Below are 119,770 nucleotides of genomic sequence, written 5' to 3'. Positions count from 1 at the left end.
CCATGCACCTTCGCAGGGCGAACGGGATTCCATTTACTTCCAACTATTCCTGGTCATAATGGCTAACCTTGTGGGGTCAACTAGTCTTGGTTATGTTGTAATTGGTTATAGCAACAGTCCAGAGCTGGCATTGGCGGCAAGTCTTTTGCTGGAACCTCTGTCGCGTCCCCGCGTTGGGCTTCCTGGTGGGTCGTTGGCACAGCTGCTCAATAATGAGACTATGCTATGACTGTACCAACTATCCTTGCCTCCGATCGGCCTCTGAAAAGAGGCCGCACCGATGTAATTTGTAAATTTTTTGTCTATAGTCAAGAAAACCTCATTAACTACCTCGACATCGAAAAACTCTAAACGAAAGCCGGACTAATCTCATCGTTCGTAGATGCAAAACGCTTAAAAGAGGCCGTTGGTGCAGGCTGCCACGTTACTACGATTACCAGCGGAGTCATCCTTTTGGAAATACGCGACGCAACTTGGCAACGCAAATTAAGCGATCTCGTCAGATTTGGTGACATTACAGTGATGGCCACCCTAAACCATACAATGAATACTTTCAAAGGTGTCGTCTCCGACGTAGACCTGGTGAATCTTAGTGACTCCGAACTCTTGGACGAGAGCTGTCGAGAGGAAAACGTAATGGATACGCAAAGAATCAAGACCAGACGTAATTAAGGGAAAATACCCACAAAACGTCTGATACTTTCGGCGCCAGCACACTTCCAGAGACAACTGAAACGGGATGCGTAAAGATCATAGTAAGGCCTAGTAAGGCTTAAGTGGCGAACCTCGAGGCGCTGCTTTAAGTGATAAAATTTCGATCAACGATCCCAAAGCTGCCGAGGTCGACTGCCATGTGCAAAATGTGGTGCAAAAGACCATGCTTCCGACAATTGTGAAGAAACACTCCACTGTCCAAAGTGAAGCACACCACCCGGAATATTCCGGGATTGTGCCCTCTGGAAAAAAGGAAAAAGAAATTATAACCATCAAATTTAGGGGAAATATCGCTTTCCAGGAAGCACGCAAAGAGCGTCTCGTTCTTTCCATTCACGGGTTACAGCAATCTGGTGTGTCGGGGGACGGCGCCACATACGCTGTTCGCGCCCGTCCAAGCCACGTCTATACTTTGTCTCAGTAGTTCCTTGCAGCACTGTGGAATCTACACGAATTCTTCAGAGGAAGCTTTAGTTCGGGTGCTCCTATCTAAATACATGTAAAAGGAGAATTCGTTTTTCTCGGCTACCGCTGCACCAAATTTGACGGGGTTTGTTGCATTCAAAAGAAAAACTTCAAATCTAGTGACCGTTGCTTCGAATTTTTGATTTAGGTTGGCAAATTTTTATTAAAAATTTGCAGAAATGAAACATTTTCAGAAAACGAAACTATCAAGTTTACAACTCTGTTACTCAGCAATGAAAAATGATATCACAATTCTGTGCATTTCATCTAACAGTACATCTAATGCGGACAAAATTGATCTGTTACACATGACCCTCAAAATGATTAGTGATAAGTAAACACAGCTTTTGCAGAACCCTCGTACACAATGTAACAAATTCACGTAAGAAATAAATTCACGTATGGAATTTGTCCGCTTTGATTGTTCTAATAGGTGCCGTTTGCAGAACTGCGAGAGCTGTTCTTGATGTATGGTTATTAATCTGTAAACTTCGGGCTTCTGTTTTTCAAACTTGCGATTTTTGGAAAATATTTTAACGAAATTCAGGCCCTAAATCGAAATTCCGCTTCCAACAGTCACTAGAATTTACCTTCTTTCTCAAATGCAATAATTTCATCAAGATCGCTCCAGGAGTTATCTCAGAAAAACGTCTTTGTGTTTTACATGTATGTGAATAGACCGCGTCGGAGTTGGGCCCGAGCTAAAGCTTCCTCTTAAACAATCGCAAGGCCGAATGCCCCTCGAGATGGGCTCAACCGCGCCTCGTCGTCTGCTCAGCGTCTGCTTGCCATCCTATCGGTACATACTGCATGGTTGGTGGGTTGACGAAAAAAGTTCTTTGACGTCATAAGCATGAGCTTCGTTTACATGGATGCGACAGCGGGGCTTCGCTTCAGCTGTACGCTTTCCTTGCAGTTCCCTTGCAGCCTCCTTAGCAAGTAGTAAGGGCGAACGCCCTCATAAATGTTCACCGGCGGCACAGCGTCTGCTCGGCGTCTTCTTAGCGTTTGCTCGCTACTGTCCTCACATATCACGCTACAGCAGGGTACTAAATATATGTACAGCGAACATTTAGGCCTTTATAGCGTTCCCCATCGTCAACGCACCACCAGTGTTAATGGTGCGGCGCCATCTGCTAACTAAAAATCAAACCTGTCCTAGTAAAAAGAAAATTGCTCAAACAAGTTGTAAATTTCCAATTGGAACCAACTGGATATTTCCTGTTATGTTTGGGGACACCCAATGGGAAACTCCAACTGGACCAATCGGTTTTTTGGACACAATTGGACCCATTTGGTCTATGAATTGGGCTCACTTGGACCAACATGAAAACTGAAGGAAAGGAAAAGCCTAGATGAGCCTTGATATGACACGGATATACTCAAAACTCCTTTCGAGAAGCATACTCACACATGAATGCACTACCGCCATTGTCTTCATTGATATACCCAACACTCACCACTTCACTATGAGGGATGCATGTCAGATGCTATACCTGTGAGAAAATTTGCTTGGCCAAGTGGTGCCAGTGGTTATAGTGGTGCCAGTATACGGTATTCAGATGATGTTATAAAAATTTTATCGCGTGGTGCAGTCACAACATTTCATACCTGTATGTAAACCAACTTATGGACTGTATCTGCTGCATGTGGGAATGCATATTTTAGACCGATGACAGTACCTGAGGTAGCAGCTTTTATTGCGAAAGGAATACTGCTCGCACTTTCGGCCCATCGGTGGTCGTGGCGCCTCCTTACGCAGCTGCGCGTCACGTGACCGTGTGACGTCACGCCAGACCGAGAGACGGGGCCCCAGCTCGCGGCATCGATGGTGGAGGCGAAGCCTTGCGCGCCGCTGCTGCGCCGCTACCGAGAGAGGGCGCTCGCTGGTGTGACGTCACGCCAGACAGAGAGACGGGGCTCCAGCTCGCGGCATCGATGGTAGAGATGAAGCCTTGCGCGCCGCTGCTGCAGCGCTACCTAGAGAGGGCGCTCGCTGGTGTGACGTCACGCCAGACCGAGAGACGAGGCCCCAGCTCGCGGCATCGATGGTGGAAGGGGAGCCTTGCGCGCCGCTGCTGCGGCGCTACCGAGAGAGGGCGCTCGCTGGTGTGACGTCACTCTAGGCGGATAAATGGGGCTACAGCTCGGCTCCTCGCAGTGGTCGGCGCGCTGCCTTGCGCTATGTCGGATGATGTATAGCCATAAATTTAACAAAGGGCAACCATGTCCACACCATCAGCCGAACCAAGGCGCAGACAAGGGTATTGCTTTCGCAATCTTCCAGGCTTAACCTAGCTAAGCCTTCAGCCAATTTTTTTATTTAGCCTTTGCCATCGCTTATTAGAGGGCTCTTGTTGATTATGCTATCCAAACAACTCGCATAAAGGTTTGCGTTTAGTATACCATCACTGAAATACTGAATACAGCTACACTTCCCTGTACACTAGTGAGACGAATTGCACTGCTCATCGTTCTGTCACGTGTTGTTTTTCAGTCATACATGGAGACTGCATTTGGTGTCATGAGCTCTAGGATCAGTTTTACTTGTGCCTTTCGATGAAGTGAAATCTGCCTCTTCAGCAGTCAATTTAGTGGAAAGCTACCTCTGGACCAATAGCTCGAAGACCAATTCCTGCATGTCTTTGGCCAATCAGATTGTACGCAGAAACTATGTATAATACATCACTTCAGCTACACCAATAATCACAGCTTAACCTGCTACATGTAGTTAAGTCATTGATGTAGGCAGGGGAAAACGTTGCACGTATGCAACCATCACTCATCCCTTGAAATGTGAATGACTCAAGCTTTCTTCGCGAGCACATCGGTCACAACCGTGCGACAGCACAAGTGGGAACACTTATGCTGTCACAAGTGAAAGCAAGTGGAATAGTGCCACCATCTCAGCTGGTTTGTCGTAATTCCCTTGTCTGCAAGTTTCTTGTTTATATTAGATAGGCTTTCTATTTCACGAATTCGCAGCTTTGATAGCATTTACTGTGCTAATGAAAGCACAGCACAGATACCAATACTGAAGGAGGTATCTGTACAAGTAGAGCAGAGAGAACTTATGGGTAAGTTGAAAAATATACAGGTAATTCTACGCCAAACTAACTATTTTCACATTGTAAGATATACCGTATTTACTCGCGTAATGAACGCCCCCCAAATTAGTCGCGAAAAATCCGATCTACAGCACGATCGAATGGCCGTGCCTTAGTTTTTTTTTGGAGAGACTACACTCCCACTCTCGCGCATGTGTTCAATGCAAGCGCACCTAATGCTTAACTCATGCTTTCCACCATTGCCGGCCCAAAGGCACCTCGCAGATTCGAGAGAGAAAAAAAGGCCCCCTAACTGGCTCTCTGCAGTACACGCAGTTCACGTACTTCACGCTGACGCAATAGGAGAGCGCGCGCGCGGTATGCGCGGCCGGGCGCGGCCGGGCGCGGCGCAGAAGAGGCGGCCGAGTTATACGCCTGCTGCGGGACTTGATACCGCTGTCACACGTACACTTCTGATCGCGATCTGGGCTGATCCGGATCGGATTTCTCGATCGCCAATCAGAAATGTACCACGTGTGACGCCGGTATAAGAGTTTATCTGCTCACAAAACGGAAATGCTGATCAGACAAGCTTTGACATTCCGATGAGCAGGACGGTCGAGAAAAGAGACGCACACAGCGTGGTTGTCAGGTGCGTGCTTCGACGGGATGCTTGCGATAACGGCAGACCGCCGGAAGCGGCTGTGAGGACAAGGTACTAAGGCGCGATAGGAGATCGCTGTTCGGAGCGCGCGTTCAGTTTCGCGGCGCGTAGGGTGCCTCGATGTCCTCCTCGCCCGCCGCTCCTTTTTGAACGGAGCGGCGGGCGAGGAGGACATCGAGGCACCCTAGCCGCGCGCGATGGACCGCGCCGACTTCGCGCGGCGGACGCGTTGGTTCTTTATTCTCTGGTGAAACCACGATGTGGAGGAAGCAGCCAGCGACCTGAACGGTAGGCCTGGTGGTTCCGATGCGGAGTGAGTCACGGTTTGCGAATGGTGTACATGCATGTACTTTTATTGCGAAGTTATCTTATGCATGTTCCAAATCATTACCGTCTTACTTTTCAATTTTTGCTGTTTCGAAAATGTGTCCATTAATCTTACCCCGCATAATGAGCGCACCTCCCAATTTTGCTTCGGTATGTTGGGGAAAAAAGTGCGTTCATTACACGGGTATATATGGTACCACCGGCAATGAATGCATATTCAGAATATGCAATAATTAGGTGCCATGTGTGGAAGATGGAGGTGTGTGGTGCTGAAAACCTGCTTGCCTTTTGAATATTCACGTAAAGAAAAATTCCAGTCTGTACTTCTGTTTGGTGCGTCGGAGGGTATAGCAAATGAGAGGTGCAAAATGGATGTTGTATGAAGTAGTTCATTATGAATGTGCTACTGAACTTTCACCAAACAGCTATCAGTATGCAAAGCGTTAGACAAAGTACCGTATGTGTCTGACACATTCAAAATATTTTGCACTGATCTCTAAATGTGACATGCCTGCTGTTTGCAGTTACAAATAGCGCATATATATATATACATATATATATATATATATATATATATATATATATATATATATATATATATATATATATATATGACCTCCACCACAAAGAGCTGAGCTGACAAAAAAAATGTCTACCTGAGTGTTATTTGCTTTTCATGGTGTCTCAATTTAGTTCATACAGTTTTGAATTTACAGATTGCTTGACATGTTTATGGCTAAAGCAAACGCAGAAAACTACCTGCATTGTGACTGGAATGTCACAACGCCAGTATTTGTGTGGTGCCCTTCCTGTACATCGATGTGGTCTTGCACTATAAATGTAAAATGTAGCACCTGCAAAGCTCAGCATCCACCGTTACATTTCAAACGCTTTTTTGAATGCTAGGCAGTTCTGCCTATAAGCACATTCTGATAGCAAATCTCCACCGCCTTAATTTAAGCAAGATGTAAAGAGATGTTTGTGCACAGCCAAGGTGTTCTAGCGTGCCTGCAGGAATACAGCAGTGCCCGGTGGCACTGCTATAGTTCCGGCATCACAGTGAACAACTAGTAAAGAAAGCGGCTGATACTAAGCTGACTCATATGCCGGAGCACTGTATTATCTAAGCCACACGCAAAGTTGCTTTCAGTGTACTGAATTCCCATTATACAGCTTCGATTTGTAAAGTTATATTACTGCACAGATGCAGCGGTGCAATAAAGACCGTACGATGGTGAGCAATGCTGCAAGGAATGAAAGATTACTTCTGATGTGGGGATTTGAATAGTACATGTGAATGTATTGTGGGTGAGCTCCACCACTGGAAAATCTGGCGCCACCATCGGCGTGACGTGGCATGAGGGATCACGTGGACAGAGCGGCCGCGTCGGCTGCTTCGGAAGCGCCGAAGCGAGCTGAAAACGAAAGTTTAAAGCCCCACCTGCGCTGCGGTTCTGATTAAGTGGTGATGCTTTACCGCCTGGGGTATCTGCTTGACAACATCTGAAAGTACTATAATAGGTAGTGGCTGCCTTTGGAGGCGTGCAGCATGGTAAGCTACTGCTCGGTGCCGCAGTGCCAGAAGTACGCAACGGAGCCCGGTGTCAGCCTTATTCGCACATAGCCGCAGGGCAAGAAGATGCGTGAAGCTTGGCCCTCGAAACATAGAATTGGCAGACAGCCAGCGGCTACAACTCGGGTATGTAGCAAGCACAGACGCGAGGAAGATTCCTGGTACGGCGCCCGGACTGCGATGTTCGGTGAGTAGCAGAAAACGCGCACTCAGACGCTCGCCCGCGCCCGCTGCCCGGCTAATGTCATGACGGTTTGGTCTATGAACTTGTTGATGCTATGTAATGCCAAGTTCACTGGAACGGAAAGGGAGCGGTAAAACCCACATTTAAAAAAAAGGCATGGCATATGGTCATGTTTGCGTTTTGAATCAATGCATTGGATCACGAAAAAGAAGCAGAGGGAAATCGCGCGCTGAGAAGAACGATAAACATACAGTGTGACACAGCTTGACAAATAATACTGAAATGTCCAAGAATTTAGAAGACAAAAAAAAAAAGGTTGAATCGTTGAGACGGCGCATCACATTCACTGTAGGCGTCGAAGTCTCTATAATGAACTTATTTTTAAACAGTTCTGATAGGATCAACGCAACAATGGTTGCTAGTGTAATGTCAAATGCTCATTTGCTGCGGCACAAAGCTCACGGCACGGTGCGAAAACGCGCTCTCAGCGAAAGCGAAACATTGTGCGCGGACATGCATGCAGACGCGCAGTCGGTCGCTGCGAACCCGTGCGATCGCTGCATTCAGGCTTCATTCTGTTATGCTCAATTTGGTTATACAGACAGCCCACTATAAGAACATAATTCACATAGCTTACTCTCAGCGTTTACCTACCTATCACATAAGGAGCCGGTTCTGGAGACACCATCGCGACGACCGCGCGCAGTGGCGTTCACTGTACGTATTCGGTAAAGAGATGGCGTCTGTAAACGATTCTGTGCGTTCAGTTTGCCCAAGATTATTATATCGACAGTCGAAAACTTTCCTCGTTTTGAGAGTACTTACATAAATGTCCAGGAGGGTTGCCGCGTGGTGTTTTTATTGAGCGCCGTAAGCGAAACGTACGAGGAGCGCGAGGCGTGATCCCTCATACTACGCAAGGGAGGCGCTTCCGACAGATGTCGACTCCGTAAGTCCTCGACCTCAATACCCAATTCTCCAGTATGTATGTTTTCTTCTAGAACAATTTTACGTTTGGCACAGAGGCTGAGCAACTGCGGCCTCTTGACTGCAAATTTCTGTGTTCTCTTCCACAGTGCTCATGGAGGTATCATTCATTGGGCTACTCGAATTGTGAATAGATAACGGCGCACACCCATCTTGCAATTTTACGCAGAACGCCTGGTGTATTATTCACAAAGCTGAACCTAGGGAACTATTCGTTGGTTTGTTATGAAAATTTAAAAAATGGCAATGAATGTTTCCTCACTTTTTGTGCGGGCACGTCTTCCGCGATATCAGCTTTCATTTCATTGTCATGTGCATGTCAAAGCAGCTACTAATTAATAAAGACAAACACAAAACCACTAACTGCATCAACCTTTGCACACCGCGAGAGGTCATTGAACTCGTCAACGTCTGCACATTTATGTCGCTAACCCGCCGTGGTTGCTCAGTGGCTATGGTGTTAGGCTGTTGAGCACAAGGTCGCGGGATCGAATCCCGGCCACGGCGGCCGCATTTCGATGGGGGCGAAAACACCCGTGTACTTAGATTTAGGTGCACGTTAAAGAACCCCAGGTGGTCGAAATTTCCGGAGTCCTCCATTACGGCGTGCCTCATAATCAGAAAGTGGTTTTGGCACGTAAAACTCCATAATTTAATTTAATTTTATTCATTTATGTCGCTCATAAGTGACAATACAATTCGTTTTCCCGACGCCATTGGTAGCGATGAGAAAAGACGTTAACTAGGCGAGCCGCTTCGCAGAGACGATTGCCGCGGCGACTGCGATGACCGCTCGCGATTCAAAATCACGCCGACGATTTACTACTTCGTACAACATTTTATAACATGCACACTTTCGAGGTCACTTTGAGTTATTTCGTGTCAGAAACAAATTTTAGCCGATTTTTTTGCCGCCGTCAGCGCGAAAGAGGCCAGCGTCACGACCAGGGAGGAAAAAAAAACAAGACGATCGAAATGGCGAGAAACTTGCCCGCCGGGCCCGCCCCAATTGCAGCGAAAACTCGTGACGTAGCGTTTTCTCGGTTGTTTACAATCAGTATTCGGGGCGAGCTCCACCAATGGAAATCTGGCGCTGCCTTCGGTGTGACGTGTATGAGGGATCACGTGGACCCAGCGGCCGCGTCGGCTGCTTCAGTAGCGCCGAAACGAGCTGAAAACTTTTAAAGACCCCCCTTCGCTACGGTTTTGATTAAGTGGGGCGGTGTTCCCGCTTCGGGTGCCCACTTGACAACACTTGAAAGCACTATAATAGGTAGTGGCTGCCTGGTTATTGCTCGGGGCCGCAGTGCCGGATGTACGCAATGAAGCCCGGTGTCAGGCTTCACACTGTTGTGACTTCGAGGACGAGAGACTGACTCTTTCCGTAGACGAAAAAGAAACGAAAAACTTTGTACAGTATTTACAGATAGTGGATAATAGCGTACAGGTAGCAGTAATGCCCCGTTCACACTGAGACATTCGGTGTCCGGAGCGGCGCCCAGTTCGGCGGAACCCAGTTCGGCGGCGGCGAGATCCGCCGGAATTGGCGGCGAGGAGTTACGGAGTCGCCATCTATCGAAAGCGCCTCGCTGGCGTAGTATGAGGGATCATGCGGCGCGCTCCTCATAGGTTTTGCTGTCAGCGCTCACTGAAAACACCACGCGCGAGCTCTCCCGGACATTTCTATAAGTACCTTGGAAACGAGAGAAGTTTCTTACTGTCTAAACAATAATCTTGGGCAAACTGAAAGCACACAATCGTTTACAGACGCTATCTCCTTACCGAATACGTACAGTGAACGCCACTGCGCGCGGTCGCCGCGATGGAGTCTCCCGAACCGGCTTCTTGCGTGAAAGGTAGGTAAACGCTGAGAGCAAACTATGTGAAATGTGTTCTTGTAGTGTTTGTATAACTAAATGGAGCGTAATAGAATGAAGCCTCAATGCAGCGATCGCGCAGATTCGCAGAGACCGCCTGCGCGTCTGCATGCTTGTCCGCGCACTTTTTCGCTTTCTCCGCGCGCGCGGTATCGCACCGTGCCATGAGCTTTAGGCCGCAGCAAATGAGCATTTGACATTACACTAGCAACCATTGTTGCGTGTGCGCTATTAGAGCTGTTCAAAAATAATTTCATTGTAGAGACTTCGACGCCTGTGATGTGCCGTCGCGACGATTCAATCTTTTTTTTTCTAAATTATTTGACCTTTCAATATTATTTCTCGAGTTGCGTCGTACCGTATGTTTATCGGTGTTCTCAGCGTGCAATTTCCCGCTGCTCCTTTTTGTAATCCAGTGCATTAATTCATAACACAAACATGACCATATACCATGCTCTTTTTAAATGTGCTTCCTACCGCTGCCTTTCTACTCCACTGAACTTGCCAGTATCTATAGCATCGACAAGTTCATAGACCAAACCGTCATGACATTAGTCGGGCAGCGGACTTGGGCGAGCGTCTCAGTGCGCGTTTTCAGAACATATCGCAGACCGGGCGCCGTAGCAGAAATCTTCCTCGCATCTATGCTTGCTGCATACCCGAGTTGTAGCCGATGACTGTTTGCCGGGTTTATGTTTCGCGAGCCAAGCTTCACGCAGCTTCTTGTCCTGCGGCTACGTATGAATAAGGCTGACACCGTGCTCCGTTGCGTGCGTCCGGCATTGCGGCACCGAGCAGTAGCCTACCATATATGTTGCGCGCCTTCAAAGGCAGCCACTACCTATTGAAGTGCTTTGAAGCGTTGTAACGGAGACACTCGACGTGGGAAAATTTTGCCACTAAATGAGGACCGCAGCGTACGAGGGAATTTAAACTCGTTTTCAGCTCGCTTAGGCGTGCCCGAAGCAGCCGACGCGGCCGCTACGTCCACGTGATCCCTCCTAGCACGTCACGCCGACGGTGGCGCCAGATTTTCCAGTGGTGGAGCTCGAGGCCAATAGCCCCTTCCGCGCCGATCGCTCCCGTACCGATTTTTGCGGCAGCTGCCGCCGGATTGCCTCGCCGCCGCGCGGCGCTGACCAATCGGGGAGCGCGAAACAGAACTTCCAAAGATGGCGGCCGTGTCTCACGTCATGTCGCAGTCGTCGCAGTCATCAAAGTCCGCCGCGACATCCACATCCGAAATGCTCATCGAACTGGTGCGCAACCACCCAGTCCTCTACGATAAGCGCCACTTGAAGCACAAAGACAACGTGCTGAAGGACGACTTGTGGCACAAGATCGGTCGCGAGCTTGGCTTGACTGGTAAGTGCGTGTTGTGCGATCTTTGTTTCTTGAATATTTACATGTACCAGCTGCGCATTGCCATGCTAGAGCTTTGCGCTAGGGTATCAGAAAAGTTCTGACGTCGTCCATAAAAAAGTGGCAACGCTTGTTGCTCGGCTAGCGAACGTGTTTGTTTTTGTTCGACGGCCTGCCAGCCGAGTGCACACGTGCGCCGAGTGCGCTGTTTATATTCTCTGAATCTAAACAGCACAGGGCCACGGATATTGTAGCGATGCCTTTTCCCGATGCTAATGCCTTTCGGCGCGTCGAACGAGACATTTGGCAGGCGAGTCATAGGGCAATATAAATACATTGCGCACTATGGTATTTTTATTTAATCTGTTTTTTTTATGTATACTCCAAGGAAAATACTTTTCAGTGAATGTGTAGCCTAACATTGCACACATAGTATTCCACTGCTACATTATTAATTGGCATAACAGTGCATGCAGTAAATGTCAATGATACCGATATAAGGAAGTGTTACGATTTCACTTGTGAATGGCTAATTACATCTTTGACCGCACCTAAACCTCTGTATGTATGTGTCAATAAAAAATGAAATCTTTGCAGGAATGGCAGCACAAAACAAATTTAAAAACTTAAAGGACACGTTCCAGAAGCATCGGAACAAAATAAAGGACTCTATGAGAAGTGGAGCAGGTGCGGCTGACGTGCCGACAGTGAAATGGGTTCATTTCGAAGCGATGTTATTTTTAATGGGCCCGGTGATGCAAGAACCGATGTAAGCTCAGCATGACTGTTTTGGTCTACTTTTATTACTTCAATTTCAATCAATTACAAGCAGGATATGAACAAAATAGTTACAAAGGAAAAAACACATGCATACATCCTATAGACACAAAATGCTCTTTATTTTACATACACACAGTTGGTCAACTAATTTGCAAGCAAAATGTACATTGAATGCACTGCAACGGAGGGAAATGAATGGCTTGGCATCAAGGTACAACAGTAGTACACAAGTGATGGTGCAGTGTGCACAGAGAATAAACACTGTGACCATGTAAAGGGAAGAATTGTAAATAACTGTGCAAAGATTGATGAATAACCTTTATATAAGTGGCGATGTGAGCATGTGTCAATAGTCATGCAGTTACACTCAGAGCAACACGCACACATGATGCGATGGCAAAGCTAAATATTTCGTAAGTATTGATATGTTGGCCACATCCTCACTTTTGCATAATATAAACATAACACTTAACGAGTAACTGCTCTGATGAACTACACGTGCAGGAACAATCACTAATGAATAGCGAAGTACTACTAGATGATTTTTGCATGATGAATAATAACAGTAGCATATTTTCGAAGTTGGCTATGAAATGACTTGCGTAACCTATGGCGTGGTAAACATAAGTATCACGTTTTTTTTATTTTTTCAGCATCTGCACAAACATTGATTTCCCGAGCCGTGAAGGGTAAGTTGGAAGGCACCTCTCACAGCACTTGGACAGAAGAAATAGAGAAAGCTTGCAATGAAGCCCGAATTTTTTCTATCCGGGCAAACAATTTTAGTGGTCATAAAAAGCAACGATGTGCAGGAACTTTTCGTCAGAACGGTTTAGCTTACTTAAACATAAAATATTATCCACTCAACTGAAAGGGGATTTTGCTGCACACCCGTGTTGTCTGATGCCAGTTCAAAATCGCCTGCAGCTGAAGAGGACAATGTCTAACAATAACACATTTACTTTTCAGCACAAAAGGTTTGTTAGCAAGGTGTAGGCTACTCTAAAAGGATAATTTTTAAAAGTTTAACAAGGCAAACCTTGTTGCCCAAGGCCAATTCAATCTCTCTGGCTAGAAGAGGCTAAACTCAAACATTCCACACATTTTATTTCCTTCTCGTCCCGACTTGAAGCGCGCAGTTGTACCACATACGATCCCATTTTCATGGAGACGGAAAGCAACAAAATGGAGTCCGCACTGTGAACATTACTCTTCAGCAGGTCCTCGCAATATGTGCTGTTACATAGAAGCATAAAACGCATGCATACCTTCTGGAAGAAGCGCAGACCATTACAGGAGCTCAAATAGTCTGCAAATCTGCGCGGATAACAAAGAAGCACTTAACGAGCTAGTCTCGTGATTTATCTTCCTTTGCAATTATGCGCTCCACGAGCTCAGCTCATCTTCCCTCCTGAAAGGGTAAATGGACTCGTATGTCAACAGAACCAAATAACTCCACTGAAATTGCACTGAGTTCAATGTATTGTGGCTTCAGTAGGTATTTTCATCACTGCATGGCACACATTTGGAAAATTCCACTGAAAGTTCTTATTTCTCAAGTTGCCCTACATAATTTTGCGTTGTTTTAATAAAGAAACTGTCCATGTTCATTTCATGCAAACAATATTCTACAAAGCTGTGAGGAATATTTGAAGCTCAAAAGTGTTTCGCGTGCTTTTTTTTTTTGGTGAATGACACATAACACAGAACACCAGTCGTGCTTCGCCAAAGCACAGGCACGGAAGGCAGCACGGAGGTCGTCGAGCAAAGCCAGCTGGAGGATCCCATTTACGATGCAAGCTCCATAGACGAGCTTTCCGGAGCAGGATCGTCGCCACGTTGCGTGACACCTGCAGTCATAGAAACAGATAGGTGAGAGTAATGTTTTTTTAAGAGTGTTGACCTGAAAATCCCTAAAAATAGGCTTGACTTCATTCTTTTGTTTAGGTTCAGTGCAATCTATATGTGGTAACAGCATTTTCTTCTGCAGGTCAAGGTACAGCGGGGATACCGACCAAGAGACAGCATTTCATACTGAAAGGCAAGTAGTTGCATTAGGATCACTTAAAAAGTCCGCATGCATGCGTGCTATTCTATCCACAGATATTATGTGAATTTGTAGCACAGCGTGTGATTGACAATGTAAACTTAAATTTTCTCCTCTGGGTGAACAGGCCACGTAAGATCCCCAGACTGTCATCCACTGATTCCAGGTAAGATAAGGGCACACGCAGTGTGAGGATTATGTTGCTCAAGTATCCACCATTTTTCTTTTTTTTTTCAGATCTGCACAATCAGTGTCGCATGTCAACATTGCGTCAGAGTGTCTACAGCAACTGCGTGCAGTAAAACCATCGCAGTCATCGAAACAAGCACACGACCTACCATACTTCTTCAGTATGACAATTGCCCAACAACTGCGTCTGCTTAATACGCATCAGCAAATAGAAAAGGTCATGCATGACAAAGTGATGGAAGCGAAGCAGGAAAGGGACATGTGTCAAAATTAACTTCGTTGCTGAATTTTGCCTAATACAAGGACCCTCAGTATCCAATAAACTTTTTACTCACCACTGTACAGTGTTCTGTCCATGATCATGGATTCTTGCCAAGGGATCTGGCCATCAGTGACGAAGTACTTGGCAAGGTCGTCCCGCATTTTGTAGGCAGCTCTTAAGAAAGAAGTATCACACAATTATGCATATGCAGGAGTAGCAGTAGCAAGCAGTCGACTACCCAAAGTCATGATTTTGCATGCTTCCTGGGAAGTTCTCCATAATTATGTAACGTGCCACATGAAAACTTCGTTACCTGGTTGAGTGACAGCCTGTGCTACGCAGAGGTGGCAGTGCATTGTTGCTGCTGTCCTCGGCCCTCCAGCTCCCTTCACTGATGTTTCCCTGCCAGTCTACTTGGTCAGCTGTTCCAGGAGGGCAGTATGCAGATCGGGAAGTGGGGGACTCCTTGAGCAGGAAGTTGTGCAGGACTACACAAGCAGAGATAATCCTTCTCACATTCTCGTCCTTAGCTTTGAACGGGCGGCGCAGGATGCGCCACCTCTGTGCCGTTATGCCAAAGGCATTCTCTATGACCCGAAGGGCTCTGCTGAGGCGGTAGTTGAAGATCCTTTTTTTGTGGGTCTCGACAAACTGGCTTGATGAAGAATCACCTTCTAATGGCTGATTCTCTGTGCTAGCAGGCAAAAATGGGTGAAGACCTGCATGACAAGTTAGGCACATATTGAGCTGCAAAAACAAAATTTTCTGTAACAGCAGTGACAATGTCCAAGCAACAAGGCGGAAGAGCAGTATGTGCATCGTTACTTGCTTTTGTACTACTGTACTGGTTATGTAATGCATGCTGTTTGCAGTTACAAATAGTGCATATATATATATATATATATATATATATATATATAATATTTGACCTCCACCACACAGAGTTAAGCTGACAAAAAAAATGCCTACCTGAGTGTTATTTTGCTTTTCATGGTGTCTCAATTTAGTTCATAGTTTTGAATTTACAGATTGCTTCACATGTTTATAGCTAAAGCAAACGCAGAAAACTACCTGCATTGTGACTGGAATGTCACAACGCCAGTATTTGTGTGGTGCCCTTCCTGTACATCGATGTGGTCTTGCACTATAAATGTAAAATGTCGCACCTGCAAAGCTGAGCATCCACCCTTACATTGCAAACACTTTTTTGAATGCTAGGCAGTTCTGCCTATAAGCACATTCTGATAGCAAATCTGCACAGCCTTAATTTAAGCACGATGTAAAGAGATGTTTGTGCACAGCCAAAGTGTTCTAGCGTGCCTGCAGGAATACAGCAGTGCCCGGTGGCACTGCTATAGTTCCGGCATCACAGTGAACAACTAGTAAAGAAAGCGGCTCATACTAAGATGACTCATATGCCGGAGCACTGTATTATCTAAGCCATACGCAAAGTTGCTTTCAGTGTACTGAATTCCCAATATACAGCTTCGATTTGTAAAGTTATATTACTGCACAGATGCCGCGGTGCAATAAAGACCGTACGATGGTGAGCAATGCTGCAAGGAATGAAAGATTACTTCTGATGTGGGGATTTGAATAGTACATGTGAATGTATTGTGGGCGAGCTCCACCACTGGAAAAGCTGGCGCCACCATCGGCGTGACGTGGCATGAGGGATCACGTGGACAGAGCGGCCGCGTCGGCTGCTTCGGAAGCGCCGAAGTGAGCTGAAAACTAAAGTTTAAAGCCCCACCTGCGCTGCGGTTCTGATTAAGTGGTGAGGCTTTACCGCCTTCGGTGTCTGCTTGACAACATCTGAAAGTACTATAATAGGTAGTGGCTGCCTTTGGAGGCGTGCAGCATGGTAAGCTACTGCTCGGTGCCGCAGTGCCAGAAGTATGCAACGGAGCCCGATGTCAGCCTTATTCGTACATGGCCGCAGGGCAAGAAGATGCGTGAAGCTTGGCCCTCGAAACATAGAACTGGCAGACAGCCATCGGCTACAACTCGGGTATGTAGCAAGCACAGACGCGAGGAAGATTTCTGCTACAGCGCCCGGATTGCGATGTTCGGTGAGTAGCAGAAAATGCGCACTGAGACGCTCGCCCGCGCCCGCTGCCTGGCTAATGTCATGACGGTTTGGTCTATGAACTTGTTGATGCTATGTACTGCGAAGTTCACCGAAACGGAAAGGGAGCGGTAAAACCCACATTAAAAAAAAAAAGGCATGGTATATGGTCATGTTTGCGTTTTGAATCAATGCATTGGATCACGAAAAAGAAGCAAAGGGAAATCGCGCGCTGAGAAGACCGATAAACATACAGTGTGACACAGCTTGACAAATACTACTGAAATGTCCAAGAATTTAGAAGACAAAAAAAAAGGTTGAATCCTTGAGACGGCGCATCACATTCACTGTAGGCGTCGAAGTCTCTATAATGAACTTATTTTTGAACAGTTTTGATAGGATCAACGCAACAATGGTTGCTAGTGTAATGTCAAATGCTCATTTGCTGCGGCATAAAGCTCACGGCACGGTGCGAAAACGCGCTCTCAGCGAAAGCGAAACATTGTGCGCGGACATGCATGCAGACGCGCAGTCGGTCGCTGCGAACCCGTGCGATCGCTGCATTCAGGCTTCATTCTGTTATGCTCCATTTGGTTATACAGACAGCCCACTATAAGAACATATTTCACTTAGCTTACTCTCAGCGTTTACCTACCTATCACATAAGAAGCCGGTTCGGGAGACACCACCGCGACGACCGCGCGCAGTGGCGTTCACTATACCTATTCGGTAAAGAGATGGCGCCTGTAAACGATTCTGTGCTTTCAGTTTGCCCAAGATTATTATATCGACAATCGAAAACTTTCCTCGTTTTGAGAGTACTTGCATAAATGTCCAGGAGGGCTGCCGCGTGGTGTTTTTATTGAGCGCCGTAAGCGAAACCTACGAGGAGCGCGCCGCGTGATCCCTTATACTACGCAAGGGAGGCGCTTCCGACAGATGACTCCGTAAGTCCTCGACCCCAATACCCAATTCTCCAGTATGTATGTTTTCTTCTAGAACAATTTCACGTTTGGCACAGAGGCTGAGCAACTGTGGCCTCTTGACTGCAAATTTCTGTGCTCTCTTCCACAGTGCTCATGGAGGTATCATTCATTGGGCTACTCGAATTGTGAATAGATAACGGCGCACACCCATCTTGCAATTTTACGCAGAACGCCTTGTGTATTATTCACAAAGCTGAACCTAGGGAACTATTCGTTGGTTTGTTATGAAAATTTAAAAAATGGCAATGAATGTTTCCTCACTTTTTGTGCGGGCACGTCTTCCGCGATATCAGCTTTCATTTCATTGTCATGTGCATGTCAAAGCAGCTACTAATTAATAGACAAACACAAAACCACTAACTGTATCAGCCTTTCCACACCACGAGAGGTCATTGAACTCGTCAACATCTGCACATTTATGTCGCTAAACCGCCGTAATTGCTCAGTGGCTATGGTGTTAGGCTGCTAAGGACAAGGTCGCGGGATCGAATCCCGGCAACGGCGGCCGCATTTCGATGGGGGCGAAAACACCCGTGTACTTAGATTTAGGTGCACGTTAAAGAACCCCAGGTGGTCGAAATTTCCGCAGTCCTCCATTACGGCGTGCCTCATAATCAGAAAGTGGTTTTGGCACGTAAAACTCCATGACTTAATTTAATTTTTTTCATTTATGTCGCTCATAAGTGACAATACAATTCGTTTTCCCGAAGCCATTGGTAGCGATGAGAGAAGACGTTAACTAGGCGAGCCGCTTCGCAGAGACGATTGCCGTGGCGACTGCCATGACCGCTCGCGATTCAAAATCACGCCGACGATTTACTACTTCGTACAACATTTTATAACATGCACACTTTCGAGGTCACTTTGAGTTATTCCGTGTCAGAAACAAATTTTAGCCAATTTTTTTGCCGCCGTCAGCGGCGAAAGAGGCCAGCGTCACGACCAGGGAGGGAAAAAAAATAACAGGAAGATCGAAATGGCGAGAAACTTGCCCGCCGGGCCCGCCCCAATAGCAGCGAAAACTCGTGACGTAGCGTTTTCTCGGTTGTTTACAATCAGTATTCGGGGCGAGCTCCACCAATGGAAATCTGGCGCTGCCTTCGGTGTGACGTGTATGAGGGATCACGTGGACCCAGCGGCCACGTCGGCTGCTTCAGTAGCGCCGAAACGAGCTGAAAACTTTTAAAGACCCCCCTGCGCTACGGTTTTGATTTAGTGGGGCGGTGTTCCCGCTTCGGGTGCCCACTTGACAACACTTGAAAGCACTATAATAGGTAGTGGCTGCCTGGCTATTGCTCGGGGCCGCAGTGCCGGATGTAGGCAATGAAGCCCGGTGTCAGGCTTCACACTGTTGTGACTTCGAGGACGAGAGACGGACTCTTTCCGTAGACGAAAAAGAAACGAAAAACTTTGTACAGTATTTACAGATAGTGGATAATAGCGTACAGGTAGCAGTAAGGGCGCATCAGACCGACTGGGCGGCTGGAAGCGACTCTCTCTTCACACAATGGGCCGCTTCTTCCTTAAATCCCTTTGGCGACTCCTCGTACGCAGGAACCAGGCGGGGCAGGGTGATGACGTCGCCCGCGTCGAATTCTTAATCCGTCGCGGGGATGACTGGGCACTTCTTGAAGTCGCCTCCCGTGTCCAATTCTTGACTCGTCGTGGAGAAGTGGCAGCTCCCGTCGCCTCCATGATAGCCACGGGGTGCACGTAGTATGGCAGCTCCCGTCGCCTCGATGATAACCACGTGGTGCACGTAGTATGGCTGCTCCCGTCGTCTCGATGATAGCCACGTGGTATGGCACAACAACACGTATACCCGCGCGACAAGAAGCTGCGGGAAGCTTGGATCGCGAAGCTTAGAACCGGCAAGCAGCCATCGGCTACAACTCTGGAGTGCAGCATGCACTTCCGCAAGGAAGATTTCTGCTACGGCGTCGGGACTGCGATGTTCAGTGAGCAGCAGGAAACACGCACTGAGACGCTCGCCCGCGCGCGCTGCCCGGCTAATGTCATGAATATTTTATTTACGAACTTGATGATGCTATAGGTACTGGCAAGTTAACTGGAACGGAAGGGGAACGGTAAGAAACAGATTTTAAAAAAATGGCATATGCTCATGACAGACTTTAAAGAAATGGCATATGCTCATGTTCGTGTCAGCATCAAACAATGAATGTACTGGATTAAGAAAAATCAGCAGCGGGAAATTGCTCGCTGAGAAGACCGATAAGCTTACAAGACGATGCAGCTTGCAAAATAATGATAATGAGACGTCCAATAATTTAGGATAAACGAAAAAAAAAAAGGTTGAATCGTCGCGACGGCACATCACAAGTCGCCGTAGACGTCGAAGCCTCTAGTCATAACGAAATTATTTTTCAACAGCCCCGATAGCGTCCACGCAACAATGGTTGCTCGTGTACTGTCAAATACCCATATGCTGTGGCCTAAAGCGCACGGCACGGTGCAAAAACGCACTCGCAGCGAAAGCGAAAAATTGTGCGTGGACGTGCAAGCAGACGCGCAATCGGTCACCACGAACCCGTCTGATCGCTGCATTGAGGCTGCATTCTGTTGTGCTCCATCTGGTTATACAAAACAAGCAGCCCATTATAAGAACATATTTCACATAGTTTGCTCTCAGCGATTGCCTACTTTTCGCGCAAGGGTTCGGGGGGACTCCATCGCGATGACCGCGCGCAGTGGGCGTTCACTGTACGTATTCCGTAAAGAGATAGCGTCTGTAAACCATTCTGTGCTTTCTGTTTGCCCAAGGATATTATTTAGACAGTAAAGAACTTCTGTCGTTTAGAGAGTGCTTAGAGAAACGTCCAGGAGGGCTTCTGCGTGGTGTTTTTATTGATCGCCGACAGCCAAACCTATGAGGAGCGCGGCGCGTTATCCTTCATACTACGCAAGCGACACCGTAAGTCCTCGTTGCCAATAGTGCCTAGAGTACGGATGAAGGAAAAAATCTATAGACACATTGCTGAAATAAACTGCCATAGGCGAAAGCCTATCTATGACTGCCTCTGTTGCTGTCGTCTGAATTGTTCTGCGAACGGACACCGCCGTGGCCGCGAGCATGGGATGCAAGCGTATATAGTGTCACACCGCTGTGATTGATCACCGCTTTCCTGCGTCCACCACGGACTGTGCACGGACACTCATGAGCCACTAAAGGCTTATGCTTTAAAAACTGAGGATAGACCCTACCCCCTCCGCGCGCTAGGAGAAAACTGTGAAGGAAGTGACGGGGTAGTTTCTCCCGTTTCATTTTTGCTTTTTTTTTTATTTCTTTTCCTCTAGCGACCATGTTGTCGGGCCATAATGGCGGCTTTTTTATGGCTGTGTGCGCTCACACGTATTGCTGCGTAGGTTTCGCACCGTGGGCAAAGGCGTCGTGCGGGCAGGTTTGCGTTAGCATCCGTGTTTTGTTGCGCTGTGTTATCTGGACGGTGCTGTCCCGGATGTTACTGCGGCCAGGTGGGATAGGAGAAACTAAAACTCGCGAATTTAACGCGCATGCAACGCTGTACGCAATGTACCACGTCACAGCAATGGTAACGGACGAAGGAATATCCGCGGAAAGTTTTGCCTTCTTCGGCGAATCGTGCCATCGCAGGCCGATAACCGGTGCGTTTCAGAATCTGTGCAATGAACGCGTTGCAGGTCAGTGATTCCTGCTTTTGACAGCGCATGGTGCATTTGCGGCACGTAGAACGTACGTTATGCAAGAATGCATAGTCCTGGTTTTAAGACATTCGTATTCAGTAACAACTTGCTTTTGTGCATATTAAAACACATGTTGCTCAACTGTTGCTTGTTTCTCGCAGTACTCGCGACAGCACGAAGTCTTTTAAGCAGAGCGCGTTCGAGGTTCATGCACACCTGCACAGGTGTACCACGACACACGTATACTGATAGAGCTGTACGCAAAATATGTGCATTTTTCTGCCCTCGGCACCGTGCGCCGGCCTGTCGACGCTTGATCCGGAAAGGTGGGAAAGAAGCGGCTGTTTTGACTTATTAAGGAACGAGTCCTCCCTACCGCAAACGTGTCTTATCTGTGCGCGCGAGAAGCGCAGGGACGTTAATGTTAGCGTATGCGCTGCAGGAGTGAGCAAGGCTTCGCAGAACGTATACGCCCGCGAACACATCAAACGGTTGTTCCGTGGTCGCACGTAGGCCGGTGCTACGCGCGTACTGTTCTGCACCGTGCGCCGGCTATCGCAAAACTTTGGTTCCGTGAAGCTTCACTTACCGTGGGAAGAAGGCACCTCCGGCCGCAGTCAATGAATCTAAACGCGGAGTCAGAAATGAGATTCCACCACCTCGCCGGCGCGCTGTCGTAGTGATGCGCGGCCGTCCGAAGTTTGTTCAATAAAGCACGACAATTCCTCAAGCCACAGCGACAGTACGCGTGCTTGTGCTCATAAACTCCAGACGGATCGCTAATGGGTCGGCGTGTCGTATGTGCATTCTGCAGTGCAGTGAGAATGCGAAAATTTTTGGTATCGCCAGGCGCCTAGCTCGTAAGTCCATTTGGGAGCCTCAGGAAGTCCAAGCAGTGAAAAGCAAGTAGAAGGGAGCGATAAGGGTGACCTTTTTTTTTGAAAACACGCAAGAACTGGGCAGCGGCCGGTATCTGCGGTTGATGAGAACAGTTCAGCTGGCTGGGCTGTGAAAGCATGTTTATTTTCATAAAAGCCAGTAAAAGCAGCGGATTCGATCTCACAGCCCAATTTGCGAAGTTCGTTATGAACATCTTTCAACGTGACTTCGGCAACGGTAATGCAACGAGACATCGCGATTGTTTAGTATTGCAGCGGAGAGCACGCGTCCGAGCAGCCGGGTTGCGCGCAGCGCGGCGTGGTTTCGTGAGAAATGTAAACAGACGAGAACCGGCCCGACATGATGGCGGAGCCACGCCAACCTCCGGCTTAGCTTCACAAAGAGTGACGTCAGGGACCCTCCTCAGTTTATCCATCCTTACAATCCTTTCTTGATGTCGATGTCGCAAGTGGCTGCGTTTTGCAGTTGGCTGCGCGCACGGACCTTAAAATTGATTTTAAATATGTTCCAAGCTACGTTCGTCGCTGATATTTTGCAGACGATGTGTGTGTGCCCACATAAATTGATCTCACTCGTTAACTCGACTTCGAAATTTTGTGTCAGTACTCCCTTAACGTGAAGGCCTTGCTTGACTTTATGCAAACGACGCCTGTCGTCAACGTGCCTAGGACGCTAATTGCGTTGCCTTCGGCGCGTTGGCTACAGGCGTCATTTAAATGAAGTCAAGCATGAGCTTTAAGTTAATGTGCATTTCAGAAGGCGGGGGTTAGTTTTATTGAGGGGCTTAATCATGATGGATACAGAGCGCTGCCCCACGGATAAATGCACGACTTAACAAAAAAAATTTGGCTGAGGTTTAACTTTTAAACATAGTTATCTAAAGGTATGTTTGGCTTAGTTTTGCAAAGCCTATGCACACAATGCCCACAATTCCAACCGTACCGAGTTACTCGGAACTTCCAGTGCAATTGCCGTTTTCTTGCAGGATGCGTAGCCATTGCTGCAGTTCGACACGACATATTTCCGCTCCCTCCTATAAAAAGCACGGATGGAAAGCGGTCGCTTTAGTTGCATCGAGGTAAGTGTACGCAAAGTGTGAGAAAGACCGAGAAGCCAGCGCCGCCGACGCAATGCGGAAACCCTCGAGACCTGTAATAGAGACGGAATGCCTGCAGATCGCGAAGGAAACAGCGGCAGCTTGCGTGCCCATGTTGGGAGCTTTTCCTCCCAAGGTCACCTACGCATGCGCTTCGCACCACATGCGAGTGAGTGAACTGTAGCGGCGTCGGCAGGCGTCGTCCGCTTCGGGATTACTGCTAGTAGCTCGTTTCAAGCGCAGTACGGAATGTAATTAGGACAGTATTCAATAATAATAATAATCATCATCAGCCTAGTTACGCCCACTGCAAGGCAAAGGCCTCTCCCATACTTCTCCAACTACCCCGGTCATGTACTAATTGTGGCCAAACGTCTTAATGTCATCCGCCCACCTAACTTTCTGCCGCCCCCTGCTACGCTTCCCTTCCCTTAGAATCCAGTCCGTAACCCTTAATGACCATCGGTTATCTTCCCTCCTCATTACATTTCCAGCCCATGCCCATTTCTTTTTCTTGATTTCAACTAAGATGTCATTTACCCGCGTTTGTTCCCTCACCCAATCTGCTCTTTTCTTATCCCTTAACGTTACACTCATCATTCTTCTTTCCATAGCTCGTTGCGTCGTCCTCAATTTCAGCAGAACCCTTTTCGTAAGCCTCCAGGTTTCTGCCCCATACGTGAGTACTGGTAACACACAGCTGTTATACACTTTCCTTTTGAGGGATAGTGGCAACCTGCTGTTCGTGATTTGAGAATGCCTGCCAAACGCACCCCAGCCCATTCTTATTCTTCTGGTTATTTCAGTCTCATGATCCGGATCCGAGGTCACTACCTGCCCTAAGTAGATGTATTCCCTTACTACTTCCAGTGCCTCGCTACCTATCGTAAACTGCTGTTCTCTTCCGGGACTGTTAAACATTACTTTAGTTTTCTGCAGATTAATTTTCAGACCCACCCTTCTGCTTTGCCTCCCCAGGTCAGTGAGCATGCATTGCAGTTGGTCTCCTGAGTTACTAAGCAAGGCAATATCATCAGCGAATTGCAAGTTGCTAAGGTATTCTCCATCAACTTTTATCCCCAACTCTTCCCACTCCAGGTCTCTGAATACCTCCTGTAAACATGCTGTGAATAGCATTGGAGAGATCGTATCTCCCTGTCTGACGCCTTTCTTTATTTGGATTTTGTTGCTTTCTTTGTGGAGGACTACGGTGGCTGTGGAGCCGCTATAGATATCTTCCAGTATTTTTACATATGGCTCATCTACACCCTGATTCCGTAATGCCTCCATGACTGCTGAGGTTTCGACTGAATCAAACGCTTTCTCGTAATCAATGAAAGCTATATATAAGGGTAGCTCCTGCTAAAATGTCCACCGCTTCTATTTATTGACATTACAGAATTAAATCTGGGAAAATGTACAATATACGATACGACATAGTGAGTTTTGTGCGTCGCGTCTATAGACGAACATGTAAGCGACGGCAACGCGCCCGACTCGTCATCTGTCGTGCTGCGGCGAAAACTGAATGTCCTCCTTGTCCAACCGCGACTTTATCGGGCTGGCCGCGCACTGTCGCGGCCCTAGCCAGATTCCTCTCCTCAAATACTTCTTTATTCGTGGAGTAGAGCTTTCGTTCTAAAAATTATTTCCAACTTCCGTTGCAAGGCGCCACCCAGGTGGTACTGCCCCCTCCCTCCCCACGACCATAAAGCAGAGGCGCGAAAAAGGACGATAGGAGAGAGTGGCGAGTGGTTGGATCGGCCGCATCTGGCCGATCTGGCTGGCACAGACGACGCTCGCTATTGGCGGCGAGGAGTTACGGAGTCGCCATCTATCGGAAGCGCCTCGCTGGCGTAGTATGAGGGATCACGTGGCGCGCTCCTCATAGGTTTTGCTGTCAGCGCTCACTGAAAACACCACGCGCGAGCTCTCCCGGACATTTCTGTAAGTACTTTCGAAACGAGAGAAGTTTCTTACTGTCTAAATAATAATCTTGGGCAAACTGAAAGCACACAATCGTTTACAGACGCTATCTCTTTACCGAATACGTACAGTGAACGCCACTGCGCGCGGTCGTCGCGATGGAGTCTCCCGAACCGGCTTCTTGCGTGAAAGGTAGGTAAACGCTGAGAGCTAACTATGTGAAATATGTTCTTATAGTGTTTGTATAACTAAATGGAGCGTAATAGAATGAAGCCTCAATGCAGCGATCGCACAGATTCGCAGCGACCCGTCTGCGCGTCTGCATGCATGTCCGCGCACTGTTTCGCTTTCTCCGCGCGCGCGTTTACGCACCGTGCCATGAGCTTTAGGCCGCAGAATATGAGCATTTGACAGTATACAAGCAACCATTGTTGCTTGGGCGCTATCATCATCATCATCATCATCATCAGCCTGGTTACGCCCACTGCAGGGTAAAGGCATCTCCCATACTTCTCCAACAACCCCGGTCATGTACTAATTGTGGCCATGCCGTCCCTTGTTTGGATCCCACCGATGGCATCGGTTGTTGGGAACTCGGCGCTGACGCCCGTGGTTGTACCTGGGTCGCAAGCCCCAAGGGTAGCGTTGGCCTGGCGGCCTGGGGTACAACTGGAAGCATCCGAAGGTCCCGGCAAAGCATGAGTCGACTGGTAACAACAAAACAACTTGTTTATTTTAACATCGCAAAGAGTCGGCGGTCAGGTTGACCGAAGTAGAGAGACGGGAGAGCACTTTACTCAACAGAAGAAATCGGAGCCCTCCTTTTTGGCGTCCGGGGGCAGCTGTTTTTATACTCTCGCAGTTGAGGGCAAGAAGGAACCCCTCAATAGACGAGCACGTGATTGTACAATGGGCTAAGGTGACGCACACTGCCGCCGGTCGGGCACAAAGACTGGGAGGAGAGGGTGACCCCCTGCTGTCGCAGCGCCTGGTTCGGGCACAATGACTGGAAGGAGAGGGTGACCCCCTGCTGTCGCATCGCCTGGTTCGGGCACAATGACTGGAGGGAGAGGGTGACCCCCTGCTGTCGCATCGCCTGGTTCGGGCGCAATGGCACATACACTCACACACGCACATGAAGACACGTGGCATCGGAACATGCCTGGAAACGCCTGGAAACGCCGGGCGGGGAGCGTTGCGGCGACGCCGAACGGGCCAAAATGTCTGCCGCCCCGCCGCAGTCGCGCCGGCAAAACCGCGTGTCGCAGGCGAAACGCAACACCCTGCAAACTTCTTAATTTCGTCCGCCCCGTTACGTTTCGCCTACGACGCGCGGTAAAGCCGGCGAGGATACAACAGACGCCAGGGCTTCGTTCAAAGCGGCAGACATTTTGGCCCGTTCGGCGCCGCCGCTACGCCTCCCTGCCAAGCGCGTCCAGGCATGTTCCAATGCCACGTGTCTTCATGTGCGTGTGTGAGTGTATGTGCATATTGGTGCCCACGCTTGTCGAAGCGCGGCAGCCGGGGAGAGGAGCTCCTAACAACTGTGAAGCAAGGGGGTCCGAGCGGCGCCGACACGACGGCTGCTCCTCCTTCTCTTCCCATTGTGCCCACGCTTGTCGAAGCGCGGCAGCCGGGGAGAGGAGCTCCCAACAACTGTGAAGCAAGGGGGGGTCCGAGTGGCGCCGACACGACGCTGCGCCACCTTATCCCATTGTTCCCGAGCGGCACCGTCACGTGCTCGTCTATAGAGGGGTTCCTTCTTGCCCTCAACTGCGAGAGTATAAAAGCAGCTGCCCCCGGACGCCAAAGGAGGGCTCCGATTTCTTCTGTTGAGTAACGTGCTCTCCCGTCTCTCTACTTCGGTCAACCTGACCGCCAACTCTTTGCGATGTTAGAATAAACAAGTTGTTTTGTTGTTACCAGTTGACTCATGCTTTGCCGGGACCTTCGGATGCTTCCAGTTGTACCCCAGGCCGCCAGGCCAACGCTACCCTTGGGGCTTGCGACCCAGGTGCAACAACGGGCGTCAGCGCCGAGTTCCCAACAACTCGTACCAGCGGTGCGATTACAACAGCCCACCTAACTTTCTGCCGCCCCTTGCTACGCTTCCCTTCCCTTGGGATCCAGTCCGTAACCCTTAATGACCATCGGTTATCTTCCCTCCTCATTACATGTCCTGCCCATGCCCATTTCTTTTTCTTGATTTCAACTAAGATGTCATTAACTCGCGTTTGTTCCCTCACCCTATCTGCTCTTTTCTTATCCCTTAACGTTACACCTATCATTCTTCTTTCCATAGCTCGTTGTGTCGTCCTCAATTTGAGTAGAACCCTTTTCGTAAGCCTCCAGGTTTCTGCCCCGTAGGTGAGTACTGGTAAGACACAGCTATTATATACTTTTCTCTTGAGGGATAACGGCAACCTGCTGTTCATGATTTGGGAATGCCTGCCAAACGCACTCCAGCCCATTCTTATTCCGATTATTTCAGTCTCATGATCCGGATCCGTGGTCACTACCTGCCCTAAGTAGATGTATTCCCTTACCACTTCCAGTGCTTCGCTACCTATCGTAAACTGCTGTTCTCTTCCGAGACTGTTAAACAATACTTTAGTTTTCCGCAAATTAATTTTCAGACCCACCCTTCTGCTTTGCCTCTCCAGGTCAGTGAGCATGCATTGCAATTGGTCTCCTGAGTTACTAAGCAAGGCAATATCATCAGCGAATCGCAAGTTGCTAAGGTATTCTCCATCAACTTTTATCCCCAATTCTTCCCACTCCAGGCCTCTGAATACCTCCTGTAAACATGCTGTGAGTAGTATTGGAGATATCGTATCTCCCTGTCTGACGCCTTTCTTTATAGGAATTTTGTTACTTTCTTTGTGGAGGACTACGGTGGCTGTGGAGCCGCTATAGATATCTTCCAGTATTTTTACATATGGCTCATCTACACCCTGATTCCGTAATGCCTCCATGACTGCTGAGGTTTCGACTGAATCAAACGCTTTCTCGTAATCAATGAAAGCTATATATAAGGGTTGGTTATATTCTGCACATTTCTCTATCACCTGATTGATAGTGTGAATATGGTCTATTGTTGAGTAGCCTTTACGGAATCCTGCCTGGTCCTTTGGTTGACAGAAGTCTAAGGTGTTCCTGATTCTATTTGCAATTACCTTAGTAAATACTTTGTAGGCAACTTACAGTAAGCTGATCGGTCTATAATTTTTCAAGTCTTTGGCGTCCCCTTTCTTATGGATTAGGATTATGTTAGCATTCTTCCAAGATTCCGGTACGCTCGAGGTCATGAGGCATTGCGTATACAGGGTGGCGAGTTTCTCTAGAACAATCTGTCCACCATCCTTCAACAAATCTGCTGATACCTGATCCTCCCCAGCTGCCTTCCCCCTTTGCATATCTCCTAAGGCTTTCTTTACTTCTTCCGGCGTTACCTTCGGGATTTCGAATTCCTCTAGACGATCTTCTCTTCCATTATCGTCGTGGGTGCCACTGGTACTGTATAAATCTCTATAGAACTCCTCAGCCACTTGAACTATCTCATCCATATTAGTAATGATATTGCCGGCTTTGTCTCTTAACGCATACATCTGATTCTTGCCAACTCCTAGTTTCTTCTTCACTGTTTTTAGGCTTCCTCCGCTCCTGAGAGCATGTTCAATTCTATCCATATTATACTTCCTTATGTCAGCTGTCTTACGCTTGTTGATTAACTTCGAAAGTTCTGCCAGTTCTATTCTAGCTGTAGGGTTAGATGCTTTCATACATTGGCGTTTCTTGATCAGATCTTTCGTCTCCTGCGATAGTTTGCTGGTATCCTGCCTAACGGAGTTACCACCGACTTCCATTGCACACTCCTTAATGATGCCCACAAGATTGTCGCTCATAGCTTCAACACTAAGGTCCTCTTCCTGAGTTAAAGCTGAATACCTGTTCTGTAGCTTGATCTGGAGTTCCTCTATTTTCCCTCTTACCGCTAACTCATTGATCGGCTTCTTATGTACCAGTTCCTTCCGTTCCCTCCTCAGGTCTAGGCTAATTCGAGTTCTTACCATCCTGTGGTCACTGCAGCGCACCTTGCCGAGCACGTCCACATCTTGTATGATGCCAGGGTTAGCGCAGAGTATGAAGTCTATTTCATTTCTAGTCTCGCCGTTCGGGCTCCTCCACGTCCACTTTCGGCTATCCCGCTTGCGGAAGAAGGTATTCATTATCCTCATATTATTCTGTTCCGCAAACTACTAATAACTCTCCCCTGCTATTCCTAGTGCCTATGCCATATTCCCCCACTGCCTTGTCTCCAGCCTGCTTCTTGCCTACCTTGGCATTAAAGTCGCCCATTAGTATAGTGTATTTAGTTTTCACTCTCCCCACCGCCGATTCCACGTCTTCATAGAAGCTTTCGACTTCCTGGTCATCATGACTGGATGTAGGGGCGTAGACCTGTACAATCTTCATTTTGTACCTCTTATTAAGTTTCACAAGACCTGCCACCCTCTCGTTAATGCTATAGAATTCCTGTATGTTACCAGCTATATTCTTATTAATCAGGAATCCGACTCCTAGTTCTCTTCTATCCGTTAAGCCCCGGTAGCACAGGACGTGCCCGCTATTTAGCACTGTATATGCTTCTTTCGGCCTCCTAACTTCACTGAGCCCTATTATATCCCATTTACTGCCCTCTAATTCCTCCAATAGTACTGCTAGACTCGCCTCACTAGATAACGTTCTAGCGTTAAACGTTGCCAGGTTCATATTCCAATGGCGGCCTGTCCGGAGCCACTGATTCTTAGCACCCTCTGCTGCGTCGCAGGTCTGACCGCCGCCGTGGTCAGTTGCTTCGCAGCTGCTGGGGACTGAGGGCCGGGGTTTGATTGTTGTGTTCATAGGAGGTTGTGGCCAAGTACTGCACCAGGGTGGCCAATCCTGCTCTGGTGAGGGAGTGCGTTACCGGTTCTGGTCACCGGGATCAGGCCACACTCCAGGCCTGTTTGTGCAATTTTATCAACACGCGGATTTTTTTTTTAATCCGGTGGAAAATTGCCGGCACCGGGATTCGAACCACGGACCTCTTGCACGCAAGGCGGGTGTTCTACCTCTACGCCACCGCTGCAATCCGTGGGCGCTATCAGAGCTGTTCAAAAATAATTTCATTGTAGAGACTTCGACGCCTACGGGGACTGTGATGTGCCGTCGCGACGATTCAATCTTTTTTTTTCTACTAAATTCTTTGACCTTTCAATACTCTTTCTCGAGTTGCGTCGCACTGTATGTTTATCGGTGTTCCCAGCGTGCAATTCCCCGCTGCTCCTTTTTTGTAATCCAGTGCATTAATTCATAACACAAACATGACCATATGCCATGCTTTTTTTAAATGTGCTTCTTACCGCTGCCTTTCCACTCCACTGAACTTGCCAGTATCTATAGCATCGACAAGTTCATAGACCAAACCGTCATGACATTAGTCGGGCAGCGGACTCGGGCGAGCGTCTCAGTGCGCGTTTTCAGAACATCGCAGACCGGGCGCCGTAGCAGAAATCTTCCTCGCGTCTGTGCTTGCTGCATACCCGAGTTGTAGCAGATGACTGCTTGCCGGTTATATGTTTCGCGAGCCAAGCTTCACACAGCTTCTTGTCCTGCGGCTACGTGTGAATAAGGCTGACACCGTGCTCCGTCGCGTGCGTCCGGCATTGCGGCACCGAGCAGTAGCCTACCATGTTGTGCGCCTTCAAAGGCAGCCACTACCTATTGTAGTGCTTTAAAGCGTTGTAAAGGAGACACTCGAAGGGGGAAAATCTCGCCACTAAATGAGGACCGCAGCGTACGAGGGAATTTAATCTCTTGTTTTCAGCTCGCTTCGGCGCGCCCGAAGCAGCCGACGCGGCCGCTATGTCCACGTGATCCCTCCTACCACGTCACGCCGACGGTGGCGCCAGCTTTTCCAGTGGTGGAGCTCGAGGCCAATTCTGGCGCCATCTCGTAGCCACCGTCGCCGCACTACGTTCTTTCTCTCACCCTTTCTCCACACCTTCCTCCTCCGCATTCCGCCTCATGGTTCCGCTTCACCCTCCTCCTGCACTTACCTCCTCGTGTTTTTCGTGACCCGCTGTGCTCGTTCGCTCGAGCTGCGCTCTAAAACACAGGAACGCTTTCATTGAGGTGCGACGCCTACAACGCCACTGGTGACGCTCGATCCATAGAGTTTCCTACAAGAATTTTTGTAGGAAACTCTATGGCTCGATCATCACGCCAGCGTTGTGAGACTACCAATATAAAGTGTCCTTGTACCCAGCAGGAGTTGACCTGTGTGATGTGGCGCGCCAGAATGTCGCGCCCACATGTAGATACAACACCGTCCGAGGAATCCAAGCGCAACGCTAAACCTTGCTATTGCTTGCCAGTGCTTCGTCCGTTGGGTCATATTGAGTAACTTGTTTCCCATTCCGGCCCCTACGGGAACGCTGTCGCCGGACTGGGAATCAAGCCACGGCAGAGGCAACGCGGTGGACAAGTGCTCGGTGCACAGGAGGCGCCATCTTCCTTGAGTCGTCGAGCCAGACGCCACCTATCGCGAAAGTACCCTGAGAGTATAATTATAAATCGAGAATGCGACCGTGCAGCAGCGCTTTGTGCGCCACTGCTCCCTACAATGCCGACGCACTTTAATTGGATGATTACATGACAGCAAATATTAGTCACCGCGTAAGCGCTTTGTGCGCCACTGCTCCCTACAATGCCGACGCACTTTAATTGGATGATTACATGACAGCAAATATTAGTCACCGCGTATACGTACGTCCTTTACCTCGTTGCACGGCGCTGCGGAAAACATAAACGAACGCTTCACACAACTGCACGTGCGCGAACGCCATATCACGGCCGGACCGAAGCGCATGTTACTTGGCGTGTTTGAGCCTTGGCCCCAGAGCGCCGCCGCGACGCCTCTGCTCCATGCACCAGCCAAACACGCATACGTGCGCGCGCTCACGGGAAGCTCCAGGAAAGAGAACGAATGAAGGAGCTCAGAGAGTCGCAGGCGGCAAAGTGCTGAGAGGGCAAAGAGCGGAAAGAGCAAAGAATAACGGTTTTCACTCTTTCTTCTTAAATCGTCAGGAAAGGGCACATTTTCTTTTTGTCTTGGCATCTTCATTGGCTAGTGTGATTCACGTGACACCTTTTCAACCAATTAGGAAAGGATTTCTACCGCAACCGCTGTGCATGGCTGTGCCATTGTGCATTCTCAATCGTAGTTCTGTGGTCGTAGTCATTGCGCGTTTTAGGACATTGTGACAATTGTGTGGCGATTCGCACGGGCGAGCTGGGCACCTGAGTCATCGTTTTTTTTTCTCGTCGCATCGTCTGTACCTCCGTTCAGGAGTTCGTCGTCTTGTGTGTTGCTTCCTGCACGTGATTACCGCTGGCCTGTGCTGCGCTGCAGGCGTTACGAAGATCGAAGCCGCACCAAAGGACTTATCCACTTCCCTATATTCAAGGTGGGTACGAAGTGCATGTTGAGATGGCTTTTTGAGCGCACACGAATTCCAAATGATCAAAAACGGCGCACGAGCCGCAGTTTTTCATTGCTTATGTCGTACCATGTATAGATGAGTCGTTGGCTGTCATTGCGTTGCCTGCTATATAAAGGCATCGGGCATTGGCCAAACGGTGTTGCGGCTGTTTAAGCTTTCTACGATATGTGCTGATGCCAGCCTCTTCGAGGAGAGAAATAAAACACCATTCTCAACTGCAACATACGCGCGCCCGTTTCATGGCTTGCTTGAAGCTGATAGGCGAGCTTATCACGGCAGCGATCCACGGCAGCGTTCGAACGCAGTGACATGTACAGTAGGATATATATATATATATATATATATATATATATATATATATATATATATATATATATATATATATAACGTTCAGGGAAATTTTCGGGGATCTTTTTGGAATATGGGGAATTCTGCTGCAAGGTGCGGTGTTAAGAACGGCCAGCTGCAGTGCAAGTTTGCCAGCCAGTTACGCCAGCGGTGGTAACCTCATCTTGGAACGCCGCCGCCAACCTCTAGCCTCGTCGCCGTTGCGAGCGAAGGGGTTTGACGAAGCAGGCTTTGTGCTGAAACCGCCAACCTCAAGACTCGTCGCCGTTGCGAGTGAAGGAGTTCGACTAAGCAGGCTTTGTGCTGAAACCGCCACTCTCTGACGTCGGCTCCGGACCTTTACACACGTGTGTGTGTGCGGCACGTGTATGACAGCCCTCATCCTCCAAAAGGGAGGGCCATCTTGAATGACGTCGAACTATCTTATAAGCAGCAATTGTTGGCTGCTGTGAGTGCTCATTGTGTGCTCATCGTTGTGAGTTGAGTGCTCGTCATGCTCGAAATGTACTAGTGAGCTGTGTGCTCGTAAGCTGTTTGCTGTATGTTAGTGTTGCGGGCTCCATATGGGAGTCACGCTAGACTGTCGATGTATGTCCTGTCTAAGATGTAAATAATGTAAATAAATCCTTTTCACCGAGTTCCTCACTACGACCTTCAAGTCCTTCAAATGGTGGCAGAGGCGATATCGTCCGACGACTCCTACATTTGGTTGACAGCGGTGGGATCGTCCGACAACTCTTACAACTGAACGGCAGCGGTGAGATCGGCCTACGGCTCCTAGATCGGCCTACGACTCGGAGACAGCAACGGCAGCTGACAGACGTTGGCACATGGTGACCGACCGGTATCCTGATCAAGTTGGAGGCGACTTGGGATTGACTACCTCTTGCAACTGACTGGGTACGGCGGAGGACTGGTGATATGGCGCTGCTTCAATGGGTAATCGTTAGGTTTTGGCTGCAAGATTTACCAGGCTTCAATTTCCCTGTGTTTTTGGATTTGATTCGCTGGGATCATTTACTTGTATTCTGATTTGCGTGGGTATCGCAACAAGTATTGTGTGACAGCAGAGCCAAAGCTTAAAGTAGCGACCATGGTCCTAATGTGTTTGACGAGAGCTGACCTGTTGTGGTTGTGTGAGGAGATCGAGGTAGACGTAAAGGAGGACTTGACGGAAACAGAAATTCGTAAGACAATTCTCGAAAGTGATAACGATTTGAAATTCATAGGACAAATGGGCAAACGAATTCTAAGTAAAAAACGGGAACAGGAAACAATTAGGCAAGAACAGGAAAAATTTAGGCAAGACGTGGTTTTCTGCCAAATGCTCTAGAACACCTAAGGCGCCAATATAATCGCGAAGAGAGCTTTAGTGACCGAGAAATTTAGGTAAATGCATGACACAATTTGAGACCCCCCAGCGACATTCCGGTACTATCCCGATGACGAAGGCACTCCTCATCATAATTTATGTCACTAGTACTCAACCACTCGTATCTTTTTAAAAAAGTCAATTTCATTAGGTTATAAGACGGAAGAAAATGCTACTTGTCTACTTCTGTTCGATTCCAAGAAAAAATAACATTTTGACGTTACCCTTCAGTAGTATGGGTGGTCGAAAGGTTTCGTTTTCGCTAGACTCTGCGCCGCGCGCTTTGGAGTTTCAGTTGTTTCGCTGGCGCGTCGTGCTGCGCTGGTTCTACTGGCTCGCGAAACTTGCATTTGGAACAAGCAGCGAGAATGCCACGTCCATGTGATGTCGTGGGATGCGCGAACAGTCCGCGGAACTTGGCCAAGGGCGGTTGCAGCGGCGAATCCAACGTTACTTATCACTGTGTGCCAACGAGTGAACCTCTCCGTTCGAAGTGGTTAAGTGCCGTACCTCTGCCACAGCGCGTTGGCAAAGAGTCGAAAAATCGCATAGTGGGCTCGCTGCGCTTTCGTCCAGAGGATTACGAGTTCAACGCCGACTTACTGAAGTCGTGTGGAATGCCTTTCAAAGCAATGCTTTCCCGTAGCGCTGTTCCGTTGGTCTTCCCTGCATTCTCTGAAGCGCAAGAACAGGTCGAAGACGGCGCGGTGAGTGCGGCATTTGGTTTTCACGAAGGAAAAGCTACAAATGTGCGAATATGTACAGCCATGACATACAGTTGCCGTCGTAGTAGCACGCAACGACGCCAGCAGCGCGAGCCCTCAGCAGGAGGTCACGTTCATCAGTGCTTAAATCGCTGAAGTCAATCCCAGCATCGCGAGCCAAGGTGTCGTTGTCAGGGCCATTGCAACGAGCGTCAAAGTTGGCGTCATAAAATAAATAACCAGCTTATCGTCTCGCGCTTTCCCCTCCGCTAGCCACCATAGTTCCACTTTCGCACTGCTGTCGGCTCTGTCTCGGCTCTGTTTCTGGCCGCGCGTTTGCGTTTTGCGCAGAAAAGCCGTAGCGCCGTCTGCGGGCGCCGTTACTCACTGACCGCCAACGTCACTATGAGACCATGACGTCACCACTCCTCGATCGGAGGGCGGGCGATTTGGACTGTGCTAGAGGTACGCGGACGCTTCGAAACGCATTTTCTCTTAAAATAAGTTTCTTCGCATGAAACAAGCGTTTCGAGGTTTCTGGGATGGTATTTGAACAGTCCACGTTGACTTAATATTAACCTTTAGTGTCCCTTTAACTCAAGGAGTCCCATCCGAGCAGTTTCAAGGGTGTTTTGATGGTGAGCGGGCTCGTCGCAGCATCATGGTATGCGTCCTAATTTCAAGGGGGGGGGGGCATTAAAGCATTCATTTGCAGCATCTTTGGCAATGGCAATGCAGTTATTAGTCATGTATTTGATCCCTCAACAAATTCTATGAGGAGGTCGAGATGAAACGTGCACCCCCCCCCCCCCTCGAACGAAATTTCTGGCTACGTCCCTATTTCTGGCAATGTGGACTTATTTCATAGCAGCCACATCCTTTGTGTTCAGGACATAGTGCTATCACGCTTGCAATAAGCGTATTTGGTGATTCACAACGCATATACGTATAGGGGGTATGCACTGAGCTCGATCAGCGAGGCGGTAACAGCGTCACCGGGGCAGGCGTTTACGGTCGCATAGGTCACGGAGCATCGGGAAAATGCCAGCGGTCTTTCTCGCGCAAACATCTGATCCCTAACTTTGATCCACTCTGATCCCGCCGTCCGCCTTGTGTGCTTAACCAGTCACTGATATGCAGGGTGTCCCAACTAATTTAGCCAGAGTTTAAGAATATGCGAATGCCACATAGCTGTCCAGAGACAAGGTAATGTTGTTTGCCATTGCTTGGAGATACTCAAATTAGTTTTAAATATACATAATTAGATAATTAGTGTAAATAATTAACTTCTCAAACATTATAATTAGATTAAAAGTGTCAGTGAGAAAATTGTAGAGCGACATAAAAAACTACTGATACAACTTTCTGTTGCTCAATACGTGCTACATCAAAGTGTGTTTCTAAGCGTGAAAGGAGCCCGCGAATACATGCTAAGTGCCTCGAGCGGCCAGTTGCGCGGCAAGTACAACACTTTGGCGGGGATAACACTGTGAATTTATTATTACGATAAATGTGTACCGTACAGTTTCTTAGCATACTGCCTTGACAGAAATCTGGTGCCAACGCATCATTAAGCGGCCTAATTAGTGCTGTGCCACCATGGGAATGATGGGATATAGCTGTGTGAGGCATGTTTACGTCTTCAGCAGCAGTTGCTATATGGTATGAAAAAGCATGAAATTCAGCAGGCGATGCTATTGCTTTTCTAGGCATGAAGCTGTTTTATATAAACCTATTTTAATCTTTTAGTGTCCAACATTCCTGCCGCTTTTTTTGTCACATCACACTGAGCCAGTGTTTATACATGTCAGCGCTCTTCATCTCATGCCTGTTGAGTGCCCGCTTCAAGAGCAAGAAACAAGATTCCTTACTGGCTGCTTCAACCAATAAAAAAGAGAAAGATTTTAATTTGCTAATTTTGCTGCCACTACTTCAACTTTTCGGATATTTCGACCAGATATTACAATTCTGCAAGGATAAAATTAATGACAGTTGACTGTAATGAAGAAAAACTGCATTTTAAACACTTTTAATCAATAATCGAACCAATGCTACAGATGGAATATTGTTAGCCAAACATGTCTTCGAGATATCCTGGCTCTATGAAAAAGATGCCAATCAAGAGTCCCTACTTCTCGACATTCCCAAGCATGCAACGGCACGACTGAACCAGTTTACACTCTAGGTAAACACATGAAACTTTTAGCTTATACATGCTGTGCTAAAACTCATTTTTTGGCCGCATAATGAGGGGAACCTAAAACTATGGCAGTACTATTCGTATGACCTGATCTGCCAGATGCGTGTGCTTGTCTTTCACACCTGCCTCCATACTGGCTATTGTGTTCCTTCATGCATTACAGTGGAAACTGCTACACAATGTACTTCACACTTATTTCATCATTGTGTGAAACTAGTGCAAAAAAAACTTTTTTTTTTTTTTTGCAGTCGTGCTCGAGAGACCAGTGCCAGTAATGCTTCATGAAATAAGTGCATTTGTGAGCACTGTAAACTGGATCAATCTAAAAGGACATTGATTTGTGGTTGTATGCCATTCGTCTGTTTAATAAATATTAGTGATCAGCTCACTATTGCACACGTGCCATGAGAAAACAAGCCACTGTAGGTATTCAGTTATCTGGGGGAAAGGATAAATGCATACAGCAGCCTTGTATAAAAGCTGCCACAGCTATCCTTGTTGCAGTTAAGCTTAGTTTCTTGCCATTGACTCTCAGAAGTCGCATTTCTCATGTATGAAAGGGGTGGTGACATAGACAATATGGTGACGGCACATTTGAACCTCAATTACTCAGATATGGCAAATTATCGGATATAGGAAACTAAATCTGAAAGCTTTCTTGCCAACATCAGCATTGTACAAATATACATGCTTATAACGAATATCAGACATTACGAATATAATAAGGTTTGTCTGTAAATTGCAAATCACTCTGCTTTCTGGCGAATGTTCAGAAATGTCTATAAAAGCAATTTGAGCATGCACTTATTTGAACCTGTGGTGTAATGTACATTTTATTTATTATAGTGATCCACAATAGACTCGTTGACTTACCTTGCCATATTATTAATTGCACATCATGTTGTGGTTCACCACACGACTGCCTTGTTATGTGCTTTCTACAATCATTTCCACAGTTTATGATATTGTAGTGTTCTTTCTCATGTTTTCCGTGTATTGGAGGGTAAAGTCAGTAGCGTTGAGTGGTAAATGAGCGGTGGCCGTTTTTCGCCCTTGGTAAACGCCAACTACAGAAGGTTTGACCAATGTTTACCAGATTTTGTGAAAGCCTGATCTGTCATGGGATGATGCCTCATGATATCATAGGTGGCTTTGCCACTTGTATCTTCATTTTGCACTGTGTTCTCATGCACTAGGGCTCTGATGTTGGGAAAAGAGCCCTCTTAGACCTGCTTTGTTCAAGGAATGTGCAGTTCACCAACTTCACCAGCAGTACATATGGATGTGTGCACAGGTCCTGCAAGTAGTATGGACTCTTCAGTGCCGTCTGATACATCAGAGCTGTGCACACCGTGCTGCCACATCATACATAGCAGATGCACGTCATGTAGAGGTAGTGTCCAACTTATCAGAGAGAAGAAAGCTCTAGTTTGTGCTCGCACATTTGAGCAATTAGCCCTGCACATAGTGCTGTTTCCATTGATGACGTGTGTATTGCTTGGACATTACAGGCAGGACTACGAGAATATGTTTACAAAGTGAAACTTTCATCAACTTCAACTTTGCATCTGTCTGCTGTCTTGCATGGTACTGTACTGTATATATCTTGAAGATGAGGGGTGTAGGTAGTGTGTATGCTATCTTACACAACACACAGTATGGAGTTGGTGAAGTAATGTCATAGTAATGGTGTATAGGTATATAGATGGTGCTGTATAGCAGTAGCTGTGGTGAATGTGGGCTATGTATATCCACTTCCCTGAATCTGACGGCCATGGACATGTGGCTAGGACGCTCAGAAATGTGGCTTGGTATATGTGGCAGTATTTCTGTGCAACCCGGCCCTCTGTGGGTTGTGCAGCCTATGTACTCATAGCCAGTGCTTCGCATTCAATTTATTCCCGCAAAGCATGGGATCTGCGCACTTCTATTTTTTCTCTCTCAGCATGCTCTCACTTGATTTCACAATGTAATTAGGGAGAGAGTGCTCTTATGTGGTCCATCTGTGAGCAGGACTTAATTATTATGTCTTGCCATGCAGTTGCTGTAAATCACCACAGAGTTGACAGGACTTGGCATTTGCAGACTGGCCATGGAGAGCAAGTCTGTTGTTAGTCGGTCTTCTCCAAGACTCAGCATGACACATGGTTTCACGAAGAAGATCCAGGAGATGCTAATGCAACATCTTCGCGAGGTGCGTAGGTGGAGAGCACGATGCTGAGTTCAATCTGCACGTTTCTCGGTATGCGTGGATGTGCAGAAAACTTGGCACATGTTGTGGAGCGGTGTACAATCTGATCACTAATCACTAATTCCATAGTGCGGCTGAAGGTAAGCCAGATATGAGGGCATTTGATAAAGGGGCACTTCAACACAGCACATTCAAAGTACAAACCAGTTGTTGCTGGTTTCATCATTATCAAATAACGTTGCCTGCAAGGAGCCTTGCAGTTCTGCAGCAATTTCAATTTGGAGCCCCACTCTGGGTCAATTTGCTACTGCTGGCTTCCTCCATAGTTTCTTTTATGAGCCATTCAAAGAGAACACAAGCTCCCTAAACCAATGTGGAGGTAAAATAATGTAGAGAATAGAGTTCCTAGTCTGACACGGAAGAAGTAATTTATACATTTGCTACCGGATAACACTAGTAAAAAAATGTAGAGAATAGAGTTTCTAGTCTGACATGGAAGTAGTAAGTTACATATTTGCTACCGGATAACACTATTAGCTGGCTTTTCAGTAGTGCTTTTTTTTGTCTTTATGACAGTCTCACTGCCTCCTACCTAGCTGCCTGATATAACACGTCACTCCAGGTCATCATTATTTCGCTTGTTACACATTTGCAAGCTGCTAGCAGTGACGGTATTCACTGACGTTCACCAGCAGGTTTCACTGTGACCCTACTGCGGCAAAATGGATTAGTGAATGGTGACCAGGAAATGGCACCCACCGCGTGAAGTTGGCTTTGTCCGTGTCATGCAGCGCAAACACATATGTGACATATATTATGACACTTTATATGTTATGACACTGTATGTATGACACTGCATATTGTGATATGTTATGACTAGAGACCAGATGTTGAGATGCTAAAAGTTGCTGTTTTAGGTGCCTGTAACAGGCACTAAAGCTGCATTTTAAGGCCTATATTGGTGCCACTTACTGTCCTTTATGCATGTATAGGCTCAATTAATAAAAAGTTCCGCTTTGCATCTGAGGATGAATTATGATTATTCAAGAAACACAGCTCACTAAACTCTGCTTTTATGAAATTCATTTTATTTTCTGAATTAAATGGAATGAGGTTACAAGATTTATCTGAAATACAGTGAAACAAGCTCCCTAAAGCCAGTGTGGAGGTTAAAAAATTTACAGAAAAGAATGCAGGGGAAAGCTGTGAAAGCAGTGAGAAGCACCATCCCAAGATATTGGGGTTCCTTGTTGGGTCTTTTTTCACTGAGTAGTAGTTTGTTTGGAGAAAAGAATGTTCAACGTCCACTGAAGTTAGGTGCACATACTTGTACTTGGGACTTCTGCTTCGGAACATTTGAGGATCCAGTGCCTTTTAAAACTGTAGAATGTTGGCTTGTCAGAATCTCTGGCAGTTCTTTCAGTACCGAAAAACCTGGATTTTTGTCCAGCACAAATTGCAGTTTCGAACTGATTCTGTCAGCAACAGGTTCATTGGGTACGGTGGTGAACTGTTCCTAAACGTCCAAAATTTGTGAGCCCCACACTCAGGGTCAAAGTCGCTCTTAAAAGCTGTTTGTGCAGTGCAAATGTACAGGATTTGAAGGAACACAAATCTCTGCACAGCGCCCATCTACATCGTTTGTGTTCCTTCATGCACTGTATGTTTGTGCTGCACAAACTCTTTATTTAAGAACAGTGTATAAACTAGCCTGTGAATTAATTCTTTTGGAATTGAGTTGTGCCCGAGCATTCAAGTTTCCAGATGATGTCCTCTCAAAATGTGAAGTGAGCGCACAAGTAGGCTAAGCCATCTTCAACCATGTCATTGTGCAGAACGGTTTGAACCCCACTCACAGCAGTGCTCTATAGTCTGCTGCAAAGCTAATAACAACCTCTACACCAGCAAAGTGTTTCTGTTTGCAATCATCTGCTTTCAGCTAAGTTCCCTAGCAGGTTATAACCTTATAAACAAGATTATAAGCTGGGACAAAACATAGAAAAAGGTATTTTAGGCCCTGAAAATCCAATATCAGCACAAATTAGAAATAGGCATACTATACACAGGCACTGTAAAAGTGCTACTAAAATGTTTCTAGGCCCCTATAGTTCAGGCTTATATGTCAGATGGTCGCAATAAGGACGTAAGGAAAAAATAGGCATTTTGCGTAATGTTCAGGTCTCCAGTCTCCATGAAGTCTCCATGACCCTGAAGTAGGGTGTCTTTAAGGGGCTTCACCACTTCAAGCTGAAGTTGCGCATTATACGTAGAAGTAGGCAATCTGTTGCATTAAAATGCAAAACTTTTGTTATCTCTTTGAAGGACTTGAATGAGATATGAGTGAAACATTGTCTGGAGAAAGGGGAAAGAAAATTACTTGTACAGGTTTATCGATGGAGGACAGTCTGAGCAAAACTGCTCGTTTCATTTCATGTTTCCGAACTGTCCTGTAGGACAGCATGATGGCACTTTCCAGAGCCTCCCCAGCTTTGTTTACAGCTCCCAAACAACGTGGCATGGTGGCTTAGTGGCTATAGCATTGTACTACTACGCACAAGGTCATGGTTTCCATTTCTAGCTGTGGTGGCCACGTTTTTAAAGGACATACTTGAATTTAGATGCCCTTTAAAGAGCCCACAACATTCCTAATTTGATATGTCTGTGATACATACCTGCGAACTTTCCAGAATTTTTCATTAAACTTTACGAATTCAGGCTTGTTGTATGTTTTTATGAACATTTCGTCGAGTTTTACCCAAAGAAATAATTCTGTTTGCAACAGAGTTTCACCTCCTCAATCCCCAATTATGGCCAAATGGTGCAAGGACACCAGAGGGGTACCCGCTTCGAACAAGTTAACTCGGACAGGTTCCATTGTCCGCACTGGCAGGAACAGATGTTGCTGGGCTAGTTGGCTCACATCTGTTATGGTGTTATATGGAATGCAAAACAAAGTGAGGTAAGACCAGAACAGATACACTCTGGCCAATATGGGCGGGAAAACGTGTTTGATGTAACTTGCTTTCCTGCAATAAATTTTGATCTTGTGTGATTTATGCATGTCACCTGTATGTTGTGTTTGTGCCATGCAGCTGGCACTCAAAAATGGTGCGACAACATCTGCAAGGCGTTCATCCCAGACCGGTGGTTCGCAGAATTTGACGAAGCCAACCTGTGAATTGTGCAGGTCATCCGGTGAGTCAGTAACCCCATCTATCACGTGGCTTCCCTGCTGCTAGGCATCTGCTTTCACGATGAGAGGTAGTAGATCCTCTCACATGCATGTGGGCATGTAGGTGTGTGGTTCCATAGGAAAAATTTCAGTAGAAATATTTTATTGGAATAACGTGCTAACTCGGGCTGGTTGGTACATGTCTGAAGAAAACGAGTAACAGCGCTGCACAACGGGACATGATTGAAGCAGATGAAGCACTGACTTTCTACCAATATTTTATTGCACACACAGCAATATATACAGGGGCTTGAATAGGCAGGAGGGAGAGGAGAACATATAATAGGAATACATTGTCAGAAAGATAGCGACGATGGATAATGTGAAATCCACACAACCAAATGGTTGCCATCATCCTGGTGCAGGATACGCGAATTCCTTTGTGAGGAGCAATACCGAAGGCACACTCATGCACAAAGTGCCCTTCTTGTCGATGCAAAAGGCCTCATATATCTCACGTGCACGCTCATCGCCACAGTGTCTTAGTATTTCGCATTTGTCAAACAATGCATGATAACCACACCGGGAGCTCTGCACGGCTAGGTGGCTGCCAACGCACCCCTTAATTAAATTTGAATGTTCTCTGTGGAGGCGGTCATTAATACAATGGCCAGTTTGGCCGATGTGGCAATGACAACACAAGAGGAGGGATCTCATATACTACAATGTGGCTGCAGTCAACAGGCTTTTTTGTGTTTTTTATTACATGTGTAGGACCCCTTGTCTCCGTTATCCACTTTTGGGCATACTATACTGGAAAATTCTTGTTTTTTCTGAGAAAACAACTCTAATGCCTGCTTTATGCGCTACCCATTTGTATGAGACACTTGGTGCAAATAGGGAATGACCACGGTTCTTGCATGCAAACTTTTCTCTTTTGGATTGCTGTGTTTTTCATGCCTTGGCTGTTTTTAGTCTGCTAAAAGACATTTGGTTATGGTGGACAGTAAATTCCCTGGGTAGCCTGCTATTTGCAGTCTGAGCACCTGGGAATTAAAACTGCTGCGCATTGTGTGAAGGCACGACCTCAACAAGGCAGCCCCTAAAGAAGATTTGGCAATTGCACGCTTCACAAGTTTCGAATGCGCTGAGCTATAAGGTAGGAAGCTCTTCTTGGAGTAGGGGGTACACTGCCAGCACACATAGTCAGATAAAAACAGTTCAAGGTCAAGGGACCTAAGTTTGTTATTATTGGGAAATTCAGTAGTTCGAGTTCCTTCATGCAGGAACGAAACACACCAACAATTTGTCCAACACTAAGCAGAGTGTCACTGGTGTTAGATTCGTAAAAAACTAAATAGTCGTCCACAAATCTGAACACTTTTACAGCGCGTGTTTGTTACAGGCATTCCATGAGGCATCTGTCATAACTAGCTAAAAGAATGTCACTAAGAAACTGGAAAAGACACGAACCTATGCATACACTGTCTTTTTGAATAAAAAAAATTACCATTGTACTTTATGAAAGTGGAACGTAATTAAGAATTAAGCATTTCTGAAAAGTTCATAATGCTGAATAGCTCATGCACAGAAAATAAAATTGTAGCGAAGAAGACTGGTGCACCTTATGGACGCACTATCATCATCGGCCCGCCGACGAAGAGGGGCTCGCGCTCTCGGTGTCTGACGTTCGACTGAGACAGTCGCATTTCTGAGTGCTCAATAAACTGCGTTGCATAGTTGGTGGAGCTGTGCTGGGTAGTACTTCCCCAACCGCCCTGGAACTACGTAATCGGACATTGCCGGCCGTCATGCCTGACGACGCCAGCCAAACAACACCTCCGGCATCGCCAACATTGATTTGTCCTGGCTCAGTGTGTCAACGCGATCCTCCCATCTTCAATGGTTCCGACGAATACGATGTAGAAGATTGGCTCTCGATATATGAGCGGGTGAGTGCCCACAATAAATGGGACAATGCTGCAAAGCTCAGTTACGTGAACTTCTCTATGGGTGTCGCTAGTGTGTGGTACCACAACCACGAATCCGACCTCGGCATCTGGCCAGATTTCAAGGCGCTCATTACGCAAGTCTTCGGTCGCCCTGAGGTGCAGAAGCTCCGTGGTGAAGAGCGCTTGTGCAGCCGTTCCCAGCAACCCGGTGAAAACTTCAAGTATATAGAAGACGTTGTGGACCTTTGTAAGCGCGTCGATCCATCGATGACTGAGTCTGACAAGATCTGTCACGTAATGAAGGGCATCGAAGACGCATTGCAAATGCTCTTCTCGAAAAGCCTGCGGACTGTGGTCGAAGTCGCTGAACTTTGTCAAAGCTACGACGAACTCAGGAGGCAACGTCTACTCACTCGACGTTCTTCGATCCCCGATACTTCCATTGTAAGTTTAGCCGCTGTGGCTTACAACAACCATCTACTCGGCCAAATCAAGGAATTTATACGCTCTGAAGTCACTCGCCAGCTATCCCTACTCACCGCCGTCCCAGGGCCTTCGCTGTCCTTGGCTTCTACGTTACTTCAGATGCTCCAGGAACAAGTGTCCAATGCGGTTCATTCCATTCCCCTCGTGCAGTGCCACCATTGCCTGTACCTCTAAGCTATGCTGAGGTTGCAGCATGACCACCCCCATTGACTTTTTCAGCACCACCCTTTGCTTCACTGCCACGTGCAATCCCTCCAGTGTACACCACCAAATCACCAACTTGCACAGGACCCTGGCGTACACCCGACAATAGCCCCATGTGCTTCTTCTGTGGAATCCCTGGTCACGTGGCACGGCACTGTTGCCGTCGCTTATGGCTTTAAAGTAATGTCCACTCCTACGTTTTGCCAGCTTCGTCCTTCTCGCCACCAAATGACTCGCACTTGACGTCTACGGCAACGTCACTCCTTCTGCCCGTGATTGTCGCTCGCCATCCCCTCGACGCCACTCCCTTTCCCTTATGCGGCGGCGTTCGGCCCCATCGGAGCAGGAAAACTACCTACTGCAGTTCAAGAGGCGAGAACTGCATTCCAGTCGAACCACACAAGGCCTTGCTCTTTTCCGACGAACATAATCGAAGTATCTGTAGGAGTCGTCACACTGGCATTAGTCGACACACGCGCCTCCGTTTCAGTAGTTAGAGAAGAACTTTGCCGCAAGCTTCGAAAAGTAATGACGCCCTTATCTGCGCTGTTGCTCTGGACAGCAAGTTCCCAGTGCATTACCCCTGTTGCCGCATGTACCACCCACATCGTCATTCAAGGATACACGTATACAGTCGAGTTCATCGTCCTCTCATCCTGTTCATACGACGTCATCTTGGTGTGGGACTTTCTTTCCTACCATCAGGCCATCATTGATTGTTCTCGCGCCGAAGTTGAATTTTCACCCCTTCCCGATACCCGTTTACATGACCTTGACGATTTTGGTGACAAACTGGCCGATTTGGAAGACACCACGATCCCTCCGCACTCTTCTGTGATTGCGAATGCCTGCTCTACTTTCGCCCCTAACACTACTGCCCTGTTTGTCCCATCGGACATTTTTGTTTGACGACAATGTTTCCTTCCCTTCACTGTCCTAACTGTTAGCAGTGGCTGCACGCGACTGCTTGTTTCCAACGCTAAGGCCATGCCCCTTGTCTTACGTCGTGGGAAGTGCCTTGGACGTCTTCAGCCTGCTGACTCAGTAACCATCTTTGATGCACCTCTTGACAACACCTGTTCAGACGTGAACTCGACTTATAGCTTACCTTGTTCCCAGCCTATGCAAGACGTCTTCCATAGCTCAGTAGATGCCCTCCTGAGCCCTACGCAGCGTTCGCAGCTTCTCAGCCTTCTACGGAAATACCAATCTATGTTCAACTGTCAACAAGCCCCACTAGGCCGCACATCGACTGTACGTCACAAGATCGACACTGGCACCCATGCACCACTGCGCCAGAGGCCTTATCGTGTATCACCCGTGGAGCGCCGTGTCATTAAAAACCAAGTAAGCGAAATGCTTGAGTGTGGAGTGGTTCAACCCTCTAATAGTCCCTAGGCATCACCTGTAGTCCTGGTTAAGAAAAAATATGGCTCAATTCGATTTTGCATCGACTACCGCCGTCTCACTAAGATAACTCGCAAGGTCATCTACCCTATACTGCACATCAACGATGGTCTGGATTGTTTGCAAGGAACAGAGTATTTTTCTTCGCTCGATTTACACTCAGGCTATTGGCAAGTCCCTATGTATCCTGCCGATTGCCTGAAGACAGCCTTCGTGACCCCAAACGGCCTATATGAATTCAACGTTATGCAGGTTGGGCTTTGCAACACCCCCACTACAATCGAACGAATGATGGACAATCTCTTTCGTGGGCTAAAATGGAAAGCATGCCTATGCTACCTGGACAATGTTGTCATCTTTTCTCCAGATGTTCCCACACATCTGTACCATCTCGAACAAGTCCTGCAGTGCATCACCAAGGCAGGCCTCCAGCTCAACTTGAAGAAATGTCACTTTGGAGCCAAGCAGCTTGCAATACTCAGACACGTCGTATCGAAAGATGGCATACTACCTGATACTTCCAGACTTCGCGCCACCGCCGAATTCCCGAAACCCATGGCCCTGAAAGAACTTCGGAGCTTTATTGGGCTCTGCTCCTACTTTCGTAGTTTTATCCGGAATTTTGCTTCTATCATTGCTCCCTTGACTCAGCTGCTTCGCAGCGACACACGACTTTCTACTTGGACCACAGCTTGCCACGAAGCTTTTGAAACAATGCGGCGTTTGCTCACTTCGCCTCTGGTAATGCGCCATTTCGACCCCACGGCCCTCACGGAAGTCCATTCCGATGCCAGCGGCATAGGACTTGGTGCCGTGCTTGCACAGCGAAAAAGTGGGCATGATGAATACGTAGTAGCCTCTGCAAGCTGAACACTAATGAAAGCAGAATCCAACTACTCCGTCACCGAAAAGGAGTGCCTGGCTATCATCTGGGCCCTTGGAAAATTCCGACCCTACCTGTACAGCCGCCCCTTCGATGTCGTTACAGATCACCATGCTCTATGTTGGTAATCGACTTTAAAAGATCCGTCTGGCCGCCTTGCGCGATGGGCTCTACGGTTACAAGACTTCGAAATACGTGTCATTTACCGGTCTGGCCGTAAACACACCGATGCGAATGCCCTCTCTTGGTCGCCCATACCAAGTGACATGACTTGCATTTCAGTCATCGAATCGGCGTTTTCGTCACCTGTGCCCGTCAACATGCCTGTGAAGCAACGCAAAGGTCCCTGGATTGTGGCACTTATGGATTGCATTTCTGACACTTCAACAACATGCCCTTCACGCGCTATCTGCCACCAAGCTTCTAATTTGCGTTGTGGGATGGTATTCTCTATCGTCGAAATTACGCTTCCGATGGCCGCAAATGGTTATTAGTCGTCCCCCGCCATATGCGTACAGATGTATGCTCTGCTCTATATTCACACCCGCAATGCGCCCATGCCGGCCTCTTCAAGACTTATGCCAGGCTTCACTCCTGCTTTTATTGGCGTGGCATGTATATTTTTGTGCAAAGGTACATTTGCTCGCGCACAGCCTGCCAATGACGCAAGCTTCCTGCCCCTCGTCCTTCTAGTCCTTTGCAGCCCATTCCGTGTCCGTCCCAACCATTCGACCACCTCGGCATCAATCTCTATGGTCCTCTTCCCTGCAGATCAGCTGGCATTCGTTGGATTATTGTCGCTGTCGACCACCTCACCTGCTATGCAGAAACTGCGGCACTGCAAACAGCGACAGCCTACGACATTGCGTCCTTCCTCCTGCATCACTTCATACTGCGTCATGGGGCACCATGAGTGACAGAGGGCGTGCGTTTCTTTCCGAAGTTCTCAACGCCCTTCTGACTGCGTGCCATATCGTCCATCGCACTACTACAGCTTATCATCCACAAACGAACGGCATAACAGAATGGTTCAATCGTACTTTGGGCAACATGCTATCCATGTACATTACATCGGATCATACCAACTGGGACCTTATTTTGCCTTACGTTACGTACGCCTATAACACCGCTTCACAGGCCACAACAGGATTTTCGTCATTCTTTCTCGTATATGGCCGTGAACCTACGTGTACGCTCGACACCATTCTCCCCTACCGGCTTGACCCATCAGAGAGAACGCCTCTGTCTGAAGCCTCCAAGTATGCCGAGGAATGCCGTCAGCTGGCCTGTTCGTTCATGGCGGAAGACTAGAGTCTCCAAAAATTCCGTCGCGATGATGACCGACTTCCCTGCACCTACCAGCCAGACTCGCTAGTCTGGCTGTGTATATCTTCAAGCATCCCTGGTTTATCCTCTAAACTCCTCGCTCAATACCACGGTCCCTATTACGTCGTACAACAGACGATGCCAGTCAACCACATCGTCGAGCCGCTAATGCCATCGGAGTCGTGGACGCGAGACAGTGCACATCCAGAGGCTTAAACCCTATTACGACCCCCTTGTCCTCGCTTCTCCTTGATTCACCAGGATGGCTCCTTCTTCTCCAGGGGGCAGTTGTAGCGAAGAAGACTGGCGCGCCCTATAGATGCACTATCATCATCGGCTTGCCAACAAAGAGGGGCTCGCGCTCTCAGTGTCTGATGCTTGACTGACACGGTTGCATTTCTGAGTGCTCAATAAACGGTGTTACAAAAGAATTATGCGTCTGACAGTAAGATCAAACCTTAGTTTCCAGACACAACAGTTTGATGCTCAAATCATTAGGCCACAATCACACGCACACTTAGCTCATGCCAACACAAAATTGTTTTTTGAGATGATTGGCACGTATGTGCCACGCCAGTTCACATTAGGCCAAGGATGCAGTAGTGAAATAGGCCAATACTAGTAGTCAACCTTACCACTGTCTTTCGTGTCTTAATTGCTTCTCTTTGCACACACCTTTCCTCACCAGTCTACAGTGCCCAGTTTGCGTTGGCCTCCGCAGTCTGGTTTAGGTCAACCCATCGCCGCATGCACATCATGAGCTGAGGCATGCTGGGACAGACATAGACTGGTGGCAATCATTGAATATTGGCAACAGGCAAAATCGTCAACATACATGTTGTACCAAGTTGATCCCTGCATTAAAACTCTGTTTTTGAGTTACTACAGAGTCTTCCCTTGATACACATATATATTATATCACTTTCGTCCTTTTAGTGGAGATCGCTGCATTAACATCTCTAAGTGTGCATTTTCATAGCCTTCCTTTTCTTCTTTTTCACAGTAGTAGTTGTAAAAGCTAGGCTGCATGCTCCTTATTGTGTGTTGACTAGTGCCAAGAAATCAAATTTGCAAAGTTCAAGAACAACTTATAGCCATAACAAGGAGTCTGTCATTGTTCTTGTTTGCTGTTGCTTTCCAGCGATGCTGCACCAGCAAAACGAGAATGTCGAAGATACCGACCACATCCAGTGCTGTCCCTTCAACACCACAACCAGCAACAGCCCGCTGGTGTATCCAAAGCCAAGACTGGTTGATTCTGAGCTACTCGACACTTCAGCCGACTGTAGTCCAGTGGCACATGCAAAGCCAAGACAAGACTGTTCTGCGGTTAGTTGCACAGTTCCTTCGATTTACGAAACGTAGATATTGCCTCTTTCTATCTAGATGTCAAAACCTATCTTAATACATTTTATTGCATTTTCTGCACTATAAGTGTGGCTTATTAGGATTGTGTTATTTTGCTTGTTTGTGTCTGAATGTTCATTTTCTTTTTTTTTAGCCCCTTCTACAATTATGACTCATCGCTGACTTCTTGCTTGTCAGAACATCCACTAGATGATGCAGAAAGGCTGTGTATGCTGCTCAAATGAAGAGTTTGTTTTTCTTCAATTGTTCCTGTGTCTCTTGCTATAAAGCTGTCACCCTTGGAGGCTCGCATTGTTTTGTCCAAAGTATGAGAAATGATGCAGAAGCATGCAGGTTTCAAGGCTGACTGCAACCAAATTTTGGACCCCGTAAAAAGCCGGGTTTAAGGTACTATAGTGTAGATATAGTGCAGCCTCTGTGCAATATTTTACATTTCAAATACGAGTGGACACTTTATGATAATTTACATTTCAAATATGAGTGGACACTTTACGAAAAGCTAGCAAAAATAGATGTCTTTGATATTGAAACTGGAGAAGAAGAAAAACACCGCCGTTACTACTGGCTAGCTCTACATGGTCGATGCAGAACCCAGGACATTGAGAACTAGCATGGCTCTTTAACATCACCTTCAAGATTTCATGGCATTTTTGGCTCGCTGAACATCTCGGAGCTGATGGGCTGAAATTTGCATATTTGCTAACCACAGGATGCACAAGTACTCTGCTTAGGTGTCATTGAAAGGCTGTTACTGAGGGAATTAGATGAATACCAGCCCCGCAGATTTTACAAGATTGCCTCAATAATATATAACTAGCACTCACTTATGGCTACTTTAGTGAAATTAAAATTTCCTTGCCATTGACCCTTATAGAATCCTTCAGACAGTGAGCACGAAGTGGTGTTCAAGTGTTATGAAATATTTTAAAAGGCAGCACCAGTATTTTAATGAACTTGAAACTTGCGGCTGCATGCACTAGCTGTAGACTTACTACGGACCGAAGTGTACCACATAATCATTTTAACTAGGGAGAGCTTCAAAAGCACTATATTCTTAAAGTGAATGCTCTCTTTGGTTCACACACAGTGTGCATTACTACATAGATTTGTAGTAGAGGATGAAGCATGGAGAATGAAGCGACCAACTTATGTGAGAGTATGCAGCATTTCATTTGTGTAGCCGACTGTTCTAAAGTGTTTATTTACTGATATTTAAGGAAGTGTGGCCTTTGTATTGTAACCCATGGTTTACAGCTATGAAATTTGCTCTTCTTGGTGGACTTTTGGCATAGCTCAAGGGGGAGAAATGTTCATTTACAGAAAGGCACGCAGAGAGGTTTGCCTGGGCTATTGCTTGCTTACGGTTGGTAATATCAGAGTCCTTCCATGTTTTTCTGGTCACGAAACTCCGCCGTCACGCTATGGGAGAGGTTCATATGCTGCCCAAAGGTGCCGCGACGCGGCGCCACTGTGCCACAGAGGGCATCGTTCGCGTACCGAAATGCGTGCGCAGTGCGAGGCGAGCTGACTTTTCGGGTACCTTCTGTGCATGTGCTGTGCTATTTTTCGAGTGTTGGGCTGTTTGGTTGAAGTGGTGGGGTGGGACAACGATGCCGAACACGTGTTGCGTGCCTGGGTGCCGTTCCGGCTACAAGGGCACGACCGAAAAGGTGTCGTTGTTCTGTTTACATAATAACAAGGAGCAGCGCGAGAAATGGAAGCGGGCCATACCGCGGCAGGAAAGTGGCGGTTTTAATTTCGAATCGAAGTATACACGTGTGTGCGCGAAACACTTTGACGCCTCGGACATCGTCACTGCGTACAATTTCAACATCAACGGCGACGACGTGTCCCTGGAGCGTGAGAAGCCGACGCTGAACACATTTGCTTTATGCTTTGTTGCAACCTCAATTTGTGTTATACCAGGATAGAGTAGTTCACAGCAATAGCGCCCTTACCCCGACCATCTATGAAAGGTATAGCATTAGAATTCCTTTAAATGCAAGTGTTAAAACAGAATAATATGCATTGTTTTATTTTCCATTGTCCTTGAGTCTTGGCTAATGATGGGCTACAATTCTTCAATTGCACGTACTTTTAAGTCTATAAGCTGCTATGAGTAAGAAGGTTATTAGCACACTGTTAGCTACATTTGTATTGTGATTTGCTGAGCAAGTTTTGTCTGCATGTTTAAGTAACAGCTGAAGAAGTAGAAAGGTGGTATCTCTAACAAGCCATTTAAAAAAAATTGCTGTATTTGTGATGTGGCTACTTGTGTTCGTTTGAGAGTTCTTTAGCCGTGTGTTATGAAATGCTTATGCTTTACACTTTCTTGTTTATAGAAACAATCGACTATGCATTCTGTACTTATTGCCATTCGTTTGCTGGTGTTTGTTTCCTGCCTCCCAATGCATACCTCTCACGTTTGATCTTATTTCTTTATCCGTATTATATATGCTTTTAACAAACTTCTTGCATTGTGAATGGTGGACCATTTGTGACCGGACGCCTCCGTGCTATCTGTATTTCGCTCCGCTTATTTTACATGATAAATAAATGATCGTGCTTGTATTTTGTTTTTGCACCAACACGTTTTATTTATTTTCTTAATCGAATTATAAAGTTTTTCTTTTTCATTTTTCGACCATGATAAGAATATCAGGACCGGTGATTGCAACATTTTAACATATTGTAAATAGTTGCGAATTAAGAACCAAAATACCTAGTCTCGTCGTTTCTGCGTCGAAACCACGAGCAGTGAAGTGCTGGGCTTGCTGACGCTTCTAAACGACTGCTTGCTAAGGCAATTGCCTAATTACAGCTAGTTTCAACTGTGCAGGTCCTAACACTTCAGGTTCGCCTTAATCCGTTGTTAAAAGCCGCACCGAAGGCATTTAGCAGGATGCGTTGTTGGGCAAGTTGGTTCATTGTAATAGGAAACATTGGTTGCGCTTTCTAGACAATCACATGTAAGAAGACAGGACAGGTCTGTCTGTCTGTCCTGTCTTCTTACATGTGATTGTCTAGGAAGACATTTAGTAGCGAAGTTCGTCTTGCATTAATTCTACCGAAATCTTATTCAGAAATGACATCGCTTTGCAAGAAATCTTAAGCGCATGGAGCAGCTCAGTTCCCTTTTCTTTGTCATTAAGTATTCTACGGTAGCAGCCCTTTGCAATAGCAATTTCATTCTTTTGATCTCGTTATAAGATACTGCCCACAGAGTCCTTCTATGCCACAGTTTAACAGAAACTGAACAGCTGTGCTCGGCGAACAATCTGGCGCTATGCGCAACGGAGAATTGGCGCTTACTCCTCTGGTGATAAGTGGGACCACTGGCGTTTTGTTGCGAATGCGCGGTGTTTAACTTAAGGCAAATATTAAAAAGCGGAGCCCACCGAAGCGTTGAGGCGAACGGCGATGACGAAGAAATCCGGACCGGGACCGCCCGACCGTGTACAGCGGACGCACTTCGACGGGGGCGAAATGCAAAACACCTGTTTATTTAAATTTAGGTGCATTTTAAAGGATCCCAGGTGGTCAAAACTAATCCCGAGTCCCCCACTACGGCGTGCCTCATAATCGTATCGCGGTTCTGGCTCTTAAAATTCCAGATCTTTCTTCTTTTTGGTCTGAGACCGCCGCAAGCTCCATGTTATGAGCGGCTTTTCTTTTCGTCCCGTGCGCTCATATCATCGCAGAAGACACGCTCAGGCAGTAATTTATTTATATTCAATGTTAAAAATAGTTACGTGAAACTAAAGCGATCGTTGAGGAAGTTGAGAAAGCTAGAATACCGAGGCTGCCCCACACACAACCACAGCGGTAGCGGCGTTCGCATGCCCTCTCATGCACGGTTGCGCCTCTAGCGGCGGGCGCTGGCGCTATATGAAACTGAGGCGGCAGTTTCGTGACCAGAAAAAACATGGAAGGACTCTGGTAATATCGATTAATGATTAATCGGATTAAACATATCCCGCCAAACAATTGATCTTCATTGATGCGCACCTTTCATTTATTCAACCTAATCTGTTATACCTGTTCGATGAATCATTTTCGAGAGTTTGACAGGAGTGGTGCTAAAATTTTGCAATCATGCTGGAATGACAGAGCATGAGCAGTGACTGTGCGGCTGTGGTGGAGAGGTTGTCGACTGTTTTCATAAGTGATGCCAAGCCAAGCACTTCCCCTCTCTTCCCCCACACCGCACATGCAACCACGATGCGCCCGAAGCCAGTGGCTTGAAATGGCCTCGCAACTCAAGGCATAATATAGCAACCCAGTTGTTGATTGTCGTGCCACTCCTAGTCCACTAAAGATGTGGCACAGCATGCACGCCAGTTTGGAGCTTGTATTTTGACATGGTGATGGAGCTCACGTCGATTCCAGCAAACCTATAGCCTCCAAGTATCTATTCTCGCATTTTCGTTGTGTGGCCATTCAAAGAAAGTGTCAGTTTCACCAAACATCCCAGCTAATTGACACTTCTTCGCTCTGTATAGAAGAGCATGTGGTTTAAAATCCTAAATGAGTAATTTTGTTTTCCCCTGTGCATACTATTGCAATTTCTTGCATCTTTCAGTTGTATACTTCGCCTTTCACTTTTGCCATGTTTATTATTTCTTGTTTAACTGTACTGTACAGGGATCCACTAGTGCCATGTATGTAATTTAATTCTGAACTAAGTGCCATATTATAATATATTAGTCATTTCATAAGAAGCCTACAAACACTGACACCAAGGACAACATAGGGGAAATTACTTGTGCTTAATAAATGAAATGAAGAAACGATAAATTAGTGGAAATTAAAGTGGATGAAAAAACAACTTGCCGCAGGTGGGAACCGAACCCACAACCTTCGCATTTCGCGTGCGATGCTCTACCAATTGAGCTACCGCGGCGCTGTTTCCCCATCCACTTTCTTCGGTATTTATATGTCCTAGTAGAACCCTGGGAGTGTTAGCCAGCGCCATCACTCACAGACCTTGGCGGCGGACGTGGAACGTCCTTCTTGCCGCAGGCGTCACGAGAACGTGATCTTTTTGTGTGAAGGCAACTGGTCAATAAACCCACATATGCTACCTGAAGGCATCAATGTTGCCGGATTCGAGACTCTCATTATGTAATAAACGAGAAGAAAGGGGGTTAACCGAGGGTCCCGATTTTTATTAGTAATATCATAAGAAGCCAACAAACACTGACACCAAGGACAACATAGGGGAAATTACTTGTGCTTAATAAATGAAATGAAGAAACAATAAATTAATGGAAATTAAAGTGGATGAAAAAACAACTTGCCGCAGGTATGTCTACTTGATTTTAGGCCGTCATGTAGACAAGGGTGCTTTCAGGCATGGGGTTTTAGAAGCCTTCAATTCTCTGGGCAAGGGCTTAACATTTACTTCGGAAGTACCGGTAGATAATAAGCTACAGTTTCTTGATGTCAAGTTAAAATTCCTACCGGAACATGTGTGTTGGTCATTCTCACCCTGAGCTGGAAAACCGCTAATGAACTATGCTTCAAACCATTCCCCAGGCTTGTGAAGAATGGGATAGTCATTTCGTGTTTCTGGTCAGCGTTGTTGAAGTCATGTCACCACACTGTAAAGATTGCATTTTTTTAGCAAGTTGATAGGTTGAGAAAGGCTGGGTACCCGCTCGCTGTGATGCTGGCATCGTGCGCTAGACTAATGAAAGAACTTAAAAAGGATAAAGGACAATGCACAAAGAATCAAAGGCAGAAGGGTGTAGCTTCCAAGGTTTCAGTGATTCCGTATGTGCACGGCCTTTCACACAGACTTAAAAAGGTGGCTGGTAGTTATGCAGTAAAAGTTGTATTTTCGGCAAAAAACAAAATAGGTAGTGTGTGTTCTAAGTTTAAAAAGAATTTCGAAAGTAAGGATGATGTAAAGAAAGAATGTAGTGTTAAACATCCGCGCAAGAACCAATTTGTTGATTGCACGAAGAACGTTGTTTACCAGATTCCTATGACGTGTGGTCATGTGTACGTAGGGCAGACTGCGAGATGCATTAACACGAGGTTAAGGGAGCACTTGTCTAGTCTGAAAGGTCGCCCTTGTATGCATTTGGCAATGCATTGCCAAGAACATGATTGCTCACCTTGTCTTAGTAGCACAGACATTTTGTATAGGCATAGGAATGAAACCGCTAGGGAAATTGTGGAAGCACACTGGATTGAAAAACAAAAAGAAAAATGCATCAGCGATCCTTCTGTTTCATTGTTGGATAAAGAAAATTCGCTTCTATCATCACATCTTTAGCGCAATTTATTGTAAGTGGTTGTTTTATGCACCTCGCTGTTTTTATGTTGACCGGGTGGCTTTTGTCCACGTCCTTTTTTTTTTTTAAATCACAAGTGTTATATGTACTATTGTCGTGCTCTCTTGACTTGATCGCGCAAATCTGTGGGTATCATATGCGCTATAGGCGTGCTCTGTTGACTAGATCGCGCAGGTCTGTGGGTATTTAAGCAGGTGGTTCTTCAAAAATAAAACCAGTTGTTAGAAAGCACTCGTCCTTGTGTTGCCCCTATGTTTGCACACAAAAACTTTTAAGATGAATCTGTTCTAACTAGGCCGACTCACAGTTATGCTTCTGTCCATCACTACCCAGATAGCCAGATACATCCATTATATGTCCATATGGTACACCTTGGACCTTCAGTACATCGATTAGATATCCAGATTTATCCGAAAAACATTCTATGAATGTACTATCATCATCATCAGCCTGGTTACGCCCACTGCAGGGCAAAGGCCTCTCCCATACTTCTCCAACTACCCCGGTCATGTACTAATTGTGGCCATGTTGTCCCTGCAAACTTCTTAATCTCATCCGCCCACCTAACTTTCTGCCGCCCCCTGCTACGCTTCCCTTCCCTTGGAATCCAGTCCGTAACCCTTAATGACCATCGGTTGTCTTCCCTCCTCATTACATGTCCTGCCCATGCCCCCCCCCCCCATTTCTTTTTCTTGATTTCAACTAAGATGTCATTAACCTGCGTTTGTTCCCTGACCCAATCTGCTCTTTTCTTATCCCTTAACGTTACATCCATCATTCTACTTTCCATAGCTCATTGCGTCGTCCTCAATTTAAGTAGAACCCTTTTTGTAAGCCTCCAGGTTTCTGCCTCATACATGAGTACTGGTAAGACACAGCTGTTATACACTTTTCTCTTGAGGGATAATGGCAAGCTGCTATTCATGATCTGAGAATGCCTGCCAAACGTACCCCAGCCCATTCTTATTCTTCTGATTATTTCCGTCTCATGATCCGGATCCACTGTCACTACCTGTCCTAAGTAGATGTATTCCCTTACCACTTCCAGTGCCTCGCTACCTATCGTAAACTGCTGTTCTCTTCCGACACTGTTAAACATTACTTTAGTTTTCTGCAAATTAATTTTTATACCCACCTTTCTGCTTTGCCTCTCCAGGTCAGTGAGCATGCATTGCAGTTGGTCCCCTGAGTTAGTAAGCAAGGCAATAGACAGCTTTAGTATAGCGTACACTATTCCATTGCGTACGCTAAAAAATAGCGGATCGTCACTGCGCATGCGCTGAACGCTAAACGAAATAGCGGGTATAGCGGGCGTACGCAACGCAAACGAGTTAGCGTTAGCGTTTTTGCGGGGTTTGCGGAGCTTGCGGGAAACATGGCGGCGGTCCGGGCTGCCCACTTCGAATTGAATTTGGCGTTGCTTTTGTAAAATACACTTCGTTCGTAGCAAATGACTGTGTAAACGGCTTTCGCTTAGTCTCAGGCCGCTTCGACGACAGAGTATTATGGATAACCTCGTGGTGTTTTCGAGATCGCTTCTCGTTTCGAACGAGTCGAAGCCTAACGAAAGAAGCGTTCGAGATGTCAGCGCCACCTGTCGCGAAAGGCGCGAAATAGCCGCAACGACGGCATATGGCCTCTGAGATCCGAAGATATCGCCGGCCAACTAAAATTGTAGAAAACGTGCGCTGCTTAGCGTACGCTATATTATAGCGTATAGCGTACGCTATAGTTGCGGACGCTAAACTAAAACTGTCTAATATCATCAGTGAATCGCAAGTTACTAAGGTATTCCCCATTAACTCTTATCCCCAATTCTTCACAATCCAGGTCTCCGAATACCTCCTGCTGTGAATAGCATTGTAGAGATCGTGTCTCCCTGCCTGACGCCTTTCTTTATTGGGATTTTGTTGCTTTTTTTGTGGAGGACTACGGTGGCTGTGGAGCCGCTATAGATATCTTTCAGTATTTTTACATACAGCTCGTCTACAGCCTGATTCCGTAATGCCTCCATGACTGCTGAGGTTTCGACAGAATCAAGCGCTTTCTCGTAATAAATGACAGCTATATATAAGGGTTCTTTATATTCCACACATTTCTCTATCACCTGATTGATAGTGTGAATATGGTCTATTGTTGAGTAGCCTTTATGGAATCCTGCCTGGTCCTTTGGTTGACGGAAGTCTAAGGTGTTCCTGATTCTATTTGCAATTACCTTTGTAAATACTTTGTAGGCAACAGACAGCAAGCTGATTGGTCTATAATTTTTCAAGTCTTTGGTGTTCCCTTTCTTATGGATTAGGATTATGTTAGCGTTCTTCCAAGATTCCGGTACGCTCGAAGTCATGAGGCATTGCATATACAGGGTGGCCAGTTTCTCTAGAACAATCTGTCCACCATCCTTCAACAAATCCGCTGATACCTGATCCTCCCCAGCTGCCTTCCTTCTTTGCATTGCTCCCAAGGCTTTCTTTACTTCTTTCGTCATTACTTGTGGGATTTCAAACTCCTCTAGACTATTCTCTCTTCCATTATCGTTGCGGGTGCCACTGGTACTGTATAAATCTCTATAGAACTCCTCAGCCACTTGAACTATCTGATCCTTATTTAGTAATGATATTACCGGCTTTGTCTCTTAACGCATACATCTGATTCTTGCCTATTCTTAGTTTCTTCTTCACTGCTTTTACGCTTCCTCCGTTCCTGAGAGCATGTTCAATTCTATATATGCATAGAATACGTAGCATGTTCAATTCTATTGTATGTACTATGGATCATCGCAAATGCATCCAGAACATGTAAGTGGTACGTTGTGGAGATGTCAGGGCTGGATATATTCAACATCTAATAGACGTCCACAACATCCTGTAGATATATTTATTACATCTAATAGATATTCACAACATCCAATAGATATTTACTATATCTAATGGATATCCATATTAACCGTACTTACTTCCACAGGAAATCCATTGTACTACATATGGCTGTATCTGCAACATCTAATATATATTCACTGGATGTGCCTTCTATTCTTTTTGGCTGTTTCTTTTATTCGTCTTGCATGCATGCATTGGGCTTCTTAATTTGTTGTCCCAGACTGCTTGAGACGCTACTACAGCCAGCGATTATTGGCGTATACAGCTTCTCGGATAGTTCTGGACTGTTTGGGACAACAAATCAAAGTGCCGCTGTTACTAAGCAAAGAAAAACTCCGTTGTCACCACCAGCATTTTATTGTGAAACTTCTTATTGGTATCAACCGTTCGATAAGTACGTAAGGATGTACACAATATCTGCAGTGAAATACAATGGCAGACTGCCCCTCTCTCATGAAAATAAAGTGAACAGTAAAAATACAGCATAATGCCATCTCTTGGTTTCTGAAAGGCACAATGAGCACTTAACACACGAACCACACATACCACATATGCATAACAGCTAAGCATAAACATACTAAAGGATAAATAAAATGAGACATGAAAAGTAACGCTTGCAAAGGAACACTTATCACAGCGCAGTGTTAGTTGCATTCTCTCCGGTAAAATAAAACACAAATGCCACATTATGCGACTTAATTCTCATGAACAAAAACAAAAGCAGAATTCACGTATGGAAACGTCAAAGCACTATTTGACTAGCCTTGTATTCAGCAAAAGAAAGAAGAATAGAAACAACGTAGTGAAACATAAAGGAGAGCAACAGCTAAAGCTCAAACGAGCAGTATAACCTTTAGGAAGAACAATCTGAAAACCACCAATAGGTTAGCACAATGATAAATTCTGTAAGAGAAGCAGGCAACCCCCTGCAACCAAGGGGTGCCAAATTAGCTTCTCCATGAAGGAGAAAAATTTGGAACACAACTGCTGCATAAAAAAAAATAGTTATAACATATTGTTCTCACTCTTAGAAATGAAGACTGTAATAATGAGGAAGTCATTTTCCTTGAATAAGTAAGCATGCAGTATAAGTACAAAAATGGTATGCTCGATAAATTATTCGAGTAGAATAATTGTACCATATTTCCATGCAAGTGAGACTGCAGCCAATTCGTGTATAGATTCATGGATCATAAACAATCTCAACGTAGTTGCAGTTAGTGGTTACCTGGTACCACAGCACACTTGACATGCACTAGTCAACCAAATGCAGTGGTACCAGGCCACACCACGCTGCTGAGAGTGCTGAGCCACTTGTAGCAGTATCAAATCAATCCTGTCCTTTTAAACCGTCTCACTGCTTGCCGTACACTCAGCCTGACATCAGGTGAAAGGATTCTATATTTTTCACATTTTTGAAAACATATAGCACTACTTAAAATGCAAACAGGTGCCACGAAAGGCCAAAGCATTGATTCAGCTGATGCTGGAGACGAGCTGCTACATCTGCATCTCTGTAGCGTTATCTGGTTGGTGTTCATACACTGGGCTCAACATAGCAGCAATGGTTAAATGCATTGGCCCCCGCAGCAGTACCACCAGGGAAACATGTTGCAGTGAGTGCTCATCTTAAAGGGACACTAAAGGTTACTATTAAGTCAACGTGGACTGTTGAAGTACCATCACAGAAACCTCGAAACGCTTGTTTCGTGCCAAGGAGAGACTTATTTTAAGAGAAAATGTGTTCTGAAGCGTCCGCGTACCTCTAGCGCAGTTCAAATCGCCCGCCCTCCGATCGAGGAGTACTGACATCATGGTCTTATAGCGATGTTGCGCCATCGGTGAGTAGAACGGCGTCCGCAGACGGCGCTACGGCTTTTCTGCGCAAAACGCGAACGCGCGGCCAGAAACAGAGCCAAGACAGAGCCGACAGCAGAGCGAAAGCGCGAGTATGGTGGCTAGCGGAAGGAGAAACGAATTACGTCCCACATTACGTCCCACGGCACACGGAGAGTCCGTTTTCGTTAAACTATAGGCTGCGGCGAGCTCGCAGCGTGGTCGGCGTGGTCTATGAGAAGCGACGAGCCTTTTCGCACTCGCAACAGGGCATAAAAATGTGCGAATCGACGCAAAACTCGGCCTAGAAACGTGCTTCGCCACAGCCAGGGCTCAATACGACCCAAGCTGGCACGACCCAGATGTCGTTTCCCGCACCGCCACCAGGCGCCGCTACTATACCTCAAACTCCAGCGCAAGACGACCATAAGCTGGTACTTCATTCTATGACGCTAACTTCGACGCTCGTCGCAATGGACCCTGACACCGACAGATTGGCTCGCGACGGTGGGCTCAACTTCAGCGATTTGAGCACCGACGAGCGCGACCTGCTGCTGAGGGCTCGCACTGCCGGCGTTGTTGCGTACTACGACGGCGGCCTCGACACCGGCTCTCCGGAGCGGGAAAGCAACGAGGACTTCCCACGACATCACATGGACGTGGCATTCTCGCTGCTTGTTCCAAATGAAAGTTTCGCGAGCCAGCAGAACCCTCACAGCACGACGCGATAACGAAACTACTGAAACTCCAAAGCGTGCACGGCGCAGAGTCGAGCGCGCAGAGTCGAGCGAAAACGAAACCTTTCGAACACCCATATTACTGAAGGGCAACGTCAAAATGTTATTTTTTCTTAGAATCGAATAGACGTAGACAAATAGCATTTTTTCCCGTCTTATAATCGAATGAAATGATATGTTTAATACGAGTAGTTGAGTATTAGTAACACAAATTATGAGGAGTCCTTTTGTCATCGGGCTAGTACCGGAATGTCGCTGGGGGGTCTCAAATCGTGTTATGCATTTATCTCAATTTCTTGGTTACTAAAGCTCTGTTCGCGATTATATTGACGCCTTAGACGTTCTAGAACATTGCTCTACCACTTTAACTTGAGTTTCTGGTAACCTTTAGTGTCCCTTTAAGGTTGCCACTTCGAAGGAAACAATGTTTTTGGGTGCTGAAGATAGTGAGGCTTAGCCTTGTAGTCATTACTGTGACAAGTAAGACCGCTACCAGTTTCAAAAGAGGATGAAAATTTGTCAGCACTCCTAAAAGCACATGGTACGATGCTGTGGAGGTGGAGGGCGAATCGTACTTAGAAGATCACTCTCTTTCTGGCTGGCTTGAGCATGCTAAACCTGAAAAAGAGGACAGAATCTTTACAACGACGCAAACACATCGCTTATTACTTACCCCGCATTCAGATATTCACCCTTACTTGAAGCCCATGCTTGACTGTCACTATAACGACAGATGCGAACGTACCCAAGATACTCGCTGTCTCTTCTTGGGCGCGTTCGCATCGTGCTTTATCTTGACCAAACCAAGCATGGGCTTCAAGTTAAGGCACATTTCTAAATGTGCGGGTAAGACATACAAGGTAGCTTAAGATGCCTAAAGTAACAGGTTTTCAGCTTCTCTAAATTCAGTGATTAGGTTAAAATCCCAGAGTATAAATCCACACCTATAGCATCTTTATCATGGAGGTAGATCTAAGGCATCTGCTTAAATAGTACCACCGACAATAAAATTTTTCCTTGCAAGCACTAGAGCACAGCAAAGCTTTATATAATGTGCAAAGATCGGCTGTTCAAGAACACGTGAAAGTATGTGGCTTGTGCCTACAAATGACACAAGCACATAATACTTGACGCTATACACAGGAGCTATGTAAACGTACAGAGGAGCAACAAAGCGTGCAAAATATAACGTAGCTCTACAGACAGCCCTTATTACAAAAGAGCTCCACTGGCAGGCAGAACAAAAGCAATGCATGAACGGTGACTATCTCACAACGCTGAGCACCAGTATCGAAAATGTGTGCCAGAACCACTGAAACCATCACGCCATTGTGCGCAAAACCTGTGGACCACGAGAAGCACATACAGTACAAGAAAGACCAGGACGAGTATGAGAAGCTGAACTGAAACACGGGACAAAGGAAGACAAACAAGATCGTCGCTTCTCTATCGCCATATGTTTCGGGTTGCAGTTCAGCTGTTCAAACTTGTCCTAGCTATGAACCAATTGGCTCATTTTAATTGGCTGAGAACACCACCGACATGACTTAAAGGGTACTGCCAAAACGCTGGGCATTTGCATTGTGCATCAGCTTTTCCGGCTCATGCTAAGCACTCATTACCGGCATAAAAGAGAAGGAAGTACAAAAACAAACTGCCAACTTACCTTGAAAACCATGTGCCTGCTGATGACCAGACACCACTGTAGACATGGCGAGAATAAGAAATGAAGTGTCACAGCATCAGCACCGCAACCTAAAAGTGGTTTGTTGTGAGAACAGAAAGGTCGGCACTATCTTGCTATCATCTTCTGCAGCCCTTCAGGGAGCACAGCATAGAGCAGCATGGCTCAGCACCAGCACCTGGAACACAAGCTCACATGTGCCCGCATATGCTTGCTTGCTGCGCCATTGCAATGGCTGCACTTATGGTGACGTATGACAGGCACGCAACAGTGAGAATAATTGATAATTAGACAATAATGATGCATAAGATCTCTTTAAATCATTTAAGTTTTCTGACATCTTTAAACACCATTTTTCATTTAGTGCGAAATTTGTGGCGTGCTTCCAGTTCCTTGCTTTCGAGCATGCTTTTACACACATGGCCTCTGAGATGGAGTGTCAAGTGTCAGAGGCCACACAATAACTTCCACACAGGAAGTTTGCCACTGTTTCAAAAAGTTTGGTGGTGCTCAACAAAAGTAGAGTGCCTTGATATAATTTTCATGCAGTTTTTTCTACTATATATATATCGGTATTCCCAAACATACTGCTACTTGTTTTTTCAATTACTTTCCCGAAGTCAGAAATAAAGTGAAGTGAAGTGAAATGTATTCTTCTTTTCAAGGAAAAGAGGGGACCGGAACAAAAGGCAGTAGCTCCTGATGAGCCCCCAGTACCCATACAGTTGGCAGTAATAATATAAAGGCCAAGAAAAAATGTACATAGAAGGTGCGACAAATATGTCAAAACAATGCTACAATGCGCACAGTGAAACTTAATTAGGGAAAAAGACAAACATGTATAAACAAACGGTAGATTAAATTTTTGTACATTTGAATTTCGCCTTCAACCAAACGTCGTTTCGTGTTTTTATTGAACACATTTTCAGATCAAAAGAAATCATCAGTAGAGGGAAATTTGTTGAGGGTGTTGGGTACTTGAAAATTTAGCTTTTGTCTACCATAATTTGTGCACGTTTGCGGAACTTGTAGTTTTACTTCACGAAGGTTGTAATTTATGGTACTGTCAGTAACAGTACAAACGGTTTCGATGAATGTACTGCAACAGCCGTAGATAATACACTTGGTCAGCTTGTAGTATGCGATGTTCAATAAACAAGGGTCGGATACGTAATTTTTGTGGTGCACCGTAATAGCCCTCAATAGCATGCAAGGCTCTTTTTTGTAGCAGTATAGTAGTTTATGGTAATTTGAAGACGTATTTGTACCCCATACAAGATTACAATATGACAGTTTTGAGAAAAACAGTGCGTTATACATTGACACCGTTAACCAAACAGGCAAGAGTTTAGAAATCCTAAAAAGCAGACCAACAGTTTTGCTTACCGTATTTACACGACTGTAAGTAGACTCGAATGTAAGTCGACCTCCCCATATCGTGCAACAGGGAAAAAAAGACATGGAGAGCATACCCAAGGGCGTGTTCGATAACGAAAATTTATTAGTAGCTGACGTGGTCACTGGACTACTCATCTTCACTAGTGCTGCCATCGTCATCGTTGCTACAGTCCCACAGCGCGTCGTCGTCCCGCGAAATTTCACATTTGGCAAACGACTGCACCACGACATCTTGTGGAACAGCAGCCCACGCCGAATGCACCCAACCACACGCAGCCGTCAGGGAGGCTCTTTTGACAGGTCCGGTTGGCGTAATTTCCCGGTCTTCTGCCGCCAGCCACTCGTACTCACGGCAGAGCAGCTCCTTAAAAGGCGAAGATCCGGGCTTCTTTCATGACCACGTCGCACTTCACTGGCAGTGACCGATCGTGCATTTCAGCGACGTACGCTGCAAGCTTAGCCTACAGCTCCGGAAAGCATCGAGACTTCAGCACGTCAGAAATTCCTCACTTGCCATCACAGGTGAAAATTTCGCTTCGCTGCAGTCGCCACTCTCGCACCACCCGTTCAGAAACATGGAACTTGTGGCCCGCTGCGCAGCAATTTGTTTCTTTGGCGTAAAGGATGGCAGCCCTCTTGAACGCTGCTGTGAACGAGTGCCGAATTATTAGTGGGCTTGGAGCACTCATGACGACTGAGGAAGCATAGAAGTAGCACGTAGCCGGCAGTCAAGTGGAACGTGTCAAACCAATGCCTTTCGTCAAGAAAGCTAAGCGCAACAGGCAAAGAGAAACCCACGAGCAGTGTCTGCTCTTCCATGAACTACCGATGCTCCCCGCAAGCGCCGCCGTTCTGAGGGTGCTGCCGCGAATGGAACAGCGGCACTTCCATCAACTATCGACGCCTTCTCATGAGTGTTGTGTGCACTGTAAAACTGTCAAAAATGTTGAAAAACTCTTCCGAAAAGCGAACAAACATGCGGGATAGCAAAAAGCTATGGGTGGGGCCATAGAGCAAACATAAAATTGTAACTAAATTGTAGCTCCTGTTGGTCTCGGTTTTTTGGTGGCGCCATGTTTTGGTTTCGATTGTAAGTCGACCCTCCACTTCAGATTTTCAAATTTAAAAAAGTGGTTGACTTACAATCATGTAAATATGGTAGTTCAGAAGCAAGTTTTGAGATATGTACAGGCCAAGAAAGATTTTTGTTAAACCACACGCCGAGAAATTTTTTAGAAGAAACCTGACTGATCTTTGTATTATCATAATGAATCTGTGTAGAATAACATTCCACGGTGTTGATCGGCTTGAAAAGAATATATTTTGTTTTATATATATATTTAAACTAAGCTTATTGCATGTAACCAAATCATGAAGCTTCAATATATAAGTTTTAACTGTACTTTGGAGGGTGAGTAATGAGCGGGAAGAAAAAAAAAAGATTTGTGTCATCAGCGTACATTACCAGATCTGGAGAATTATATATATCGGCTAGATCATTGATATATGTAATGAATAATGAAGGCCCAAGTATTGATCCCTGTTGGACATCATGCATTATTGTCTGTATATCGGAAGAGGTGTTATTTTCTGACTTCTTGTCTCTTGTGTGTTCGCACTCCCCACATATTGTGGGCATTACGGAAAAGTGGCTTCACAATGGCGTCCATGATTCTGAATTCACTCCCCCAGGCTATGTAGCGATACGAGCGGATCAACGGAATAGTAAAGGCGGAGGGGTCGCTCTTATCGTTCGATCTGACATTAAGTTCTCCGTTATGAAGGTGCCAGCAGAAATTGAATCTGTCTGGTGCAAAATTTTTCTTAATGAACAGTCCATTGTAATCAGCATTCTTTATCGTCCGCCAGGTTCATCTGTCGATGTATTGCGCATCCTTAATGATTATTTGAACATACAAACATTCAAACTGTCTAATCTTATTTTGATGGGCGATTTCAACGCACCAGGTATCCATTGGCCATCATTTACGTTTTCTGGTCGGGATACATCCGTCTGTCAAGAATTGCTGAACATTTCCTTGTTCTTCGATTTAAAGCAAATTGTTAACGAAGCAACAAGAGGTGACTCGCTGCTTGACTTGGTCTTTCTCGGTTCAAATATTTATCAGTGTGGTTTTGAATGTGATATTGTTGATGGAATTTCGGACCACAAGGCTGTGGTAGTTACTATTAACTGTCCTGTTTTCGCGCCGCTGTCGACTTTCACCACATTTCCTGATTTCGCTCGCGCTGACGATATTGCTATCACCGATTTTCTTGCTTTTTCTTTCGATGCATTTCACACGATTAGTCACATGGGTGACATCAACGAACTAGTCAGAAAATTTGAAGCTATTGTCAGTGACAGCATGCAACGTTTTGTTCCGCTAAAAACAAAGAAAAAGGACCTCAAAGTACCCTGGATGACACGGGATATCCTTCACGTATCACGCCGCGTTGGATGCCTCAGGCGCGTGAAGTGTTTATCAGACCCTGATAGTGCCATCAGGTTTCGTAGGGCAAAGGAAAAACTGCAAGTAATTACAAAATCGGCAAAAGATCGTTTTTTCAATGTCCAGTTAGGAAATCTTCTAAAAACTAATCCTCGCAAATTTTGGCACTCTGTCTTGCCAACAGAGTCTACATCAGCATCTATAATCGTCAATGATGAAACAACTAATGATCCGTTAATAATTGCTGATGCTTTTAATGCCTACTTTAAATCTGTGTTTTCATCAGATACCCACAAAGTTCCATTCTTTGACCCTCCTAAAGTGACAACTTTGATTACTGATATCATGATTAATGAGCATGGTGTACTAAACCTAATACTACAGTTAGACACTAAAAAATCAACCAGTCCTGATGGTATACCCAATTCATTTCTCGTTCGTTATTGTGGTTTGCTCGCTACCTAACCATCATCTTTCAAAAGTCCCTCAATACCGGCATTGTTCCATCCTCATGGAAGCTGGGCAAAGTCCATCCATTATTCAAATCTGGTAATAAACAGCTCTTATCTAATTATAGACCTATTTCATTAACATCATATTCATGTAAGATGCTGGAGCACATAATTCACAAACATATAGTGGAATTTCTGGAATCTAATAACATGCTTTCTAACTTTCAGCACGGTTTTAGGAAAGGTTTCAGCACCTTAACACAACTAGTAGAATTCTCACACGACATCCTCTGCACCCTTGATATCGGCACCCAGGTCGACACTATATTTGTAGATTTTTCCAAGGCTTTCGATACAGTACTGCATTCTAATCTCTTAATAAAGCTTGACATGATCTTGAAAAATTCTCACTTGGTTAGTTGGATTGCCAGTTTCCTTTCTCATCGGTCACAGTTCGTATGTTATAATTCAACTAATTCCTCTTCTGTTGACGTGTCACCTGGTGTACCCCAAGGGTCGGTTCTTGGTCCTTTACTATTTCTACTATACATTAATGACTTACCTCGAAACGTCACTTCACACATACGCCTTTATGCGGAAGACTGTGTTTTGTATCACGTGATTAACACACCAGAAGATCATCTTGCACTAAATTCCTCATTTGTCACCTTCTGTACCTGGTGCAACACTTGGCAGATGAAAATAAATTTTACTAAAACTGTGATAATGTCATTTTCTAATAGTGCCTCTCCTTCCATTGACCAATTACACTTTCAACGACTTATCCTTGCACAGGGTCTCAGAATACAAGTATCTTGGTGTCATATTTACCACTAACATGTCCTGGTCAAAACACATTAATTTCATTTGCACTAAAGCACTCCAGAAACTCGGGTATTTGAGGCGCAATTTTAACAATTCTCCAAAGGAAACTAAGTTACTAATGTATAAAACTTTAATTCGCCCAATCGTAGATTATGCTTCTCCTGTCTGGAACCCTCATAAGCAGTGCGACATTTACTCCATTGAGAGCATACAACAAAAATCAATTCGGTTCACATATCGTCGCTATGATCACTATTTTTCACCCTCTCATGCCTTATCTTCCTTGAACCTAACCCCTTTATCCATACGCCGTCACATTGAGTAATTGAAGTTTCTGCATGGCATCGTCAATTTTTCTTATCGTGTCTCACATCCCATATATATTCCTTCAGACATTCCTTGGTCAAGTAGGAGTCACCATAACCTTAATATTAGGCCTTACTTTGCTCGATCTAATAAATTTAAATACCGCTTTTCCCACGTACTATTGAATTCTGGAACTTAATTCCCGGAACAATTAGGTCACTGCCATTAAACAATTTCCTGTTAAAAGTTAACCACACCTGATTTTATGTATTTTTCGTTACAGTGTGTTCACTCATTCTCGTTTTTGTACTGACTCTTAGTGTTGCTGTTATTTTGAGTTTCATTTGTGTCATCTGCCTTATTCTTGTGAATTTTTAATATGTTATTGTTTACTTTTTTTTTGTGGGACTTATTTTTGTCTAACCCACTCCTGCAATAGCCCCATAAAGGGGCTGCAGTATGTATAAATAAATAAATAAATAAATAAATAAAATGAGAGGTAGTTTAGTAGAGTCTAGGAAAGTAAAAAGGCTTTCCAAGAACTCAAAAATTGTGATTTGTTACCCGGAGGGGGTTTATACATAGCAACAACGATTATAGATTGTAAGGATATAGCTAAGCACTCAACGTTGGGATATGTGACCGTAACATCAGTAACCACAGAGTGCGAATGACATTTTTTAACATATACAGCAAGGCCACCACCTCTTCCATGGGGCCTTGATAAACCATTGTAAGTATAGTCATCGAAGCAACACTCGTCACCATCAGTGCCAAACCATGTTTTCAGATAAAAGCATAACATCAAACTCCACCGACAGCGACCCTAGAAATAAATCAAGATCGTCATGCTTGTTTTTCATGTTACGGATATTTAAATGAAAAGCTGAATAATATATTTTGCTGCTACTTTTAAAACTAGAATTAAAATGGTCAGTTTGTATCTAGTACAGGCAGGTGGAAAAAGCATCGTGATAAGTCAGGAATGATGAGCATTCTGCCAAAGCAATGTTGTTATCTAGTCATCTTCGCCAGATCAGCCAGGTCCTGAATCCTAACAGCGTCCATGTGTTCATCTTTCCACACGAAAACCTTGCCCCCGCTTGTCCAGACAAACTTCCATGCCACTTCTTTCTTGCGGGCAATAGCGGCACCAAGCAGCGGTTTGTTAGTCTGCGTAAGATGCTCGTTTACATAAACGCTGTCGGCCCCAGATAAGCCGAGCTGGTCATTTGTAACCTTTTGCTTCCTGGCCTTGGCAAGAAACGCATGACGCTTATCTCTCCAAACGAAGCGAATCAAGATATTGGTCTCGCCTGGCTCGCGCGTTGGGATCCGGTGACACGTGTCAATGTCATGGCTAGCAACTGGTTCTTTAAGAACATTGCCGATTTCCTTGACAATGTCAACAGGATTCTCGTCTGACTTGTTGCCTTTTATTTCCAAGGTATTTAACCTGGTATACTGCTCCAGCTCTTCAACTCTGCGCGTTAGGCGCCTGTTTTCATTTTGCAGGGTTTCATTGATCTTAATCAGCTCCCCAATTTCCTGTCGAAGTGCCTTCACGTCAGCACCGATTGCCTTTGTTTCGTCACTCCTGTCACTACAAAATTTAACACTGTCCTTTGCACTATGCAACCCTAATCTCATTTCCCGTTTGAAGTCTGCAAGAGACTTGATAATTTCCTTAGCATTGCCAGCCATTCTTAGAGATTACATGCACACATACAGTCAAGGTTGGGCAGCAGTGTGCAGCAATGGAACAAGTGACTACTATTTCAACAATGCGCAGGTTTCACCTGTGCAAAACGGGTGGGTGAACGAACTTGTAGACTGCTGGCGCACCTCTGCCAAACTGAACTTCCACCCATGATACCGTTCGTTATAAAGGCAGCAGGTACGAGCCTCTCACGCTGATTGGTGGGCTGTGCGGCGATGCGTCAAGTAGCTGAGAAGCCGGGCTGTTGAATCAGCGATCTTGACACTGTGCCGAACGAAATGAAAGACCGTTTCTCTGGTCCAAACGTAAGTGCCCCCGACATATACCTAAATATGAGCTGTCATTTCCTGCTTTGTCTGCTCCTTTTGTACGAGAGATGCATCGCAACCATATCCATATTTATGCTCAGCCACTCTCAGTGACCTGGCCGGAGCCATCATCTTCTCAGCGAGAGCCACCAATGTCAGATTAAAGACGTCCCACCCAATGACATTGATGGTTGGAGAATTTGCAGCTTTTCGTGCTGCTGTTCATCTCATTAGCCAACACAACCTGGTGCATATTTCTGCCATTCAAAAGCAGCTCTGCAGTTTTTACTATCAGCACTGCAGAATGGACCCACAAAAACAACTGATATATGTATGGTAAGGGAATGGCTTCACATTTTGGCTGACATCATGTCACTTTCAGTGGCTTCCAGGCACCTGTTATGCTATAGTTAATTTTATCATAATCGCAAATTGAACAAATTGGTAAGGATTCATCTTAAACAGCACCACTTAAGACGGGAACGAGCGCATGTCTTGTTTTCTGTTGCTTGTCGCTGCCTTAAGCAGTGCTGTTTAAGACGGTTATAGTAGTTAACAAGCACTACAGCGAGGCTACTCAGCTTATGAGAACTACACACGAGAACGAATCACTTTATCAAGATCAGATGGATGGAGCTAAGAATATTCATATGTTTGTACAAAATATGTTATCTGCATTGAATGCATGAAATGTCCAAACAACTGACTGCTTGCTCTGAGCTTTTAAAAAAACTACATCTTCAAATCCCATTTTTCTTACCCAACACAAGGCAATCCTACTTTATTGGCTGTGATTGGCTGTGGCTAGGTGTAGCCTTTATGAAGTAATTTGCCTGGATGGCCAATGTTCCAGTATCTCTTGTTTAGTGGGGGAGATAACAGTGAGCTTTTGTCAAACAGAGTTTAACTAGGTTTTTTCTTTCAGCACTGTGGTGTACAAGAAGAGGTGTCATTGCATGGCAAAAGGACTAGTTGTAGAGCAGATATGGGAGTTCCAAGGAGCACAGATGGGCTGCTACAACTTGATAGTACCTCATACAGAGGAGGAGGAGGTGAAGGGTTTCATAGATGCGGAAAATTCAGAATTGGGAGTGGTCAGCCAGTGTGAAACATAGCATTGTATGGTAGTGCCATCTCTCGATTCTTCCTGCAACAGCCAACAACGCTGCCTGTGATGGCTGTCATGGTGATGAGACTCTTAAATGCATTCTTGACAATTGTCCAAAACATAATGTCCTGAGGTGATTGCTCATGACTGTCCTAGCTAGCATATCAGACCACTTTCAGTATGAATAATGGAATTAAATGCCGACATCACGTGCCACTGCGCAGCAGAGCGTGATGAAAGTATTATCATGCATTCTGACGGTGACAGACCTGTACAATTTCCATGCTGATTGGTGCTACGTGCGTCAATCACAGGGCTTGTGTGTTTGTGGTGCCTGTTTCACTCAGTTTCCTTAATTTCTTTACGTATCACCCTCTCCCCTCCCCCCCCCCCCCCCGCCTTCACCTCCACTGTAGGGCGTAAGTGAATTTCTGTTTTGGCTGATCTCCTTGCCTCTCCCCTTTCTTTCATTTTTGTTTCTTTCATGTCCTTAAGCAGTTAACAGTCGTTTTATTGTGTAGTGTGTACAGTTGGGTTTTGCTTATTTCAATTATGCACCAACTGCATCCACTGGAGGTTCTCTTATATATATTTCAGTATATGTAGTTCTGGAGCTTCTGATTTTTTATAAACTTTTTGTTTGGGTGTTGATACTAAAGCTCGGTTTAGTGCTTTCAACAAGTTAGAGGGGCACTAGAGAGCAACAGTAAAATCAATTTAGATGGCGAAGTTGATTTTACGAAATGTCATTTTGTTCATCTGACAGAAAAAAGTTGGCTAATTACTACTGGAGTAAATGAAGGCCAAATTTTCCTTTAATGAATTTTGCCTTTTAAAACTCTGCACTGGTACAGTGGTGCGATGTAAAGAATATTGGACTGCTTTTTTTTTTTCTATTTTGGCCATTTTAGAGCAGGAAAAGTTCTTGAAACTTGCTAGCTTGTCTTTGATTATTGATAGAGTTAGGCAATTGACTAGACCTGATAAATGTAGTCAAAATCACAGATGTTACAGCAGTGTTTTTTAAAATGTGGAAATCAACCTAAAATAATGGTGGTGCCCAGTTTGTCTTTCATTGTTGCATTTCTTCTGCTGTGCAAAGCCTCCACTCACTCTGGTATAGAGAGGCCACGTTGCTATAGTAGCAGTGCACTTCTCTGATTCAACTGAAAGGGATGCTAAGGAGAGAACACTAAATCAGTTTAGGCTCATATAGTTTGTTTTCAAAACTATATTTACATATTGAAATTGTGGTAATACATTGATTGCTTGAATAGGAAACAAAACGAAACTTCCATTCTCAAAATTTTGAGCTGAAACTCCAGTACTGGTGCATCGGTCTGTCGTCGCGGAGTTCATATTGTCTTTCTGTATTTGGGCCATTGTGGCATTGTGAAACTTCTCAATACTGGCAGACTTTATTCTTTGACTCCTTCAGAATTACAATGTACTTCATCTTCACTGAAAAAAGGAATCGGCTAGACGTGATAAAAGGTGGTTGAAGTCTGTGGCATCACAGTGCGCCAGTGCAGAAACTTAAAGAGGGGTGATGCCACCAGTCTTTCATTCTCGCATCTGTTCTCGCTTATCAAGCATCCTCATGGTCATATAGTAGAAGTTGCTTATTCGGTGCACTGTAGAAGGGTTTAATTTGCTAATATATAACTCGTGCTCTTAGTGTTTCTTTAAACTCCCTGTTTAGTTTATTACAATGTTAATCAACCACCAATTCAACGAGCTACTTTTGTACAGGTTCTGGATGATGTGCTGGCTTCACTGGAACTGTGCTCTGCACGTGATAAACCCGAGCCCACTGGCCGCAGCCCACAGTCACGCAGTGATCGCAAGCAAGACAAAGAACAACTTTATAGCAACCTGTTTATGCAAGCAATGTCTAGTGAGTGAATGGTGGTTAGCAGGGTTGTTATTCTTTGGCTTGTTATTGTCGTCAGCCTAATTTATGTTCACTCCAGGAGGAAAAAATGTCTAGGCGATCTTCAATTCTGTCTTTCAACAACCAATCCCATCTTCTGCCTGCAAATTTTCTAATTTCATCACACCATCTAGTTCTCTGCCGTCCTTAACTGCATTTCACTTCTCTTGGCACCCAATCTGTTGTTTAATATACCACTGGTTGTCTCGTGTTACATGATCTGCCTTAACTCAATTTCTTCCTCCTAATCTCCACTAAATTATAGGCTACTCCTGTCTGATTTCTAAGCCACACCACTGTCTTTCTGTCTTTTAACATTAAGCCTAACATTCTTTTGTTCCATTGCTAAATGCACTGTCCTTAGCTTGTTCTCGTGTTTTGCTACTTTACACCAAGTTGGATATTTTGGAAACCTCTTAGCTACAACAATTTTTGTGCTCTTTACTACCTAGCTGTATTTTGACTACTTCAGGTATCCAGTACAACAGGTATGCAAGTAACACTGGGTCTTTTAAAGGGTCATGTTAATGCACTAGGTAGCATGACTATGCCTTGAGATGTCCCAAGTATTTGTTTCCAGTGATGCATTAAAATGCAATACTTCAGTGTTGTCAACTTACTTATTTTGCTGGTGAGTAGATAGTGGTTACGCATATGCATTATGGTGATAATTTAGTTAATGTGGCTACTTTGTAGTTGACTTTCCTTGTCTGTAATTGTGGCTGGCCATTGTTTGGGCTACTTCTGGGAATTTATCGCCTGCTTTTTTGGATTGGGACTTGCTTGTAGGAGCTGTTTATATTGGTTTGATTCCCAGTGCAACAACTTTGAGATTGGATGCTTTCATACCAGTCTTGTCATTGTTTTCATCATCATGTTATTAGCATCAGCATGCCATCACTATTGTCGCTGTTGTCGTCGAGGTGCCATCATAGTCACCGCCGCCATTGTCGTCATGCATGTGCCAGTGTCATGCTGTCATCTTCAGGCATTGTTGTCACATGCACAGCTGCTCACCTCACATGGACCTAGAACTGACAGGCAGCCTAGCTGGTAATGATTCACTAAGAGGATGGCAGTGCAAGACAAGACAACAAAAAGGTAGGAAACATGATTGTTCTGATTGTTTCCTTGTCCACATCTTGTCTTGTGCTACCGTACTCGTAATGTGTACCTGTTTTGCCATCTGGTAACCTTTTGCGGAACCCCAAACAATACTAGACAACAACCATCTCTAATATTTTATACTATATCATTGATTCCTACAGTGCGTGGGATTGGCATAATGTTTTTATTTCGGGGCTAAGTGAGTCTTTGTAATGTGGTGGCACCTGGAGTAAAATGACCCCACTTCCTTTTCTTTCTTATTTCGCTATCAGGTATCACCACAAGCTTGGAAGAAGTACCCTATTGGAGCATAATTCAGATTAAATACCTTGCATATAGTGCTCACTGCTCTCTTATAAGGCTGCATACATGGCCCTACCTCCATGTCGTATAGTGTGCCTACAGAATTTATTTATTTACGAATACTGTTGGCACTGTTACAGGTATTTTACAGGAGTGAATAACAATTATGCATGCAGGACAGCAACATCAAGGATCATATCAACTCAAAATGGTTTCTCGATCTTGTCTAGTTGCCTAATAATGCACGTGTCAGAAAACAAAGACAGCAAAACAAAGAAATTTGTATTAGCAGCACTTACACAACAAAACCATGAGAAATAATGACAGCAGTAGCAAATTACCAAAAAGCAAAAAAAAAAAGCTGTGCCAAGAAATACTTCGTAATGTCATTTCCTGTCTAGTCATCAAATACAAGACCACTAACGTTGTACATTTATAAATGTGTCAACTGATGTTATGATTCAGCAGCATTGGAAAGGGACTTCCATTCATTGCTCAGCTCACTAAGCTATAGGGAAAAAACTAAATTTGCAGTGTCTTGCATGACTGAACTAAAGAAGCTTGCACTGTCTTGATATGAGACTTGGTTTTTCACTTCCCCGTGTGCAGACCCTGCTTCACTCAACTCACAGCAGCTTCTGCAGCTTGCACAGGCCATCTGTCACACAGCATCCTTGAGCATCGAGCACGCTGAACTGGCTGCCAAGTTTTGCCACCATATTGCTTTGGTAACCACCTCACTTACCTTTTGCGGTAGCAATCTGGGCTGTGTCGTGAGACTAAAGGCGGTGTAAGCAACAGTGCTAACACAGAAAAGGACAAAGAAATAAGGCTGTTGCTTTTCAAGTATGAACATACTCCAAGTTGACCAAGTTTATCTGCTATAAAATGGGGGAGTGGGGAAAGCCCTCAGTTGCTGTTTTTGCTAGGCATAGAGGAGTTTTTGATTTTATATGTAAGCACAATTCACGGTAGCTTTCATTGCAGAATTAGACCAAACACTAGGAATGACAAAAAGAGAAAAACAAACAGTGCTCTGCCTATTTATTTCCCTTTTCTTTTTCCATTTCTGTGTTCTATGTAATTCTGTGCTGAAAGCTAAGATGGACTGATGCAGTTAACATAATATTAGTGCACACCACCGCTCTATGTAGGCACTTCGCACAGCTGTACAGGCTATTGGTGCCCACATCGCGGAATCTAGTGCTCACTCAATCGGCGTCAGAATCGCAACGCCAGTGACGACTCTAATGTGTAACAGAGTCAATCTCTAAGGCCATGCATCTAGGTTCTGCAAGAGCCAGAAGAAATAAACAGGCCACCATTGGAATATGAACCTGGCAATGTTTAACGCTAGAACGCTATCTAGTGAGGCGAGTCTAGTAGTGCTATTGGAGGAATTAGAGGGCAGTAAATGGGATATAATAGGGCTCAGCGAAGTTAGGAGGCCAAAAGAAGCATATACAGTGCTAAAAAGTGGGCACGTCCTGTGCTACCGGGGCTTAGCGGAGAAACGAGAACTAGGAGTCGGATTCCTGATTAATAAGAATATAGCTGATAACATACAGGAATTCTATAGCATTAACGAGAGGGTGGCAGGTCTTGTTGTGAAAGTTAATAAGAGGTACAAAATGAAGGTTGTACAGGTCATCCAGTCATGATGACCAGGAAGTCGAAAGCTTCTACGAAGACATGGAATCGGCAGTGGGTAGAGTGCAAACAAAATACACTATACTGATGCGCGGCTTCAATGCCAAGGTAGGCAAGAAGCAGGCTGGAGACAAGGCAGTGGGGGAATATGGCATAGGCTCTAGGAATAGCAGGGGAGAGTTATTAGTAGAGTTTGAGGAACAGAATAATATGTGGATAATGAATACCTTCTTCCGCAAGCGGGATCGCCGAAAGTGGACGTGGAGGAGCCTGAACGGCGAGACTAGAAATGAAATAGACTTCATACTGTGTGCTAACCCTGGCATCATACAAGATGTGGACGTGCTCAGCAAGGTGCGCTGCAGTGACCATAGGATGGTAAGAACTCGAATTAGCCTAGACCTGAGGAGCGAACGGAAGAAACTGGTACATAAGAAGCCGATCAATGAGTTAGCGGTAAGAGGGAAAATAGAGGAATTCCAGATCAACCTACAGAACAGGTATTAACTCAGGAACAGGCTTTAACTCAGGAAGAGGACCTTAGTGTTGAAGCAATGAAGGACAATTTTATGAGCATCGTTAAGGAGTGTGCAATAGAAGTCAGTGGTAACTCCGTTAGACAGGATACCAGTAAGCTATCGCAGGACACGAAAGATCTGATCAAGAAACGCCAATGTATGAAAGCCTCTAACCCTACAGCTAGAACAGAACTGGCAGAACTTTTGAAGTTAATCAACAAGCGTAAGACAGCTGACATAAGGAAGTATAATATGGATACTATTGAACATACTCTCAGGAACGGAGGAAGCCTAAAAGCAGTGAAGAAGAAACTAGGAATTGGAAAGAATCAGATGTATGCGTTAAGAGACAAAGCCGGCAATATCATTACTAATATGGATGAGGTAGTTCAAGTGGCTGAGGAGTTCTATAGAGATTTATACAGTACCAGTGGCACCCACAACGATAATGGAAGAGAGAATAGTCTAGAGGAATTCGAAATCCCACAAGTAATGACGAAAGAAGTAAAGAAAGCCTTGGGAGCAATGCAAAGAAGGAAGGCAGCTGGGGAGGATCAGGCAACAGCGGATTTGTTGAAGGACGGTGGGCACATTGTTCTAGAAAAACTGGCCACCCTGTATATGCAATGCCTCATGACTTCGAGCGTACCGGAATCTTGGAAGAACGCTAACATAATCCTAATCCATAAGAAAGGGAACACCAAAGACTTGAAAAATTATAGACCAATCAGCTTGCTGTCTGTTGCCTACAAAGTATTTACAAAGGTAATTGCAAATAGAATCAGGAACACCTTAGACTTCCGTCAACCAAAGGACCAGGCAGGATTCCATAAAGGCTACTCAACAATAGACCATATTCACACTATCAATCAGGTGATAGAGAAATGTGCGGAATATAAAGAACCCTTATTTATAGCTGTCATTTATTACGAGAAAGCGCTTGATTCTGTCGAAACCTCAGCAGTCATGGAGGCATTACGGAATCAGGCTGTAGACGAGCTGTATGTAAAAATACTGAAAGATATCTATAGCGGCTCCACAGCCACCGTAGTCCTCCAGAAAGAAAGCAACAAAATCCCAATAAAGAAAGGCGTCAGGCAGGGAGATACGATCTCTCCAATGCTATTCACAGCATGTTTACAGGAGGTATTCAGAGACCTGGATTGGGAAGAATTGGGGATAAGAGTTAATGGAGAATACCTTAATAACTAGTGATTTGCCGATGACAATGCCTTGCTTAGTAACTCAGGGGACCAATTGCAATGCATGCTCACTGACCTGGAGAGGCAAAGCAGAAGAGTGGGTCTAAAAATTAATCTGCAGAAAACTAAAGTAATGTTTAACAGTCTCGGAAGAGAACAGCAATTTACAATAGGTAGCGAGGCACTGGAAGTGGTAAGGGAATGCATCTACTTAGGGCAGGTAGTGACGGCGGATCCGGATCATGAGACGGAAATAATCAGAAGAATAAGAATGGACTGGGGTACGTTTGGTAGGCATTCTCAGATCATGAACAGCAGGTTGCCATTATCCCTTGAGAGAAAAGTGTATAATAGCTGTGTCTTACCAGTACTCACCTATGGGGCAGAAACCTGGAGGCTTACGAAAAGGGTTCTACTTAAATTGAGGACAACGCAACAAGCTATGGAAAGAAGAATGATGGGTGTAACGTTTAGGGATAAGAAAAGAGCAGATTGAGTGAGGGAACAAACGCAAGTTAATGACGTCTTAGTTGAAATCAAGAAAAAGAAATGGGGCATGGGCAGGACATGTAATGAGGAGGGAAGATAACCGATGGTCATTAAGGGTTACGGACTGGATTCCAAGGGAAGGGAAGCGTAGCAGGGGCGGCAGAAAGTTAGGTGGGCGGATGAGATTAAGAAGTTTGCAGGGACGACATGGCCAGGATTAGTACATGACCGGGGTTGTTGGAGAAGCATGGGAGAGGCCTTTGCCCTGCAGTGGGCGTAACCAGGCTGATGATGATGATGAAAGTAGCAATTGCAGGAGCCGGAGGCACAACATGGTCGTCGTATTTCTAACACCACCTCCAAGATACGCGAAGCTAGAAGTAGGTCACAGCATGCCTTTTTCGGAGGCCACTACTGGAAATTATGAATTATCCAGATGAATGCATACAGACTTTTCAAGTTATTCATTAGAATTTGCATTGTAAATTATGGAGCTGTGCAAGTTCAATGAATATACTGTATTTGGTTGAATTATTAATTTTTTTACTACATAAGGAATTGTTGAAGAGTGTGATTTTAATGCTTGGGTCAGAATGTACGAGCTGCCCTTGTGTATGTTTGAGTGATAAGGAGATTGAGCTTCTTGCAAGGTTATGCAAGCATGCATGTTGCATGTCGTCTCATATAAAACCCTGTTTCCAAGAATTAAATGCCGTTAGAAGTTACTGCTCTGTCTTGTGTATTGTTTCTTCTTTTCCACATACTTTTCCATAAAGATGCCTTGCCAACAAGCCCAAACTGTCTGAATGGTTCTTATCTTCCTCACAGCAATATTTTTTTTCTATTATCAGAAATCTTGTGGATGCCTGTTTAAATTTCTCGTTACCGAGCTCAAAGAAATCGATCAATTTCATCAACAGTTTTTCAACATGCTGTTAAACATTTCCGTTAGAAATCTACCACGAGTAATGCCATGCACCAAATGAAATCATGACTGCACTTTAACTGTTGGTCAGGTTCTGCAATTTTCGGCGAATTGAGGAGCCTACAAAAATAAAACTTCAACAGAGGGAGGGGGTATCAACGAAACTAGCCTTCAGTGCTCCTGGCACTCCCACAAACAAACAATGCCAAATTTGCACTTTGATCAACTCCGCAGCCTAAATTTTAAATGGCAGCAGGGAATACTGAGAAGCTTCTGCCGGGTTGTATAGTTTTCTTATCAGATTCCTATGCTATTCTAGCGATGTTTCAAACATCAGTACTTGCTCAGAAGTGCATGTTGTTTAGATTGTGTTCATGCAATATGAAGTGCAACTTTATTTCATCCCCCTGTGAGCTGCATTTATCCATCGGCGTTTAGACAGCGTATGTACAACTTATGGCAAACATTCGTTCCCATCTTGGGGAGTGTTTACTCGCACAAGAGCATGCAGTCGATTTCAGACCAACCTTTGGCAGAAGCAAGGTGTGAGATCAGGCTAGTTGGTATTCCATAATGATATAAACAGTGCGAGAACAGACACGGTACACCATGGCAGAAACTTTACTAGCAGTCTAATCTCCTACTTTTGGAATACTGACTGTGTAAATTCCCTTATACATTACTGTACAATATTGTGCAACACTGTACGTTACTGTGCAGGTACTGTAAAAAGAATGTGAAGGCTGCAGTGTCAGTTTTAGGGGCACGGCTAGATCAGCTTGTGCACAAACAAGGTGATAGAACACAATAATCAACTGTACAAGTGCTTGAGCATGCTCCCCAACCTGACAGCGATTCCTTCGAGAGCCTAAATAATACAGTAAAAAAAGCATATGGGTGCTTTCTGCAATGACAAAAGTCAAATGCTCCCTGCACCGTAAACGCTTACCCGTTTTCGCATCTCCGAAGAAATGGTTCTCCCACATACATAGCATGGGCTTCACTATGGCTGAGATTTACACCGCCAAATGTGCATAATCTTCTCATTTGCATGGTCTAACTTACAGAAGTTGGGAACTAGGCGCAAGGTGCATATTTTGTATATTTCAGATTTTTTTTATTACTCTTTATACTCATACTAAAAATAGCAAATTATTATGTGCAATCATGCTAATTGGGCTGCTTGTTTGCAGTTTTGCATAACAATTCTCAAAACTATCCTAGCAAATATTTCTGCTTTACTTCCATTCAAAGCACCAATGGTCGGGATACAATTTAATGTGTCACTTTATACATTGCGACTAATGCCTCTTGAAAGCAAAAACTTTACCGAGTAATTTATTTACATACAACCAATAATCTTGGCAACAGTGGTGCTGCTGGCTTGTCCACAGACAATAAATTGTTGGATGACTGAAGGATGATAACATGAGGTTTCTATAACACCACCAAAAATGTGCACATTTCTATCGGTAACCGAAGAGCTAAATACACGGGAATGGACAAATCATTTTGATCGACATCCACTGCACAGGGTTTAACGAGGTTGACTACATTTAAGAGGGAAAAGTCAACATTTTCCAACTATAGGGAATACATACAACTCGCAAGTAAAAATGATGTTGCGGTTCTGTAGACTGTGCCTAAAGTGCGTAAGATTATTGTATTATGCGCCACTCCAAGATATAACAGAACTAGTTTGTGAGCAGGACAAAACCCTTCTATGCATTTTAACAATTTCACATAGGCTGTAGACTCCTGTTTTACATTTGTCCTCTTCAAATGCTTTGAAGAGACACTAAAGAGAGAGAAAGCGATTTGAGCTGTTTTAGTAAATTGCCTTTCTGCGATACCAAGAGTGACACTTCACTGCAAGAAGGGGCTTGCCATGCCAGAAAAGATGCAAGAACCAAGGACGGCTAGCACCACCACCTTGGAGTTCTCACAACAGCTTGCCGTGACGTCACAAATTTTGACAGCGGCTCCTTGGGCCTAGCTGATTTTTTTTATCGGCGCAGATGGATTGCACCGAACTGTAAAGGATCGAAAGACTGAACATAGCAAGTGTCGAGAACTTTTACCGAGTTGTCATGACCCAAATATGATGAGGAACTTCGAAATCCGTGATATCACAATGACACATTGATGCTGTAATTTCAATTTAAAATTCGAAAAAGTGAAACATTGCCTTTCATTTTATTGTCTAATAATCAGCCTCCCTGTGCAATATTAACGAAGCTACAGAGCTTAGAAAAAATTCTTTGAGTCTAAGCTGACTTAAGTGTTCCTCTTTAGGGTCCCTTTAAAAGGGGTAATTTACAAAACTGCTATGTCTGTTTTTGGTGAAAAGGTGTGAAAACACATAATTGTTTTGTGCTGTGCTTTGTGGCATGTCTTGCTAATAGAGCAACCTGCTGGATACTCCAGTAATGCTGGCCCAGCAGTCACCATCCATAAAGAACACCTGCTAGGCCTTGACTGCATGACTCTAATATCTCTTTGAGGATAATGGTACCAAGCTATGAAAACTAGCCCAAGTACTCACAGATGGGCGTCCACTAAAGATCTGAACGTCCAATTACAGAGTTATCTGTGTTGATTAAGTGAAAGGTAATCACTAATGAAATATTCTTTTTAATAGATCTTTTGCGCAGGGTCTCTTAGGAATGTTTAAGTGACGTTTATTGTTTGCTGCTCTAGTGCTTGTGGATTCAGTCTATCACGTGCACTGAGAATTTGTTTATCAAAAGTAACATCATTGAAGGGGCCCTGAAACACCCTCGAGCTTGGTGATAAAACACATTCATTCATAAACGCAGATAGCATACGCAGCTGTGAACATCTCAGCCGAATTTCGCAGTTGTGCGCGGCCCTTGAGAGTTCAGAAGCGAAGCGCAAAGTTGGCCTCTCTTCAAACAGAGGCCTGCCCATGGCTGTGGGCCAGCTGTCAGCGGCTGTCATCTGTTGTCGTAGAGCTGCCATTAGCCAATAGCTGACATGAAGCAAGCAGGATATCTGTATCCATGCACTTCTTCCTACTGTTACTGCATATATTAATTGATGCAGTGTAGTAAGCAGTCTAAGTAGCAAGTCATGTTTTCACTTTTGATAAAAATTGTGCACTTCCAGGAGAAACTGACTGTCATTTGCTCACGCTCAGCTGTGCCAGCCCGCATAGGAATGAAATGTAATGTTTTGGCTGAAGTACTGCCATCGGTGGTGCCCCATTTTTTCGGAATGGACACTGAAGGGGAATAGGAAAGGTTGCGCTCGTAACATTGTGTTTGTAATAACATAACATTGCGTTTGTAATATCTTCGCTTGTACCACGTTATCTCGAAAGATTCTTTCGGTACTCTATTCCTGAGAGGCAGCACACTCATATCAAGGTGTGTTTGAGGCCTCAAAGAAGGATGGTTCATGGCCCCATTAAGTGAAAGTTTGTTTGCTGTGTCAAAGAAGCTGTATTCTGTGGAGGTAGATAAGCATAAACACGGTGAAATCTGCATTCAAAATCAGGCGCCCTCCCGAAAGCAGCTGAACTAACAATAGGTGACACAAGTTTCTAATAAAGTATTTTTCGGGCCATTGTTCACAAGTAGAAAGCTAGTTAACATAAAGAGCGAGTGTTGAGCTCAGATTGCTGCCAAGTCAGTACTCGCTGCAGCTGTTGCAGCATTCATAGAACGGTCTCTCGATTGCATTCATAGAGGGCCTAATGGCATGTTCGCGCTGTAGAGTAACTTTCCAGCCAGCAAGCTTTGAGCTTGCTGGCTGAAAGCTTGATGCGAAGCAGAAAAAAAACATTCTTAAAGATGTATTTTAAATAGGTGTGACTTACAGTTGTCAGATCAGCTTTAGTGCTCTTAGTAACATTTGTCCAAAATTATATTACACAACATTAACTGAGCATTCTTAACAAAATGTTTCTGTAGCATTCAGGATTGTTTATTACACTTCAGTCACTACAGGGCAGTCCACTTATAACGATATCAAGAACGAAAAATCCGATCGTTATAACCGATTATCGCTATATCTGGACTCCCGTAAAAAAAAAGAAAAAGAAAGAAAGCTGCCGAACATGCCCTCGTAGCTCCGAAACCAAGTTTGCCACTTACGATATAAAGAATTGACGTTGTAGAAACAAGGCTGTGAAAAATGAAACATTTATTTGTACCTCTAAACAGCGTGTCAAGCGTTAGGCGCGCTGAAATAGTAAGAAATCTGCAGTTGCTTTCACGGAAGTTTCAGGCTCACAACCGCGGTGAATATTGGATCCAGCGTGAACACTGCGTGAACATCGGGGTCGGTTTCAATGTCAACCTCGTCGCCTCCATCGCACAGCGCACTGCCGCCTGTCGCGATAACGATGGCCCTGTCGGAGAATCTTTGCAGAACGAGGCAGCGCTACCTGCACTCAGAAACTCCACCGTCGAAGCCCGTAGTGACGTGCTCCCAGAGTTCAGCAGTGTCAGCGGCTGCCACCGTGTTGGCATGTGTTGGTTTCACACATGGGGGTTTTGCTCAAGCGCACAAAGCCCGCCGTTTCTGTTCATCGGCATGGCCACTGCGCTAGCCTTTATGATCGTGGCGCTCACGGTTTTGAGAATCGTCGATATCATTGATTGCGCGAGCTCGTACTTTGAGTCTTGCAAAATTGGCAGCTTTGTCCCAAGCGACACAGCTTTGCGCTTTGTCGGCGCACCTACCGTTGCTCCCGCAGCGCATTTCCACGGCCGCTGATGAAGAAGGGAGGGAGATGGTAGAAAGGGAGCAGAAGCGCTTTCCACTTCTTGCTCTTTTTTTTCTCTTCCCTCTGGATGCCCGCCGGCGACGCTGACGCGAAACAGCTGGCGCCATATTGTGGCACGTTGCACCAACTTGCGATGCTCTCCATGGCTTTCGCAATCGGCGCGCTGGCGGGATGCGCTAAGCGGTAATGGCGGCAGATACGAACTCGCGTAGGCAAACTTTTCGCCCCGTCTCGGTTGAGAGGAACTTAGCAGAGGAAATTTCACGATTATTCTGCTTGTAGAACGCTCCCCAAAAAGGCAGAATTTCGATCGTTATATCCGATGTGCGGTGAATAACACGTCGTTATATATGGGTTTTTTCTTGTAACCCTAATGCATAAGTTGATACTCTGAAGTCAACTCATCGTTATAACCGATATATCGTTATATGTGGTATCGTTATGAGTTGGCTGCATTGTATATCTTCTTTATTTGGTTGATTTGCTGCAAAACATATGGAGTAATAAATAATACAATGTGGCATGAAATAAGTGCATGCAGTCCTGCATGATGCAGGTGTCGCATTCTTGTTCTTTTGTGCAGAAGCAGATTACTTAAAAGTACTTCTTGCCTGCATTTTCTCAAAATTACGCACAACTGTAACAGCATCGGTAGCCGATACAAGGCATGCATGCCTTTGTGCCAAAATACAGTAAAAGGACTGACGGCCTGGCTAGTTGGTCTGTTGTGCATTTGCCCTCGTCTGTTCCCCTGTGTGTCCCCTTTTTTTTGCACTAATCATAGCAATAACTTTACTCGGGAGAAAAAATAATCTGCTTTTGATATCTCCACCATAAGGTGAGCGACAGCGTGTTCCTGGAGGGCCTGTTGAATGGCTGCCTCGAGTTGTTTGAGAGGCGGGAGGAGCTGATGGGCCCACTTGAGGCGTCGAAGGATGTGCCACTGCGCTGGATACCCTATGTCTCCTTCGTGGCCAAGCTCCTGGTGGCATTCAAGCCATCGGACGGCGCTGGCACCGATGCAGCTGGTGACACTGTCTACACCAAAGATGGCAAAACACCGAATGGCGTCTGGAGTACTGTGCAGTCCCTGGCCGTACTGCTGAGCGAGTGCTTCTGCTTCATTCTGCGCCCACCATCCCTGGGCAGCCTTGCCGAGGCAAGAACTTTTTCGCACTATTCACTGCGAGATCGAACTCTAGGTGGCAGCGCCATCGCCGCATTAGTGTGGATAGGCGGTCGACAGTGCGCATTGAAATGAATGCATCGGCATACCGCTGTGAACAATTTGGCCAGATTTTCTGGTAACGAAACCCACTGACTGCTGTGAGCTGATCTTATATTGCTCTCCATGCCAGGTTTTTGCACGAAATGTACAGAACGTTTCCATTTACTTGAATGAAGTGGAAACTGTTGTTCAATGGGGGATGGGCACTCACCCACAAAGTCTCGGTTTCGACACTTTCTTGGGGATTTTTGTGTATGTTTTGCTTGTATTTCGCCTACTCTGTTAATATTGTTGCACCAGTTATTAATACTGCATTCTGTCCAAATCTTGCACTGGTTTAAAAATGTCTGTATTCCTGTACAACGAAGGTAAAGTAGCAAGTTTTAATGTGGACTCTACAGCTCCTATTCTTTTTCTTTTTTTTTTTTGTGCGCTGTGAAATGCGAACAGTTAGTGAGTTCAATAAGGCAAGCTAGGCCACTGTGACTGCGTTAGTATAGGATCATCAGGTTGTTGCTTCAGATGAGATTATTTTTATCGCCCTTGCACAGTTAAGCACACAACAGTGATGTGACAAAATTATCTGAGGAGCTAAAACCATTTGGTAGTTCTACTTCAGCTAATAGTGGCCACTGTCTTGCATCAAGCTAACCACACCACAAGGAAGAGCAAGAGGAAATTAAAATAGCTGCCTTTCAACTCAGTGTTACAATATTCACCATCTAGAAACTGCCGTGTCCCACGTGATCATCATACACTACCATATTTTAGCTTTCCTTTTGTAGCAGCTAATCAAAGTACAAAAGTGCACGACTTAATTGTGAGGCAAAATTTATTCGTTGTAGCAGCATCAGAACCACCACATATTGAAAGAACATCTCTGGTCGTGTAGCCCCTAAGCAAGAGTCATGTGCGATTATCACAATTATCGTAATGCAGTTATCGTAATATAAAGTTTATGGTGCGATATTATATGAGTGCATGCTTACAAGTCTTTTTTTCTACTGCTTCGAGTGATGTTGACACCACCCCGTTCATGTTTCGTAGCATCACAGAGTTTTTGGAGTGAACAACACACCGTGACAAGTCACTTTTTAGCGCAGTATTCACGTCTCACTGCTACCACCTCATTTATTTCAAACAATGTAAAAATTTGGGGGGGGGGGATGTTCTCAAAACACTAAGGGTTAATAAGATTGACATGATTTTGGTGAGCGCCAGAGTGTGACAATCACACATCGCGTTCTCGACACTGGCATTTACTGGTCTTACTATAACGCAAGGACGGCAGCGCAACGCTAAATGCTTTTGTACACCGTCAGAAAATGTACACCAGCATTTATGACTGTGCTACAGCCACAGAAGAAGCAGCCTTTAAAGCTATTCATGCTGATACATGCACATGTAAACACGTAGTGCCTAGCAGAGAACACGCGGCACAATCCACACTATCTGTGTGGCCCACCAGGCAGCAACTGCTCGATCCCACGGCAATCGATCACCAGTTAAAGGGACACTAAAAAAATATGAAGCCCCACTAGATTGAAGGATTAGGCTTTCGTAATAACGAATTCGTCATTGGTAGTGGGAACAGAGTTCTTCCAAGTAAGAAAATGGCAGAAATGAAAAATTGGAGCGGCACCACCTGTTATGGACTTTAGCACCTCTCATAAATTTCAGCACTGGCTGATTCAGAGAGCAGCATAAAGGGAACTCACGCAGAATTTACATCAAATGGTTTGTTCTGGCACAGGCAGTTCAACATGAGATGCAGCAGCAGGACCTTCGTCTGAATGTTCTACGCACTAAGGTTACATATTGGTGCAGAAAATTGAAAATAAGTTCTTAAATTAGCAATCTATCATTCTAGCTTGGCCTGATATTTTCCTTTTGTGTCCCCTTAGAGGAAACTGTAGACTTCTGCTTCAGGAATTCAAGAATGAGAGAGGAACACCAACAATCAACACATAGGAGTGGAAGGGTGGCACCTGGTCAGTACAATGTATCAAAGCACAATGCATCAAACCACAATGTATACAAAGCACAACATATCGCTTTTGATACGCCAAGTTTGATACCTGAAAATTGTGATTTGGGCGTGGGAAGCTAATGCAAAGCCCATAATAGAGTTTTTGATATGTTGAAGCGAAGTTTCAGTTTTCAATAATTGAAAAACCAATTACTAATTAAATATTTATTTATTACAATAATTAATTATAGCACAAATAATAATTTATCATCTTTGGTACGAATATGGAATGGCCTTTGGGCTTCGTGGGGTTACAGGGTACAAGAACACCAGAAGCACGAAGTCAGTTTAGACCGACCAAGCAGTCTTTAAAAATTGTCTTTTTGTGATTTGAAGGTGAGAGGTTCATTGACAGAAGCAAAACTGAAGGACAAACCTCGCATCTTTTAAATTTTGCACTGAGACCCCTGTGCCAGTATACTAGTTTGACATCAGGGATTATTGAAGTGCTTTTTTGTATTTCGGCTGTTGTTTACAGTTTACAGAACTTGCAAATTTCACTCTTTTGAGTAGGACTTGTTGGTCCAGTTGGTGCAGGTTCGTCTTAGTAGAAATGGTGCAAAAAAACACAATTCATAAGATTAGATGACAGGGCATGGCACCTGCCCTGGCGTCTTTTTTTCGTGCCATTTCTATCCGTTCTTTTGCCCCTTTAGAGTACAGTGTAGCCCATCTTTACCAGTGATTAAACTAAGCTCAAGCAGATGCCCTCAATATCGCTGACATGTAGGCGAGCTTGTGCGAGAACTTCAATCTGGCATCATCATCTGTCTTTCATTCTTGTGTCTTTTCCGGCTTAGCTTCCTCTTATGTTAAAAGAGATGCAACGAAGAAGACAGGCATGTACTTCAGGCACATCGTCAGTACCTCACTTAGCCATGGTGCACCCCGGGAACTTCTGGGGGACAGAAGATGCAACTTCCTTTCCAAAATAGTTAACGCACTTCTTACTGCATGCTGTACTGCTGTCCATAGCACCACTTTTGCTTATCAGTCACAGACTAACGGCATGACTGAGCAATTTAATCACACTTCGCGTGACATGCTATTCGTGTACATTGCATCCGGCCACACCAACTGGTACCTCGTTTTACCATATGTGACTTACACCTACAACACTGCCTCACAGGAAATGGTGAGCTTTTCTTCATTCTTCCTCGTATATGGCCGTGAACCTTCCTATGTACTTGACAGGAATCTCCCTTACCAACCTGACCCATCCAAACGTATACCGCTGTCTGAAGCTTCGAAATACGCTGAGAAATGTCGCCAGCTCACCCGCTCTTTTACGACTAAACACCAATGGCTGTAAAAGTTCCGTTGTGATGACGACCAACCCACCTGCACATATTAGTTGGACTCTTTAGGCTGTGGATACCTTTGACCACCCTTGGTCTTTCCTCTAAACTCCTTGCCAAGTACCATGGTTCCTACCACATTGTGCAACAGACTGTCAATTACCTCGTTGATGCACTCACACTGTCCGCTGATTTAAGGAGTTGTGGATGCGAGATGGCGCTTAGGCAGCGACTCAAATCATACTAGTACGACCTGGTCGTCTTCTCCTCCCCTTGAGTCGCCACGATGGCACTCTCTTCTCCGGCGAGGGGAAGGGGGGGGGGGGCGGTGTGAGTTGTAGTGAAGACAGGCGTGTGCGTCGGGCGCATCGTTAATGCCTCATTCGAAGATACAGCTCACACACTGGGTGCCCGATGGTCAAATAAGAGCCTGCGTATTTTTCTGGCTTTCTAATTAAACACCACATTACAGATACTTTTTTGGTACTGTACAAGCAAAATTTACTGATGCAGCTCAACATACTTTTGATAATGCAGCTCAGCTTAATTTTTCTCTTAATGACTGGGCACAGTAGCACAGATCGAATGTCTTCACATTCAATATGGCATTGCACACCTGCCAAATCTCCCGAATTGGTCGTAAAGTTTACATACTTTGGCTACTTCAATGATTTCAAAATGTTGCGTCAAGTTTTATGAAAAATATTCTGTTTGTGAAAATGTACTAATGGTGTTGGACGATAGGGCAAGCATACTTGAACAAAATAAATGCGTATGAGAAATTGCAATGCTACCTGCTCTGCCCTTTTGTGGCAATAATGCAAGGCACCAAACAGGCTATTGGCTTTGAGCAAGGTGCGGGCTCAGGGCAAATATAAAAAAAAAAAAATGAGTGCTGCTTCCTTGCCCTCACCCCCTTCCCTTTGTTATGTCCATGAGTATGTCTTTACGAATTTTAATGTTCACAGCTAGGTTGACAGGTATGGTATTGGCAGCCCAATGATCACACATTACAGCGAATACAGGTGTTTTCTGAAGTTCACCAAGACCAAATTTATTGGCTCAGGTAAAGATAAACCCAAGAGAAAGGAACAGAGGCCTATTGCATCAAGCAGAATAGAGAAGCACGTTATAACATTCCATCGGTATTCATTCTATTCGTTCTGTATAAGGAGCTGGCCTTTTTCTTTGACAGCCCTTTGCGAATGTATTTTAGCTAATGCACAGTGTTATAGGTCATTTTGCATTCACACTTTCTTGCAGTGTGTATGTTCACCATAAGAATGTGATAGTGACTGCATGTATTTTAAGTGACTGTTCTGAATAAACTCTAGGAAATTGGTGCCCATTCTGACAGAGATATGTTCTTTGAACTATAATAAATAGAACTAGTATAGGTTCTTTGCGTACCTGCTGTGCTGCTGAATTCCCAAAGTGTGTGCAACCAAATAGTTGAAACCAAACTTCTGGTGGTAAATGGTATCAATATGGTAATTGCTTCAAGGGCATGTTTAAAACACACAAGGATCTATGTAAAGCTTCTACTACGTCAAAGAACAACTTTATATTTAATCTTGTGAACCACCCACTTCACTCTTTGGAACTTTGTGGAAATATAGAGTGTAGATAGCTATGAATTGCTACGTTAATCCATTGATGCCATGCAAACTATTGGAGACTACCGGCAGTATGGTAGCACTGAAAACATGGCACTTTACACAGATGCAATCTGTCTGAAGCCTCAGGAAATTTTCATTCAAACAGGGTGACTTCGGTACCAGGGGCGTAGCCGGGGGGGAAGGGGCTTATGGGGCTTCAGCACTCCCCCCCCCTTTTTTTTCCTTCATGCACCACCGGCAAAATAACCTGGGCGCCGGAAATCGTTCTGGGCTTTGTTTGAATGTCTTTTTCATGCTTGAAAAGACGTTTCGGCGCTAACATTGCGAACTGGGCCTGCATTTCATGGCAACGCCCATGCAGTTGGGGTGACATAATGCAAGGAGCCCCATCCGAGCACAGTTTCAGGGGCGTTTTGTTGGTGAGCGGGCTCATCACGGCATCTCGCGGAGGGCGCGGAATCTACGGAGCACATGGATTTAAATTTCAAGACTTTATGGGCATAAAGTTCTCGTAAACTCTTGATGCTGCAAAAGCTGCACTGACATTTCCAAAGTCATGCTTTAGATTTTCAATGCCGGAACTTTGTGGGTTTAATGTCCTCGTAAACATTTGATTCCAAAGGTGCATTAAATATGCTCGTTGTATGGTCCGTACATCGAACCATACAACGAGACAAACCAAATCAACACACTATCAGACAAGTTGACAAAGAACGCAGCGAGGTCCAATGAGACGAAGCGTTGTGTAGGTTCATTTGTGCCGTCATATCACAGAAATGACTATCAAAATTTTTTTCACCTGCATCAAAGCATCCACGGCAAGACACTAAAGCCAGCAAAGGTCTCTACACTTTTTATTTATGTTTTCTACTTTGACTTTTATTCGCGAGGCCACATTCAGCCTCTTCAATTTTCTTGTTCCCACTGCCCACGGGCTGCCAGAGCCAGCCAAAGTGCATGTGTTTTTCTCGTGTTGCCCTGACCACCACGTGGCGCACTGCGGTGCACGTTCGTTTTTCTCTGGCCAAGTGGATTTTGGCCTGGCAGAGTTTTGGACGCTTTCTGGTTAACAGATGAGAAAAAGAAACAATGGTCGTTCGCCGCCATCACTGTGCGGACAAGACGGATTGCAATGCGCTCACTTGAGGGCATCACCTCCACTTCGATGTTATTGCAACATCTCTGGAAAGTCTTTTGTCTTGCTGGTGCAGGATACTCAGCAGTATGCATATGGATATCTGTGGACCAAGCGTCTCTTGTTTTCTTCAATATTTCTTCAGTAGCCACATTAGGTGCCCAAAGTAGGCATTTGATTGTGGCCAACATGCTCTCCTCTGGTTTTTTTTTTTTTTTTTCATTTCGGTGCCACCACCCCACAAAAGAAAAAAAAGAACATTGTTGCGACACAGAAAATTGTGGCATGGTGAAAGTTGTTTTTTAGTTCTTTTGCGGAAAGTAATAGGCCACGGGGCTCTTCATTTTCTGGATACCATTATATTATTGCGATAGCAATTATACGGACAGTCCAGGCGCATTCCTGCCATCGCTGTCATGTTACGTATAAACTCCAAGGGCGATAACATCATGTATGCGCGAGTGAAAGTGTAGGGGGGATGGGTGAGCCAACGATGGTGGCTCAGTCATGTATCCGCAAGGGAGAATATTTTGAAGACGCTTCGCCTTTAAGAGTGGAATGCGATAGCATTCAAAAATCTCCGACTGCTTCTCACGCTTCGAGACAACTGGAGTGCATGTAACCGTAATATAGAACAGGAAATCCTGGCCGCAAACGCTATGCACGAAGGCGGGCTTTGCTGTAGAAACATGGCCTCTTGCGTGGGCCGTGATGCGGCAGAAGCGAGCACCAGCTGGAGGTATTCCAAGAAATCAGGCGCGCCGCTCCATGGCCCCGAGACACCCGCGCACCGGCATTCGCAAATGGCGGACGCCACACCTGGTCTGAATTGTAGAAACGCTAGAAAAGGGTTGAGTTTTCACGGAGTTTTCACGGAACAGAATTGTGTTTTCTCGTGGAATCAAATTACAATTGGAGAGCTATCATGTCTGTAGGCTGTGTGTATGTCGTAGTTTACGATTTGTCCAGATATTTTAGCTTGCGAAATTCAATTAGTTCAGTAAATTCCTTGCATCACATGGATGGCCTGGGTATGGGTGGTTCAAAACTCTTTTTGCGGAAACGATGCCGGATGCCGCCACCGGATTTTCTTCGACACGGGCTCCTTAAGGGAGCTGGAAATGATTTTGACGATTTTGTACAAATGTACTGAGTCGTTAGAGTAGGTCCTCTTGATCATTAATTGACACATCTAAGCTCTCTGCGTAAAGCGTATAATTTATTATAAGATTTTAAAAATGTACATCGCTGCCAATTGCAGCACATTGTTCGGCTGAATTTTGTTCAGCACTTCGTTCGGCTGAATGTCATTTACCCCAATGACATTAGTAGGGCGAGCTGTCTGATTGGCTGCCCGGGGCGCGTCATCAGTAATTTTTCCAACTTTATGGTGAACAAATGTTCGTAATAGTTGGAATGTTAGTTAATCTGTTTCTATAAAAGGAAAATAACAGAAAGAGAATGCACAAGAACAACTTCTTGCTACACTTCAGCACTTCCGACACACAGCAAGCATCGTCTGCTTGTGTTACAACGTGCTCCATTTTGACGAGAGCTCCGTGGTCAGAGGCGGTCTTAAGTCTTTTCGCGAGCACCATGATTCGACTTTGTTGCATTGTGGGCTGCAAACGTAGCGACTGGCAATATGTTAAGCTGCGACATCACGTTCCTCTGCAAGGCAGCAGATGAGCGGACTAGCTGCAGCACATTGGACTGCCGCTATCCGATCGGCGCCAGGATTTGCGCGTTTGCGGCCATCACTTTACACCGGAGGATTACTACTGCAAAGCATTTCGCAAGTACAGTATTCGGGTAAATGCAAGCACAAGGGGACAGGGCCTGGCCGTTTTACCCTGCCGTTTCACAGGATGAGCAGAAACGCAAATGTGAGTGGTCTGCATGGTGCAGCCACTTGGTGGCACAAAGCTCAACCACACACAGTAACAGTAACGAAATGTATTCTTCTTCGCTGCTGGTGTAAACTTGTTGCAGGAGTGTGATCATCAACACATTGTTCTTGTAAATGTTTAAAACGTCTTACACTTGGTTAGAGCAATATTAGCGCTTTGTTTGGCTGGTTAAGCTGTGCCAACAGGTAGCTGGACCGTGCAGATCGATCAGGCCGCTCACGTACGTCATGCTAAAATTCCTTCATCAGCTTGAGTTTATGCCTCCAGCCATCCTTCGAAGGGCCCAGCTCGCCTGTGATTACCGGAATGCCAGACATATTCAGCGCTGAGACAGAATGCTCCCAACTCACGCTGCTTCGGTAGATGATGATGATAGTGATCTAAAGAAAGGAAAGATGCTTGATCCTGCAACCTGTGAGGGAGCATGGCACTTCGATAGCTCTCGCTTGGGCTTGACTGCCAAGCTGCTGGTGGAGAGTTTGGAGAGGCTTCGCGCACGCGCTCCTAGAGAACCGGAAGTCGACGACACAATGTGCCATTATGACGCAGAGCCAGTGAAGGGGGAGCTTAGCCCCGATCACTCGGCGAACGAGTTGAGGAGAAAATGCATGACTATGGAGGAAGGTAACTTGTAATCGTTCGTAGCTCTCTTAATATAAGATGCTTCACACTAATTGTGGTGCGAATGATTAACTTTAGCTGTACCCTATATGTCTACAATATTTCCCCAAACGATTTCTAGGGCCCTTTAACGATGCATCGGGGAGTGTGGAGGGAGGGCATAATTATTCTCTGATCTGTGAATCTGTGATTGTGTAACATGTTTATTTGCCTTGTTTGACACATTATATATAGTGGCTTTTGCTTAGATACGTAGGTTTATTGGAGACTTATCATCATCATCATCATCATCAGCCTAGTTACGCCCACTGCAGGGCAAAGGCCTCTCCCATACTTCTCCAACTACCCCGGTCATGTACTAATTGTGGCCATGTTGTCCCTGCAAACATCTTAATTTCATCCGCCCACCTAACTTTCTGCCGCCCCCTGCTACGCTTCCCTTCCCTTGGAATCCAGTCCGTAACCCTTAATGACCATCGGTTATCTTCCCTCCTCATTACATGTCCTGCCCATGCCCATTTCTTTTTCTTGATTTCAACTAAGATGTCGTTTACCCGCGTTTGTTGCCTCACCCAATCTGCTCTTTTCTTATCCCTTAACGTTACACCCATCATTCTTCTTTCCATAGCTCGTTGCGTCGTCCTCAATTTCAGCAGAACCCTTTTCGTAAGCCTCCAGGTTTCTGCCCCATATGTGAGTACTGGTAACACACAGCTGTTATACACTTTCCTTTTGAGGGATAGTGGCAACCTGCTGTTCATGATTTGAGAATGCCTGCCAAACGCACCCCAGCCCATTCTTATTCTTCTGGTTATTTCAGTCTCATGATCCGGATCCGTGGTCACTACCTGCCCTAAGTAGATGTATTCCCTTACCACTTCCAGTGCTTCGCTACCTATCGTAAACTGCTGTTCTCTTCTGAGACTGTTAAACAATACTTTAGTTTTCCGCAAATTAATTTTCAGACCCACCCTTCTGCTTTGCCTCTCCAGGTCAGTGAGCATGCATTGCAATTGGTCTCCTGAGTTACTAAGCAAGGCAATATCATCAGCGAATCGCAAGTTGCTAAGGTATTCTCCATCAACTTTTATCCCCAATTCTTCCCACTCCAGGCCTCTGAATACCTCCTGTAAACATGCTGTGAGTAGTATTGGAGATATCGTATCTCCCTGTCTGACGCCTTTCTTTATAGGAATTTTGTTACTTTCTTTGTGGAGGACTACGGTGGCTGTGGAGCCGCTATAGATATCTTCCAGTATTTTTACATATGGCTCATCTACACCCTGATTCCGTAATGCCTCCATGACTGCTGAGGTTTCGACTGAATCAAACGCTTTCTCGTAATCAATGAAAGCTATATATAAGGGTTGGTTATATTCTGCACATTTCTCTATCACTTGATTGACAGTATGAATATGGTCTATTGTTGAGTAGCCTTTACGGAATCCTGCCTGGTCCTTTGGTTGACAGAAGTCTAAGGTGTTCCTGATTCTATTTGCGATTACCTTAGTAAATACTTTGTAGGCAACGGACAGTAAGCTGATCGGTCTATAATTTTTCAAGTCTTTGGCGTCCCCTTTCTTATGGATTAGGATTATGTTAGCGTTCTTCCAAGATTCCGGTACGCTCGAGGTTGGAGACTTATATGGTTGGTTGGAGACTTATAGGTTGGTTGGAGACTTATATGTATATTTAAATATCTTGTTGCAAGGTTTTGTGTATACTTACATTGAACTTTGTTTCTAGTGAGACTTTTTTGCCCTTTATTAAGCTGTATCTTCGCATTTGTTTGTTCCATTGTATCTTCGCATTTCTAATGTATATTTTGCAGAACTCCTTTCTATATGTGCTCTCTGCTGTGACTTTAATTTTGGTGAAATTACTTGCAATACATTGAAGCAAAGGACAGTGTCATTGAGATTTTTCCATGGCCGTTGCATATGTACAGAAACATGAGGGAAAGTCAAGAAGTAAAGGGACTTTTGCAATTTCTCGTACTAGGGCTGCCAGTATCCAGCGCTCTGCAACACTTCAATGGAACGTGTCACTCTTATTTCTGAGTTAGTCGTTAGAGTGTAGCGGACCATTAAACATGGCAGCTTCATTGTTGATCTGCACCACGGGGGAAGTGAGGGCAGTGATTCGTTTTTTGTTTGCAGAAGTTGTTAAATCTGGAGAAATTATTCGTCGAATGCAAGCGCAGTATTGGTGACAGTTTTTTATCGCAAAGCAAAAGCAAGAGAATGAATAGAGCGTTTCAAACAAGGAAGAACTTCATTATGTGATGAGGAAAGATTGGACAGGCCATTGACATCAAAAACTGAGGACAATTTGAAAGTCGTTGAGGGTATGGTGATTAAAACAGATATCACATTGGACGAAATCGCTAATACTTAAGGTATCAGTCATGGTTGAGCGCATTCCATCTTACACGACAGGCAAAATTTTCGGAAAGTACGTGCAAGGTGGGCCCCGAAATAATTGTCAGCATAGCATAAGGCACAAAGGTTGGACAACTCTCGCAAACATTTGGCTCGTTACCGTCGCGAGGGAGATGCAATTTTTAATGTAGATGAAACTTGGGTACATCATCGCAAAGCGGAAAGTAAGGCTGCGAGCAGGGTTTGGAAACACTCATCATCACCAGAAGTTAAGAAATTTAAACGTCGACCATCAGCTGGTAAGATTATGCTAACACTATTCTGGGACACGGAAGGTATGGTAGCCGTTCATATCACCCCAAGAGGCGAAACTGTGAACAGTGAGAACTACTGTGGTGGGTTGCGAACTAAACTGAAACCTGCAATCAGATCCAAACGTCGTGGAAAACTGCGAAAGGGTGTCATCCTGCAGCGAGATAACGCTCGGCCTCATTCTGCCAAATGGACGGCTGAAACAATAAAGGAACAAGTTGGGATTCGAATTGCTGGAACACCTGCCATACAGTCCAGACCTGGCTGCAAGTGATTTTCATATGTTTGGACCATTGAAGGAAGCGCTCAGGCGAAGAGGATATGTAGCTGATGCAGAAGTCATTGATGCGGTGCAAAATTAGTTACCGGTGCAACGAAAAAACATTTTTTTCCGACAGAATAAAAAAACTTGTGAAATGTTGGACAAATTGGGTTGAAGTGCAGGTAGGTTATGTAGAAAAATAATGTATGTTTCAGTTTTCTATCATTAAAATAAATGTACCTTTTCTCAAAAGTCTCTTTACTTTTTGACTTCCCCTCATATAAGCAAGGTTCTTGAATTACAAAGTTTCATTAAATATATGTCCTCAATTAGTTCATTTCATGGCCTTCAAGTTTTTCATATCAGCTTCATGCACTGCTTAGCTGGTTTCGAACTGATATATTTCGAAAGTCCGTGCGATATTTCCTTTACTTATTAAATACACAAAAAAGGTGGAAGCATTTATATCAGTTATTTTTGGCACAATTTTTGAAAAAATACATATTCTATATGTCTTGACAGTGCACACCGTTCAAGAATTCGTTTGCGGCATCTTTGGCAATGACAATGCAGTTGTTATTTATGTATTTGATGCCTCGACAAATTCTGTAAGGAGCAGGCCAAGCGGGAATGTGAGCCCCCCCCCCCCCCCCCCCCCCCCCCCCCTGAGTGAAATTTCTGGCTACGCCACTGCTCAGTACATAAGGATTACCTGCTGCCACCTACTGTGAAAAATCTGACTCAAAAGAGCATTGATGATAGAACAGCTACTGCCTTCTATGTTGTGAAAGGAAGCACAACCTCTGACAGTTTCTGTTAGTGGGCCATTCAAAAGTGGCAAAATATCCATGATGAGGTGGCTTGTGAGCTGAAAAGGGAACATCGCTCTTCACGAGCCGAGGGCATTCGTATTCTGACTTTACTGGTTAAAAGCACACTGAAATCAAAATTAGTTAATGCTGGCATTGTATTCATTCAAAATTATATTTTCATGCATCTGAAAAAACTATTTATCACTGGAGAAAATTAATGCCTAAAGCTCCCTTTCTTGAATTTTGTGCTGAAGCTGATGCACCGTTACGTCGCACCTTAATGTGACAAATTTTGAAGTATATTTTTTCATATTTGGCCTGTTTTGGAGCAAAAAAAAAGATTTCCGAACTTTTTAGGCTGAGCACTCTTGTTTCTTTACAATGCGGTGTAGTTCATTCTTCCATTTTAATCCATTCTTCCAGTAGACTTCCATTAATTCAACTCTGGTTAATTTGATTTTTCAGTCAATTCAGTCGTTATCGAAGGTTTCGGCCAGTGCCAACGCATCTATATGTGCTCCAACTTTTGTTATTCGAAACCTAAAATTGCCCTTCGCCGGATAATTCGAACTTGACCATTCGGCACACACATGCCTAAGCCCTATGCAGTGCTGATCCCAATCGCGACCCCTTTAGCAGCATCGTCTGTCTGGGTGGAGCTTAGGGGACAGTAAATGTGTTGAATGCATGTCAAAATAAATATCCTGTCGAAAATGTTTATTTTGGGCTTGCCTTAGGAAGATTTTCTAGCAGTAGTCGTAGTTAACAATGTCCGATTATGGTATTTACCCTATTCTAATGCACATCTTTTTTTAAAGAAAACTGGACCAAAAAGTGCCTTTACTGTGCTATAGAACACAAAACCAAAACCGCCTTTGCGGCTTTCTCATAACATGGACGTGCTCTGGCAAAGTTGACTTCAGGGAACCGGCCACCATTGTGCCATTAGACCCCTGCCTGTGCCCATCTTTCTTGCTAAAAATCTGGCACATGTTAGATTAATTTCTGCTTTGTTTAGAAGCTCTAAGGTCATTTCTGCATCGTATTTCTACTTTGGACACATACAAAGTGGCGATGCACGTTTGATTAGGGGTCGTGTTAGAATTAGGCAAATGCTGCTTAATGAGTCAGTATCTTAATACAGCATTTCTGCATCTTGTTTAGTTTGGCCCACGAGATAGATCAGTTTCATTGGTCCAATCGGTCGAAATAACAGAAGTTGACTGTACTACCTTAGGAGATGCTGCGAAGTTCATGATGTGTTGCGGCAATCAGGCATGGGAACTTCGAGATATGTGGTGTCGCCATCTGCCCTTAGTTTTTTGTGTCTTTTCTGAATTATGTTGCATTTGACTGTTCAAAATCGTGTGTCTCATCTACATTTGCCTGTATCATTTCATTCACCCTCCTCAGTCTCGAATTATGCTCTGGCTTTTATGCAGGATGGCCTTCGAGATATGGCCAAGTTTTGGTTGCATCACTACTTGTCGCTTTCTATTACCCTAAACTGCTGCACCATCCCAAGTGCCTCATTCGGGCTTGCAACAGTCAAGCTCCCTGTGTCTGCTCAGAAATGGCTCTGGTACAACTTTCACATATGACACATGTTTAGTTTGGCAGCCATGTAGAGAGAGGAAGATGTCATTTATTGTCCATAGGTGACCGAATTGAGAAGGAAGTCCTTGAAGTGAACCCACTCTAATGTGGCCTATTATATTGCTTGTTTCAAAGAAATCGAGTGAGCAGTCGGATACAGAAGTGATGAGCACTGAAATATCCATGAAAACAGCAACCCAAATTTGAGTTTCACAAAACAGTAAAAAATAATTAGAGGTGAACATTAGACAGATGTCTGTCTGATTGGGAATAACTGAATGATAGGATTGAGTTGGATACTACTCAAAAGTACCTGAAGTTTCGAAGCCAGACCGGATTCTTTTACAGAGAGGAGGCTGGTAGAGCATTGTAGTGTTGCTTTTTAACTTTTTTTTCTTTCTTGTGTGATCCAGCTTGGCACTTAGGCCGCAGATTCATTTGGCCTACAATGGAGGAAAGGTCCCTAACTCATTAGTACATTATTCTTTTGTGCCCGCTCTGAGAGCGTGGCACACATTCAGCTTGTGTGAGGGCCCACTAGCTTTGATTTCAAGCAAGCACATGATGCACTCCGAGCCAGACGATTGGGGCGACCAGTCAAGTGTACTTATAACCAAGCAGACTGGTTGGCTTGCTAATACAGAAGCATTAACTTTAGAAGGTTCACTTTTCTATTTTACCATAATCATGTTTCTCATTGATAGTAGACCTCAAATGACGCATGAAAGCAAGTAAAATGTGCTCCTCTCATATTTAAATATATTACATTATGTGCTCATTGAGCTGTTGTAGCTGGCCTTGCACAATGTTCAGTTACGTGCGTTTTCTAAAAACAAAAGGACTACTCAAAGCATCAGTTGAATGACTGCGTGTTTGGGCAAGGAGTTCAAGACAACTATCCATCAACCGTTTCTGTAATGAAGTATACAGGGCCAGGGTATCCTTTATTGTGCAGTCCACTTCACTGTACATAAATATCGCGCCCATTTCTACAGTTGAACCCGACTATTGGCCTCGAGCTCCACCACTGGAAAAGCTGGCGCCACCGTCGGCGTGACGTGCTAGGAGGGATCACGGGGACATAGCGACCGCGTCTGCTGCTTTGGGAGCGCTGAATCGAGCTGAAAACGAGTTTAAATTCCCTCGTACGCTGCGGTCCTCATTTAGTGGCAAAATTTTCCCGCTTCAAGTGTCTCCTTTACAACGCTTGAAAGCACTACAATAGGTAGTGGCTGCCTTTGAAGGCGCACAACATGGTAGGCTACTGCTCGGTGCCGCAGGGCCGAACGCACGTAACGGAGGCCAGTGTCAGCCTTATTCACACGTAACCGCAGGACAAGAAGCTGTGTGAAGCTTGGCTTGCGAAACATAAAGCCATCAAACAGTCATCGGCTACAACTCGGGTATGCAGCAAGCACAGACGCGAGGAAGATTTCTGCTACGGCGCCCGGTCTGTGATGTTCTGAAAACGCGCACTGAGACACTCGCCCGAGTCCGCTGCCCGACTAATGTCATGACGGTTTGGTCTATGAACTTGTCGATGCTATAGATACTGGCAAGTTTGAGTGGAGTGGAAAGGCAGCAGTAAGAAGCACGTTTTAAAAAAGCATGGCATATGGTCATGTTTATGTTATGAATTAATGCATGCACTGCAAAACAAAAAAAGGAGCAGCGGGAAATTGCACGCTGAGAACACCGATAAACATACAGTGCGACGCAACTCGAGAAATAATATTGAAAGGTCAAAGAATTTAGAAGAAAAAAAAGATTGAATTGTCGTGACGGCACATCACAGTCCCCGTAGGCATCGAAGTCTCTACAATGAAATTATTTTTTGAAAAGCTCTGATAGCACCCACGCAACAATGGTTGCTTGTATACTGCCAAATGCTCATTTTCTGCGGCCTAAAGCTCATGGCACGGTGCGAAAACGCGTGCGTGGAGAAAGCGAAACAGTGCGCGGACAAGCATGCAGACGCGCCGGTCGCTGCGAATCTGCGCGATCGCTGCATTGAGGCTTCGTTCTATTACGCTCCATTTAGTTATACAAACACTATAAGAACATATTTCACATAGCTTGCTCTCAGCGTTTACCTACCTTTCACGCAAGAAGCCGGTTCGGGAGACTCCAGCGCAGCGACCGCGCGCAGTGGCGTTCACTGTACGTATTCGGTAAAGAGATAGCGTCTGTAAACGATTGTGTGCTTTCAGTTTGCCCAAGATTATTATTTAGACAGTAAAAAACTTCTCTCTTTTCGAAAGTACTTACAGAAATGTCCGGGAGAGCTCGCACGTGGTGTTTTCAGTGAGCGCTGACAGCAAAACCTATGAGAATCGTGCCGCGTGATCCCTCCTACTACGCCAGTGAGGCGCTTCCGATAGATGGCGACTCCGTAACTCACGCCGCCAATATCGAACCTGTTTACATCGAATTATTCTGTATATCGAACAATTTCTGAACACGGTATAGTTACAGTGAGTATATGTGCAAAAATTACGCTTACATCGAACAAAAATAGCAGCGACTCCCGATATATCGAACAAGCAGTACAAAAGTGCCCTCAAAAGTTGGCTTTCCCTCTCAGCGGCAGGGAAACCCGGCGGCACGGCTCCATCCAACCGCTCTCCCTACAGTGACCGTGCTGCGTCGGGCGAGCTGTCGACACCCCCCTGCAAAAAATGATCCTGGCCTGCCCGCAGCGCTTGCTCAGACGGCCAGTCAGAGGCTCTTGTGCCCTCGTCGTGCAATATGGCGCAAGTGTGGGTTGTCTTGCTGCTTTTGTGGTTCATTGTTTTTGTGCCTTGTGGACCTTCTCCCACCATGTTGCCGTGATGAAGCGGCAGAATTTGATTTTTGCCGTGAAGCTTGAAATCGTAAATCGGGTCGAATGCGGTGAGAAGTCGTATGACCCCACAGCATGCAAGATTCTGAGGAGCACACTCAGCACGATCTTGAATAAGGGGGGAGATTAGGGCTAAAGCAGGCAAACTAGCGACCCGGTGCCCATAGCACCTAAAACGTACGCACAGCCGTGTACAAGTGGTTCATCTGAAATTGCTTCAGACGTGCTGGCTTCCGCGTGCCTGGTGGTAACACATGGCGAGTGCAACAAAGCCGTTGCCGGTGTTTCCGATGTATGGAGCGAGCTGTCAGAATTTCAGGAAGCTGTTGACGAGTCAACGATCGATGAGTTTGTGAGTGCAAATGATGGTGTCGCGATCACGGAAGAGCCTGAAAACGAAGACTACATTGCTATCATCGTACCGAGTACAAGTGAAAGTGGGCACAATGAGGAAAGCAATGATTGTCCTTTGCCCACATCCTGTGAGGTGATTGGTACACTAGTCTGGTGCTTCTGTCCGAATGTGGCAGGTTGTGGCCTCAGCCACTCCGAATCTTTAGACAATGTGGAGAAGTGCGTGCATCGCAGGCAGCGAAATTGCTCAAGCAGAAGAAAATGCAGGACTATTTCATTCAAAACTAAGCTAGTTTCATTAATAAAGTGGTTTTATAAATAGTATGTGCTTTTTTGATGTCCACTTCTTTGGCAGGCTTATATCGAATTATGTCCTATATCGAACCGATAGGCGTTTTTTTGTTAGTTCAATATAGCCGGGTTCAACTGTAATTGAAGTAAACTAGATGTGCCGAATCAAACCCAACTTTGTTCTGGCTGTGCTTAGATATTTAGTTTATATGATCGCTGAACTTTTTTTGCGCGCACTGCTTCACGAAGTAAATGATAATTACTGAGATCACTGATCTGATGTTGTCTAGGGGCATGGCGTGTTCTATTGGAAGTGCCAGCAGTGGCCCAAGCAACAACTTCAGGGCAAAAGCATGGCACTGTCCTTTGCATGGCTCTATAATTCAGATACCAGTGGGACTTTCATGTTAGTATTGCAAAGTTACAACAAGTCTTTGTGCGCACAATGGCGTCATTTAATTCTAAAGGAACAGTATGTGACCAGGGACGCACTAACTAATGTATTTGATGTTGTCTTGTATGGCTGTGTACTCCTATTTTCTATCTTTACAACTTCTTTTATTAGTAAATTTTCTTTTTTTTTTCTTCATGTACAATCGAACCTCATTAAACTGAAGTCACTGCGGATAACAAAATGCCATCGTTAAGTCCAATATTCATTATAAGCATGTATTTATTACGTATTGACATTGCCAAGAAACGCTTTAGATTTACTGTCTTATTTGATAATTCATTGTATCTATGTTGTATTAAGGTTTGACTATATAAGGTACCGTACGAATATAAAGAATTATTGGATATCACTATGCAAACTAAAATTTTCTTCACTGATAATATTACATAACAAATGTATGTATGCTTACAACAAATATTCGATGCAACGAAGGTATTTTCTTGTCAGCTATGACTTCCATCTAACAAACATACACAAATACCTAAAAATGAAACGTGGGAACAGCCGCCGCCGTAGCATAATTGCTTGTGCAACGCACACGTGAAGTGGAGGTTGTGAGTTTCGCTCCAACCACCGGAAAGTTGTTTTTTCGTCCGCTTTCATTAATGTTTAAAAACTTAATAATAACTAAATAATTAAAATAACTACAAATAATTTCCCCTATGCTTTCCTTGACTTTATATGGTTATGACTAAGAATGAAATGTCGGGCCCCTCGGTTCCCCTTCTTCTCGTTGATTTCATTATATGAGGTTTGATTACACTACCGTATTTATTCGAATCTAGGCCGGCCCCAATTAAGCCGACCCCCGAATGTCCGAAGCCAGAAAAAATAAAAAAGCTTACCTCGGTTGTAGGCCGAACAAAAAAGTGAGGACAGCATTCACAAAATGAAAACAGTATGTAATATTGTAACGGACAGTTAAGGAAATCCAGATACAACTATTTATTGTGGGCGAACTTGTGCCCTGGGGTAAATAAAAAGCACTGCCGCGTTCTAAACGGGAGATCAGGAAGGCCTTCTTCTTCGCTCTCGAGCGTCGCTTCACCTCGTCTTCTTCTTGTAGACGCCGACAACGGCCACCTGCGATGCGAGTGCGTGCGGCGAAAACACGTGCCATTATTTCGTCCTCTTTTCCTTCAATACTCCGTTGTCGTCTTGAGGGGGCGCACGAACCTGCGCGCGTTGTTTAAATGTTTCTGCCTTGTAGCAATATGAACATGCCCAGCTCACTCACTCCACATAATCATCGCTGCTAGCCTCGTATGCTTGCGGACACGCACAAGCTCACGTCTGTGCACCCACGCATGTGCAGAAAGTGCAGCAGGGCTCGTACGCATCGAAATGCAGCGCGATCTCGGTAAACAGCTCCTCTCTGTTATTGCGCTTTCTTATCGCTATCATTTCCTCGTTGCGGCACATGCGAAAGTTGTCTCCCATTGCCCCCTCCCACGACGGACATTTTTGTCATCGATGCTGAAGTCCCATACAGATACAGATAGATTTATTTCTCTCAAAACAAAGTACAGAAATGAGAGAGGACGGAAAGGAAAAAGCTGCCGAATGCAGCTTGAGGACCCCCCACGCGCTACAGAGCAGCAGTGCGGTGAAAAAACAAAGACAATGCGACAGGTTGCAAAGTATACACAGAAACAGAATTCAAGATCACAATACTCGTAATCTATTGCATAATTGTAATTTTTACACGGAATCTATTACATTGTCATGATTTTACACAATTAATGCAATTACACAATTTCTTCACCAATTCCCATTACACAATTCTAACGCCAACGTAGACAATAATACAGATAAATAGAATTCATTCAAGTCCGCTACAATACAATTACACAGGTGAGCTATTTGCTCAAAGGCCCGAAAATATTTATCAATTCTATGAAAGTTTGTATAGAAAGCAACCTAAGAGAAAAACGATTATCTTCAATAACATTTAGGTACCTAGGCAGATTTTACGATAAAGATTGTGTGCGGTATTTGGTGCGACTTAACGGTAGGGTCCATGACATAGAGTGACGTACATCATATGTAGGTTCATGACGTACAAGCTGAAACATTGTTAGCATAAGGTTATTGTTCGTTGCTAATGCAGTTTTGTAAATGCAAAGAAGTTTGAACACATACAAGGTAGTTATACTTGAAATATTGAACTGCCTGAAATATTCTCTGGTGTGAGCATTCCACAGTATATTAGCTATCAGCCTTACTGCACACTTTTGTGCAATTAGAAGGCGCTGTTTATTGTGTTGTGTCGTTGTACCCCAAACTGTGTGGCAATAAGTAATCACTGGCGCTATGTATGAATTATAAATGAGGAGTTTAACCTGCGTGGGAAGGGTTAAGCTATGTTTACATAACACACCATTTAACGTGTTCATTTTAGCACGAATATTTTCAATTTGTAGATCCCAATTGAGTGTCTCAGAGAATATAACACCAAGAGCTATTATACTGGATACAATATCAATCTTGCCATTACCTAATAATAGTTCGATATCACCACTTACTACTTTATTTTTTGAACGTTTGACAATACCGGCTTGAACATTTGACAATACCTCTGCGGCTAGCACAACTTTTCCTTTGTGGCATCGCTCGTTTGCGACATTGGCTACCATCAATGGTGAGGCGGTGCAGCCGTCAGCGCCACCATGTTAGTTCCACGAAACATCGAGGCAGCCACTGCTACGGAGGCAAGCTTTTGCAGTGCTCATTTGAAACGTGTTGGTCGTTCTGAATTGCGGTTTTGAGGCAATCAAAAACACTGAAGCCCGTTTTGGACCACTGACGCTTGAGAAAGGACGTCAAATTTACAACTACAACCATCCATATCGTGTCAAAGAAGTAAGCAGCACGGACATCGCAGTGAGGTGTTTAAATTAAATTATGGGCTTTCAGGTGCCAGAATCACGATCTGGTTATAAGGCGTGCTGTAGTGGGAGGCTCCGGAATAATTTGGACCACCTGGGGGTCCTTTAATGCGGAACTAAATCTAAGTACTCTGGTGTTTTCACATTTCGCCCCCATCAAAATTCGGCTGCCTTGGCTGGGATTTGATCCCGCGACCTTGTGCTTAGCAGCCCAACACCATAGCCACTAAGCAACCACTGCAAGTCGCGAAGTGTTTGTCACAACAAAGCAAGCATGCTTACGATGTCGAACTTAAAGTAAGTTAACAAATCATTATTTTATGCCACTTAAGTGAGCAAATACAGCCGAGGACGTTTTTCAACTGTCATTTGTAGCTTCATTACTTGGAGCGTGCCTTGCATGTCGCAGTTGTAGAGGTTTTCGCGAAACGGAGGGCAAGTGCTTTTTTTTTCTCCGTTGACAAAGTGCCTCAAGCATATTCTAGCATTGTCGTTCGGGCTCTGTGAGAGGGCATTACCACTGAAGCATATTAGATAGCAATCAGTCGTCACTAAACAACCCAAAGACTGAACAAATATGTGCTAGCGTGCGCAAGAGAAATGCTAATTTTCGAATACTTGATGTGTGCAGCAGTGTATTTCAACCTTAGTTCTGTTGTTCTAAGCACGAGAAAGCCGGCACAAATGAGCCCGGTTCCAGCAGTCACGTCTTGATCTTGGTGCAGGAAGAAGCACAGTGCATACAAAGCTCCAGCACCGAGCGCTTACGAAGCTAGATTTGACACATAACAACCACTGTGCGTTTGTTTTGGAGCAAGACGAGCTAAACTATCTAAACTAATTTACGAAAGCAGGAATCAGTTCACGCGTTTTTATGCAGTTGACACTTTATTGTGTCTTTTTACGGATGCCGCTGCTGGTTCTTTTTTTCTTTTTTTGCATTTGCGTTTTTGTTCGCTTAGCAGAAATTCTCAAGACCAACACAAACCGTGACGATCCACTTCAGCCGCCGAGTTGCTTTTCCCGGTTTTGAAAGGAAGCGGTACAGTTTGATGCCAACATCCCCTTCCCGGTTGTGACAATCCTTAACGCAGCAGTATCTGCGCTTCTTTTTGTTCACACGTCTCATGGAGGAGGTGCCAAGAGGCCACAGTGAATCCATTGGAAATTTGGAAAAGCAGGCTTTCAGGTGGGCGTGAGTGCACCACGAACAATGGTGAAATGAAGGTGAGAGTCTACTCGCGGGTGCTCACCGCTGCTGCCAGGTGGCGTGACATGTACAGGCAAAATTTATATTGCAGGGTGCCCATTACGAAAACGCCACAGTGCACGCCGATACTTATCTACCATACCAATACGACACAGGTCAAAATGGTGACATCGCTTGTGTATTTGGGTTGGCTACTGGCGCAGGTAGTAGCAGCTGTGATACTGACTTTCCTAGATGACGCTAGCTATGCACCATATTTATCATTTTCAATTACAAAGTGGCGTGCTTATTAAAATCCTCAAATCTAAGCCGACTCTAGAGTTTGGTATATGATTATTTGAAAAAGCTATTGTCCTGGATTAGAATAAATACGGTATCTAAAAGATGTACAGATCTAACTCGCATCTTGGGATCTATGTGAAGTGAAGCTTTTATGAAACAGTTAATAGGATGCTATAAAAGTGGCCGTTTCATTCCCGTCTCTTTGACACAAAAGACAGTGGCACATGTGCATGTGCTTTCGCGTACTTGTGCTATGCAATGCGACACATGCGGCAATTATCTCAAAACACTAGTTGGCATTGGCACGATACATAGGATTGCGGCCTAATGGTTAGAGCATCGGGCCGCTTTGTTGGGCAACCGAATTTCAGTCCCACGTTTGGACACATAATAATCTAATTTATTATAATTGCGAACAGTTCCGCAAGACAGCAGCAGCTATGGTCAGGAAAGTTGGGGAGGGTTCAAAAGCACCTCTTCATGCCTGTAATCCAGTTGTACTCTCGCCCTGTGCCCACAGATGGAGTGCCTAAAGTCTGCAATGATGGCTGCCGGCAAGACCATGGAGCAGGCTGACCCACACCTGATGGTTGTGCTGATGAGTCGACTGCGGGATGCCTTCATCGAATCAACTGCATCAGCGCGCTCGCGCAAAGTCCTTCTGCAGCTAATCGAGCTGCGTGCTTCAGGGTGGCAGCTGAAGTCTTCCGCCCAGCAGATGTACTATTATCCTCCCAGAGCATTCCAGGCTCTCAAACAAACCAGTGACGAGGGCAGGGACGCCACTCAACACACTTGAGATCTTCTTTGACACCGCAATCATTCGTGTAAGGGGGAATTGAAAATAGATTTAGATTCATTGTAAACACATTATTTTACTTATTTTGCACATTGTGCAGTCTCCGTTGCAGCTCAATGTTTTAACTGTTTCCTTTGTGACCGAGGGCTGAATCATTATTACCACTTCCACTTGACATGCCAACTTAAGGAATGCAGTGTAGTTAATATTGGCAAACGGAGAGGTAGTCATGGGGAAGATGGGGAAGGGAAGGCAAAATTGAGAACTGGAGGTCGAAAGTGTTCCGTTCTAAACTGTAATATTACATTTATTTCGACATGCCATTGCAGCTTGGTGTTAATTGCCCATTCCCTGTGTTTGTGGGCTAAAGAGTTATTTCTAGTCAAGGCTGACATACTAAAGGGAACAGTGTAGTTTGTCATTCAAACCAGAGTCATTCATGTGAAGGCAGAGCTGAAACCGAGAGGGTACAACATAAATTCTGTTATCGGCATGTAAATTTTTTTACATATTAACACACAACACAACCAGTTGTACCTTGACGTCAATATCATTTCTTATTATAGCCGAGTGCTGAAGCGTTATGCGTTGTTGCACATTGTTGATAGATGCTTGCGTATGTGCACTATTGTGAACATTGGTATTGAAACCGAAAGTCAATCATCCAAAGGCAGCATATGAAACAGGATTCCGGGTACGGTTCCATCTGAGACATTTTATTTTTATGGGAAATGTCTTGTATAAATCCTATCCTCACAACTTTCTCTGAGACAATAGTTTAAAATTGTTCCAGTATTTCATTTCCGTTGACAACAATCATTTGAATGTTAACAGCCCTACATGTCAAAATTAGATATGTTTCTGCACATGTTACTTTTTCATCGCAGGAATTGGTCTCCTAGTCCGCACGGTACTAGCTTATGATAAAATGTTGCTGATCTAAGAGCTCAAGCAAACATTCCCACCTCAGTCATTTTCAGTTTTAACTTGCTAGCAATGATGTTCATTTACTGTGTTCCTATTGCTTCCAAATATATTTGTTATGCCAAGAAGAGCTTTCTTTATCTTTTTTTTTTTCAGTGAAATAAAGCCTTATTTTTTATTACTCAAACTAACATTTTCTTAATGAGTTGGCTTTTAATTAAATTTATATCTAACAACTTTACAAAACGGCAATAAAAATTACAAGTGTGAAACATGGCACACATGGGAGTGTACATTATCCAATTATCTTTTGCAGCACAAGAGTATGCTAAAGAAGGCATACTATTTTCGTCTGTAATGAAGTTTTTTTACGCCGACTATCTAGTGTGTATTTGCAATGTTTTGGTCTTTCTCATAGCCTGTTGTCACAAGCATTTCTTCTTTTCACAGACATCCGTGCATGATACATACAGGGAAACCTTGATGAAACTAACGTGGAAACAGCATATAATGGAATATTTGTTGTACATATTTGTTCTAAAGTTATATTATTTAGAAACAAAGGGAGGGTATCACTTTGGAAACATCATGCCCATTGCACTGACGCCCATTTTATTAAAATTAATTGAAAGCATGCTTACCTCCACATCACTGTCTTTAATAATGAGAAGTCACTTCTTACTACTTGCCAAATTTTATACAGGGCTGGCTGCTCTATCTGGACCTCGTCGATTTAAAAAGTTGCCTACAATTCACATGATGCCACGAGCAATACACTGCTCTACTGACTCTAGACATTGCTAAAGCATGAGATACAGTGGAACGTGCTGTTTTGATAGATTAGTTTAACTCCTCCCATGTTCTTGGGAATACATGGGGAAGGTGGAAGATGGAAATTCAAGACTATGAAGACTATGAGCAAAACAAGAACAAGGTGAAAGATGGAGACAATGTTTCAACAAGTAGACTTGTCTTTTTCAAGGCGACATACGCTTTCCTCGGCACATTATATACAGGGTGTCTACCAACTGGGAAAACCGGGAATTCTCTGGGATTTTGAATAGTCTGGAAATACCTGGGGAAAACTAGGGGAATTTGTGCTTCTATCAGGGAAAATGAGTAGAAATTTTGTTGAAAGGGAACGAAAGTCGTGGTAATGCTGGCTCGAGTAACAGAGGGGAATTGTAACAAATCCTTTTTGACGCTGTGTCGCCCGCTGGAGGAGTTTCCAGTGTACTGTCAAGGATCAACGTTTGGACGCCTGATAATTCAGATGGCTTTGCAGCGCCACCACGTCCCCAATGCATAATTTATAGTCAACGTATAAGAACGTGTGAAATTTTGGATGCGAGAACCCTTCGCTGTCTGAGTTTTCGGACTTTTTGCCATGACCGCTGGTCCGAAACAGCATTAATCAAAGCTGCCACCATGCTAACAATAACAGCGACATGGCAGCGTCCGAGCTGCAAGGCGCATTCGAAACAATGACTAAGTTAGAAAATAAAATATCGTTTGTTGAGAGATGCGGCCTATAAACTCGTGCTGTTCGGTGCAGAGAGCTTTATGTTCCGCGCCACGGCTTCTGAAAAAGTATGGTGCTCCATTTTTGTAAAAAATGTAGCTATTTCTAAAGCTGTACAAGTGAAATATTTGCAGTGTGGCAATAAATGTGCACTCTCTCAACCGCTAGCAAGCTATGTGCGCTCGAGCGTTGTTAGCTGTTTTGCATTGAGCTGAAGATACACGTTTTCTTGTTTTAATTGTGTATGGAGTCCTTACCGTAGAAAGTTTCTTGTTTCATTGCATTTATAAAGATGCTTCCTTGACCTTGGATCAGAAAAATATGCATTACATAAAAGAATGCTGCATCTCCATTCTAAACCTTTGAAGGACGCGAAGGAACGTAGCGTCTACATTCGACAGCTTTGAATCCTCCAGTATTGCTTAGCTTCGACCTGTCAGTGTAGGTATCGCAGGAATCTTCGCTATTCATAATAATCATCATCTACCTATTTTATGTCCACTGCAGGACGAAGGCCTCTCCCTGTGATCTCCAATTACACCTGTCCGCTATTATTTCCTCAAAATACACTCTACAGCCAAAGGACATCATGAATATCCAAGGGCAAATTTCCAAGTATCAGGAGACGATTGCAAGGCTTCGAAGGAAGCTGATGAAGACTGCTAACACAGTCAAAGTGTTTTATTGACCGAGATGCCAATATATTGCAGCTGTTCAATGAGGGACACACTGGCCTAAGTTACGCATTCGAGATGAGGATGTTGCTGTATGCCCAATTATTTTTGCAGCTATTTTGGTACGCAACCATTGACATAATTTTGCTACCTTAATTCACCCTCCTTCGCAGAAATGCAAGAAAAAGCGTCATATTTGTTCCTTCTAAAACAATCCAATTTTGAGCAAATTAATTGCTGGCGTGTCTGTGTAGTTTTTTTTTTTTTTTTTGTCATTCTCTGGATAGTTGCAACACGTCTTGTGTCTGTTGTTTTGCTTGTGTAAAGTTATTGCCATTACGCCATTAATTTCTGACCATTCTCCATTACTTGCATTCATAGGTCGGCAGTGTGGGAGAACACTCACTCACCATATTTTTTCCTGGCCCCGCACTCGCTCACATTCAGGCTCACCTCCACTCAATCACAAGCGCCCACTCACGCTCGCACTTACCTCTACTCACTCTCACTAGCATTCACGTCCATTCACACTCACTGGCACTCGTACTCACCTCCACTCACTCACTGGCATTCACTCGCACTCACGTCCATTCACACACACTCACACTCGCCTCCGCTCACACTCGCTGGCCCTCGCTCGCACTCGCCTCCGCTCACACTCACTGGAACTCGCACTCACCTCCACTCACACTCACTGGCACTCACTTGAACTCGCACTCACCTCCACTCACCCTCACTGGCACTCACTCGCACTCACCTCCGTTCACACTCACTGGCCCTCAATCGCCTCCGCTCACACTCACTTGAACTCGCAGTCACCTCCACTCACACCCACTCGCGCTCGCGCTCACCTCCGCTCACACTCACTGCACTCACCTCCGCTCACGCACTCGCACTCACGTCCACTCGCACTGCCTTGCGCTCACGCCTTTTAAATGAGTGCGAGTGAATGTAAGTGCACTCATGAGTGAATGTGCTGCCCTCTGCCGCTCACAATTTGTGTATATTCAGATCGAAGCTTCCAGTTTAGCACCTATTACATCTGGAGTGCGAGAAGGCAGTGTTTTGGGTCCAGTTGTATTTTTAATATACATAAACGATTTGTCTTCCCGATTACATGGTAACATCCGTCTATTTGCTGACGATTGTTTTTCATGCCGCAAAATAATTGCAATGGTGATCACCATAGACAAAATTCTACCTTTTCTTGGTGTCGAGAGTGGCAGATGACTAAATGCCCAAATTAATGCTAACAGTAAGTAGAAAGAAACAGATATGTGATTTTACTTAGAATATTAATGACACACCACTCACTTGTGTATTTCAGTGCAAATATTTAGGTGCCACTTTAAACATGCGCTCTCCGATGGGAAACCCATGTTAACAACATAACCTCAAGTGGAAATCAATGTATATGCTGAGCACCAAAGCGACTCGTCTTTCTGAGAAAACACCTTCGTCTTACGCCACTGGCCTACAAAATGCTTGTTCGACCAGTGTTGGAGTACGCATGTATTGTTTGATTTATGTACACAAAAGAACTCGTAAGAGGGGGTGCAGAGGAAGGCAATAAAGTACATTTATAATAAATTCAATTAGCAGATTCGACTGAACTAATAAAAAGAGCCGGTTTATTAACACTGCAAAGTAGGGCAAAACTTGCACCAATAAAGTTTTTGTTTCAATTTATTCATGGTGACAAAACCATTGACACATCTGTACGAAGTTCTTTGAATCGTTCTAGGTCAACACACCACAAGCACTCTAGAACACCTAATGAATTCACCGTTAACTCAAATTTCTATTGCATTATTGCAATATTGCATTACTGACGCTTTATAACAAGCTCCAAGCGAACGTTGTTGAGATTGGCGGCCGCGCGAAGTCGTGAAGTTATTTAAATACCTCGTTGATCATCGAGGAGGGAACAGCACGTAGACGAGACGACGTAAAACAACCATTTCTACAGGCGAGCGAACATCGAGCAACAAAGCACTGTAGTGTATGCCAGCAACTACAAAAGTTAAAGCATTCTTATCTACTTTCTTTATATCCCTTACAGGGTTCTGTCTTGGCAGCACTGGAGTCTGGAAAAAACAATTTTAATGAGTCTTTATGCTTTGAAGGATGCATTGGCGTTATGTGTGTACTTGCACATGGCGTGCCATCTATTCGGTGTAGTTGAATGAAAAAAAAAAAACTTGCGCGGCGTAGTGCGCGCGTGCATTTATTTATTTATTTATTACATACAGCAGACCCTTGGGTCCAAGCAGGTGGGTAGCTTGAAAAAACAGTCATAATACAAAAAAAACGACAGTACAAGCTGTTTGAATAAATGACATAGATAACAAAACACAAAATGTCAACAATGGAATCTGTTTAAATACTAGTGTAATAAGATATATCACAACTGAGTACAAAACAACGACGGAATCTTCTTCTAGATTAGTGCAACAATAGTGCTACAATAACAGATGTGAAATGGTGCAACAGTGATACTTTGGTGCGGTAGGAGAGACTACGAAGTCTGGATTAAGCCATTTCAATCTAGGACCGTGCGCGGAAAATAGGAATACTTATAAGTGTCAGTTCTAGTGTGAGTGGTTTTTAAAGGCGAAAAGGAAGAGATAAGTACAGCGCCGTTACTGCCTCTCGTGCGAGGGCACCTCCACAGCGCTGTACAGGTAAGGGGAAAGGGATAAAAAGAGCAGCGGAGAAAATACAGTATAGAAGGGAGAGATAGCTGAGCAGTAAGGCACGTCAAGGAAGGCGCGGCGGCTACAGCCACTCGTACAGTTCGGCACCGTCCAAATAGTCGAGCACCGTCGTGAAGGTGCGCCAGATCACTGAGGAATGTGCCGACGGGAACAGAAGCGCCTCGGTGCTGTCGCACGGCAGGCCGAGGCGGCGGTAAGCGCTCGTGAGCGCGTCACGCTGCGCCGAGTACGCTGGGCACCGCAAAAGAACATGCTCCAAGTCCTCCACATCGGCGCACTTGACACAAAAGGGGCTTCCCGTACCTTGCAGTCGGTGCATCCTTGCTGCGGTGCGGTAGCAGCTAGCCGACGCGGAGGCGAAGCAGCAGCGCCCGGTCTCGTCGGTGACCTGGCCCGTGCGTGGCAGCAGCTTCGGCGGGTTGCCACTGGCGACGCGGGGGTCCGGGTGTCGTGCTCGTAGCACTTCGGCCACGGTGTGGCGGGCGACATCGAAAGGAATCACGACGAGCGACCGAGGTACTGGCGCAGTGTGGGCGGCCTTCGCGAGCCGGTCCGCTTCCTCGTTTTGCTTCCTTTTTGTTCTTGCTCATTATTGTGTAACTGTTGTTGCACTGTGCAATTACCTTTATTTTAAAGGTTTTTCTGTGAAGACGCTGCCAAGCGAAAGGGGGCTGCGGCTTTGTCAAGCTGTATCTGACAGCTTTTTCTGCGACTCCGCTGCCTGTACCTTTACTAAGGCAGAAATAACTCATTTGAATTTTAATGAATATTCGTCTTCAATGCATTGCGTCTATATGTGCACGGAGTTCGGTATGTGGGTGCATGCATGCACAGTCAATGGACTGTCAGTAGTGTAATGGCCAGTCACGAGATGGCGGGCGCCATGTAGGCCCTAGAGTTACTGTATGTGCTACCGCAGGTAGCACATACAGTAACTCTAGTAGGCCCCGCACACTCTCAAGTTCAACAAATGGCCACAGAGGGCGAAAAATCAATCGAGGCGCGTTTCAGCGTAAGCGCGCAAGTGGAGCTACTGTAATTTCGTCGAATACTTTAATTGGTGCTTTCTCTGTTAGGGGCGCTGAACATGCTGATTTTTTTAATTTGCACAAACCATTGACATGAACAATCGAGGTGTCTAAGGATGTTTTTTTACCTCAGGCAAATAGGCAGTTGATTTTTTTTTAAATTTGATTGTTGAAGCTGCTTTTTAGTCATAGAGTCAAGGTTTTTGTACTTGATTAACCACCGACAGCCGACAGCCTATTGGTATCGATGTGTTTCCTGGCCGTTGGCGTTCGAATACTACGGCGGTAAAACATTTTCGAAAGCATGCTGGTTTCGTCTGCGAGTCATTACACAGACTTGCTGTAAAGAGGTCTACTCTTGGCAAAAAATAGTGCCTCATTTTGTTTAGGCGTTGATTATCATAATGAATGCGGCGGAGGTTGACGGAATACGCTTGAAGGTACGTTTTTATGCCGTTGATCTCCATAACACCGTAAGTACGCAAACCGATGTCACAGAACACCCGATGCATCATTGTGTGTTCTCCGTCATCGCTTGTTTGCTGTACGCCTACTAATTCTTCACTTCTTCTTCAAGAGTTTCATCCTCCTTTTGTCCTTGTTCTCTTATGCTTCACTTACGGTATGTCGTTCCGTCAGCTGTAATGCGCATTTGCAAAACCAATACGTTTGATAAGACGCAGTGGTTATCATAATTTCACTACACATGTATTAAGCTGGCACATGTGGTTCAGATACAGATACCTGTATGCGGACTTGCACGACCTTGATGCGGAGATTAGGATAATTATGACACCCGTAAGGAAGAGGCAGCTGACGGTCGTAAGCTGTTGCGTTCTTTTCGCCAAATTACCCGGCCTGGTAGTGCTCTAAAGATGCTGTATAAAAGTGACACGCGGTGACAGGGAAGTTATGTTTAGCAGCCGACTGTACGTTTTGTAGCTTAGGTCTTCTTTCTTATGCGTCTGTGCTACCCTTATTAATGAGCCATTTCTTGACTATGTTCTTGACTATGTAACCGCGTTTGTGTGGATCCGTAGACGTGTGCTTTTTGTTGTACTTGTAAAATGCAAATAAAATGTTTTCAAGCTTACTCAATCTTTGGTGTGTGCGTTTATTCCAGTCGTACCACCTGGAAACCGCACTCTGTCAGTAGCCCTACACGAAATGCAACAGCTGGAGCGCGGCGGCACAACTCGGGGTAACGGCGGCGTAATCAACGAAAAACCGCTCGGGATGCCCTTAAAAGTCAGTTCAGAGTGTGCCTTAACTCGATATGACTCAGCGCTACATATATTCTGCTGCGCCTTGATCGTGCTCCCGCCAGTTTGGTTGCTGTGTGGCAAACGTAGCGCCTACATACATATGTAGGCGCTACGTTTGCCACACAGCAACCTAACTGGCGGGAGCACGATCGATGCGCATCAGCCAGAACCAAGTAGGTAAAGCGACCATACTGTGCAAAACCCCGATGGATGGATGGATGGATGATTGTGGCTGAACCCTTTGAATCGGGCGGCGGCGGCGCGCGCCACCTAGCCTTTAATGGTTCTATATGCATGCATACCTATGTATTTACTCCTTTACTTTTGCGTTGATATTGTCCACCAATCAGATAGCCTCCGTTTAGTTATTTCTACCTGTTCAAAGTCTATTCTACTTTCACTGTCTTTAAAACCCAAGGCTTTGAATAGTTCCCCGTTAGATTCAACTGCAGGGTGAAGTTGTTTACAAGCAAGTATCACGTGTTCCGCCGTTTCCTCCTCCTCTCTACACGCCTCGCACACCAAATCTATCTCCTGGTATCTGGCTCGGTACGTTTTAGTCCTCAGTACACCTGTCCTGGCTTCGAACAACAATGAGCTTCCCTTAGAGTTATCGTAAATATTTTCTTTGGCTATTTCTTGCTTAAACGTCCTGTATGTCTCCAATGCCGATTTGGTTTGCATCTCTGTACTCCACATACCCCTCTCTGCCTCCCTAACCTTTTTCTTGACAGATGATTCCTTACTTGTTCCCCCGCTACTGCCCAAGTATTTGCTTGTCAATTTTCTAGTTCGCTTCCTCCACCTCGTGTCAACATTCCTCGTGTATAAGTAACTGAAAACCTTCCTAGCCCACCGAATTTCCCCCATTTTTCTCAATCGCTCCTCAAATGCTATCTTGCTACTAGCCTCTCTGCCCTCGAAAGAAGACCATCCCAGATCCCCCTGCACTCCAAGATTTGGTGTCTTGCCATGTGCTCCCAGAGCGAGCCTACCCACACCACGTTGCCTAATTTCCAACTGTTGCCGGGTCTCTGTTCTAATACATAGAACTGCATTGGCAAAAGTCAGGCCTGGTACCATTACCCCCTTCCATATCCCTCGTACTACCTCGTACCTATTGTAGTTCCACAGTGCCCTACTCTTCATAATCGCTGCACTTCTGTTACCTTTAGTCGTTAGATATTTTTCGTACTCTGTCAGATACTCAATGCCATTATTTATCCACACCCCAAGGTACTTGTATTTATCGACTATCTCCAGCGTGGCCTCCTGTATCTTATGCTCGCCGCAACTGTTACCATTAAAAATCATGACTGCTGATTTTTCTTTGCTAAACCTCAAGCCCAACCTGTCTCCTTCTGTACCACATATGTCCATTAATTCCTGCAGATCTTCTGCATTGTCAGCCATTAATACAATATCATCCGCGTACATCAGTCCTGGTAATGACTGTTCAATCAATTTTCCTTGCTTGAGAAATGATAGGTTGAAGCCGAGTCCGCTTTGCTGTATTTTGGCCTCTAGACCTTGTAGGTACAGCATAAACATCAGAGGTGACAATGGGCACCCCTGCCTAAGCCCCCGCCGAATCATCACAGGCTCCGAAACCTGCTTTTCCCATTGTATAATCACCCGGTTACCTTTATAGATATCTTTTAAGAAATTGGTTACTCCATCTTGCACTCCTAAAGTTTCCAGAATGCCCCACAAGCCCTCTTGAAGTACACTGTCATAGGCTCCCTTGATGTCCAAAAAAGCCAGCCATAGGGGTCTGTGTTCCTTTTCAGCTATTTCAATGCACTGTGTTAGCGAGAACAGATTGTCCTCTAGCCTCCTATGCTTCCGGAACCCATTCTGTAGCTCTCCAAGTACCCCCTCGTTCTCTACCCATGCCTGCAGTCTGTCCTTTATAATCTGCATAACCACCCTGTAAACCACTGACGTCACTGTTATAGGCCGGTAGTTATTTATGTCAGCTTTGTCCCCCTTTCCCTTATATATCATTCTCATCCTACTTAGCCTCCATTCGTCAGGTACTTTACCATCCACTAGCATTTTGCTCACCACCTCCCTCAATGCTTTCTTAGATTTCGGGCCCAATTTCTTTATTAACATAATTGGAATACCATCG

General features: G+C 45.0%; 2 protein-coding genes across 3 annotated transcripts; one reads left to right on the top strand and one right to left on the bottom strand.

Annotated features, from left to right (window-relative positions):
- Positions 1-13,768: 13,768 nt before the first annotated feature.
- On the bottom strand, positions 13,769-31,206 carry LOC142567994 (uncharacterized). The gene is made up of 4 exons (XM_075678085.1): positions 31,169-31,206; positions 14,792-15,172; positions 14,552-14,652; positions 13,769-13,830 (listed from the first exon to the last, which is right to left on the bottom strand). The coding sequence occupies exons 1-4, from the start codon at positions 31,204-31,206 to the stop codon at positions 13,769-13,771; spliced, it is 582 nt and encodes a 193-aa protein (XP_075534200.1).
- A 1,148-nt stretch (positions 31,207-32,354) lies between these two features.
- Positions 32,355-110,785, top strand: LOC142567911 (uncharacterized). Of its 2 annotated transcripts, none has more exons than XM_075678002.1 (8): positions 32,355-32,646; positions 39,392-39,500; positions 42,590-42,692; positions 50,069-50,256; positions 74,056-74,200; positions 76,256-76,374; positions 86,022-86,342; positions 109,228-110,785. In XM_075678002.1, exons 2-8 carry the CDS (start codon positions 39,399-39,401, stop codon positions 109,504-109,506), a joined length of 1,257 nt encoding a protein of 418 aa, XP_075534117.1. In that variant the 5' UTR covers positions 32,355-32,646; positions 39,392-39,398; the 3' UTR covers positions 109,507-110,785. The 2 variants fall into 2 exon arrangements, with proteins under 2 accessions (XP_075534117.1, XP_075534116.1); XM_075678001.1 differs by having other exon boundaries at positions 39,348-39,500; positions 109,228-110,783.
- Positions 110,786-119,770: the final 8,985 nt, after the last annotated feature.

The sequence above is a fragment of the Dermacentor variabilis genome, unplaced genomic scaffold (genome assembly GCF_050947875.1).
Source record: "Dermacentor variabilis isolate Ectoservices unplaced genomic scaffold, ASM5094787v1 scaffold_15, whole genome shotgun sequence".
NCBI classification, from domain to species: Eukaryota; Metazoa; Arthropoda; class Arachnida; order Ixodida; family Ixodidae; genus Dermacentor; species Dermacentor variabilis.
Note: the sequence above shows the minus strand (reverse complement) of the source record. Positions and strands in the feature narration are given on the sequence as shown.

Coding starts and splice junctions, on each gene's coding strand:
- LOC142567911 (XM_075678002.1), top strand. CDS start 39,399: ATGGAGAGCAAGTCTGTTGTTAGTCGGTCTTCTCCAAGACTCAGCATG. Junction 39,501..42,589: donor TAATGCAACATCTTCGCGAG/GTGCGTAGGTGG, acceptor TGTGCCATGCAG/CTGGCACTCAAAAATGGTGC. Junction 86,343..109,227: donor CCCTGGGCAGCCTTGCCGAG/GCAAGAACTTTT, acceptor CTGTGCCCACAG/ATGGAGTGCCTAAAGTCTGC.
- LOC142567994 (XM_075678085.1), bottom strand. CDS start 31,206: ATGAGGCGGAATGCGGAGGAGGAAGGTGTGGAGAAAGG. Junction 15,173..31,168: donor GAGGAAGGTGTGGAGAAAGG/GTGAGAGAAAGA, acceptor TTTGCCTGCTAG/CACAGAGAATCAGCCATTAG. Junction 13,831..14,551: donor GGACAGAACACTGTACAGTG/GTGAGTAAAAAG, acceptor CTATGACTGCAG/GTGTCACGCAACGTGGCGAC.